The sequence below is a fragment of the Arvicanthis niloticus genome, chromosome 4 (assembly GCF_011762505.2).
Source record: "Arvicanthis niloticus isolate mArvNil1 chromosome 4, mArvNil1.pat.X, whole genome shotgun sequence".
Lineage (NCBI taxonomy): Eukaryota > Metazoa > Chordata > Mammalia > Rodentia > Muridae > Arvicanthis > Arvicanthis niloticus.
Window position 1 is genome coordinate 111,565,804 of NC_047661.1, and position 144,179 is coordinate 111,709,982.

The 144,179-nt window shown below is 39.0% G+C and overlaps 1 protein-coding gene across 1 annotated transcript in view; it reads left to right on the forward strand.

Moving 5' to 3' along the window:
• The first annotated feature begins 139,031 nt into the window (after nt 1–139,031).
• The window catches only part of Cenpe (centromere protein E), a 79,574-nt gene continuing 74,426 nt past the window's right edge, over nt 139,032–144,179 (forward strand). The window contains exons 1-3 of the mRNA XM_076933466.1: nt 139,032–139,111; nt 139,189–139,313; nt 141,159–141,247. Of these exons, the coding sequence (XP_076789581.1) occupies nt 139,032–139,111; nt 139,189–139,313; nt 141,159–141,247 (294 nt within the window). The remainder of the gene's footprint in view (nt 139,112–139,188; nt 139,314–141,158; nt 141,248–144,179) is intronic.

The following is a 144,179-nucleotide window of genomic DNA, read 5'->3' on the forward strand; positions in this document are numbered from 1 at the left end:
ATCTTCCTTTATCTGTTTGTAGATCCTTTCCCTGTCTGCCTGCCTGCCTGTCGGGGATCTGCGTAGCTTCCCACCCTCAACTCTACCCCTTGCTCACAGATACTCTGTGAGGTCTAATGTGGTTATAAACTCACAGTGCTTACAGTATCTTCTCCGCATTACATTAATCAACAGATACTTATCTGGCACCCACTATATGTGACTTATGATTTAGAATTTCATAGTATAGTGTATAAATACATATACTATATAGTCTCTAGCCTATTTGGACAGAACAAAAATAGACTGATGTAAGGCACTGTATATTCAAGAGAAGAACTGTGCCCAGCTTTAATGCTCACAGAGTATCTGTTTTCCTGTAACGCCAGCTATTGGTTTTGGAAATTTATGCATAAAATCAAATCATCGGCACGTTTGGTGAGACTAAGAGGTACAAATACTGTTTTCTGAGGAAAAAACTATAAATCCAGCATATTTTGGGGTTTTTGTTCAAAGTGTGTTACATATACCTTTTCCTTTTTTTCTCCATGGTCAAAAATAAATACTACATAGCGGTGTGAAAATCAGTTTCAAAAAAATCTTTTCTGGCATAAAATTCCACAAGCTGTGGCCTTGTCTATGTCTTATGCTGAGCTGAAATTAGTATGCTCTTGCTCTTGGTACCACAGAAAACATGCTAAAATGTTAATAAAATAAAAAACGATCAGTAGATTACGAATGAGTATGTGGCACTTCTGGTTCTTGCAAGCTGACCCATCCGTTCCATTTCCTTGCCCCACAGACTCAGTGAGGGCTACCATGGTCAGGAAAATAAACAGCATCACACTCAGTTCTCTCTGCAGAGCCCTTCTTTGTATTTTCCTGACCCTGAACAAGGACAAATATGGTTTTCAGAATATTCTTTGCTAACTACCTCTTATTTTTCTCCCATGTGACCTCTCCAAATATGGAAATGAGGTGACCAGGAGTATGACAGCTCTCTGGTACGACCTTTGATTCCAGGAGTCCCACTCTCAGACGTCCTCTGGGGCCCAATGTATCGGTCGCACTGAAGGGAAGAGAATCTTTATGAAATGATCCAAATTAAGCCAACTACATGTGGTTAATCTACTCATTAGTTCTAAAATGGCATAACATCTTACAGACTGGGAGACTTTAATCATACACCACTTTCCTGTTTGAACTCTAATCTGTGCATGACAGTAACAGAGAGAGAGAGAGAGAGAGAGAGAGAGAGAGAGAGAGAGAGAGAGAGAGAGAGAGAGAGAGAGACTGTGGCAGTCATGGAGATATGATACTCATCTCTGTCTCTAAGTAGTGCAGCTGCTGACAATGTCCAGCTTCTAGTGACTTCTGTCCACACTTTAGCTTTCCAGCAGAGGCCACAATTTTCCTCTATAGCACTTAGCCATGAGTGTGGTGCACATATATAGTCATTTATGCCTGGCACTAGCTGCCACTATCAGGAGTCTCACAGATCTCTCTGTGAATTTGTCCTAGACTGTCACATCTGCACTGTAGTCTGATGTTCTTCATACCCAATCTTGTCCCTCTCCCATATTTTCTTGTGTGATAGCCAATCAACTTCCTTTCCCTTTACTTTTTAGGCCTCATTGCACTAAGTTTCTTGAACTATTTATTTCCTCTCAGCACAGTCTGTACATGTTCATACTCTCAGAAACACACACTCACTTAGAAATTGTCATTTATCTCAGGCACATCATGAAGCAAAGAGACCTTTCAGTTTGGGAACTGTCTGGCTCATTGTATCCTTTATGTAACTTCTCCTTAATTTCACTTTCTTCTGGGACAGAATTGTCACTTTATCCGAAACTAGATCACAGTGCTCAGACATAGAGACGGAGTGTATAATGAAGAAATTCTGAACACTATACAGAGGAAAATCTACAGAGAGCTATCTTTTGTAATCAGTAGGTATTTGAAAGGCAGAGAGAGAGAGAGAGAGAGAGAGAGAGAGAGAGAGAGAGCGAGAGAGAGCACTGCAACAAATTTTCATTAGGCTCCTAATAAAAGAATCGAACCATTATCCACAGATCCTACCAGGAAAATTGTTTTTTTTTTCCTTCTGTTCTTGTGAGGTAACTAAAGTATAGATTGAGCCAGCTTTGTTCAGTATCAATGCAATTATTAAAAATAGCATGAGGAGATCTTTTACTCTTTTTGATCAAGAACAAACTCTTGATCAAAAGCACCTATTGCAAATGGACTTCACAGGACCTGGATTTTAAATGAGATGGTAAGCAGAGGTGATCAAGAGCAGCAGCACTGCATATCAACTTCTTTTTAAAGCAACCTGGAAAAATATAAATTATTCCAGTGAATTCCAATGAAGCTTTTTTTTATCAGATAGCTTTATACTTTACTTAAGGCATTATCTTAACATTCGGCTCATGAATAGTTATAGAAAACATCTCACATTGTTGTATATTTATGCATTTTGTTTTTTAAATGCTCTGATATCCACCTTGATCCAGACACTTCTTTTTAACTTCTAAGTAAGTAAAATGAAACACAACCTCAAGGAATAAAGAATTGCATTACCCAAAGATGGATTTAAACACATTTCCCAGATCAATCCTAGGAAGAGGAGCGTCAAACACTTCCAACAAGTGAAGATCACTTCAATGAGCTAATATCAAAGACAGGATCTGAAAAGAACAAGGTGTGCTTGTCGTCTGTTACTTGAAGTGGAACCATCTAGTTTCTTTGGAAAGTCGGCTATCTCAAATGATGGTTTGCTGGGGCACACAGGTTAAAGGAGGTTTTGCTAAAGCAGACACAGGTGAAAGGATGTTTTGCAAAGGCAGACATCTGAAAGGATGAGTGATGTCCAGAAGAAACATAAATATGACCCCACAGACAGTGGAAGCTGGATCACTGGTCTGCCTGTGAAACTCTGAATTCAATCTACAGACTTAAGTAATTAAGAATTAAGAGAAGGCTGTTGTAGCTGTTCAGAAAAGACAGTTCAGTTCATACGCACTACTGGCCAGGGGATGATTTAATCAAATACCATAGAGTCCTTCCTCTTCTCCACTGTTTCTTTATCCTTTTTAAAACTTCAATCTCAGGCTACCTTTTTACAAAGGCTTAGGAGACAGGTGTGTGCTGAGTTCTCCCAGCTTGCTTACCAGCACAAGTAGATAAAACTCTCCTAAAACAATAACCTTGCTGTCTTTGCACTGTTGTGTAATCTTGCTTTGCGTGTCAGAAGCTAAGCATTTGGCCTGGACAGAAGCTCTGTTATATTTCAAGAGCTAAGACCATAATACCCACATTGCTCACTGGAGAGTTTCTTTTATTAGTTTTTTCCTTAATGAATTTCTCAAGCTTATATCAATCCAACTGAGATCTCCCTCAACGAGATTAACTTCAATTACTTAAATATGAAAGGCAATAGGAATGTTCATTACATTCAAACGTGGATGTTTTAATTGGAAGATAAAACCAAACTGAACAGGAGCAAAACTGTAACAAAGGTCACAGCTGGTCTCAGATTATTTCTCCTTGATATCATCATTCCTATTGATGTATGATTACCCCCAAGTAGTCTTCCTCCCATCCCTAAGCCATATTAGATATCTTCCTAGCCCTTGGTTTTCACTCTTCTGAAAGTAGGGGTGGGGAAGTGTGTGTGTGTGTGTGTGTGTGTGTGTGTGTGTGTGTGTGTGTGTGTGTGCCTGGAAAAATGATTCAGAGATTAAGAGCATTTGCTACTCTTTCAGAGGACCAGAGGAGTTGGACTCCCAGTATCCATGTTAGGTTGCCTGTAACTCCAACTCCAGGGGCTCTAACACCTGTGTCCCCTGTGGACACTCACACTCATGTGCACATACCCACTCACAGACATAAACACAGACTTAAACAAAAACAAATACATGGGTTTTTTTTTTTTTTTTGAAATTTTGAATTTAATCCCCAGAACGCAAATAAATGTAGACAAAACTGACTTCACAAAGTTGTTGTCTGAGCTCTGCATATGCTCTACAGTGTATGTCATTGCCATCACCATCACATTAAAATATTTTACTTGAGCACCAAAATGAAAAAAAAAATCTAGAAAAGAGCTCTAAATGTGAGTCCTTCTATGTACCAAGTATTATTGTTTCATAAGGTAAAATTGGTAATTCAATAAATAATATCAATTAGCATTCTTGAAGCACTTAACCATGCTTAGTAGTGACTAAAGATACATCTTCAGGAATTGGGTCATTTTGTTTACAGCACCTGACAAACGTTGCCATGAAGACTTACAGGAGCAAGATACCTGGCTCACATACCTAATGGATGTGATGCAGCTGCAATGCAAACAGGCCTACGTGCTCCACAATGGAACCAAACTGCCTCCCAGAAATCAAGCAGCAGCAAGAAGCAGTGAATCCAGAAAACAGGCAAAGTAAACTGTAATAAACACAGAACAGGTTCTAAGAGAATCTCCACTGTGATGCCCAGCATCACAGCTGACTTATGTTTTTAGGGGTCCTTCAGGAGTGCAGGCCCCTGAGTAATAGTGAATGACAGCACAGTAACAGAGATTGTGACATTGTTCTTTGAAAGAAAGTCATTTCTAAGCTGAACCTTCCATCTCTGCCAGAGGTTAAGATTAACTTCCTTAGACTCTCAGCAAAGGGAAGTCAAAAAGAACTCCAAGAGGAAGTTTTGGGGAAAGGTTGGATTTGCTGACATTTTAAAAAGAGCAGTAGAGAGCTCCATCCACTTTTTCCTCCTTCTTCCTGCCTTGAACATGAGCTGAAAACCAGGAATTAAAGCAGGACCCTGAGGCATGAGATCATAAATCTGAAAAATTAAAAACTATTGAGAAAAGAAAAAATGTAGGGAGGATATTGATCCAGAGGACACCCGAGAGAAGGGAACACAACACAACCTTTGTCTACCTAGAGATAAGAGGGCATACAACCTGCTTGGTTGAGTCTGTCTTCAGCTCCACATATTCTTACAGGCAGGAAGGCTGAATGAGTTGCATCAATTTTCATTTCATTGCTTCCAAGAAAAATGATCAGTTTCAACTCAACAATTCTTAGGTAATTGATCGTAGCCACTGTCTGTTGTCTTATTCTTTCCACAGGATAAGCATTTGTGAGTTTATGGAAACATCTGTGAGCCCAGTAAGTAGAATACAGACTCCTGCTTTTTTCTACAAGTCAGTCTCGCACATGCTCTAGGATGTCTTTATATTTCTTCTTCCCTGGGCCTCCCAGTGTCTTATTTTTGCCATTTTAAGCTTATGAAAAACAAATAGACTTATTCTAATACTCAAAAATAAAGAGTAGAAATTGGCAGCATGTGCCTAAGGGAGCAGTTCCAATACCGAGACATAGAGTGTACCCTTAGTGTAAGAGGCCCTGAGCTAATGTTCAACTTCCATTCCCTGAAACTCCTTCCCTTTTTTTGATACCAAAATAGATGTTTCTCTAAAACTTCTGAGTGAGAAAGTCAAGTGTTTAGGTTGCCATGACAATTCAATATTCTCATAATAAACTAATTGACTATAAATTTTCAGCATCTGCCACAAGTTGATCTGTGGGCTGGGCTATTATTATAAGTTTTAGAAATAGTTACAGGCTATAAGGGGTTTTTATTCACTAGTGTATGGCTTACTCCAAGACATTGATTTGTAGTTCGATTTAGAGTGGAAATACCTAGGACATAGGTTCTTCAACGTTTATGTAAAGCACTTAAGAAAGACACAGGAAAGATGATCAGCCTCAAATTCAAAATTCTGACTCAGGTTATCTGTGGCAAAACTCACCTTTTGGTGGAGTGAGACCCAGAATTTGAATAATTGTTCTAAAGTACAGAAATATCTTCCAATTTCTCTCCATCCAAGTTCTCTGTCACTTAATTTATGAGCTGTAGAAAAAGAATGTAGACTTTACAAGTTTTTTAATCAATAAAATCATATATTATAGAAAAGATATTATGTTTGGCATAGAGATTTTTATAGTTTATATTATCATCCCAAAATGTTACCTAAAATACATATTCTAAGAGAATTTACGTTACATCATTACATATTTTTGTTTAATGGCCTGTATGATCTTTATTGATCATTACTGATTCATTACTGGTTTTATAAAATAGATATTAAATGCAAATTTTAATAATTCTAAACATTCAATTAAAGCTATTAATCTCTTCTAAAATCTCTTTCTCATAAAGATTCTGTCACCAGAGTAATAAAAAAAATAGATTATCATAACAGGGGTAGAGTGTGGTCTTCTTCAATATTCTTTTACTTCAAGAAATCAGATCTGTAAATATGCATCATCTTGCTTTGGATTTCTTTATTTGGTTCATCTTAGCCCATTTTATTTCTTGTGCATGATCTGCTATGCGATATTAGTGAGTTGAACATCAATTTATGATTAGAAGGTACTTATCATAAAAAGAAAGAATGAAGACATGCTTTCCACATGGTGCAGAGAGATAGACTATTACTTGATAGACTATTACTTGATATTAAGGATAGTATGAATAAAATAAGAGGTATTGACATTAGGGACTCTTCAATGAACTATAGCCAAGCAGGTGCACTATAAACATGATTTGTTGACTTATAAAACTAAACAGTCCTCTGCATTTTCTTTAAATAAACATGCCTTCCTAATTATGTCACCTCATCCTATGTCCCTTCACCCCACATAGTCCTGCCTGTTGAGACCTCTTACAAGTGTCATTGTCTCTAATTTCAGTGTCTTGTCATTTTTCCACTGTTTTCATATTCCAAACTGATAATGGGAACTTTGTCCAAAACAATCTTTGCAGCATGATTAACCTGCTTCACTGTTTCTAGCTCATTCAATATTGTGGGGGGCCGACAGAAAGTGGCTATCATCCTTGCAACCATCTTGAGCCATATACCCTGACAAGAGACTTGTTTACAACAGCCTACAACAGCTGAGCACACTCTGATAACATCTTGTTTTAGATACCCAGGATCTTCCCTTGAGTGTGTGAGACTTAAAGGTGTGATTTAGAGCCGAGACTTAAAGGTGTAACTTAAAAGTGTAATTTAGAGAAAAGACTTAAAGGTGTGACTTAAAGACATGGCTTAGAATTGAGACATATAAAAGGCGAGAGGCAGACAGAAGAAATTACTAGGCACTTGGAACTTGGAAGAAGACTAGGAACTGGAAAAGAGACTAGCAACCTAGAACTAGGATAAGGACTTGAGACTTATTACAGCTGGAACAGGAATTAGGACCTGAGACTTGGTATTAGGAACTAGGGACTTGGAGAGAAGAAAAGAGACTGAAGAATAAACGGAATTGAATCATGCTCTGTCTGGTCTCCATTCTTCAAGTCTGTCCTCACTCTCTCTCTCTTGCTGAACCCCAACCCGCGGACTGGAACAGCTTGGGGCAGTGCGGGTTCCAACGTCGATAGAGCGGTCCCAACATTTTGGCCCCCAAGCGTGGGGCAGAGTGGTCCGTGACATTTTTAGAGAGCAGTTCCCAACATTTTTGGCAGCTCACATGGGGCAGAGAGGTCTTTGACACTATATCACTTAACTTTGACAACTTTCTTTCCTTCCTGCATGGATCTGCCCACAATCACCCACGCTGTCTCCAGGGTGTATCAATCATATGTAGTAAAGGCAAAGAATGCGAGGTAAAGACTAGAACACTTGGAAAGAGGGACCTTGGCATGTTGCTATAAACCTGTTGCATTCAAATGTGTGTGCGAAGCTGAATGATGCATGTTTATTTGTTAAAATCCATACCTCAAATCGGCACAACTAACTTGACAGATAGTAAGGACTCTTCTGTTCATGCGAAATAGCCAGGGTGAATCTGAGACTTTAAAAGTGAAGACCAAAGTGATTAGGCACCTAGACTCTTCACTGCTGTGACAGATCCTAGAGAAGAAGAATTCCAAGAGCAAAGTATTTCTTTACACTGGCAGCTTCTGAGGGCTCAGGCTATCACAGTGGGAAGGGTGAGGTGGAGCAGAGAACACAGAGACGATCAGGTCATGGCAAACAGGAAGCAGAGAGAGAGGTGGCCTGTGCCAACAGGATTCTTCTTTTCACTCTTTTATCCCATATGATCACAAGCCTACAGGATGGCACTACCCTCCCTCAGCATGGGTGTGTCATCCTCAGCTAAACTCCAGAAAATATACCCAGAGGCATCATTTACTAATTAATCTCATATGTATTTCTCAATCCAATAATGTTTGACAAAAAGTAACGATCATGTGTCTAACAAGCACTCCTTAAGCTTCTACACTAAGTCTATTGAAAAATAATTAAAATGCCATTTAAAATAATTTTTCAGTTCATAAAATGGATAGAATTTTTAATATATAATGCACTGCAATAAAAAATTAGTTTTTGAAGCAGCTTCACTTTTTGAATGACTTCATGATAAAACACACAGCTTTTCCCAAATGTTTAGTAAGCTTTTCCTGAATAAATATATATTCACCCTACATAGATGCCAGTGAAAGATCATCCAATAATCCTACCTCACTACTTAGGAGATTTTGGGTGGCTTTCTTACAAGAATATGAGTTACCCCCAAAATGGCTGCAGCACTGAAAAGTCTCTTCCCAGCATGGATGATGATGTCCCATAGCTACATAGATTGAGTCCCCCTGCAGTTAATGTTTCACTCTGTGTACACTAGCACCTCTGGAGACCATGTGCAGCTGCAGCAGTTACATAAGGTGGGCTGCAGCTGCAGGAGGAAGTGTTCAGAACCTGAGTGGGGTTCTAATGACCCTCCTCTCCCACTTCTGCTATGGAAGAATGTCAACAGGCCCAATAATGTGGAGAGTCTCTCGTGGGTAAACCACAGCTGTTCTGGTTACAGCGCTAATGGCCACTAAGCTAGGAGGGCAGTGTTGCAGGCCATCATGGAACTAACAGGAAACCTTAATGAAGAAGTGGTCATTAAATACAGAACAGAAACAAAACATAGCTGTACAATAACCATTCCTAATCCAGTGTTTTAAAGAGAAGATCCTTATATCATATTTGTAAAAATAAAAGGTGTTAATGTCAAGAGATAAATATTAAAGCATATCACAGTATAAAAATAATGACCAGAAACTTGAAGCCATTAGAAGCTGATGGGAAAGTTACCTGAAACCCACAAAACAAAGCTGCTTAAGACTCCAAAATGGGGATGGAATAAAGGAAGAATTCTGTCCAGAGGACAAATGGCATTCTGCTGGGATATGGATGGAAAAGCAAAATCTGTCTGTGTTCCAAACTTATACTCTGTCAATGAGAAACACACAAAGCTGAGGATGCGGAGCTACTGGCACACAGAAACCAATGCCAAGAATTAATGCACAAAATTATTGAGCTCCCTGAAATAATTCTGACTTCTGTTTTTTTCAGGACTGAAACAACTGGAAGATGGTATCATGCAATCTTTCTCATTTTGCCATAATATATGTATAGCATATCTCTGTGCCACTGAGGAGACACAGGTGTGCACAGATGTCTATGGTTGCCAAGACAGAAGAGAACACAAGGTGAAATTTGGAAAATAGCAGAGCATCACTGCAGTGGTCAGATAAAATGGGTTTCTGTGAAGAGCTAAGGTAGACTCAGGTTACCCTTCCGAGGGTCACTCCTAGCTTGTACAGGAAGAAATGACACCATGCCCTGAGCTAAGTGCAAAATTCTCCAAACCTGCCCAATCTATGCTTATAGCTTCTAAATAAAATATCTGAATTGGAATGTCTCTTATATAGGCTAGCTATAATTATAGATTCATTTTACATGATTATTTTCACAAAATCAGCAGAAAATTTTTACCTGATATCAATGAGTAACAAAATCTACAACATGTTGAAAAGCAACACAGAGAAAGGCCAATCAAATATCACAAAGATACCAGGTTTTCCTTCACTACAGCTAATAAGAGAACTGTCATTAGAAAAGAAGCACTAAGAAATAAACAGAAGGCCTTTGGGCTGGGGCAGACACCTAGCTGGTCTGCTCCAGTGAAGACACCATATCCTGAGACATCCTAGAGAAGCCACTGCATTCAGAGCAGCAGGTAAGAACCCTCTCCCACAACCCTACACCTCAGAGCTGCAACTGGGAGCCTGGAGCACTCGGGACCCATCACCCACCCAAACCTGGCCCCTCCAGAATACCACTTCTCTTCTGCCCCTCACTTGGTCCCTTTGGCTAAGGCAGACACCTAGCTGGTCTGCTCCCATGAAGACACCATATCCTGAGCCATCCTAGAGGATCAACTGCACACAGAGAAGCAAGATTTCAGGATCCCACAGGCAGCCTGACTCCCAGGAGCTCTTCTAGCCAGGAGCTCAGGATCAGAAGATCACAAAGAAATCTGCACTCTGAGGAGTTCTGACACAAGCAAGATAACTAGAATGACAGGCTCCAGTCAGAGTACGTGGGTGTAAATAGCACTAGAGATAACCAGATGGCAAAAGGCAAGCACTAGAACATAAGCAACGGAAACTAAAGTTACCTAACATCATCAGAACCCAGTTTCCCACCATAGCAAGTCCTGGACACCCCATCACACTGGAAAAGCAGGATTCAAAACTAAAATCACTTTTCATGATAACGATAGAGAAATTTAAGAAGGACATAAATAACTCCCTTAAAGAAAATACAGAACACAGGCAAACAGGTAGAAGCCCCTTAAAGAGGAAACACAAAAATCCCTTAAAGAATTGCAAGAAAGCACAACCAAACAGGTGAGGGAATTAAACAAAACCACCCAGGATCTAAAAATGGAAGTAGAAACAATAGAGAAATCTCAAAGGGTAGAGACTACCCTAGAGATAGACAACCTAGGAAAGAGATCAGGAATCATAGACACAAGCATCACCAACAGAATACAAGAGATGGAAGAGAGAATCTCATGTGCAGAAGATACCATGGAAAACATTCACAGAACTGTCAAAGAAAATGCAAAATGCAAAAAAATTCCTAACCCAAAACATCCAGAAAATCCAGGACACAATGAGAAGACCAAAACTAGGGATAATAGGAATAGATGAGAGTGAAGATTCCTAAATTAAAGGGCCAGTAAATATCTTCAACAAAGTTATAGAGGAAAATTTTCCTAACCTAAAGAAAGAGATGCCCATGAACACACAAGAAGCCTACAGAACCCCAAATAGACTAGACCAGAAAAGAAATTCCTACAGTCACATAATAATCAAAACATCAAATGCACAAGACAAAGAAAAAATACTAAAAGCAGTAAGGTAAAAACGTCAAGTAACATATAAAGGCAGACCTATCAGAATTACACCAGACTTCTCACCAGAGACTATAAAAGCCAGAAGATCCTGGACAGAAATCATACAGACCCTGAGGGAACACAAATGCCAGCCTAGACTACAATACCCAGCAAAACTCTCAATCACTATAGATGGAGAAACCAAGATATTCCATGACAAAACCAAATTTACACAATATCTTTCCATAAATCCAGCACTACAAAGGATAATAGATGGAAAACCCCAACACAAGGAGGAAAACTACAACCTAGGAAAAGCAAGAAAGTAATCTTTGAACAAATCCAAAAGAAGATAGCTACACAAACATAATTCCTCCTTTAATAACAAAACTAACAGGAAGCAACAATCATTTTTCCTTAATATCTCTTAACATCAATGGACTCAATTGCCCAATTAAAAGATGTAGACTAACAGACTGGACACGTAAAAAGGACCCAGCATTTTGCCACATACAGGAAACACACCTCAGTGACAAAAACAGACACTAACTCAGAGTAAAAGGATGGGAAAATTTTTCCAAGCAAATGGTCCCAAGAAACAAGCTGGAGTAGCCATTCTTATATCAAATAACATCAACTTTCAACCAAAAATTACCAAAAAAGATAAGGAAGGACACTTCACACACGTCAAAGGAAAAATCTACCAAGATGAACTATCAATTCTGATCATCTATGTTCCAAATGCAAGGTCACCCACATTCATGAGATAAACTTTATTAAAGCTCAAAGCACATATTACGCCTCACACAATAATAGTGGGAGATTTCAACACCCCACTCTCAGCAATGATCATGGAACCAGAAACTAAACAGAGACACAGTAAAACTAACGTAAGTTATGAACCAAATAGATTTAACAAATATCTATAGAATATTTCATCCTAAAACAAAATAATATACATTTTTCTCAGCATCTCTTGGTACATTTTCCAAAATAGACCATATAATTGGTCACAAAACAGGCCTCAACAAATACAAAAAGATTGAAATAATCCCTTGCATTTTATCAGATCACTACAAACTAAGGTTGGTCTTCAATAATAACAAACAAAACAATGGAAAGTCCACATACATGTGAAAACTGAACAATGCTCTACTTAAGGATGACTTGGTCAAGGAAGAAATAAAGAAAGAAATTAAAGACTTTTTAGAATTTAATAAAAATGAAATGAAGTCTCATCATACCAAAACCTATGGGACACAATGAAAGCAGTGCTAAGAGGAAAACTCATAGCCCTAAGTGCTTTCAAAAAGAAACTGGAGAGAGTATACTCTAGCAACTTGACAGCACACCTGAAAGCACTAGAACAAAAAGAAGCAAATACACCCAAGAGGAGTAGCCAGCAGGAAATAATCAAACTCAGGGCTGAAATCAACAAGTAGAAAAAAAAAAACAAAAAACTATACAAACTATCAACAAAACCAGGAGGTGGTTCTTTGAGAAAATCAACAAGATACATAAACCCTTAGCCACACTAACCAGAGGGCACAGAGACAGTATCAAAATTAACAAAATCAGAACTGAAAAGGGAGACATAACAACAGAAACTGAGGAAATTTTAAAAAATCATCAGATCCTACTACAAAAGCCTATACTCAAGAAAAATGGAAAATCTGGATTAAAAGGACAATTTTCTAGAGAGATACCAGGTACCAAAGTTACCTGGTAGGAGCAGATACACCATCTAAACAGTCCCTTAATCCCTAAAGAAATAGCAGCAGTCATTAAAAGTCTCACCACCCAAAATAAATAAATAAATAAATAAAGTCCAGGACCAGATGGTTTCAGTGCAGAATTCTATCAGACCTTCAAAAAAGACCTAATACCAATTCTCTTCAAACTATTCCATAAAATAGAAACAGAAGAAACACTATCCAAGTCCTTCTATTAAGCCACAATTCCTACACCTCACGAAGACACAAGAAAGAAAGAAAACTTCAGACCAATCTCCATTATGAATGTCGATACAAAAATAATAAAAATTCTTCCAAACCAAATCCAAGAACACATCAAAACAATCATCCACCATGATCAAGTAGGCTTTATCCCAGGAATGCAGGGATGGTTCAATATATGAAAATCCATCAATGTAATCCACTATATAAACCAACTTAAAGAAAAAAACCACATGATCATCTCACTAGATGCTGAAAAAGCATTTGACAAATTTCAACACCCCTTCATGGTTAAAGTCTTTGAAAGGTCAGGAATTCACGGTTCATACCTAAACATAGTAAAAGCAATATACAAAACCAGTAGCCAACATTAAACTAAATGAAGAGAAACTTGAAGCAATCCCACTAAAATCAGGGACTACACAAGGCTGCCCATTCTCTCCATATTTATTCAATATAGTGCTTGAAGTCCTAGGCAGAGCAATTAGACAACAAAAGAAAATCAAAAGGATACAAATTGGAAAGGAAAAAGTCAAAATATCACTATTTGCAGATGATATGATAATATACTTAAGTGACCCCAAAACCTCCACCAGAGAACTCCTAAACCTGATAAACAACTTCAGCAAAATAGCTGAATATAAAAGCAACTCAAACAAAATAATAGCCTTCTCTACTCAAAAGATAAATTTTGAGAAAGAAATTAAGGAAATGACACCCTTCACAATAGTCACAAATTATATAAAATACCTTTGTGTGAATCTAACCAAGAAAGTGAAAGATCTGTATGACAAGAACTTCAAGTCTCTGAAGAAAGAAATCAAAGAAGATCTCAGAAGATGGAAAGATCTTCCATGTTCATGGATTGGCAGGATTAATATAGTAAAAATGGCCATCTTACCAAAAGCAATCTACAGATTCAATGCAATCGCCATCAAAATTCCAAATCAATTCTTCATAGAAATAGAAAGAGCAATTCTCAAATTCTGTTGGAATAACAAAAATCCCAGGATAGTGAGAACTATTCTCAACAATAAAAGAACTGGGGGAGTCACCATCCCTGACCTCATGTTGTACTACAGAGCAGTAGCGATAAAAACTGCATGGTATTGGTACAGAGAGAGGCAAGACGATCAATGAAATAGAATTGAAGACCCAGAAATGAACCCACACACCTATGGTCACTTGATCTTTGACAAAGGAGCTAAAACTGTCCAGTGAAAAAAGGACAGCATTTTCAACAAATGGTGCTGGTTCAGCTGGAGGTCAGCTTGTAGAAGAATGCAAATCGATCCATTCTTATCCCCTTGTACAAAGTTCAAGTCCAAGTGGATAAAGGACCTTCACACAAAACCAGATACACTGAAACTAATAGACAAGAAGGTGGGGAAGAACCTTGAATACCTAGGCACAGGGGAAAAGTTCCTGAACAGAACACCAATGGCTTATGTTCTAAGATCAAGAATTGGTAAATGGGACCTCAAAAAATTGAAATGTTTCTGTAAAGCAAGGACACTGTCAATAGGACAAAATGGCAACCAACAGATTGGGAAAAGATCTTTACCAATCCTACATCTGATAGAAGGCTAATATCCCATAGATAAAAGAAACTCAAGAAATTAAACTCCAGACAACCAAATAACCCTATTAAAAAATGAAATACAGAGCTAAACAAAGAATTCTCAACCTAGGAAACTCAAATGGCCAAGAAGTACCTAAATAATTATTCAACATCCTTAGTCATCAGGGAAATGCAAATCAAAACAACTCTGAGATTCTACCTCACACCAGTCAGAATGGCTAAGATCAAAAACTCAGGTGATAGCAGATGCTGATGAGGATGTGGAGAAAGAGAAACACTCCTCCATTGTTGGTGGGATTGCAAGCTGGTACAACCACTCTGGAAATCAGTTTGGTGGTTCCTCAGAAAATTGGACATAGCGTTACCTGAGGACCCAGCTATACCACTCCTGGGCAGATACCCAGAAGATGCTCCAACATATAACAAGAACATATGCTCCACTATGTTCATAGCAGCCTTATTTATAATAACCAGAAGCTGGAAAGAACCCAGATGTCCTTCAATAGAGGAATGGATACAGAAAATGTGGTACATTTACACAATGGAGTACCACTCAGCTATTAAAAACAATGAATTCGAGACATTCTTAGGTAAATGAATGGAACTAGAAAATATCATCCTGAGTGAGATAACCCAATCACAAAAGAAGACACATGGTATGCACTCACTGATAATTGGATATTAGCCCAAAAGCTCACAATAGCCAAGCTACAACTCACAGACCACATGAAGCTCATGAAGAAGAAAGACCAAAATCTGAGTGTTTCAGTCCTTAGAAGGAGTAACAAAATATTCATGGGAGCAAATATGGAGACAAAGTGTGGGACAGAAACTGAAGGTGGGTTCGTCTGGAGACTGTTCCACCAGGGTATCCATCCCATGTGCAGTCTCCAAAGGTAGAAGCTGATGTGGATGCCAGGAAGTGCATGCTGACAGGAGCCTGATATAGCTGTCTCCTTAGAGGTATGCCAAAGCCTGACATATACAGAGGCGAATGCTCACAGCTAACCATTGAACTGATCATGGGGTTCCCAATGGAGGAGTGAGAGAGAAGACTGAAGGAGCTGAAAGGGTTTACGGCTCCATGAGGAGAGCAATAATATCAACCAACCAGAGCTCCCAGGGTCTAAACCACCATCCTGGGAGCACATAGGGAGGGACCCATGGCCCTAGCTGTGTATGTAGGGGAGGATGGCCTTGTCCATCATAGGTGGGAGAAGAGGTCCTTGGTCCCATGAAGGCTGGATGCCCCAGTGTGGGGGAATTTGAGATGGGTAGGTGGGACTGGGTAGGTGGGGACTTATCTTCATAGAAGCAGGAGGATGGGGGATGGGATAGGGGGTCAGGGAGGAATGGGGAAAGTGGATTACATCTAAATTGTAAATAAAATATCCAATAAAAAAGGGAAAAAAGAAATAAACAGAAGAATACTGAAACACAGCAACCACCAATGAGAAGATTGCATATAACTCCAAGAACAGGAAAATGAAAGGAAAAAATAGAAAATCAATGAATCCCCCTGTCATTCTGCAAATATGAACAGGTTTTTATATCTTTACAAGAATCATTGAAACTGTCAAGATAGGGTTTGCCTGGCCCTGAAAGTGTCTGTGGTAACTTTTTCTGTTCTTTTTAGCATGGAAACATCAAAAGCTTATCAACACAGAGAAGCATAAATCAAGCACAACAGGTCATCACCTTTCTGGATTGAATTCTGTCTCTCATAAATCATTTTTTGAAGCTTTAAGGGCCTTACTTCATAATATGATTGTTTTTGGAGCTAGGGCCATTAAGGGGGGAATTAGAATGATATATTGAGAAACAACCCTGACTGATGTCCATGTAAAAAGAACACAAATCAGACAGACAGACAGAGAGAGAGAGAGAGAGAGAGAGAGAGAGAGAGAGAGAGAGAGAGAGAGAAGAAGAGAAGAGAAGAGAAGAGAAGAGAAGAGAAGAGAAGAGAAGAGAAGAGAAGAGAAGAGAAGAGAAGAGAAGAGAAGAGAAGACCACCCTTGACAAGCAAAGAACAGGCTGAAGAAGAAACCAAGTTGCTTGACACCTTGATCCTTGACTTTTACCCTCTGGAGTATAATAAGATAACACACATCTATGGTATCTTGTTATGGCAACCCTAGATAATAATATATCCATGTGGAGAATTTTGTCTCTATCGTGGTTGTGAGCTGACAGTCTCAGCCAAGAAGAGTGGATCACAGCTAATGTTACTTCATATCTATATAATTTATATTTTAATGGATTTTTTGGTCTAATGTATGAGAATGTTAAAGAAGAAATCTATACTGAATTGCACAGATTAAATAAGAAACCATTAGAGTATTCAAGAAGCTTGGTATACACCAACTTTTCTTCCTGTGAAATTAAACCAGAAAAAAGAGAAAACTTTTTCTTAGAAAAGCTGTTTCCCTTTTCTCAAGTTCAGCTTTGTGTTGGAACCAAAAAAGCCTGATTCCAAAGTATTTCATTAACTTTAAAATGCAAAATATTTCAGTAAAATGTACATCACTTTAGTGATGCATAAGTTGAATAAGAAGGTTATCAATGAAATTAATAGGCAAAAAAACAAACAAGCAAATTAAACCTGGATTCATCAGGGACCTCAGTTATTACCTAGATATCAGGGGTTTTTAGTTGTCTCCCTTGACTTCTTCCCTAGTGTCTACTCCACAATGAGTCTCTCAGCCAAGAAGACTTACTGTACAGAACATGTGACACATGTCTGTCCATAGGCAATATTTCTGTCCAAACAGCAAATTTCACTCAAAGAGCCCATTCATTACTGTGCTGGTCTTTTCAGTGATTTTTTTTTCAATTTTACATTGCTTAAAGGCAAAACAAACAAACAAATAAAATCCTAAACAATGCTTCTTCAGATATGTCCTCTTTGTCCCAGCAAAGGAAATACGATTCAGAAGCATCCGGGGTCATATCCATGACTTTCACACTCCTGAGCTCCTGGGTGACAGATTTTTGGCTGGTTTTGTTTTTGTGAAGATGTACAAGAAATACTCCAGGTTTCTTTTGAACCTTTTCTGTTTCAAGGATATAATGACTACATACCATCATAGGATAACATAATAATTAAGTGTGCATATACAATGTATAATAATCAAATCAGCACTTTTGTTGCCTTAAGCACTTACTGTTTCCTTGCTCCTAGGAACTTGGAATTCTTGTGTCATTCATTTAAAGAAATTATTCATTGGTGTAACTTATAATTATTGCTGTTCTGTTTTTGCCAAAGTGAATTTCAGTGCTCACTTACTCTTTAGCAACTTCTTGTAAGAAAGTTCAAGAATGAGTAATGATCATTTAAATGATTAATGTGTTTGGTTGGTAGTTATGATGATTTGAGGGTTATAAAAACAATTATTTGACTAATACCTATAAAATTTTTGTTTTCAAAACTGCATGCAGTGGTATATTATAGGAGACCCTGTGCAACTTTTTACTTATAGCACACTGATTTTATTATTTTTCTTGTTGTATGCAATACCATTAAGTTATCATACTTTGATTTATGGAGACCCAGAGTAGAAAGCCTCATGAGGAAAGATTAACTCTGGATCCAGAGAGTGAGAAGATGGATGTGCTTAGTCTAAAAAGCTTCACTGTGCACACAAACATGAGAGGCACCAAGGGACAGGTCTGTAAATGTAATTTTTATTTGCTAGATATAATTGTTATTTCAGAGGTTTGCTGCTAAATAAGATTACCCTTTTGTTGTGGATAGCCTGGTAGTTTGTATTCAAATGTTAATTCCTCTCTTGGGGGGGGGGGGGTTGCTGACAAGGAATGAGTCACAGACTCAGGACTTCTTGGGAACAATTCCCTAATAAATAAAGGAGCCAATCATTGGCCAAGTAGGAGGCGGAACTTCCTGGTTGGACGGAAGAAGAGAAAAAGCTAGAGGGAGAGGGTCCTTTTCAGATGGGACAGCATTGGGCAAGATGAGTCTTCCTGGTTTTTGGCGAATCCACTGGAGGATTTAGAATTAATATGGCTTACAAGATTAGCATTCTAGTTGTTGCGCCCAGAGATTGAGTTACCATTGTTTCTAAACTAAGTTTGTGTGGTGCTTTTAGTCTGGCAGCAACTCGAGGGAGTTCAAGAGAGAAAGGTATGGCAGCAAAGCGTGGGTTTGCCTGATGTGCGCCACAAAGGCCATGGGGGATTTGAAGCAAGGGGCTGTGTGGTAGTGACCCACCAGAGGGACCTTAGTGAGCTAGGTGGAGAGATTTTGGAGCCCTACTAAAAACAAAGACATGAATTTTGCAAGCAAATAGATGAAACTAAAAAAATATCATCCTGAGTGAGGTAACCCAGACCCAAAGGACATGAGTTGTCTGTTGTCACTGATAAATGGATATTAGCAAAAAAAAAGTACAGGATAACCATGTTACAATCCATAGACCTACTCCCCACCCCGAAAAAAAAACTAAATAAGAAAGGCCCAAGGGAGGAATCATGACTCTCACTCAGAAGCAGAAATAGAATAGAAATAGACATTGGAGGTAGATGGGGAGAGGAAACTGAGTGGGAAGGGGGGAGGAGGGGAATGGGAATGGAGACCAGGTATGGGGAGAGGGCTGGGAAAGAGAACAGAAATTGGTGGGAGGGGACATATTATCTGTGACTGGCTGAAGACCTGGGATGGGAAAGGCTCCTGGGAGTCCATGAAGGTGACCCTAGCTGAAACTCCTAGCAGCGGGGAGTGATATGAAGACTGAAGTGCCCATCTCCTGTAGTCAGGCAGAACTTCCAGTGGAGGGAGGGATGTGAATCCTCCCACAAAAAACTTTGATCCAAAATTTGCCCTGCCTATAAGATGTGCAAGGATAAAGATGGAGCAGAGTGTGAGGGAATGGCAGAGCTCAGGGAGTCATGTGGAAGAGTGATGGATAGGATTGAGCAAGGCAGAGGGGTCAAGGACACAAGAGGACCTACAGAGTCAACTAACCTGGCTCATGAGAGCTCACTGAGCATGCAGGGGCTGGGCCCAGGCTTCTTACATATTTGGAACAAATGTGCAGCTTGGTCTTCATCTGGGTCCTCTAACAATTGGAGCTCGAACTTTGTCTGATTCTGTTGCCTGCCATTGGATCCCCTTTCTCTAACAGAACTGCCTGATTTTGTCTCAATGGGAGAGGAAGTGCTTAGTCCTGCTGGGATTAGATGTCATAGGGCAGGGTGGTACCCAAGGGGAAGGGATAATGGGGTGTGTGATTTGTGAGGGGAAAAGAGGAATGATGTATAGTGAATTAAATAAATTAATTAAAATATTTTTTAAAACAAGTAAACTCTACACTGTGGAAGTGTAGAGTGAAAAATTATAAAGACCATTTTGTAAAATATATATATAGGCTTTTTTCTTTACCCCTAGACCTGAGCAAAAGAATGCAGGTTCCAGAAAGCGGAACTGAATGTAAGAACATTCCAGAAGAGTACATTATCCCTGAGTCAGAGGACACTTGCTAGATTAACATTCCTCAGGCCTCAGGGAAAAGAACACACCTGTGGGTGGGGAAGGCCCAAAGCAGGAATACACAATCCTGACCACAAAGAGAAATGCAAGCCATCTAGGTGAGACTGAGAAATAGTTGAGCTAGTGACAGGGCAAGACTACAGTTTGAGAATACAGAGTGTTTTTCACATGATCCTGATTCACTTTGGTTGTGTTCCTCTGGAATTCTCTATTTTTATTGTTATATTTCCTTAGCAACCTTTCACCCCCTCCTCACTCTCCAGGTTTGTGGTTTTCCCCTTTAAAAACCCTTCGCAGACTGACTGGCTTTGTCAATTAAACTCCTGCGTGAATGAATCAAATTGACCTTGGCCAGCCAACTCTCCCTAATAAACCTCTGCTGATTGCATCCAGGTACAGTGTCTTGTGATTTTTGGTTGGCCGTGATTTCCTGAGACTTGAGTAAGGGTCTCCCGAGTTTGGGGGTCTTCAGAAGTAAATGTGGAATTTAAGCAACAGTGAATGAGATATGGAACAATTCAAATTTCATCTAAGGTTACTATTTATGTGCAGGAAGTGAGGGGGAAATGGGGAGGAACGACAAAGACAGAGAGATGGGAGATAGAGAAGTAAAAAGGAGGGAAAGAGAGAAAGGAAGAAGAGAGCAAAGAGAAATAAAACAGATCTGATATTCTCACTATTTTAATATTTATGGAGCCATTCTCTCTGGATCCTCTTCCTTCATTGGATATGTTCACAGGTGGGTATGTATCAAACTCTATCATGATCTAAGGGTATCACAAGAAATATTTTTCAGTGAGTATGTCTTTAAATATGTGTTCCCAACTTCTCATTGGCAGGAGATATTCTTAACTGAATACATAATTAGAGATTGGAGCAGTGAGCTATTCTCTAAATTGTGCAGCATTCTAACACAATGCTGGAAAAATGTTTCCTTTCAAAGCTAAGAGGCTGCCTTGTAGTTTTGGAAAGTTAAGATCACTGGTGATACCTAACGATTATCTCAACCTCTGTATCAAATGACTTCCCCTTTGTGACTAGCTCAATTTCTGCCAGTCACAGGCTTTTTATACACTCAACTGCATCTCTTTTTCATCCTTGGATCTGATCCCATCTTCTTCAACAAGCATTTCTATTCTTGTAATAATCTCTATACTTGATTCTTATCAATAAGCCTCATTATTTTTTTGTATGGGAGATGCCTGTCAAGGTACAAAAGAAACATTAAATGCCTTACATAGAAAAACTCAAGACAAGTAAGAGCCAGAGGCAATAGATGACTACATAGAAACAATGTCTTCTGGGCACAGCTGGACAGCTGCACATTCAAAGGCACTCACACTGGCATGGTTGTGACAGCACACAAAAGACGTGTGCAAACCCAAGCCAGACCAACTCTCAGCATGGGGATGAGAACTGGGCACACAGTCACTTCTGTAGTCATGGAGCTATTGGCAGTTGTTGACTACTGGGAGAGGAAGCGACAGACTTTTCTGAGAGTGTACCCCCTGCTCCAGTTGACTGCTCCAGTAGAAGACTGACCACACATGCAAGAATATCAGAGTCAGCACAAATTGGTTTTGCAGTATTAAAAAAATAAAAGAGGATGCAAAGTTAGGTGGGTAGAGAAAAACAGGTAGATTTGTGAAAAGTTGGGGGACGTGATATGATCAAATATATGATATAGTGGCTATCCTAGTAGCCACTCCATTGTTCAATTGGTGTGTTTAATGACTGCTTGCTGACAGTCTTCAAACTTGGGAAGAACATCCTCCCCTAAGTCGGCCACTAATCAAATCTGTCTTCCTATTCCCAACAGTTTATACTGAGATATTTCCTAATGATAATTGCTTTGTAAGAAGGGAATCACCTTGATGCTAAAACATGTTTGCTAAAAGAAGACAGGCAAAAAAAAAAAAAAAAAAAAAAAAAAAAAAAACGCTTTTCAATGCCATGAACACCAAAGCTCTTTAACAAACAGTGTCCTGTACAGGTGAGATGCTTTGGCCATAATCAAAATCTCTTCCCAGATGATGGAGATTTTGGGATGAGCCAACTCAGGGCCCTGAATCTGGGCCTGGGTGGTAGCTGAGCTGGTCAGCCTGCACTCTCATTTATTCACACCACTAGGGTAAACTTTCTAGCACTGCTCCAGCTAGGTCACCCAATACTGCTATCAGCAGGAGGCAGGGTCAGATCTGCCCTCATGCCTTCCAGGCCAGCTCACCCATATCTATGCCTCCAGAATCAACTTCACTATACTGTGGCAGTGGGCCACAAGAAGGTGGGTCAGCTCCCCAGTTCTCACACCATTGGGACTGGTTCATCTGTGCCTTTGCTGGAGGGCAGGTCTCTCACTTAAACTTTTAACACCCAGTGCTCTGCTTCTCTTCTCTCATATCATTTTCTACATATTCCCTGATCCTTAATCTTCTCCTCCTACCTCTGATGGGCCCTTTCTGCCTTTATGACCTCTACAGACACACTCTGTTAAGTATATGAATCTAGAAATTCACAGCTAAGATTCATATAAAAGAGAATATTTATCATTTGTTTATCACAGGTACTCTCCAATAACCCTCCTTTACTCCCCCTGGGTTGTGGTCCCCCCCTAAGTTGTGGTTTTTGGCTTTAAATTCTCTCTGTCTCCAAAGCCCTGGGGTCAGACCCCATTGCCCTTGCATAGGCTACAGGTCTTGACCTCAACATGTTGATCGAAATACACCTCTTGCTGATTACATCAAGTTCGGTGTCTTGTGAGTTAATGGGTGGCCTCGAATTCCTGAGGCTTGGGTGAGGTCCTCCCTTCCTGGGGGCCTTACAGTACTATCATGCCCAGTTCATGTGATGCCTAGGAACAGACTCAGGACCTCATGTGTTCTAGGCAAGCACTCTGCCAACTGAGCAATATCCTGAATTGTTTTTTTTAATCCCTTTTCTTTTAACTTTTGAAATAAACTATCAGTTCTCTCTTTTGTTGATATAATCTAAAACGTAGTACAAAATTATTTTAAATTAGTGAAATAGTATAAAGTAGTAAATTCCAACTGCCTCCCCTCTCAAAAAGGGTGTATTCACACAGCAACTTCAGAATATAGCTTTTGGGTTTTTCAACATAAAGGTCTTCACAAAAACAAGATATGATAGATTAGAATGGTTCCAAGTCCAAGAATGAGTGTCCTTATAACAGGAGCACACAAAGAATAAGAGCTCATGAAGCCATAGACAGATACAAGGGTGATGTGCCTGTAAGACACAGATTGCTGACTACCTGCAGTTGCTGAGAAGCATAGGAGCAAGGAAGAGATGAGAAATTCTTCCTTTGAGCTTTCAGAGGGCCCTTAACCTTATGCACATTTTGGCTGCAGACTTGAAAACTCTAGAGCAGTGATTCTCAACCTTCCTAATGCTGTATGATTTCTCACATTGTGGTGACCCCCAGCCACAAAATTATTTCACTTATACTTCATAAATATAATTTTGCCACTATTATGAATCATAATGTAAATATCTAATATACAGAATATTTGATATGTGATTCCTGTGAAAGGGTTCTTCAACCCCCAATGGAGTCTCAACCCACAGCTTAAAAAAAAACCACTTGTCTAGAGCAATAGAACCCATTCCTGTCACTTTAAGACATCAACTGTATAGTGATTTGCTATGACAACCTTAGAGAAGTGCTACATATAAAAAAAAATGTACTTCCTGTAGTGAATCTGAATGTGCTTTTGTTGGTTTCCTTGTGACTATAAAGGTTAGGTTTTAATACTATTCTTAGGAAACCTAACATCACACATATTTGTGGGTGTGAAAGCTTCTGAGAGCTTTGACTTGTTTTTCCCTCAATGATTTTTTTTAACTAAATCCTTTCCCTGTGAGAGTGTGGTTTTTATGCTGTTAGGCTATACTTTTTCAACTGTTGGTTCTAACTGGTTCTCTCTTGCTTTATTTTGAACAAAATGTCCTCTAAATGTCAATGTACACTCTCTGGCAGAAAATGCTTATTACATCTTTTAGTCAATAATTTAGAAGCAATTTCTTTTTCTGCTTCATATCTGCTTTGGTCCTCACTCTGTGGGTTTGTCAGCTCTCTTTCCTGCACTAACATCCCATGGTTTCCTTACTGATAACAAGGAAAACTAGAACCAGTGTTGCAAGAACAGTACAGTGTAGCCAATGTAGTTTTACTGCTTCAGCTTTTGGAATATCTGGTTTTGAAAGAAACTAATGATCTGAGTAACATGGATTTGGTTCTTTTTATTTCCTCCAATGCTTAAAAATGTGTTTTCTACATGATAGTTACTTAATAAATGTTCATTGAAATTTTGCTATTAATAGAGGGGTAATTGCAGCTTCAAATTCAGTAGTTGGCCAGTTCCTTCCCACAGCACCCTGTCTGCTGTGGACTGCACTGACAGCAACATCATGCATAGAGCTGGACAACATTTAAGACTGTTTCTCCACACCATCTAAAACTCTACAAGGAAAACCATGGTGTCAAGTAGCATTTCCCAGCACTTGGCTTCTTTTGAATGTATAATAATCTCATGACAATGACTGATAATAGAGTTCCCTAAACTGATAAACATAAAAGGATTTCAGTGATAGAGTCTAAAAGAAATTGTGTATACCCTTGAGGAAAAACTACCAGGATTTCATCAGATTAGAATCTTGAAAGGATTTTTTGACTAAAAACAGGCTCAGTATTAATCTCTGAAATGCATAGGCATAATACATATATTGAAGACATTCTCATTACTGTAATAAAAGCAAGTACTGTATAACTTGATGAACTATTTCTTAGCATTCTATCAATACTCTAAATTTGCCTTGTTGATAGATGATATCCTGTTGTGAAACTGCTATCAGGATCAGAGTCGACAGGTGTTTCCAGTCTCATGATGATAAATGTAGGCTTTGTATAAATATAGAAGTTTGATTTGGTCATCATAGCTATGTTACAGCCTATAGAAGGTTGGCTGCTAGATTCAGAAGCTACATCTCTCCTTAGCCAAGTTGAGACCATTTCTGACATTCCATTCACATATCAAGACAGCTGGTCCTCAACCGGACAAGTTAGTATAAGAGCAAACAAGGATCCACAAGAAGAATTCGAAAGTGCTCCTTGCTTTTTATATTCTAGGGAATAATTTGAAAGTCTAATAGAATTGTAATGTGTCCATTTGGACCTGGCCATTTGATTTTGTTTTGTTTTATTGGATTTTTTTTTTAATTGTTGCTTCTTTGCCATTGGTTGTTATGGGTCTATTTAAATTATTTACTTAATCTTGATTTACTTATGGGAATTCATATGTATCTATAGATTCATCTGTTCCCTTTAGATTTCTCCAGTTTAGTAAAGTACAAGTTTTTAAAGTATGACTTTATGATCCTCTGAATTTCCTCAGTATCCATTGTAACGTTTTTCTTTTCATCTTTGCTTTTATTATTTTGTATCCTCCCTCCTTTTTAGTCAATTTGGATCAATCTTGTTAATACTTTCAAACAACCAAGTCTTAATTTTATAGACTTCTGAGACAGGGTTTCTCTGTGTAGCCCTGGCTGCCTGGGAACTCACTATGGAACTCAACCCAGGTTGGCCTTGAACTCAGAGATCTGCCTACCTCTGTCTTCCAAGTGCTGGGATTAAAGGTGTGCACTGACATCACTACCACCCCTATCTTATAGACTTCACTTATTTTTTGTTTTCTATTTGATTAATTTTAGCCTTCACTTTTGTTATATCTTCTTGTCTACTTCTTTTTAATGTTGTTTGTGTTCTTTTGTTTCCAAAGACTTTGGGTGCAGCATCAAGTTATTAATATGAGATTTCTCCAGATTTTTTTTTATCTAGGTACTTGGTATTGTAAAAGGTTCCTCTTAGGGCTATCTTGTTTCATCTTTTGAGAAAGATATAGCTGAGAAACAGTTTGTTTGTTTGGTTTGTGTGTGTGTGTGTGTGTGTGTGTGTGTGTGTGTGTGTGTGTGTATGTGTTCAACACCAGAGCCAAGTGTGGTGGTACATGCCCTTATTCCCAGCACTTGAGAAGCAAAAGCTAATAAATCTCTTTGAGTTCAAGGCCACTGTGATCTACATAGTGAGTTTCAGGCCAGTCAGGGCCACACACTAAGACCCTGTCTCAAAACTAAAATATTCAATATTTTCAGCCAGCAGACAAATGAAAATTAAAACTAATTTGAGATTTCATCTCACCCCAGTCAGAATGGCCAAGATTAAAGAATCAAATGACAACAGATGCTGGCATGTATGTGGGGAAAGGGGTAACACACATTCCATGTTAATGGACATGCAAATTGGTGTGCCCATTATGAAAATTAGTATAGAGGTTCCTCAAAAAGCTGGAAATAGATTTACCACTTGATCACTATACCATTCTTGGACATATAACTAATGTACTCTATATCTTACTACAGAGGTGACTGCTCATCCATGTTCATTGTTGCTCTAGTCATGAGAGCCAGGAAATGGAAGCAACCGAGATGCCCATCAATGTATGAATTGGTAGTGGAAATATGGTGCATTTACACCATGGGAATATTATTCAGCTATTAAGGAATTCCCAGCTAAATCTGTGAAGATAGAAACAATCATTCTGACTAGGATAACCCAGACCCAGAAAGACAAATGTCATGTGTTTTTACTCATTTTTGGATGTTAGCTTTTAATCTTCAGATATGTATGTTCTGTTTGGAATACCCATACAAGCTGAGGATTTAATGAAGGGTCAGTGGGGAGGGCCTTTCTAGGGAGAGAAGAGAGAACACTGTGGTGCAGAGGGTTAAAGGTTAATAATGGAACAGGGAGGGTCAAATTGTGGTGGAAGAAGAGAAGGCAAGTTAGAGGAATGTCTTTGTTCTAGTGCTGAGAGAAGACACCCTGACCAAGACAACTCCTAAAAGAAAGCATTTAACTGGAAGCTTACTTACAGTTTCAAGTTTAGTCCATTATCATGGCAAAGAGCATGGTGGCATGCATGGTGTTGGAGCAGCAACTGAGAGCTACATCCTGACCCTGCAGGCCAAGAAAGAGAGAGACTGGGCCTGGCATGGGATTTTAAAACATCAAAGTGCACACCCAGTGACACAATTCCTCCAACAAGACCACACTTACAAGGTTATGCCTCCTAATTATTCTAATCATTTTAAACAGTTCCATTCCCAGGTTACAAAGTATTCATATATGTGAGCTTATGGGGGTCATTCTTAATCAAACCCACACAAAGAGAAAATATGGGGGAAGCTGACTAACACTAAAAGCATTTTGAAAAAAAAAATGTAGAAGCATACTACTATAGAAGCTTCCTAAAATATCAACATAAATAAAAAGAAGTTTAATGGAATTACCTTACAATGAGGGGACAATTCCCCAGCTAGATACAACATGCAACAAGTAAAAACACCAATATCTTGATAAAGTTATCTCCTTTTAAATTTTTTGGCCAAAGGAGTCGCATAAATCCTAAGTATTAAAAGCCATTGCCTGTACTCTTAGCTACGTTCCTGATAGTGTAGCTCTTGCTGAACACACCACATACTTGAGACATAGAACATGGAGAAATTTGGCAGGTACTCACCTGCAAGTTTCATCTATACTGACTAGCTTTCATAATGCTTGAAGGTGCTACGAATGCTACCAGAGAAGAAAGATAACCATCACTCTCACCTAGCTGTGAACACTGCTAGTACGATATGCCTACTGATGACATTGTGGTGTGAATGTCATGGAAGTGACCAACCATTTTCTGATTGGATCTAACGTTCAATCCATGAGATGGAACCATATCTGGCACTTTTAAAGGGGCAAATAACATGTAGCCAGAGAACCTTAAGGGAGGACCCAATAGTATCACTTCATTAAATAAACACAGTAGTAAAATGACTCCTAATGACTTATCCCTAGTTACAGCATCTCATTGTAGTAGATAGCATAGCAGTCAATACAGAGACCCTCAACTGGCCAATGTGCAGAGAACAAGAAACTAAGTGGTCACAGCCTTTCTTCCAGCAGAAAGATCTTCTCAGAAGTGTGTGATGGTTGTCAGAAGAGGTAGATAACATCAGACACAATAGGGCAGCTGCACATATGAACACACAGTGATTGAGACAGCATTCACAGAGCTGGGAAAGATCAAGGCAGAAAAAAAAATTCCAGCATAAAGTACGGAGGGCAGGCACAAAATTCCATCCCTATCTGAGCAACTGTTGACATTTGATAGTTGCCAGAAGAAGAAAAGTCAAGTTTTCCTGGTAGGTCAATCCCATGCCAGAGCAGACTCCTCTCCGAAGGCTAAATGGGAAGCACAACTGGGTCCAAGAGGGAGAAAAGAAAAAACCCAAATTTGTGTAGGAAGAGAAGCTATGGGAGGAATTAGGGGTTAAATACAATCAAAATACATTGTATAAAATTCTCCAAGAATTTATTTTAAAATGTCTTTAAGCCTAACTCCCTCTGCATTCTTTTGTCTTCATGCACCTTTGTTTGAATTTGGGCAAAGGCACTTGTTCCTCTTAATACTCACATAGAACGTATTTGATCATACTCAACACCTTCTGCCCTCTCAGCCCTTCTGGTAGAACCTCTTCTCCCACTACTGGTCCCCTTCCTATTACTTAAGTGTCCCTACTTTTGGGTCTGCTTTGTTTTCTTTTTAGAGTCTACATATGAGAGATCCTTTTTTCCTGAGTTCGGTCCATTTCTCTTTACATGATCTTCAGTTCCGCCATTTTCCTGCAAACAAAATGGCTTGATTAACTCTTCCTGGTTGAATGCAAATCTGTTCTGTACATATACATTTTCACCTCTCAATGGGTACATAGGATGTTATACAATTTGTTCTAAGAATAATAGCACAGTAAAAATGGCTTTGCAGGTGTCCCTATTGTATGCTATTTTTTATTCTTTGGCAAAATATACATAGAAGGAGGACTTTTGGGTCACTTGTTAGCTCCATCTTTAGTTTCTAACAAACCTCTATTAGCAATGGTGCTTGACAAGCTTCCATCCTAACCACCAGTGTTTTGGGATTCTGTCCTGCTGAATTCTGACCAACTTTTGATGGTTCCCATTCAAACTAGTGTAAAATGAACTCACCATTAATTGGAACTTCCATTTCCCTGAGGTCTAAGGATGTTGAACATTTATCATACATTTGTTGGCTATCTGCCCATTCTTTTTTTTTTTTTATGAAGAGCACCCATTAACTCTCTCATTCACAGATTAGATTATTCATTCTCCTGTTTAAATTTTAGCTCTTTATATGTTCTAGATTTGAATGCTTTATTGGATAATTACTGGAGCCCGATGTTGGACGCCAAACTGTTGCAGCCTGTACTGCCCGTTCCGGTCCGAGGGTCAGGGTCTAGCGAGAGAGAGAGAGAGAGAGAGAGAGAGAGAGAGAGAGAGAGAGAGGGGATAAAGGGGAAGAGACGCGAAGAATGGAGACAAGACAGAGATTCTGATCAAGTCTCGTTTATTGAAGGGAATTCTGAGCTATTTATAGGCTTTTGCCACGTGCCTTGCAGGTGTTGATATGACGTAAGCCTTACAGGCGTCTATAGCGTGGACAGCACGTGCACCGCAATGCCTTGCAGGCGTGGATAGCACATGCGCCTTATGAGCATGTATGGTGTAGATAGCACGTGGACAGCACGTGAACTGCATGCCTTGCAGGCGTGGCCACCAAGTGCACCTTGCAGCTGGGGCCAGTAAACAGCAACACAAAATATGTGGGATATCAGAGTGTGCTTTAGCTGTTGTAGGCTATTGAAAACCAAATCTTTCGTCAGGGTATATGGTTCCAGATGGCTGCAAAGTTGATCTAGCCGCTTTCTGCTAAAGTCGGCTCCCAACAGATAATAACTAAAAAAATCCTCCCCTCCCCCCCATAAGCTTCCTCCTTACCATGGAAATTGTTGCCTTTGCTGTGTAAAAGCCTTTAATTTTTTGTAATGCTATTTGTCAATCCTTGTCATTATTTCTGGTGCTATTAAAGTCCTGCTCAGAAGTTGTTGCCTATAGGTGAGACTATTTTCCAGCATCTTCCAACAGTTTTGAAGTCTCGGATCTTATATTAAAGCACTTAACACATTTTGAATTCATTTTTGTACAGAGTCAGAAACACCTAAATTTAGTATTCTACATGTGGGTTAGTAGTTATACTTTATTTGAACTAAAATTATTTTTTAAGTAGTATAACCCTAACATCCTATAAATGGTTCTCATTTGTGAGATTCCTCTGACTTTTTATAAACTCTAAGATATATAAACTCTTATTATTAAGCAGTTAATATTTAGGGTTCAAAACTCCACGTGCATCCCACAGCTGACAAGGCCAGCACAGTTTCCATAGAAGTACAACAACAAAAACAACAAAATTGGAAGCGTAACAAACTCAAGGTCTCTTGAATCTCCTATAGTCCTACAAAAATATAATAAATGTGCCAGCTCCATTTCTGCGTCAACTACACTGCCTATAAAGAAGAATAATCTCCCACAGGTGATGATCAATACTAACAACAACATTTGTTCAGTACTTGCCAGAGTGTGAACTGACTCCTGGTGTCATCAAGTGAGGTTTGTACATTGGTGGTAAAACCATTTTTTGAAAGAAGAAAAAGAGTGAAGAAAAGAAATTAACAACATCTTTCTTAAAATCCTAAAACAAAAGAATTTGCCTGCACTTGTGACTTTTCATTTAAATGCTAATTTGTCCGCTATGAAATTTCATACTTGGTTTCCTTCCTTAACCACTCACAGATGATAGGATTTGTTTTGTGTGAGACCTTTTAAGATACATGCATTAAGCTCTTTCTTTAACCCCTCCTGTGACAAGCACACAGTGAACATTAAATAGTATTTATTCAAGTGAGTACTTCATTGAATGGAGTAGAAGATTTCTTTTTTGGAAACACAGACACAAAGGACTCAAGCATGCATCCAGCAAACTACAAACACCTGATCCACACGGTTCAAAGTCACAGTAATAGAAGGTGTTAATGTTCTTCCAGTTTTCTAATTTTCTCCTTCAAAACAATTCAGTGAAGCCTGAGATCAGTCTGAGGCCAGCATCTCTTATGCGTGTATATGTATTTATATATATTGTTTTCTTCAAATACCTGAGTAGTCAAAAGATTTTTTTTCCCACATATATCATTCTAGCCAATTCAGGTTTTAATGGTTAATTCATATGGTAAGCTTCGTCCTTCTCTTTCTAAAGCAAGTTACTCAAATCATAACTTTTTTAAAAGGCAAAAGTGATGGGGGTACTGAATCAGGGTGGGAGAGGGTGGGTGGGTGGGAGTGCACCCTCATAGAAGCAAAGGGAAGGGGAGAGAGGGCAGATGTGGGAGGGGGTTTGTGGAGGGGTAACTGGAAAGTGGGATATCATCTGAGATGTAAACAAATGGAATGATTAATTTAAAAAAAAAACTTCAGAGATAAAATGTTACATATAGTGGGAGTTACAGAAGGATGTTGATAGTAATTTCAAAGCAGTATTTCATTATAATATACTCATAAGTTCAAAGCAACAGTTTTTTAAAAAAAATACAAAAGTGATATGATGTTACCTCTATGAATATTAGTATAGGGAAGAAGTAAAAAGATACCAAAAACTGGGCTGGAGCAATAGCTTAGCAGTTAAGAGCACTCTGTGCTTTTAAAAGGAACCTAGATCCAGTTCCCAGCACCAATGTGGTGGCTCACAACCTTCTGTATGAAACTCCAGTTCCAAGGAACCTAATAGCAACTTCTGGTCTTCATGGGCAGTACACACATGTGATACATTTACACACATCTAGGCAAAATAATCACACACATAGGTTAAAAACAAATCTTTTAGACATGCATATATATGTACATGACAAATATAAATGTAATATAAAGAGGCTATTCACTTGACGGTAAGTGAATGAGAGGGATTCAAGGTAGGGTATCTGGGAGGTGCTAGAGGGAGAAAAGGGAAGGAGTAGGTAGGTGATATAATTATATTTCAATAAAAAACATCAAAATATTTGTAAATAGAATGCTAAAACTACTCACAAAGAGTAGTCAATTCCTTTTTAAATATTTTACAAAACATACCTATAGTTAATAATAATATATATTTCAAATTTTCCAAAAGAATCAATCACAAAGGTTCTCACCACAAATAATTATTGTGACATATTAATTAGGTCTAGTTAATCATTCAACTTTAATCATATGAATAACACTTGGTATCATATAAGTATTTACAATTATAACATGTTAGTTACAATAAAATAAGAACTTTCAATGCTCATTTAGCTATATTTGGGAAAGAAATAAAATATTGATCGTGTTAAGCATTGTATTGTATATACAAATGGTGAGAACAAAATATGCCTGAATGTATATTTTGTACTCTCAGGCTATCCATTCTACACACACCATAGTTTGAAGATGGCAGGACCACAAGAAACAGGACAGTAGACTGTTGAGTTTCAACAAGGTACGTCATTCAGCTAATAGCTAGCCAAACTGAAATTTGGGTGGGAAATTATACACCCAATGCCTGATTGAGATGAGGTGTTACCTTAATGAATCCTAAAATACACATACGCCTTTATTTGTCCAGCTAAACCACCATTGATAAACAGACACATGGCAGAGACTGTATACCAGGAGCCATATACATAATGGAGATTACAGAGAACAAAAGGATCAGTGTAATGGCTGCCATTCAACAAGAACCAACTATTTAGTACAAGGAACAAGAAACTTAGGAGAGAATTTTATAATTTGTCAAGAATTATGGGGCCTTTAAGAACTACAAAACCCAAGCACTTCCAGAAACCAGAGTAGAATAGAGTTGAGAGGCCAAAGCCCTTTCAGACATAACTTTGTTCAAAAGACAGAGTAAGGGCACTGGTTTTTTTTTTTTTTTAGGACATTGGATTGCCAATATTAGAAGAGGTTATTGTTGCTTTAAAATGTGTAATCAGTGTTAATGTGTAATTAGTGTTTGAAGATAAATTCTTGATGGAAATAGCACTTGTGTTCATCAAACAATTTTATTTTTCTTCTAACCACACAAATGTGTTTGAAATGTCCTTAAACTTGGCATTGGTGGCATACACCTGTCTGTTATCCAACATTCTGAAGGCCAAGACAGTAGTAGCAGTAATGTAAGGCCAGTTCAGGCTACCTAGCAAGACCATGTCTCAATGATGATGTCTCCTTGCATCAAACAAAATGGGGCTTTTAGCTATTTTTCTTTAGAACTGAGATTGGTTCAAAACTACAGCTTTCAAAACTACAGCTTTCTCCACACAGCCTTTCTCTCTGCTAGCTACATGATACAAAGATTGATTCTGAATTTGAGAGCTTCACTGCAACTAGAGTTCTGAAGGACAATGTAGAAGCTCCAACCCGACCTTTGTCTCAACATTACCCTGAGGTGGCAAACTCAACAAAGATGTGAACATGAAAAAGTAATCCTGAGTGGACTTGAGGGACAGAAAACTAAGTAGCATAATACTCTTGGAGTATAAACAGAAACAAGGAGGGAGCAGAAAATAATGAGACATCAGGTTTATACTTTGGAGAGATTATTGACAGTAGTGTAGGAAACAGAAGAAAAGGAAAACAAATAAAAACCAGAAGAAGCTGATTGCATTCTTGCTCATAGTTCATCTTATAACTAAAATGGACTATTTGTTTATCATGTTTATTATTCGCTTTATCTCCCTCCTCACGAGAAAATAGCTGTGCAAAGGCAGGGATTTGTGTTTCTCTTTTTTAAGCAATGTATCCCAAGTGCTCTAAACACTGCACAGTTAAGCCAATTAAAAATAGAATTATCTAACAATAACTTTTGTTCAAGAAATATTAGCTGAATGAATCTTAGCCTGAGCTTAGGAATCTGAGCATGAGGCAAAGCTTATCTATTAGCGCTTTACTGAGCCCTAAATTCAGGGACAATAGGAATGTGGGAAAGAGGGAGTAGAGGTCTGGACCAAGGAAAATGCAGGTTATGTTCCTAGCCACATGGCCTCCAGAGAGCCGCTGCACCTTGAAACAGTTCAGCAGGACAATAATGGTGGTCTGATGAATTTGGGGTATCAACTTGCCATGCCCAGATAGCTTAATATTTCTAGGTGCATCTGGAGGTGTGATCTGGAAGAGATCAACATTTGAACCACTGGATACCTAAAGAAGTTTTACCCTCACTAACTTGAATGGAGTGGGCATTGTACAACTAAACACCTAAGTAAGACAACGAAGGCAGCAGGTTAGTTGTGGTTACCTATAGTTTGTTTAGTTTACTATCAAACCTACAACCCCTGCCTCCTCCCTCATCCTCAAAAGATAGGCTGAAATGGATGTTAACAGGGATAAACCAAGGTGAAGAATAAGCCACAAAGAGGCTCTGAAAGGCTGTTAGCTAACCCTATTCCTCTAAAGCCAGATCTCAAGCCTAAAAATAGTCCCTGACTAGAAGGAAGAGAAGACACCCAAAGGGAAATGCGGGAACCTGGATGCTGGCAAAAGTGGGGGTAACCCTACAGAAAATAGAAATGCCACATTGGACCAGGCAGGAAGCTGAAGATTCTGGAGAAAAACAAGTGAAATGGATGAGTTTCTGCTAACTGTGTTCTTTAGGATACTATATGGCTTGAAATATTACTTTTTATCAATTTTTATAAAAATGAGGGATTTGTTGACATTTTTAAAACTCTGAGGTTAGTACATAGAACAAGCCACTGTTTTATGGGAGAAGGAACGTGAACACTAACAAAATACATCCCAAGCTGGACTGATGAGGAGAAACACCTTTCCCTGCTAGACCTCCCAGGAGGACTTCCTAGTGTTGATATATGTGGCTACCTCAGCACAAAATGCCTTGTGGTGTGAGAAAACTTGAAATCCATGTTTATGTTTACCTCCCACCACCCCATCTACATAGACTTGACTCCCTTTAAACTAGAGACCTGTTGGGACTTGACCTAAGGGTTTTTGGCAAAACTGGTTTTGCCAAAACCTCCTGCTAGGCCCTACTTCTTAAGGGTTATGCCAACTCATTATAGAGCCACATGCTAGAATTTGAGCTCTAATACATGAACCTGGGGAAAGAGATAAGTTCTATTCCAAAGCACAGAAACTATCATGGAAAGAGACTAGAGTATCACAGTCTGTCGTGACTTCTGTAAAGCACAAGGCCCTTCAACTCTTTATATCCTCATGTTCACTTACTTCAAGAGCTGTGGGCTGTGCCATCTGCAGCACACCTCTCATGTCCTCATGTAGGTAACTTTTTTCCATAGCTCAGCTCTAAGATAAACTAAGAAAGCCCTCTGGACACTCTCCTATCCTGACAGTTACCAAACAATTACATTAGACAGTGAATAGCTTGTACAAAACACTAAAATTTGGGCTCTTTGAAGGCAAGGACTGGCCACAGCTCTCCATACCCAGGTCCCACAGACAGTGAGTTGGTCTCGCTAGAGTGCTGACACACCTGAGAGCACAGGTGAGACCACCATTTCTGCTCAAATTCCTGGCCCAAAAGGGATCCACTCAGAGCCATCAGGACACAGGAACAAAGGAACAGCCAGGGATGGGATCCTTCTGGTTTCCATCTGTGCCCCAGAGATGACCCTGTGCCACAGCTCTCCATACCCAAATTCCTCCAGGAGAAAACTGGTTTCCCAGGAGTACTGACACACAGGCTTGCCAGAGGGACAAGCCACAGTCAGAGATAGCAAGACCAGCTAATACCAGAGATATCCAGATGGCGAGAGGCAAGGGCAAGAACATGAGCAACAAAAACCAAGGCTACTTGGCATCATCGGAACCCAGTTCTCCCACCACAGCAAGCCCTGAATACCCCAACACACTGGAAAAGCAAGGCTCTTATTTAAAATTAGTTCTCATGATGATGATAGAGGACTTTAAGAAAGACATAAATAACTCCCTTAAAGAAATACAGGAGGACACAGGTAAACAGGTAGAAGCCCTTAAAGAGAAAACATAAAAAATCCCTTAAAGAATTACAAGAAAATACAACCAAACATGTGAAGGAATTGAACAAAACCATCCAGAATCTAAAAATGGAAATAGAAACAATATGGAATCACAAAGGGAGTCACCCTGGAGATAGAAAACCTAGGAAAGAGATCAGGAGTCATAGATGAAAGCATCACGAACAGAATACAAGAGATAGAAGAGAGAATCTCGGTGCAGAAGATACCATAGAAAATATTGACAGAACAGTCAAAGAAAATGCAAAATGAAGGCAAGGACTGAGATGTTTATGGCAGACAAATTTTCATGTATTCTGGTGGCATACAAGTGGCCCATAAGAGTAATGAAATGATTTTTTTTTTAATTCCCAAGTGTCTTCTATAGAAAGAACACATCAAGAGATGCATTATACCAAGACATTATGCCCTTAAATGCATTAATTTCTTGAATAAATTATAAACGATGCACTCAACATAAGGAAAATTTGACAGAAATGGTGATTTTTCTAAATAGGTCCTGGAAATTTGGAGAGCAACATAAAATCTACAGTTATACTACTCTGAATGCACCTACTTTGTCTGAAAAATAAGCAACTGCCCCTTACCCAATGACCATTTTATAAATAAAGTTTTATTGGCATAAAGCCCAACAGTCTATATCTGTGACTGCTTTTGTGATACACTGACAGATATGAGTACTTACTTGTAGCAGAGAACAGATGACATGAAAATCTGAAAAATATTTTCTTGTCTTTTTTCTTACTGAAAAAAAAAAGATTGTACCTGAAATAATAATCCCATAAAACTTCCAGGTTTAATGTACTCATATATATTAAACTTTTACTTATTTTGACTGAGAAATTGTTTAAGCAATTAAGAAAGTTACTAAGAAATTTAAGTATAAATAAAATTAGTAAAGAGAATCATGAGAAAGCAATAAATTTTAGAATACAAATTACATGTAGTCTCAAGAATTCTGATGAGTAAATAATGCTCTTGCCAAAATCGAATTGTATTAAGTGCTAATAGATGACCTTAAAGTTGTAGATACACAGTTAGGATTTTAGAAAAATTTATGACATCCATAAATTGTTTTTTAATTCTTGTATTGAACAATAACAAACAAAAAACTTACCAAGGTAGTAGTCTTGAAACAAAGGTAGTATTTCACCTTTTTATGGCCTGTGTCAAATATTTTCTTTGACTTAGAGGCAAGAGCTACCTTTCCGATTCTGGAAATACGACTATAAGATTCTCTACTATGCAACACAGAGAAACCCTGTCTCGAAAAACCAAAAAAAAAAAAAAAAAGATTCTCTACTATGAGCAAGTTATGAGGAAATAGCTAAACATTGTCTGGAGTACAGTTCTACAGAACAGCGTACTATTCAATCATTCTATTTTCCCCTTAAAAATAGAGAAACTGGGGGCTGGAGAAATGGCTCAGAGGTTGAGAGCACTGACTGCTCTTCCAGAAGTCCTGAGTTCAATTTCTAGCAACCACATGGTGGCTCACAACCATCTGGAATGGGATCTGATGCCCTCTTCTGGTGTGTCTGAAGACAGCTATAGTGTATTCACATAATACATAGAATAAATAAATAAATAAATCTTTAAAAAATTAGAGAAACTGATACAATATAAACATACTTAGGGAGCTAAACACTCAATGAGAGACTAAAGCAGAAAGGCTAGGATGATGACTCAGTAGTGAGGAGTGTTTGCTGCAGTCATGAGGACCAGAATTTCAATACTAGTATCTAGGTAAGAAGCCAGGGTCCCCACAAATGTCATGATTATAGCTATAGAGACCCAATGTCCTCTTCTGGTTTTTCTGTGTGCATAGATGTACACACACACACATACACACACACACACACACACACACACAGAGAGAGAGAGAGAGAGAGAGAGAGAGAGAGAGAGAGAGAGAGAGAGAGAGAGAGGAGGGAGAGGAAGGGAAGGATAGAGAACAATAAATTCAAGACAAATGTTACTAAATAAGGAATTTGTGGCCAGCCTTGGCTACATGAGTCCCTCTCAGAAATGCAACAATTAACAGAGGTTGTTAATATGCAGCTACATAGCTAGATGTAGAATAACATTTACAGAAACTAAATAACTATGTAGCAACCAGTAACAAAGCATCACAATTTAAAATTTATGACAATAGTAATGACTTTGGGAAAGAATGTACTAATTTTATTGAACAACTACCATAATTGATAGTAATGGGTGATTATTGTAGGTATGTTTCATGGAAACTGAGCTAGTAGCCAAAAGAATGAGTTAAAAATTCTTGTATAATCCCTATTCATGACTCTCTCCAGTTGGCAAAGCCCTTGTACAGGACAGTCTTTCATACCCTGTATACACAATGGAAAGCATCTAGTGTGGTGATCATCTTCTTCAGATCCATAGCTGTGGGAAATGCAACTGAAAGACTACTGGGGCATTCGTTACACATGGGGCATTCTCTGCATATAGGCCTTTCTGAAAGGTGTTACTACAGCCTGAACAACTGAAAGTTCTAGTCTGTGTTAGACAGACATCTCACATTTAACTTTCAAAGCTGAGCTGTTAGTTCTCCATGACCCCCATCGACCCCAACAATTTCATTGTGCACGTTATTCAGGCTCAAACCTTGGTCATGCTTGACGTGAGTTCCTATCAGCGAGCCTCATTGTGGAAGCTTTCATTACAAATGCATGCAGGGCCTTCCCACCTGCTAGCACCTTCAGTGTCCCAAACCTCAGCAGAAGCCACCACCACTTGACAGAGATGTTTGTGATGTCTCCTCACCAGCTTCATGAACCCCATGTTCTCATGCATCCATTTTTCTCCACCCAGGAAGAATACTTTTGTATAAATTCCTTCATTTTCTGTCACTCTCACATAAGGTAAAAATCAAAGTCTACACTGAACTACCTCCTTTTCAGTGTTCATGTTTACTCCATTTTATCAACACTAGCTGTGATGGTTTGAATATGCTTCTCCGATGGGAAGTGGCACTATGAGGAGGTGTGTCCTTGTTGGAGTAGGTGTGGTCTTGTTGGAGGAAGTGTGTCACTGTAGGGGTGAGCTTGAAGTCCAATGCTCAAGCTCCATCCAGTGTGGAAGAGAGTCTCTCCTGGCTGCCTTCAGATCAAGATGTAGAACTCTCAGCCCTTGTCTGACTACATGTTGCCATGCTTCCCATCATGATGATACTAGACTGAACTTCTGAAACTGTAAGCCAGCCATAGTTAAATGGTTTCTTTTATAAAAGTTGTCTTGATCATAGTGTATCTTCACAGCGATAAAACCCAAACTGTAACACTAGCCTCTAGTCTCTGTGACTTCATTCTTTAACATACCATACATGTGCAGGCTGTATTTGGTAGCTAGGCAACCTACTCCAATACTTTCAAGTCTTTTCTCAAATTCAGTCCATTTTTATTTGCATCTATGATCTTCTATGTTATTTTTTTAATGCAGCTTATAATCATACCTGGATCAGAGACAGTACTCAGAACAGTTTTTAAATGTGTGGGTGATACTGATCAGGAGGGAGGAAGAGATGGCTTTTCGTCAATAGTTCAGAAACAGATAATTTCAAAAACAGGAAATTGCAAACCAGTACAAACTGAGCCAAAAATACCTGTGGAACTCTGTACACTCTCCCCTGGATATTTTTTTTAAAAGAGCTAAGGAAATAATTGGTGAGATTAAATTTATCTTACCAAAAAAAAAAAAATACAACCCACAATTTTTTTTTTTTTTATCATCACAGTTCTCAAGGGAGAAGTAACATCATAGCAGTCTTCCTGCTCAGATCCACACGCTAGAGCAGAGTCAGAGATGAAGACCCTAAACTCTCTGGTACTTGAGCTTTTCTGGTCACCTGACTCATACAGAGGAAAAGGACAAGCATGCATAAAAAAAAAGGGAATATTAGTTTTTAGTGCTAAAAACTATCCAAAGCAAAACACAAAGTAATGAATTCAATTTATAAAACTCAAGCCAAAAAAATTCAAAAAAAACCCTATCTTTCCAAATAGCTATGTATATGAATTTATAAGCTCTTTGAGCCATTGACAAGGTTCAGGCCCCAACTAAGAAGGCCTAGCATTCACATGCAAACAGAGCAGGAGATAAGCACCCCTTTCTAAGATGCACTGTTATTCTAAAACAGATGTATCACAGCATCTTAAAACACTGACATAGCTTTACATCATCTTTTTTTTCTCATGAAGACTAAATCATAGACTATCATAGAACTAATCTTGTCTTGGAGTAAATGAAGTATGCTCATATCAAACTTAAAAGGATCAGCCAGGTCAGAGCACACACATCATCAAGAGAACACTAGGATAACTGAGGTCTATACCAAACGATTGCTCACTGAGGGCCAGAGTAGAGTGCTCTAAAATAGAGTAGAAGCCATTTGCTCAGGTTAAAATTTTTCACATTTATGTGTTGAAGAGCCACCTCCTTCATCCTAGAAGTCAAATTCCTCAAGAGCTCTGTGTCCCAAGACCCTGAGACCAGAATCAAGATCCTGAGACTGCATCTTTAATGTGCTCCTGTCAACAATGATCACGTAGGTCTTCAGCACATTGATACCATCTTGTTTCATTTTCATCGTTTACATTCACCCTTAGGTGACTTCAACATTCCCTACCAAGGCTTTCCACAGACTACGGAAATACGTCAGGGACACCCAAAGGACACGTTGGAGGTAGCTTAGTGTGACTTTCCATTGCTCGCTCCCTTGAAAAACATCAGCGTGAACAGTATTCACACGCAAAATCACCTTCATAAGAACTAGGGAAACCACATGAAGAGATACAGCACTTGGCAGTAGTACTAAAAACAAGCAAACAGACAAAAATACAGCATGCAAGGTGAGAAAAAATATCATTCAAACCTAGAATCTTTCATATTTATCTTCTGTATTTAGAACATTCTGAGCTCTAAGCATTAGCTTTCATTTTTGGACTAATTAGTAAAGTACCAGCTATTAAAAGCAATGGACCTTTTAAAGAAAGTTTTGCTGTTAATAAGAGGCTAGGGTAATATTACACACACACTGGTATCTACTTTCAGAAAACAAAAATTTTATGCTTGAAAAAAAACTCATTTTATTCTTGTATCTCCCAAGATTTTCAGGACTACATTGAATAGATCCCTTGCAATGGCAATCAGCTGCAAAGGAAACAACCCTGACAACTCATGATTCTGGGCAAGCCGCAGGATGGTCCACAACAAACTGCCCTCTCCCTGTCTAACATGACTCTACTGTATTTTGGCAGAACACTCTGGCAGAGCAGCAATTAGATAATTCAAGAATCTGAATATAGCGCTTAAGTTCTGAACACCAAGAGTGGGCACAGCTGTCTTCTCTGCTATGAAGTGTTTCCAGTGGAAAAACAGGATCCTACAGAATATCCAGAGAGTGTTGATTTGCTCTTGGGAACAAAAATGACAGCTTCATCTCAACAAATATTCTCAATGGCAATGAAGCATGTCATTGCAAATGAACCTTGGAATTATAATTCCTTTACATTGTCTGGTGTTGTTCAACAGGCACCCCCATTAAGAAGGATTTTTAACCTCCGATTATGTAATGAATTTATACCAAAACAAATCAGTGAGGGAAATACTCGTGGATAAACAAAATCCTCCAAAGTTAAAATAGTTTTCATTCTGCTTATTGCTAACATCCAGCCTTGGTTTGGAGGGGAGTCTTGAGGAATAGGTGGCAAAAGAATTACTTAAAGTCAAGTCATGGGTTACAAGCTGACAGCCTTTGTTCTGATGGAGACCACTTTCCAGATAGCCCTCTGCTATCTGGACATCTCCAGATAGCTTCTCCTGACAGCTCAGCTCTCAGACCAGTCTTTTATTTACATATCAATTCAATCATTTTCTCCAGGTTCCCTTTTGATTATCCCTGGAATCAGCATTCCATGACTCCAGCCCCCTGATTCTTAGAAAAAGACAGCAAGCACATTTTTTAACACTTCAAATGAATTCAGAGATGTGCCTGCCTTTGTAAGCACAGATAATAAGCTAGCTGGGTGGTATCTCACTCTGAGATTGACATTCCTACCATGCCTGGGCCTAACCTAGCTCTGTCACAGACTGACCTAGAACTCACTCAGGAACCTGCCTGCCTTTGTGTCTGCCCACCTTTGTATCCTTCTGACAAGCTTGCTTATTCATGCAGCTGCTCTGTCCTTTTAGGTCTGGGAAACTCCTTATACAATTCATATTGCATCCTTATATTTTGTATAATTGAGAAGTTATATATTCTTGAACTCTTGTTTTCAGAAATTTTTTTCCACAACCTTAATGGCTGTCCTGAAGGTCTCAACATTTACTATTTTGCTGAGACATTAGCCATACCCTTGCCTCCCAGACTCATGCTATCTCTGATTATCATGGAGTCATTAAATCTTATCAGTGAAGGCATTCCTCAAAGGAGGAACATGAAAATATATGCATTATTATACAAACAAGCTTTATACCCACAGCAGCCATCAACACTCATAGAGGCTCACACCCTGTTGACTCTGTTCCAGGAGCAGGAACCATGTCATGCTTGTGTTGGTCCAAGTTCTGTCCTGCTACAGGGCACTGCCAGGCTCCGGAGGTAAAATGCAGGGAGTTTGACTGCGCTTATCCCACACTGCTGCTGGCTGGGTGCTGGGCTTCAGGGAAGTGCCAAGACACCACTCCGGAGGTGGAAAAGCACAGTCTGAGATGTTAGAAAGCCAAAGCGGGGGTTCCCTGACTTCCAGGCTCCCAGTTGCCACCGGAGAACTGCACAGAGAAGTCAGGAAGAAGTGCCAAGTGTCCCCAGGCCTGTGATGAGGCCAGAACCTTGGTGGTCCTCACACTCTTGGACATTCAGACACCGCTGAGAGTCACAGAAGAGCCAAGCAATGGAATCCAGAGCTGAGGACTGAAGACAGTCTAGCCCGGGGTGGAGGGTTAAATGGGGAACTCTGACTTAGCCCAGCAGTGATTGTCCTTAGCTTGTGGCGATTATGGCTAGAAATGCAGAGAGGCCTTCTACAGGAGATTAAGCTGCAGCTCTAGTTGAATGCCTTTTCTTTGACTCCTCATGGTGAATCTTGGTGATTCACAGTCCATTGTTCTAAACTGTTTACTGACTATTCATCGTGGAAAATGGATGTATACCTTACTGTTCTGTACCAATTTCTCAGGGTGGACCTAAGATTAAATACCTTTTGCAGAGAAGAATGTTTGGGAAGGGAAGCTTTATTGGCTAAACCCTCAGGGCCTCTAGGTACCTCATTAGCATGGAGAACTCTATTCCTGGCCTATGTGACCAGAGGTCATGTTTCCTTATGTGGGGAGTATGGCACGTGTTCCAGGCCAGGAATTTGGCAAGGAGTAGAGAGTTGTCTGAGTCTCAGGTATGTCCCCACAGAGTTTCCAGGTCTCAGACCTGCTCTACCTTACCAAGCTTCCTGGCATGATTTTACCATCCCATTCCCTCGTATGGCCAAGATAGACTCGGCAGCTTATCTTAACACCTTTAGCAATTCACTATATTAAAAATAAGTGGTAACACTTTTGTCTGGAATAGCTAAAAAAATATTGAACCATAAAATGAGAATCTCCTTAGCCTCCTTTTACAGCTTCTGTAAAAGGACTGATATCTTGGTGGATTTCCTTTTAGTTGGATATTTCACTCTTTCATTTGATGAACTACTGCTCTCCTACATTCTGTTCTTTCTAAAATTGTTATAGGAAAGCAATTTCTTATTAATAAATCAAGAAAATTAGTCTTGAATCAAAAAAAGTCCTAAGGTTTGACTAAGAAGTTCAGGTTTCCAATGGCAACCTTTCAAGATAAGGCCCATTACCATATGTGGTTGTTAATGCCATTTCCAGGAGCAATAGATTTTAAATGAGAATCTTCATCAGGAGAGGGATGCCACCCTATGAGTTGTCAGCCACCGAGTGAGCCCTCAGCGGCTCCCCCAGCAGTCCCAGGTATTGTCATTCCTCTTGGTTACCAACCAGAGCTAGACACTAAAACCCTATTGCTGCAGACACCAGCTACTCTCCCTCTCAAACAGAGGAATCAAGCTGGACTAAGCCAGAAGCTTCCTCCTTACTAGCTAGTGTTCATAGTTCTGGAATGAGCTATAGAGGCTGCTAGGGTTGGTGGGGAGCCATAAACAGTCTTTCTAATCTGTCAACACTGAATGCTACAATTCTGATGTACCTAGAAAGATGTGCTCACTGATGTGACAATAGCAAAACTGCTATTTGAGTAACCAGGCACATTCTTACTGCATTTAAGACCCACTCCATAGTAACAAATGTTGAGAACTGCACTCTCCTCGCTTGGCGGCTACTATGTTGCTGTCCACACTGCCCCACGCTTTGGGACTAAGTGTTGGGGGCCGACTTTTAGCAGAAAGCGGCTATCAGCTTTGCAGCCATCTTGAGCCATATACCCTGACATGAGACTTGGATTACAATAGCCTACAACAGCTGAGCACACTCTGATAATCTTGGTTTAGATACCTTGGGTGTGTGAGATTAAAGGTGTGTAACTTAAGAGTGTGACTTAGAAGTGTAGAGATCAGATTTAGAGACAAGACCTAAGGGCATGATTAAACGTGTGACCAAAAGGCATGACTTAGAAATGAGACATATAAAAGGCAGAGGCAGACCGTAAAGAATCAGACACTTAGAGGAAGAGAGACTGAAGAATAAACAGGATTGAATCTCACTCTGTCTGGTCTCCATTCTTCGAGTCCTCACTCTCTCTCTTGCTGAACCCCGACCTGCGGACCGGAGCGGCAGCTTGGGCAGGGATACAATGGCCGCCCCAGGCCTCAACATTTTGCTCAGGCCATGACAGCAAAGTGCTCTGGTCAAGAGAGAGAGTGGGGATGGAGGGGCAAAAGACATGGAGACTGGAGACAAGACCAGGAGTGTGGTCAAGTCTGGTTACTCCTTTATTTCCCCTATTTTCTCACTATTTTACCCTATTACAAGGAAATCCTGGGTATTTATAAGCACAAACAGGAGAACACAAGTGAAAACATTTTACCACATGCACCATGCAGCTGGGGTCACTAAACAGCAAAACAAGCTATGTGGGATAAACAAGATATTTATCAGAGTGTGCTTCAGCTGTTATAGGCTTTTGAAAAACAAGTCTCTCATCAGGGTATATGGTTCCAGATGGCTGCTAAGTTGATCTAGCTGATTTCTGCTAAAAGTCAGCTCCCAACAAACAAACATTCACCTGATACTGTTAAAAAAAAAAACAAAAAAACAAACAACAACAACAAAAAACAATGGCTGCGAAAATCACAGGCCCTAATGGAGACTGTTCCATTGATACAAAACTGCATCTTAAATATTTCCATTGATACCCATAGACCACTGCTGCTCTCAACCCAGATCAAAGAACCTTCTTTTTTCATAGAGCAGTGCAGAGACTCATAACTTGTCAGAGTGCTAAGAACCAGTGACTGTTGCTTGTTCAGCCCCAAATGAGATATCGCCATCATCCCTGACAAGGCCCAGGAAATATCACAGAAGAAAGGTTGGAAAAATTATAAAAGCAAGAGGATAGAGATGAGCACAATAAAACATTATCTTCTGAATATAACATGGACATCCAAATGACTAACACACAGACGTGCCTGCCCTCCTGCGCGCACACACACACACACACACACACACACACACACACACACACGCACGCGCGCGCGCGCGGTGGAAAGGGTAAGTTCATTGGAAAGAGGAGAGTCATAGAAAGTAGGAGATGGATAAGAAAGGGTGATGAGATAAGAATTTGGTCACATTGGCCAAGGAAAAGGAAGTAGGGCTTCAGGCAGGAATCTGACATTAGTCTAGAACAAAGAAGTAATTTCAGGCAGGAATCTAAATATTAGGCTACAACAAAGAAGCAATTTCAGCCAGGAATTTAAATTTTAGGCTAGAACAAGAAAGTAGGCTGCAGACATGAAAATGACTTTGGGCTAGGACAGGGAAGTTGGCTCAGATACTGACAAGCCTTTAGAAACAGTGATCACCGGAGTGTTCATGAAATCTTGTTTATTGCCTTGCTTGTTCTTTGACTATTTGTGTTTATTGTCTTGCTTGTTCCTTGACTATTTGCATCTATTGTATTGCTAGACTCTCAACCTAGACGTGACCTTAATAAATGCATGTAATTAAAATGGTATAAAAGCAAAAAGGAGGAGGGGAATGGGATAGGAGGTTGCTAGGGAGAGGAAATGGGGAAAGGGGATGGCATCTGAAATGTAAATAAATAAAATATCCAATTTTTTTTAAAAAAGAATTTGGTCACAAGACATTCTACTCACATAACACTGTCAATAATAATAATAATAATAATAATAATAATAATGCCCATGGACATCAACACACCTAATTAGCCAGCAGCTAGTTTCTCTATTACTGAGTTGTTTTCCATAAAAAGCTACATTTTCCAACTCAAAAGCTATATAATTTTTCCTTGAAGCATAAGGTATTTAGTATAACATTTCTACTAACAGAATCATAACTCATGCTATTTCCAAAACTTATTATTTTGGAAAATAAGACTGTACTCTGCTTCCTAACTTCTCTCTCAAAGCCTTGAGCATTCTAATCCAATTAAGAAGTAATAGAGCGGAATGATCCCACCAGCACTCACACCTAGCACTTTGGTTTTCTGTATTCTCCCCACCCACTCTCATTTTCAAACTTGTAAGTACAAGTAAGATTTCAATCAAGTTAGAGTTTGCAGCTGACATCATGCAGCAAAGGCTCTGGCTAATCATCATTCATAAACTTTATAAGTGAGCAAATGTATGTGCAAAATGTATTTGTATGATTGTGTTCTTTAACATATGAATTCTATCTGACTCACCATCACTTAATTGTATTCTTTAGAAAATAAGTTATTTGGCATTTGTGTGAAGAACAACATTTTATAATAAGATTTTCAGAGCACTACTAATCTATCCTTCAAACTAATTAAAGCTGACAATTTAATCAGATATCTTGGTAATTGTATGTCTTGTTCAACACTGATGGTTTTGTTTATCATCAGCTGGATTTCTGAATGCCAAGCAAACCTGTTTGCAGATTCATAGTAGGTCAGCCAGGAGGCCTGTGTAAGTAGATAGTTCACAGAATTCCCAGAGATACATGTACTTGTCTATCAACAAATATGACCTTTCAAATAATGATATTGAAGTTTTCCAGCTAGCATCCCGCACATCTAATTAATGCCATCCCACTGCTATAAGCATTCTCAACAATTTAAGTTTCTAAAAATCAAGCTGAGTTTTGAAAGGTGTTTGTATGTATCTGTGCCTTTGAGCTTCTAAGCACCTAATAGTTTTGAGTGCGGTCAACTGGAGAAAAACACTAAAAAATAATAATGTCTCTATTTTAAGTACAATGGATAACTCCAGTTTAAAGAAGTGGTATGGCCTGATTTTTTTTTTAATTAAAACAAAAGTAACTGAAAGAAATAAGGATACTGCAGAGATGCTTTTAACGGCTGTTTACTCAAAGACCTTTGAAAGACATGTGACCATCCTCTGTTTCACTTTGATTGAAAGGACATAGCTTATCCATACCTTAGAAAAATTACCAGAACTCAAAAGATTAGTAATGGGTTTCCTAGTCAGAAGTTTATGTGTCTTCTGTCATTCATAAACTTCTAAATTTTCATTATGCAGTATACATGCTGGACCTTCTGAAAACTATCACTCAGTGTAACATTTGTGTGTGTGTGTGTGTGTGTGTGTGTGTGTGTGTGTGTGTGTGTCCTTCAATGTAATTTGCATCCTGAGTAAGTTTAGTCATCCATTAATCACCACCCTTCAAGTATTTGCCTTTTATTGAAATTTTTCATCTTCCAAAATCAGTGTTCAATCTACCCAAGCCACAGAGTTCAGTAGATATTTCCTTGGTCTTACCTAAAGTTTTGCTAATAAAAGAACAGGGATAGGTTTAGGTACACTGACACTACATTTTTAAAGATAATTCACTTTTAAATATAAAACATAATATATATAAACTTTAAGTTATACCACTTATTTAATAAGCAAAGGTAAACACGGGAGAGACATTTGTTTCTCTATTTCCATGCCTCTCCAGTCAACACTCCCTAGGTCCCCAGCACATACCCCTTTCCAACTTCATAGCCTCTATTTTACACAAAAGTATTATCCTTTCTCACATGTATATACTGTCATTGTGAGAACTTCACAAAGCTTCCTTTACCTACACACTTTTAAACCCTTGCAACTTCATTAGAGAGTACTCACCTTTTTTTTTTTTTTTTAATGCCACTCTTCTGGCATGTGTTACTTTACTGATCCAGAGCATGTAAGTACCTTTATATGGGTTTCACACCATGTTCTTTTATTTGCCCCAGTAGCCTTGCCAAACCTGATGCAAGGACAGGGATTAATGTTTTCTTTCTTAAACTTTAAGACCCAAAGAGTCAAGATTGTTTCATTTATGCTCAGTTTCTTATCTTCAGTACCTAATACCATGGCTATCATCTACTGGTGGTTCATATTACTTGTTGAGTGACCTCAGCATCTATCTTTTCTATGATTTTTACTTTACTATCTTGTAAGATCTTGTTTTTATTTATTTTATGTTATTCTTGAGGCAGATCTCCTATAGACAATGATTAGCTTTGAATCCTATATATAGCAGAAACTGGCCTTGAACTTCTGAACCTCAGGCTTTCGCTTCCCTGTTCTGGGATTACATGTGTTCCACTATGCCTGGCTTTGAGCCGTTGCTTATTTCTATTGTATCATACAAATGTCCATTTCAAAATATTTATTTCAATTTTTGTTACTTGTTAATATAATTTTTAGTTTCATATAAATCTGTAGCTTTAGTTATAATGGAAATAAGACTCATGCTATTAAACATGTTGAGTAACACAATCACAGAAGAGCCTGGCAGTCGATTGCAAACACTTCTCCATTAAGAAAATACCTAAAATTTACCACAAAGTTGGTCTTTTGAGAACATCATCCCTACCACTTATGAGTGCCAATACTTTTTTTTAAAACCCTACCAACCCTACAAGGCTAGCTAGCTACTGGACTCTCCTATTATACCTTTTACCAATGTTGCCTGTGGACACTGACTTACTGTCATAAAATTTACTTCAAATGGTCTCTCCTATATGTGAGGTGTACATTTGCTTATCAGAGCTGAATCAAGGGCTTTGTGTGCAAAGAACTGGTAGGACACATCCTCCACTGAGAGACAGATACCACCTCATGAAAGGAGGGCCTTTGAGTGTCAGGGTGGAAGCTGAACAAAATGGGCCAACATCTATGGCAGCCCCACATAATTACATCAGCTGCAGGGATGAATGAACGCAGAAAACTCTATCTGATTGGTTGATTGTATATTTTAGAGTATCCATAATGTGCTGCATACAGTGGGACACAAGTAATTAATATTTCAACAAAATAGCAGACTCTCGGAAAAAATAACGAAGTCATATAGAATAATAGTACAAAAAGAGGCTCCAGAGTCCCATTGAAAGCATAGGACATCCTTATTTATGAATACCATCTGTGAGATAAAAAAAAAATCAGAGCCTTTTTTATCATTATCATTATCATTATTTTATTTATTTACAGTCCAGTCATTTCCCCACTTCAGTCCCCCCTCCCACAGTTTCTTATCCCATTCCCCCTCACCCTTGCCTCCAAGAGAGGAAATCAGAGACTATTTAAACGAGGTACCAAAGACATAAAACATTTTTTTTCATTGACTATCAGGGACTCAACTGCTTAGGGACATGGAACAATGAATCCATTAAAGAAATCACAAAAAAACCATAATCATCTTATACTGAATTAGGAAGAAGATGTTCTGTCTGGTAGAAGCCAACCTTCAATCACAGGTCCTCAGACCGATGGTCACCAATAACAGAGGAATGACCCAACTCACTTTTCTCCTCAGTACAAGCATTCCACCAAAGAACAGTGACAGGGAAATTGCAAATGAATTCTGCATAGACGCCTTATGTAATAAAATAGCTGACCCTACCAGAATGATTATTTGAATAGGAGACTACTTAGACTTTAAAACTTCAATTTATAAAGCCAGAATTAATACACAGTCGCTGGATAGTATTATGTATGTGAGCGAATAAGAAAGGTTTTATTTTTCTGCCAAAAATATTGAAGTATTCATATTTGTAAAAGTTCCTATACTGGACTATATAATCAGGCCAGGCCAAGAACAATTATATTCCTAGATTGTGTTTGTATCTCTAAGTGTGGATATAAAATTTTTACCTGTATAGAATCAATTTCATAAAGAGGCTTTTCACACACAAATCCATTCAATAAAAATCTTAATATCTAGTGTCTAGTAACCATTAAGAAAGAGAAAATAAAACTTTAAAAAGAACCTTATCTGTCCAACATTTTATACTATATTAATGTATTTCATATAATAATTTTGTACAATATTAGGTCTGAGTTGTATCATTAAGACCCTTCAGAAACTTATCATTCTTTCTTTCTTTTTTTTCCTTTCCTTTTCTTTCTTTTATTTTCTTTTCTTTTTTTTTTTCTTTTTTTGGTAGTAATTGAAGTCTCTATCCAAGTCCAAAAGGTATCTTTCAAATATAGCCTATGAAATATAAAGTAGCAAAATCCAGTGACATTCACCAATATTTTCTTTAGTTCTTACTAAAATACTAGGTGAGAAAAAATAGAAAAAAATTAAAAAAAAATAAAAAGTATCCCCATCCACAGTTTTCATGCACCATAACAAAATATCCTTTTCAATAACAAGAATACAAATAAACCTGTTCTGGGTGATGTCAATTTTAGAATAGTGATAATTCTGAATATATTTGTTTGAGCTCACTCATAGTGGACATAACTAGGAATATCATGATATCCATTCCTCTTTTGTTGTGGTTTCCATTCCAGTAGGCACTAATTTTTACCTAGGCATGTATCCAACCATTACAAAAGAGCATCTCTCTGCCTCCCTAACAGATGGGGTTGGCTGCATACCCAAGTATCAGACATCAGCACAGAAGAAAACCTCAAGGAAACTTTGTTACTTTTAAAATTGTTTTATCTTACATTCATTTTTATTTATTATTTATTTACATATTTCATATTAATTATGGGGGGGGTCATTATGTGCCCATGAGTGCAAGAGTCCATAGAGAACATCTGCTAAAGCTGGAGTTACAGGCAGCTGTGAGCTGCCTGATGTGAAGGGTGAGTCCTGTGCAGGTCCACCCTTTACGACTGAGCCATCTCTCCAGCCACAGATGTAATGAATGTTAAGTGACAGCCAGAGCGTGCCATTTGGACCTCCTTCTCTCCTCTCACCCTTTCCATCCTACTGCTTAAGGAACAGGTATGCTCACCACCATTTTGCACCATGAGGCTTGTTTTCTGAGTGACAGGGGAACTCTGGGAGGAATATGATTCCCTACACTACCTGATCTGAATGTTTATAGGAATTCAGTACATTTCACTTTGGATTAATTATTGTGGGTCTGTATTGCTCACAGGCAAACCTAATCTTTACTTTGCTTTCCTGTCTTCTGTGTCCTGACAAATGAGAATCCAAGTATCTGTGGAGTCCATGTAATTCCTTATACCAATGTAGCAATTAGACTATGTCAAGATCCTCATGCACAATCCAACAGGCTTTGGACAAGACTCACCATTTCATCAGGTGGTCAAGTCAACAAGTACTTTCTGCTTATACTTTGAACTTCTAAGTCCCAGAATTCTGTCATGTATGTATGTATGTGTGTGTGTATATATGTTGTATTATGTTGTATGTGTGAATGTACATATATTGTATGTATGTTATATGCATGTATATTGTATGTATATGTGTAAATATGTGTGTGTATGTATGTATGTTTTATGTGTGTGTTGTATGTATGTATATATGATGTATGTATGTATGTATATAGCAAGGTTTCCTCTGTGATCTATATTGGCCATTTTTCAGGTAGATTTTCTGGAATGGCTGGGCACTAACTGACATGGTTACTTTTAGCCATATGCTGGACTCCAACCTAAGCAAGGTTCTGGAACCTAAAGGCAGATGTGTGGCATGATCAAAAGTGAAGTCAATGACAACCTGGCTTCAAACAAGTGGCCCTAAGTAGCTCGAGCTATCTTTATTTATACACTCACACTCCTGCTCACTTGAGCAGTTATATCATTGGTTATTTTATTAAAAGAAATCATAACATCAGCATTATAAAAGGCCCATCATTACTAAAAGCTCCCAGTAGTTTTCCTTCCTCCCTCACACTGAGTCAATCACCCCATAACCTTATTTTGTACTACCAGAACAATTTCAACAAAAATAAGTATTTAGCCAAGATGTCCTGTAGAAATGAGCACATACCCAGCTGAGACCAAATGCAATTACACAATTATGCAAGGTGAGGGACAGATTAAACATTTGAGGGTATAAGTCCAGTAATCAAATAGCATCCCTCTGTCATAATACTTCTTAAATTTCAGACAGAAACGTGCTCATTGTACCAAGCAACCTTTCCTGATATATACCTATCAATTCCTCATAGCATATCTCCAATAATCATTAAGTCTCTATTGATCAGACATAGCTTCCTGTTTTCTAAGTGTCTGGTCAAATATAGCTTCTCCATTTTAAGTCTCTGTTGATCAAACCTAGCTTCTTTCATGCAAGCAGGACTGTTATTCACAACTGTCACAGGCTTATTCAGTATTACTATAGCTGTTTCTCTAGGGACATGATTACATGTCCCAAAATATCCATGATTAATGGTCACATCTGGAGGATCAAGAGTCAGAAAGAGAAAAGGAGGGTTTTACTCCTCGAAAGACTACTTAGAAAAACATAGAATCATCCACAGGGTTTCAGCCTGTGAGATCCCTGTCTTGCCCATGACCGACAAAGTGAAACTAAATTTTGCTGAGTACAGACAGAATAGCAGAAACCAAGAAGAGCTTGTAGCACTCACAATCTGGGAAATAAGCATACAGGCCACCAAATTCACCACAGGTCGTTGCCAAGTGGGAAGGGGACTCCATGGGCCTTGCCAACAGGAAAGTCCATGGCGTCTCCATGGGCCTTGCCAACAGGAAAGTCCATGACATCTCCATGGGCCTTGCCACAGCAGAGTCCCATCAGTGAAGCACCATATGGTGTTCCCTGCAGATGCTGCATGGCCACCACCAGCCACATACTTTCCAATCTCTTGATGCTCACCTAGCCACCTACAACTCTCCCGTTCTTACTCAGCGTTATCCTTCATGAATCTCAAATGCTTGTCAAAAACTTTGTCCTCCATCCATTCTCAAGTTTAGGACACAGAGCATATAATTTAATTCATCTGAATCACCAATCCTTGTTTTGTTGCTTAGGACTCAGCATAAAACTTAATTCATCTGAATCATCAATCCTTGTTTTGTTGTTTGTTTGTTTGTTTGTTTGTTTTTATGAAGGGAAGCATGCCACAGATAAAAAACTGTGGCAAGCCAGGCAGTGGTGGCGCACGCCTTTAATCCCAGCACTTGGGAGGCAGAGGCAGGCAGATATCTGACTTCGAGGCCAGCCTGGTCTACAGAGTGAGTTCCAAGACAGACATCCAGGGCTACACAGAGAAACCCTGTCTCGAAAAAAAAAAAAAAAAAAAACAAAAAAAAAAAAAAAAAAAAAAAAAACCTGTGAAAACTGTGGCAAACTGGAGTGGAGCAATACAAGTGAACCTTTCTGATTCTAGACATTGTGATACATTGTTATTGATTTTGCCTAAACTGTCATCCCTTTATATCCTACATCTGTTCATACTAGGTTTTAAGTCTTTGTGTCAAGGTTAAAGGTATCTTGCGGATTCTCACACATAAAACTTAGCCCTATTATTTGATGGTCATCTAAATATTAATCACAAGAGGTCAACACAATGATTAATTCCGTATTTTCAAAGTTTTTAAAAGAAAATCTAACTATGTCAACAAACAAAAATCATAAATGCTACTGTTACATTTGCACAAGTTTTCAAAATGTCCAAGAACAAAGCCATTTCTAGCTACCATGACAAGTGGCGCTTATGGGACATGTATTAGCAGGCAGGCACTGTTCCATGTGACTCACATGGATAGAAGCCTTTCATCTTCATTTCAGATGCTACAAAGAAGTCACTGATACTATCATCTCTGGCTTATGTACCAGAAATGGAAAAGCACAGAGGTCACAATGTCACTGACAAACATGGGAAATAGATCCAGAATAATTAATTTGGGTTCTATAATCTTAACTATCTCAGGAAGCATACTTCCTAATCACAGGCCTTTCTACCTAGTGGAAGAGCAAATTACGTACATATCATAAGCAATTACTAGTGATGATTGTGTCTGGTGTGCAGTCCACTATGCTAGATGAAACTATGCCAAGAAGTTTAGTTGAGCTATCTCTTTAAATTCTTACAACATAATGAAGTTCTTTTTAACTCAGTCTTACATTTGAGAACACTAAGGATGCTTACATGTAGTTAGACCCTTACAGATTAGTTTATTTCTATGTATGTTTCTAAGTAGTATTATAATTTTGCAGGTGAATAAAATTAACTCACTTCCTCTAAGGACATATTAACCAATGACAATGAATTCCAGACACCCATATGCAGGGTCTTTTTCTTGCAAATTAAACTTGGGGGTCTACCAATGCACCTCACTGCTTCCCTCCCATGGGCTTTCCTTAAAACCTAAAACAGGCTCAGTCTTGTTAATGAAATAAAAAATGGGAGAGATGGAGAGCTTTGGGGGCTGCTTGGCAAGAATCTGACATGGGCCAATAACAAGGAAATAGGTGTCAGGCAGGAATCTGACATTAGGCTAGAACAAAGAAGTAATTTCAGGCAGGAATCTAAATTTTAGGCCAAGTAACATATAAAGGCAGACCTATCAGAATTACACCAGACTTCTCACCAGAGACTATAAAAGCTAGAAGATGCTAGACAGATGTCATACAGACCCTAAGAGAACACAAATGCCAGCCCAGGCTACTATACCCAGCAAAACTCTCAATTACCATAGATGGAGAAACCAAGATATTCCATAACAAAACCAAATTTACACAATATCTTTCCACAAACCCAGCATTACAAAGGATAATAGCAGGAAAGCTCCAATACAAGGAGGGAAATTATACCCTAGAAAGAGCAAGAAAGTAATCCTCTTCCAACAAATCCAAAAGAAGATAGCCACACAAAGATAATTTCACCTCTAAAAACAAAAATAACAAGAAGCAACAATCACTGTTCTTTAATATCTCTTAACATCAATGGACTCAATTCCCCAATTAAAAAACATAGGCTAATGGACTGGATAGATAAACAGGACCTGGCATTTTGCTGCATACAGGAAACCCGCCTCAGTGACAAAGACAGACTCTACCTTAGAGTAAAAGACTGGAAAACAACTTTTCAAGCAAATGGTCCTAAGAAACAAGCTGGAGTAGCCATTCTATAATCTCCAGCCCGAGAACACAAAGGGAGGGACTCTTGGCTCCACCTGTTTAGGTAGTTGAGGGTGGCCTTGGCAGGCATCAGTGGAAGTGGAGGGCCTTGGTACCTGAAAGTTTGGATTCCCTAGTGTTAGGAAATTCCAAGAGCAGGGAGGTGGGAATGAGAGAATGGTGGGAGCACACCCTCATAAAAACTCCCAGAATTATTTGGATTAGACATGACAGAGGCAGGCCACCAGAAGACTAGATTCCAGAATTCAAACAAAAAATTATCTTGATACTAAAATTTGTTTTGAGAATTGTATATTGCAGAATACACAGACTTGGTGTATCTACTCATCAAGCAAGCTGAGCAGACCTGCTCGACCCTCTGATGTCCTGGAATTACAGCTGGATGTAGTGAAGACACAGTGTCAGAGGCTTATCAATTTACTCTCCCCCCCCCCCAATATCTCAATGCCCATAATCAGCTTGAAGAAGTTAATGAAGAGTCGGCGCCCCTATTCCCTGGGATTGGGGACTGAGGTGGTTAATATTGGGCTGTCTTTCTAGGGAAAAGTAGTGGTTTTGTTGGAACAGGAAGGATTCGCTAGGATTTATTGCACAGCCACAACCTATTTGTAGAAATATGTATAATTGTTATAGATGAAGTTGTTATTTCTTAAATGGTACAAAATTTACTTTAATTTCAAATTTAAGGTTTTCATTGGTGTGAGCTTCTTATTGATATAAAAGTGAGGCATTGTGCCTGTATAACACATTTAGGAATACAAGGCTTAGACCCAGTCCTTCTTTAACTTTTTTAACTGATTTGGGACAGTTAGCCTATGAGTTAAGGGACTATAGCAAATTCATGACTTTGAGTTTATTGTTAGGGTGTTTTTCCATATTTTATTTAAAAATAGCTGAGAGGAGTTAATAGACAACAGTCCAGATTACCTTACATGGATAGTTGGTTTTCAAAACATCAGAAGTCCACAGAATTGATGTTACAAACATTTCTGTATTAATGTTCATTTTGATTAGAGACCTGTCTGCTCCTGAAAGCTTCCTGTATTGAATTCTAAGAAGAAATTGAGCATCTTTGGAGTTACTCCAGTTGTGGTGAGACAGCCACTAGACAAGAATTGCCTCTTTCCATCTGCAGACAAATTACTGTCCAGAAAAGGACACACTTGCAGAATAGTTGACTGATTATATCTGCCAACACAGAGTAATCAGCCCTTAATAATTCTGCATCACTAGGTCTGTCAGATGATCCTGGGCCAGAAAGCTGAAGATTGAATGCTCCAACGTTTTATAGTACAGGGACTGTACAGGTGTTCAGCAGTATCTATAAATTGGCTATGTTTTAGAAGCTATGTTTTGTGCTTCCCCATAATTTCAGTTAACTCAGTCATTCTGGATTTCTGACGGGGTTGAAAACTTATAGGCTCATAGCCAATCCTTGCAATTTATTTTGAGAGAAAAGATTTGAGAGGATGGTTTTCAGCTGACATTCATTCTAAAGCCAAGAAAAAAATCCAGGTTTAGAACTAAGTCTTTTAGTTAGGAGAGATGACAGAGGTTCTGCTTAGTCAACAAAATGATGGACTGTGTATTAAGTCTATCTTGCACCTTACTGACACAAATTGGTATAGTTATGTTCTAATTGTATTTTGAGAGAAAAGTTTTATTTTAACAGGAAGGGTGATATGTAGGAGGAGCTAAGGTGGGAGGAGTACGGAGAAGAAGAGGAGGAGTAAGGAGAGAAGAAGAAGGAAAGGAGGAGCTAGGTGATGAGAGAAAGAAAGGGGGGGACATGAAGGTGGATGTTCACATGTCTCCACCAGTCAAAAATAGTTGATATATCTAGATTGAGTATTGGGTTATACTTCTGATTGATACTGAACATTACCAAACTTCTAAAGCCTTTGGTTAACATTTTAAAAATTGTATAAAAGCAAAAAGGAGAAGGGGGCATGGGATAGGGGTTTTCTAGGGAGGGGAAATGGGGAAAGGGGAGGCATCTGAAATGTAAATAAAATATCCAATAAAAAAATAAATTAAAAAAATCATCACATCCTACTACAAAAACCTAACTCAACAAACTGGAAAATCTGGATGAAATGGACAATTTTCTAGACAGATACCAAGTACCAGGTACCAAAGTTAAATCAGGAGCAGATAAACTATTTAAACAGTCCCATAACCCCTAAAGAAATAGCAGCAGTCATTTAAAAACCAGATGGTTTCAGTACAGAATTCTATCAGACCTTCAAGGAAGACCTAATAACAATTCTCTTCAAACTATTCCACAAAACAGAAAAAGAAGGAGCACTACCGAATTCGTTCTATAAAGCCACAATTATGCTAATATCTAAACCACACAAAGACCCAACAATAAAAGAGAACTTCAGACCAATCTCACTTATGAATATCAATGCAAAAATACTCAATAAAGTTCTCAAAAACTGAAAACAAGAACAAGTCAAAACAATCATCCATCATGATCAAGTAGGCTTTATCCCAGAAATGCAGGAATGGTTCAATATACAGAAATCAATCAAAGAAATCCACTATATAAACAAACTCAAAGAAAAAAACCACAGGATCATCTCACTAGATGCTGAGAAAGCATTTGACAAAATTCAACACCCCTTCATGGTAAAAGTCCTAGAAAGATCAGGAATTCAAGGCCCATACCTAAACATAGTAAAAGCAATATACAGCAAGCCAGTAGCCAGCATCAAACTAAATGGAGAGAAACTTGAAGCAATCCCACTAAAATCAGGGACTAGACAAAGCTGCCCACTCTCAAACTACCTATTCAATATAGTACTGGAAGTCCTAGCCAGAGCAATTAGACAACAAAAGGAGATCAAAGGTATACAAATTGGAAAGGAAAAATTAAAATATCACTATTTGCAGATGATATGATAGTATACTTAAGTGACCCCCAAAACTTCCACCAGAGAACTCCTAAAGCTGATAAACAACTTCAGCAAAGTGGCTGGATATAAAATTAACTCAAAAAAAAATCAGTAGTCTTCCTCTACTTAAAGGATAAGCAGGTGGAGGAAGAAATTAGGAAAATGACACCCTTCACAATAGTCACAAATAATATAAAATACCTTAGTGTGAATCTAACCAAGAAAGTGAACGATCTGTATGACAAGAACTTCAAGTCTCTGAAGAAAGACATCAAAGAAGATCTCAGAAGATGGAAAGATCTCCCATGCTCATAGATTGATAGGATTAATATAGTAAAATTGATCATCTTGCCAAAAGCAATCTACAGATTCAATGCCATACCCATCAAAATTCCAACTCAATTTTTCACAGAGTTAGAAAGAGCAATTCTCAAATTCTGTTGGAATAACAGAAAACCCAGGATAGCAAAAACTATTCTCAACAATAAAAGAACTTGTAGAGGAATCACCATCTCTGACCTCAAGCTGTACTACAGAGCAATAGTGATAAAACTTGCATGGTATTGGTATAGAGAGAGGCAAGAAGATCAATGGAATAGAATTGAAGACCCAGAAATGAACCCACACACCTATGGTCACTTGATCTTTGACAAAGGAGCTAAAACTGTGGGAAAAGGACAGCATTTTCAACAAATGGTGCTGGTTCAACTGAGCTCAGCATGTAGAAGAGGTCAGCATGCAAATCAATCCATTCTTTTCTCCTTGTACAAAGCTCAAGTCCAAGTGGATCAAGAACCTCCACATAAAACCAGATACACTGAAACTATTAAAAGAGAAAATGGGGAAGAGCCTGGAATACTTAGACAACAGGGGTGGGGGTGGGGGTCCTGAACAGAACACCAATGGCTTATGCTCTAAGATCAAGAATTGACAAATGGACCTCATAATATTGCAAAGCTTCAGTAAAGCAAAGGACACTGTCAACAGGATAAAACTGCAACCAACAGATTGGGAAAAGATCTCCACCAATCCTACATCCAATAGAGGGCTAATATCCAATAGATACAACAAACTCAAGAAATTAGACACCAGACAATCAAATAACTGTATTAAATAATGGGGTACAGAGCTAAACAAAGAATTCTCAACTGAGGAAACTCGAATGGCTGAGAAGCACCTAAAGAAATGTTCAACAACATCCTCAGTCATCAGGGAAATGCAAATCAAAACAACCCTGAGATTCCATTTCACACCATTTCACTCCATTTTTAGTCAGAATGGCTAAAATCAAAACTCATGTGATAGCAGATGCTGGTGAGGATGTGGAGAAAGAGGAACACTCCTCCATTGTTGGCAGGATTGCAAGATGGTGCAACCACTCTTGAAATCAGTCTAGCAGTTCCTCAGAAAATTGAACACAGCATTATCTAAGGACCCAGCTATACCACTCCTGAGCATATACCCAAAAGATGCTCCAACATATAATAAGGACACATGCTCTACCATGTTTATAGCAGCATTATTTATAATAGCCAGACACTGGAAAGAACCCAGATGTCCAACAAAGGAATGGCTACAGAAAATGTGCTACATTATGCAATGGAGTATTACTCAGCTATTAAAAACAATGACTTCATGAAATTCTTAGACAAATGGATGGAACTAGAAAATATCATCCAGAGTGAGGTAACCCAATCACAAAAGAACACATATGGTATTCACTCACTGATAAGTGAATATTAACCCAAAAGCTCACAATACCCAAGATAAAACTCACAGACCACATGAAACTCATGAGAAGGAAAACCAAAATGTGGTTGCTTTGATCCTTCCTAGAAGAAGTAACAAAATATTCATGGGAGCAAATATTGAGACAAACTGTGGAGCAGAGACTGAAAGAGAGGTTGTCTGGAGACTGTCCTACCTGGGTATTCATCCCATGCCAGGAAGTGCTTGCTAACAGGAGCCTGATATAGCTGTCTCCTGAGTGGCTCTGCCAGAGCCTGACATATACAGAGGTGGATGCTCACAGCTAACCATTGAACTGATCATGGGGTTCCCAATGGAGGAGTTAAAGAGAAGACTGAAGGAGCTGAAGGGGTTTGCGGCCCCATGGGGAGAGCAACAATACCAACCAACCACAGCTCCCGGGGTCTAAACCGCCAGCCTGGGAGCACATAGGGAGGGACCCATGGCCCCAGCTATATACGTAGGGGAGGGTGACATTGTGGGGCATTGGTGGGAGAGGAGGTCCTTGGTCCTATGAACCTGAATGTCCCAGTGTGGGGGGAATTTGAGGGTGGGGAAGTGGGAGTGGGTGGGTGGGTGGAGGGACACCCTCATAGAAGCAGAAGGTGAGGGGATGGAATAGAGGGTTTCTTGGGTGGTGAAATGAAGAAAGGGGATAACATCTGAAATGTAAATAAATAAAATATCCAATTTAAACAAAATGTGAATACAGATATCCCACATGGTAAATGAAGCAGTTCCCAGACACCATGGCCATGAAATGAAACACTCTGTACCAAGTACTGGTCATCTACTAGTCAGGAAGTTTCCAGAAGCACTCCAAAGAAAAGAGGTGTTCTTCCTTGATTAGCATAAGTACACAGTATTGCTGAAGACACCTAACATTTTGGTTGCAAGATAGAAAGAGAAATCTTGAACTTAGGACAAAATTCTTCCTGCTTGCTTTGTTCGCTTTGGAACACTGTAAGTTCTTATGAGGCCTGCTGGCAGAGAAAAGTTGTCAGTGGTTTGGACCCCACATCCTATAGTACCAACCTGCAAGCCAGCATGTGTGTGCTTAATAGTGCCATCAGGCATTATGGGCATAACTAACCTCTTTCTTGCTGGATTTGAGGCCTGACCCATAGCAGAAAACTCTAAATATGGTCTGAAAACATAGGTTAGGATGCCTAAGTCTAAGGGCAGAACCTATTGATGTTTTGTTAATGATCATGTTGTTCATCTGCCATCTAAATATTTGAGTTTGAAATTATTAATTTGTCCTACTCTTGTCTTTGGTAAAGGAAGCTTCCTCTTGCAGTTGGTAGTAAATAATGTAGAGACCCATAACTGTGCAGAAAGTACTATGAGCAAGCAATTGTGTAAGACTGGGGCAATTACCATCATGGCTGAGGGAGGCTCTCACAAGTCTCCTTTCCCTCTATGATGGTCTACTGGCAGTGTACAGCAGCTATGTTATTTTAGAGTTTGGAGTATATACTTTCATATTTTCCCCAGTATTTCAAAGTGAATTCCCACAAAACTTTGGGGTTTTCTTTCTTTCCTTTCTGTTTGTCTTTTTTGTTTTTGTTTCTTGCCTGCTTGTTTCTTGTGTTCTTTGTCTTAAAGATCGAGATTCTCTATGTAGCTGTGATGCTTTGTGGCACTATTAGAAAGTATGGCCCCTGCCCACAGTGACATAGCTACTCCAGCAAGGCCACACCTACTCCAACAGGGCCAGATCCACCCAGTTAAATTTAGATCCAGGCATGGTGGTATACACCTTTAATCCTAGAAGATAAAGTCAAGCAGATCTCTGCATTCAAGGCCAGCCCGAGACAGAGCAAGTTCTAGGTGAAGAAAAGCTTAAATTCAGGCATGGTACATACTTTTAATCCCAGGAGACAGGCATGCTGATCTCTGAGTTCAAGGTCAGTCTACAGAGCAAGATACAAGACAGCCAACCTTAGGCAATGAAGGAGTTGGAAAAGAGGAAGCTAGTGATAATGTAATAGAACAAGGGGCCATGTTCCAGCTACTGCAAGCAGCAGAACTTGGCAACTTCAGCCTGTGTCTCTGGCTTTATAGTCAAAAGGAGAAGGAGACTACTGGGACAATTGATGCTGGTTAGCTGGAGCTAAGAAATTCGTGGTTATTAAGAAGAGACCAGCATTACTAAGGAGGAATCTTCTGGGAAGTGTTTTCTGAAAGCACAAAGAAACTGTTCTAGAGATAGCCAAGGTTGTACCTCGTGCTACAACTGTACATTGGAATAAGAAGCTGTACCACTGAAGTTGCCTTAGAAACCCCAAGATGTTTGAGATGCCAGAGCCATGGGCTATCTGCTGAGGAAAGCTACTATCTGAGAGTAGAACTAGCCCAGCAGAAAGAAATTTGCTGCAGTCAATAAAGATGAAGACTGCTTTGACATCAGACATGAATATGCAGAGTTTGGAGTTTGCCCAGCTGGTTTCTTGTCTTGATTTGGAGATTACAGTTAAATGATTGAATGAATCTCAGGAGAGACCTTGAACTTTGGACTTTTTACATTGTTGAGACTGCTATAGGCTATGGGAACTCTGGAAGTTGGACTAAATATATTTTGTATTATGTTATGTCTAGCTATGGCCCCCTATGGGCCATAAGCTCATACTTTTGAACAAGCCTCTGGGGGGGGGGGGTGGGGAGCGGAATGTGATGGTTTGTCTGTGCTTGGCCCAGGGAGTGGCACTATTAGAAGGTATGGCCTTGTTGGAGTAGGTGTGTCACTGTGGGTGTGGGCTTTACACCCTCATCCCAGCTTTCAGGAAGCCAGTCTTCTGCTAGCAGCCATCAGATGAGGATGTAGAACTCAGCTCTATCTGCACCATGCCTGCCTGGACACTGCCATGCTCCTGCCTTGATGATAATGGACTGAATCTCTGAACCTGTAAACCAGCTCCAATTAAATGTTGTCCTTATAAGAAACAAAGCAAACAAACAAACACACACATACACAAAAAAATAAACAAACAAAAATGAGAAAAAAAAAAACTTTCTTTCCCTACATTGCTGTTGGTTGTAATTTGTCACAACAGAAATTAAGCTGGAAAAACATGAAATGTGATTAATACACAGAATCTATTTTTTAAAAAACTCCAAAAAATTAAACACTAAAACCCAGCCAATCAGAAACTAATGAATCAGATATTTCTCAAAGTAAAAAAATACAAATGTCCAAGAAATAAAGAAAAATGTGATTGGCAGCATTAGCCATCAGCAAAATGCAAACTAAAACCACTTAAGATCCCATTTTGCCCTGCTCAGAATGGCTATCATCATCAATAATAATAATAATAACAACAACAACAACAACAAATGTTATTGGCAAGGATATCCAGAAAGAGGAATCCCTATGCCCTGCCTGCCAGAAGATAAACTACTTCAGCCACCTTGGAAATCAATATGGATGTTTTATAAAAATCTAAAACTATCTCCCCTTAGGGGATCTCCAGTAGATAGGCACACTCATCCCACGCCCACCCCAGTCGAGGGATGGGGCCATGCACCCATCTCAGTTTTTAACCCAGAAATGTTCCTGCCCAAAGTAAAGACAGACAAAAAAAAAAAAAAAAAAAAAAAAAAAAAAACCTGAAGTAAGGGCTATCCAGGGAATGTCCCACCTGGGGATCCATCCTGTCTGCAGACACCAAACCCTGACACTGTTGCCGTTGCCAAGAAGCACCTGCTTACAGGAACTTAGTGTGGCTGTTCCTTGGGAGGTTCTGCCAACAACTGACCAATGCAGATGTGGATGCTTGGTTCCAACCATCAGACATAGCACAGGGACTGGGTTGGGGAGCTGGCAGAAGGACTGGAGGAGCAGAGGGGGGATACAACCCCACCACCCGATGCTTCCGGGGTCTAGACCACCAGCCAAGACGTGTACAAGGAGAGATCCTTGGCTCCAGATACTTATGTAGCAGAGGATGGCCTTGCCTGATATCAACGGGAGGGAAGGCTCTTAATCCTGTGGAGGTTCGATGCCTCTGCGTAGGGGGGTGCTGGAGCAGTGGGACAGGAGTGGGTGGATGGGGGACCACCCTCATAGAGGCAAAGAGGAGAGAGGAGAGTACCGATGGGATGTAGGGGGTTGTGGAGGGGTAACTGGGAAGGGGTATATCATTTGAAATATAAATGAATGGAATGATTAATTTAAAAAAAGTCTAAAACTAGAACTACCACTTGACCTAGCTGTGCCATCCCTAGGGATAACCAGAAGGACTCTCATTATCATACTGTACTGATACTTGTGAATTTGTGTTTATTTCTGCAGTATTAGCAATAGCAAAAGCCTAGAAATAGTCTAAATGTCCATCAACAGATGGGTTGGGAGTTTTTAAATGTGAGATATATATATATGGAATTTTACTCAGTTGTAAAGAAAAAAGTGAACTATGATATTTATAAGAAAAGGAATACTCAATAGAACTATCAATAAGTTGAGACAGACTCAAAAAGACAAATAATACATATTACTTAGCTAGACTCCAGAAATCACTTATATGTATCAAATGTTACCTTATACATTGAAATATTATGTAATTTTGTTTTTAAAACATTAAAATTAGAAATAAACACACCTTAGACATTCCTTGGGGATCCCAAAATATTGAACAATTTTAAATAAAAGCTACACACTATATTAATCTGAACTATTTTAAATGCAGGCTGCTTCAATTTTCTAACTCACTGCGTACAGAAATAGGCTCAGAATAATGCTTCTCTTTTTAGTGGCTTTCCTGGCAGCGTGACAAGACAAAGCTGATCTTTTATTTCAATTCCAAGCATAGTTTCAGAATTACAATAGAAAGAAGAAAAAATCAAGAAAAAATAAACTTACTATCCTCAAGCCCTACAAAAAATCGGACATATTGCAAAATATATGTCTAAACTACGTGTAAGGAAAACCATTTAAGTGATTCCTAATCTGAAAGAGAACTATCAATGAAGGGCAGTGTAGGCCGCCACCCCGACTCAGCCCGGTATGATCTACTGGTAAACAAGTGCACTGCGCAGGCGATCACCCTTGAGCCAACTCAGTTTGGCACCAACCCCTCCCGAGTGGGATATGCTAATGAAACACTGCAATTCTGACCAATCGTGCTCCTCCACGCGCACCCTCCCACCAGGGCTGAGCATATAAGCAGCTCGCTCCGGGTGTTCAAGGTCCCCGGGTAAATGATGAATGAAGCGCTTCAATAAAGGTGTTGGGAAGGATCTGGTTGCTCAAGTCTTTCCTTGCTGGTCGAGGAGGGGCACAACTGGGCAGTGTTGTAGTTTAAACATGAAATGTCATCCACAGGCCTGTGTGTTTGAACACTTGATCCCTGGCTGGCAGCACAGTTGGGAAAGGTTCTGGAACCTGTAGGAGATAGATCCTTGCTGAAGGAAGTATGTCACTGGGGTGAGCCTTGAGATTTATAACCTGCCCCCTCTTGCTGTTATGTCTTTGCTTCCTGTATGAAGATACAATATGAAGCAAGCTCTCTGCTCCTGCCCCATCTTCCCCACAGTGATGAACAGTTATCCCTCTGGAACGAGAAGACAAAATAAGCCCTTTTTCCTTGAAATTGTTTAGTGAGGATATTTTACCACAGCAATGGAAAAGAAGCTGATACAAGGAAAAGTTCCTTACTTCTAACCAATGGATGTTTTTACTTTTTAATAATAACTTCAAAATTCCAATTCTGACCCCACTGAAATAAAAGAATATCTCTGCCTTCAACATGTATGCTGTGGAATGTGTGTTCCTTTACACACACTCATACATAAACAAAAGGAGAGAAAGCACGGGAGACAGAGATAGACAAGAGAGAGACAGAGAGAGAGAGAGAGAGACAGAGAGAGAGAGAGAGAGAGAGAGAGAGAGAGAGAGAGAGAGAGAGAGAGAGAGAGAGAGAGAAAGAATAGAGATGAAAAGAAATGTATTGGCTGCCTGGTCCTTCCGCTGGTGCTGCTGTTGTGGAGGTTCTGGAAAGTTTAGAAGTGAGGCCTTGCTCCAGGATAGCAGGTCCAGTGAGGTGAATCCTTAGTGACATGTTATCCCTACCTCTAATCTGAACAGCAGCTGCCACCACCTGCCATGATGTTCTGCCCATGCACATAGGGCTATTGGCTGAACCCTTCAAACACATGAGGAAAATAAACCCTCCCCTTTTTAAATTGCATCTGTCAGGTATTTTTCACTGTGATAAGGAAAGTCAGTAATAAAGAACATGATTACACTGCTGTCTTTACTATAATGTCTATCACACTGTATCACAGAAGATCTATCTACATTTTTTTTTCTCTAGGACACTCTTCAGAGAAAGCAATTACGACACTCACATTTCTATGTCCAGTGTGTAATAGACAACTAGTGTCCAATCAACACTGATCACCCAAAAGTTCTAAGACCAAAGGCTAAATTATGATGCTGAATAACTGAGTGTCTAATGGTAAAATTTAGATAGCCTTAACAGAGCAGAACTGCCTACGGGTGCGTCGGTACCTGAGTGTCAGTAGTGGGCAGACTCCAGTCCTCTGGCTCAGCTCCTTTTCTCTGTTAGATCTGTAACTCGATTATCTGCAAGGATTATGAACCATCTCCTTCAGCTCCCGGAGCAGCTGCAGTACATTTTCTAGATTACAAGTCTCACGACTGAGCCAGCAACTATTGAAAATAATTGCTGTTGCCCTGACCTGCACATCTCAGTTCCCCGGTGCTCCTCTTATGAGAGTTCACAAGGAAGTCAAGCCACCAATTTGTACAAGCTAGGCATAACTTGAATAAATCAACCCGGTGGTGTAAGACAAAGCCATTCATTCTCAGGAACACACTTCCCAATGCGCAGAAGCCTGCTGATGGGCCTGTGGTAGCTGGAGGCTTTTGCTAAATGTCCAAGCATAGCCCATTTCAGCTTCTTACTGGGACTGAGCGCCACTGTCCTCATCTGTGCCACCCCTCATTCGCCTTGCACATTTTCAGAAGACAAACATGTAAGTGGTACAAAGCAATGCAGTCCTAGAGAAAAAGCACACGTCCTCTGGGGAGTTGGGGAATATATTTCTAAAGAAACCGGATTTGCAAATTTTAAATTATTAAAATAATTATTTTAATCATAAATTAAATTAAAATCAAGTAAGGCCGGTGAGATGGCTCATCAGATAAAGGCACTTGTCACTCAAGGTTAGAAAACTGAATTTTGTCCCTGGAAACCACATACAGAGGGAAGGAGAAAGCCAATACCACAAAGTTACCTTTTAACCTCCACACACATGCTGTTAGTATGCATGCATGAGCACATAGATCATGAACAAACACATATCATGAACACATATGATGAACACACATGTACATCTGAACACACACTTATTATGAAAACATAACATGAACACATCATGAAAACATATAAACACACATATCATGAACACATATGTATCATGAATACACATATACATCATGAACACACATGTATCATGAGCATTCAGAGGATAATAAAATTTTAAGAATTTTAATCATGTAAAAAGATATTTAATAAATGTATTTATAAACCACTCACTGGTCAAGGATGAAACCACAAGAAAGATAAAAACATTTAGAACTTTATGAATTTTTTAAGTTTTCAAGATTTTTACAGTAAATGGAGTAAAATTAATGCCATAATATGTTTGTGTTAGATTCCAACATTCAGGAAGCTTAAGCAGGAAGACTATCATGAGTTTGAAGTAATGGACTGCAATACATAAAGAGATCTTATCTCATTTTCCATTATGTTTGAGTCTAGGATGTCAATTTAAATTGCCAAGTTATATCTCAGAAGTCTCACAAATTCAAGACCTGGTGTCCCTATAATTTCTGCTCTTTAATCAGACATATGTCATATGACTCTATTCCATTGTAACTATATAAAAGGTCTTACTTCAGTAATATTTGTGTTTTTATTAAATAGTGCCATATACCACAACTCTGAATTCTTTTGTGACAAATATACCAAAAAGGTATAGATTTTACAATTCACTGAACTGTTTGGATTTGATATGATTTGCTTTAAAATATTAAATAAAATATAAGATTTTTCAAGAAAAAAAGAGATCTTATCTCAAATTTTTTTATGTATTAAAAATAAGGTTTAAAGTTGGTTATCTAAATGTTCTTTATAGGAATCAAAAATAGAAAAGTAAACTGTTAGTAGAAGTAAGAAATTAAAGATAAGTATAAAAATTAATTTGACATTTTTAAAAAGTAGAAAAAAGTCATCAAAAGCCAGTTTAGTTCTCTAGAGGAAAAAGCCCAGATATATCTATATACCCAACACAATTTTGTTATATCTTGTTTTTTCAAGACAGGGTCTCACAATGTAACACTGGCTAACCTGTAACTCACAGAGATCCACCTGCCTCTACCTCCAAGTGTTGGGATTAAAGGTGTGTACTACTACACACAGCTTAACAGGTAATTTTTAAAGAAGAAAAAACACAGTATCACACTTATTAAAATTTTTTGATTTGTAGTTGAGTTTAGTTTTAATTATATGAATGTTAATGCTCAAATACTGTGCAAATTTGTCCAATATATAGTATATGAATCATTTTTAGGGATTTGTTCATATATTTTTATCTTAGAAAGTCCCCGTCATGAGATAAATAGCCAGCCAAACTTTCCTGGCATTTTTTTAGACTTATATTTCTTCTTACACTTAATTTTTCAATATGTTTATAGTTTATTACGGTAGCTAATGCAAAGTGAAGGTGTTGCTTTTATTTATTTATTTTATGATATAACTTTTGGTTGGATATTTTATTTATTTACATTTCAGATGTCATCCCTTTTTTCCATTCCCCCTCCATAGATACCACATCCCATCCCCCTTCCTTCTTTTTGCTTTTATACTATTTTAATTACATGTAAGTATTAAGGTCAGTTCTAGGTGGAAGGACTAGCAATACAATAGATTCAAATAGTCAAGGAACAAGCAAGACAATAAACACACATAGTCAAAGAACCAAGCAAGGCAATAAACAAAGTTCCATGAACACTCCCGTGATCACTGTTTCTAAGGGCTTACCAGGATGACCAAAATATCTGAGCCTACTTCCCTGTCCTAGCCCAAAGTTGTTTTCATGTCTGCAGCCTACTTCCTTGTTCTAGCCTAAAATTTAGATTCCTGCCTGGAAGCTACTTTTGTTAATTATTTAGCAAAAAAAAAAAAAAAAAATGTTACTAATGTGTTGAATATACAAGAGGATTTAGATGGGCATTTGGAACAATGGATTGATGCTCTTTATCCTATTCAAATTATTAGAAGGAAGTTCAGAATTTAAGGGTAAGGAGCCATCTCGAGTGTCATGCCAAATACCATCGGATTCGTGTTAGTTCTAAAATTTACAGTGGTAGTCATTATAATTAGGAAAAAGTTTAAAAACATTTGCAGTGTATTTCGCATAATTCTAACACCTCTCTGGATGTTTTAACTTTGCATAGTGAGCTTATGAATTTCAAGAATGCTGCTCTGCTGAGTGTTGATATAATAGATACTGCTGATAAAATTACCCATGGCCTGAGGTCAGTATTTCTATTTTGGTCAAGCTTCAAGAATGGTATATAAAGCTTGATCATGGTAGCCCTTTTTGTCCTGGGAATACTTTTATTCCTGCCCATCATGTTCAAGTTTGTCTTTAACAACATCAACATGTTGGCAGCAAAAGTACATGGCTTGAAACTGAAAATGAACCCCTAGACAGAGTTATTAAATTAACAGGCTGGCAAGCCAAGGATGAGTAAGATTCTACATAAAGCCTTACCAACCTAAAATAGAAGTACATTGCATTTGATAATGCATATTCCACCATGGGTAAGGAAGGCATTCTTGTTAGAACGACCTAAGACAGGCTCATTCTTGTCTATGAAATATAAAAGGAGGAAAGGCAAACAGCTTTTGAGGCTGCTTGGCAGGAATCTGACATTAGCCAAGGACAAGGAAGTGGGCTGCAGGAAAGAATCTGACATTAGACTAGAACAAAGAAGTAATTTCAGGCAGGAATCTAAATCTTAGGCTAGAACAAAGAAGTAATTTCCATTGTCCTTTTGATAGTTTTTAACCTGGATTATCTGACATATGTGAGAGAATGCCATACTAAAACTAGTAGATCTGCATAAATTAGATTCAGGAAAGAGGATATAAACCATGGCAAAAGATAGAGGCTGGAATTCTTCCAGAAAGAGAGCCTCATCCAATAGGCTAATAGCAGCTAGAGGCAGTGCTTTAGGGAATACAGAAGTCTCCATTCTCCCCAAAAATCACCCAAAATGCACTTCACCATCAGCTGGAAAATGCTGAGTTAATAAAACCAGGGAAACTTCACTTCTAGTTTTTTGGCTGAGGCAAGTAACTATGGGGTTTATAAAGTATCAAAACATAATTTAGAGTCTCATCTTAACTTTGTAGTTTTCTAATTCACTCAAGCTTTAAAAGAGAAAAATGGACTCAAACAGTGCCAAGGTTTTCAGTTGTTTATCTTGTGACAATGTAGACTGATTTTTTACTGAAATTCTTATCATGTACAATGTTATCAGAAGCAAATGATTTATAAATCACAAATAAATAGAATTTTTCCATCGCCTGTAATGCGAAAGCCATGCTTGAATAACCAAATACACATTTTCTTACACTCAGGAAAAAAATTGACATTAACCATTTAATCACACATTTGAGAAATGTCTTCCTATGGCAATATCCTGTGCAATTTGTATAAATTTATATGAAGCTAATGTCCTCTGCACTTCCCTGGTAATAAAAAATAATGGAAAATTTGTCTGTTAGCATAATAGAATACTTGAAAATACTTTTCTATCCAGAAAACAAGTTTTTAACTTGCACATCATGATAAAAATTTTCCATATCAAATCCTGATTCCCAGCATTTTTTATCTTTTTTTTTTCAATAGATCCTTTTTTTTTTCTCCTGTGAACAAAGAACTGAGGTAAGAATAGGAGGCTCGTGATAGTTACTATTGGTTTTTAGCTTGGCAAGATCTATAACCTCTGAGGAGACAAACCTCTAGCCATGTCTAGATAGGGTTAAGTGGGGTGGGAAGATCTACCCTCAAAGTGGGAAGTACAGTTCATGGGCTGAAGTTTCAGACTGATTAGAAATGAGAAAGTGAGTAGAACAGCAAGCTCATCCCTCTGCTTCCAGGCTGTGGGCAGGATGTGACCATCCACTCCATGCCCCTGTGCTGTGAGTGAGATGTGACCATCCACTTCATGCCCCTGTGCTGTGGGCAGGATGTGACCATCCACTCCATGCCCCTGTGTTATGGGTGGGATGTGACCATTCATCACATGCCCCTGTACTGTATTAGTTTTCTTTCTATTGTTGAGATAAAACACAGACCAAAACTAACTCAGAGATAAATGGGTTTACTTTGTCTTACAACTCCAGGGTCAAAGTCCATCACTGGATCGTCATGGCAGAAACCTGTTAGCCAGAACTGAAGCAGAGACCACAGAAGAATGATGCTTACTGTCTTATTCCCAAGTTCATATTCAGCTACCTTTCTTAAACAGGCCAGGCCTACCTGCCCAGAGGTGGTACTGCTCACAATGGGTACCACCTGCTCACATCAATCAGCACTCAAGAAAAGGCCCTACAGACATTCCCACTGGCCATTCTGATGAAGGCAGTTATTCAATTAACGTTTTGTCTTCTCAGGTGACTCTAAGTTTGTATCAAGTTGACAACTGAAGCTGTGGCATTCACCATGCTCCTGAAACAATGAACTGGATCCTCACACTCTGAGCAAAAACAAACACTTCATCTTTAAATTGCATTTGTTAGGTATTTTATCATGAAAAAAAAAAAACAATAAAAATAACTAATATGTAAAAGTGTTACCAAGAAGTAAAGCCATTGCCTTGATAAACTTGACTGTGTGTTTAGTTTCTAAGCCTTTAGAAGTAGTTCATGGAAAGAATGTGGAAGAATTTGAAGCTTTTATCTAAAATTCACACTAGAACATAGTAAGCAGAATTTAGTGGGACATTCTGATAGGAGGTTCCGAAAAACAGAATGCTAAAATAAACGGGAAGACAGGACATCTGGTTCATAAGGTTTCAGAGAGCAACAAAGACTATCAGGATCTAGTCAAGCGGCCATTCTTGTGTATTCTGGTAAAGAATCTGGTTATGTTCTGCACATATCCATTGAACTTGAGTATGCTGAATTCAAAAGTAATGAACTAATTTGTTTGGCAGAGGTGATTTGAATATAAGATGGTATTCAGATTGTATCACAGTTACTGCTCACTACTCTTAGAAGAAAGCAACAAATAGAAGAGAAAAATGAAGTCATAAACTTAAAGCTACACTCAAAACAAGTGGGAAAGCAGCTGTAATTGTTAAAGGAGTTGGCACCATTAAACTGAAAACTCAAGATTGGTGGCTCATATCAGTAATCCCAGCATTTTAGAGGATGACAAAAAGGTCAGAACTTCAAGACTAGCCTCTGCTACATAGCAGAGCTAAAGCAAAGTGAATGATGTAAAACTGTTAAAAAAAAAAAAAAAAAAAAAAAAAAAAGGTTAATGGAACACTAGTGCTCTGTGTTGGGACAATAGTAAAAGCACCCTGGGGTCAAAATTATACTTATTAACGGCTCCATTTGTCTTGTGGAAATGCAACTGAAGTTAAACAACCCAAGCTCAGAATGTCACCAAATAATTCCCACTTAAAAACAATTGCTCAGAGAAGTGTATTCTTAGGATATATATATATAATATAATATACATATATATGTATATATTATGCTGGCAGCATTGTCCACATGATACTAGTTTTAGTAGCATGAAGGGTATGGGAGTCATGGGTCCTGGAGACTTGCACCACAGTTCCTGAAGACCTCTGAGGCTAGGAGATGTGTCCCTGCAAGGAAGTCCTGAGAGACTACTTCATGAAGCTGTAGAGGTGAAAGTTTACAATAGAAACTTCAGGATGCCAGAGATGCCAGGACCGTGATGGGATCTGGCAAGGAAAGTTACAAGCATGGAGTACAGCCAGAAAGAGGCTATGTGTCCTTCAGGCAACAGAGTTAAAGGAACAGGACTACTCAAGTTCTCTGGAGCTCAAAAAACATTGTTTCACACACACACACACACACACACACACACACACATACACAGCAGGTCTTAGCATATAAATACCTCAACCTCAGAGAAACCAAATCATTTGGTTATAAGAACAGCTGTGGCACCAAACATGTCCATGGGTAAGCCCAGAATCTGTCAAAATGTTACTTTTGTGGCAAAGGGGACTTTGCCATCTTGTGTGTAACTGCAATAAGATCTTAAGCTGTCTGACTATTCTGGACTGTGTTAAATGGTCCAGTATAATCAAAGCGTGGATATCAGAAGCCCACTAGTCAGAAATGTGAGAGGGAAAGACAGTCCATTAGATAGCATATATGAACAGAATACTACCATGAGTGAGTCCGTCCTTACTGTGTTAATTTTTAGAATAAAATCAATAATTTAAATGGGTTTTAAAATTAGAAGGAAATTCCTTACAGTGACCTTAGAATTGCAGGCTGACAATTTTGGCTAAAGCAAGATGCAATCATGCTTCCAAAGACAAATACTTTCTGATCAGGTGGCATCCTAATCGCTGTCTCTGCTTTCCATTAAGTTCCACAATGTGAAGACCAGCAGTTAGAGTATACATTCCAAAAAATGAGTCTGTTGGAACTGCTATATGTAATTTATAAACAAAAGAATCAGTTGCTCATAATTCTAGAGGGGAAAGTTCGAGACCAATGGTGACGATCTTGAAATTAGGAACACTCCATTCCTCAGGGACAGTATCCTCTTACTCATTAACAAAGCAGAAGAGGCAAAGGACTAACTAACACTGAGGCCTCCCAATTAAGGTCTCTAATCTCATTCAGGGACAATCTGAAGCAACAAATGGCAGCAGAGGAATCTCAAACACAGCAGACAAAATCAACAATTAAAGAAAGGTGTGTATTGGGGATGAGGAAGCACACACATGCAGCAGGCACACAGAGAAAAGACTCTCTGCAAATGGGAAAACCGAAAGATCCAGTCTCTTCTCAAGGGCTGGGCTTTTAAGGCCTCTAAAGAGTTTTCTTCCCATAAAGTAGGGTTCTGTAAAGAAGGTTCATTTGAAAAAAGTTACAGTGGTTGACTGGCCCAGGAATGTGTGATTACATGTCTTATGCAGGCCTTGAACTTGCTGGGTCCATCCATCATCAGAATCATATAAACATAACCTATCTCAGGCTTACAGGCTGAGGGAAGAATGCCTGTGGTCTTCATCTGAATAATTTACGGACTGAGGCAAATGCACAAAAATGCTAGTTGATCTTCCTTAAGATTCATGATAAGATGACAATCAACACTGAACATAGTTGTCAACACCAACACACACACACACCCTACAGCACTCATCATGAGGGGAATAAGAGATCATTTATTTTGGATCAAATTTAAATAAATCCAAATCCAAGAAGAAAGACATAGGCTACCTCAGGTTCTGGGTTCCAATATGGAAGGAGTTTCAAGAAGTTTTACAGTAGCAGAACAAAATCACAAATCAAGGAAACTTGAAAATAGCTGGATGGATTCAGCAGAGAAACAGGTAGCAGCAAGACAGGCAGGCCTCAGGTGTCATCTGATAACGTGTTTAGTCCTTTAATTGATGGAGAATAGATTTTTTTTGTTAAGTTAATATTTTTCAAAGCTTTCTATGTATTTATCAGAATATTGAGTGTGGCACAGAATGGGCAAGGAATGCCTCTTTTAAAGGTGTTAAAAGTAGCCTGAGACAAATTTATAATTAGGCTCCGAGACCTGTACAATTCTCCACATTCCTTTACGTTTAAATGAGTCCATCAGTCTCAGTATACAGCTCCTTTGCAGAAATTTTTTTTTACAATATATGGAATGAGTTGAATTTTAGCATATAACACAATACAATACTATATTCAGTAAATGTCACTGCCAGGGATGAGTATATTTAAGTGATGAGCTAAAAATTACATTCACACACAAAATTATGACAACTTTGCAATTTGAACTTTGTTCCATTATTTTTAAATAATCAACATTGCTATTTTGTTCAAGTGGTCACAGAGAATGTCAGAATTGAAATAACTTGAATTCTGTTGCTATGACAATTACTGGTCTACCATGCTCTGTGTCTAATCTACCATCTAAACACATGAATTTTACACAGCTGTGAATGTGCCTGGAAGCAGTTCAAATGATTTTTGACCCCTTTTAAATTCCTAATGAACCTAGTGAAGCTGTTGGGACCCAGAGGCCAATTTTTCAAATAGCAGTTCTCCAAAATAATTTCACATAAAGAATCACATCTATTAATAAGTACATTTAGGAATTCAGTACATTTTCATGTGCTAAACTGAACACAAATATGTACAGCTCTAGTAAATGTCAAGAGTAATTACAGTAAGTATTTAACTAAAAACTTTCAGTAAAAGATATTTTTCCAAGCAGAATAGTTTATCCTAGGCATTGCTTAGTATGCTTATACATTATGTTCATAAAAGTGAGCCAATATTTAATTTATTTGGTTAGTAGTTTTACATTTTCTACAGATTCAACATGTCTTTTTTTTTTCTGCTTCCTAAGTGAATGGGTCTTATCCTGACCTGTTCCTCAGATGACCACTAAATTGGCATTACATCATTTCTATCTCAAAAATGAGCATCTTATAATTTTCCAGGAGAGCACTGAGCAGATCTTGGGTGGCAGCTCTGCCCCCAACCTCCAAGAACCCAGAGGAAGTGGGGAACCCAGGCGCTCTAACTCAGGCAGTATCTTAGGTAAGCAGACAGCAGGGCCCACCCTAAACAGAGAGTAACTGGGAACCAAAAGGACCCAGGAAGTCACTCCCGTCCCGGAACACTGGTTCCTTCCAGTCTGGGCCAGAGCGCTGAGCAGATCTTGGGTGGCAGCTCTGCCCCCAACCTCCAAGAACCCAGAGGAAGCGGGGATCCCAGGCGCTCTAACTTGGACAATGTCTTAGAAACTAGTTCTCGGATCTGAGGCCTGGACCAGACCTCTGCCAGGTCTGCTGTTGTGTGGACCCTGGATTCCACCTGAGACATACTGGAAGGTCCACTCAACCCAGAGCCACAGAGGAACAACTGAACTCAGAGCATCAGACAACATATCCGGAGATATTCTAGAGGAGACACTGCACCCAGAACAGCAGATACCTAGCTGGACTGCTACCTTGGAGGCACCATATCCTGAGGCATCCTAGAGGTACCACTGTAATCAGTGCAGCTAGAAAAGATCACAGAGACATCTGGACCCCTAGGAGATCAGACACAAGCTAGATAACTAAAAAGACAGGCTTCAGTCAGTGACAGCAAGTACAGGCAGCACTAGAGTTAACCAGATGGCAAAAGGCAAGAGCAAGAACGTAAGCAACAGAAACCAAAGTTACATGGCATCATCAGAACCCAGCTCCCCCATCAGAGCAAGCCCTGAACACCCTATCACACCAGAAAAGCAGGAATCAGAATTAAAATCACTTCTCATGATGATGATAGAGGGCTTTAAGAAAGACATAAATAACACTCTCAAAGAACTTAAGGAGAGCACTGGTAGACAGATAGAAACCCTTAAAGAAGAAACACAAAAATCCCTTAAGGAATTGCAAGAAAATGCAACCAAACAGGAAAAGGAATTAAACAGAACCATGCAGGATCTAAAAATGGAAGTAGAAACAATAAAGAAATCACAAAGGGACAATACCCTGGAGATAGAAAACCTAAAAAAAAAAAAAAAAAGATCAGGAGTCATAGACACAAGTATCACCAACAGAATACAAGAGATGGAAGAGAGAATCTCATGTGCAGAAGATACCATGGAAAACATTGACACAACTGTCAAAGAAAATGCAAAATACAAAAAGCTACTAACCCAAAAATATACAAGAAATCCAAGACACAATGAGAAGGCCAAACCTAAGGATAATGGGTATAGATGAGGGGGAAGACACCCAATTTAAAGGACCAGTAAATATCCTCAACAAAATTATAGAGGAAAACTTCCCTAACCTAAAGAAAGAGATGTTTATAAATATACAAGAAGCCTACAGAACTCCAAATAGTTTAGACCAGAAAAGAAATACTTCCCGCCATATAATAGTCAAAACATCAAATGTACAAAACAAAGAAAAAATACTAAAAGCAGTAAGGGAAAAAGGCAAAGTAACGTATAAAGGCAGACCTATAAGAATTACAACAGACTTCTCACCAGAGACCATAAAAGCCAGAAGATCCTGGACCGATATCATACAGACCCTAAAAGAACACAAATGCCAGCCCAGACTACTATACCCAGCAAAACTCTCAATCATTATTGATGGAGAAACCAAAATATTCCATGACAAATCCAAATTTACACAGTATCTCAACACAAATCCAGCACTTCAAAGAAAAATTGGTGGAAAACTCCAACACAAGGAGGGAAACTACAACCAAGGAAAAGCAAGAAAGTAATCTTCCAAAAACCTCAAAAGAAGATAGTTACACAAACATATCTCCACGGATGTTAGCCCAAAAGCTTGGATTATGGAAGACTCAACCCACAGACCACATGAAGCTCATGAAGAAGGAAGACCAAGAGGGAATGCCTCAGTTCTACTTAGAACGAGAAACAAAAATGCTCAAGGGAGCAAATAGGGAAACAAAACATGGAACAGAAACTGAAGGAGGGGCCATCAGGAGACCATTCCACCTGGGTATTCACCTCATGTACAGCCACCTAAGCTAAACACTGTTGTGGATGGCTGGAAGTGCATAATGTGAGGAACATGATATAGCTGTCTCCTTAGAGGTCTGCCAAAAAGACTAACACACTCAGAGGACAATGCTCACAGTTAACCACTGATATGATCAGGGGTTTCCCAATGGAGAACTTAGTGAGAGGACTGAAGGAGCAGAAAGGGTTAGTGACCCCAGGTGGAAAGCAACAATACCAAACAACCAGAGCCCCCCAGGGTCTAAACCACCAGCCTGGGAACACATAGGGAGGGACCCAAGACTCCAGAGGTATATGTAGGGGAGGATGGCCTTGTCAGACATAGGTGGGAGAGGAGTTTCTTGGTCCCATAAAAAAAATGAATACACAGTGGGGGGGGGGGATGTGAGGGCGGGGAGAGGATAGTGAGGGGGGGTAGAAGCATGAGGAGGGGGATGGGATAGGAGGTTTCTGGGTGGTGGGAGGAAGTAGGGTAAGGGGATAAAATCTGAAACGTAAATACTACAACCAATTTTAACAAGCGGGGGAAAAAAAGTCGTCAGAACCAACTTTTAATAATGGTCTATCTTTCTAGGGAAAAGTAGTGCTTTTGTTGGAACAGGGGGGATTAGCTAGGACTTATTGCATAGCCATAACCTATTGGTAGAAATCTGTATAATTATCAAGATGAAGTTATAATTTCTTAAATGGTACAAAATTTACTTTGATTTCAAATTTAAAAATAATAATAATAATAATAATAATAATTTTCCAGACTTTGCAAACTTCCACAGCTTCTTCTTCTTAACTTTTAGCAGGTGGTGTTAAAATGATCAAGATGTGTTTCTCTGCAACAAAAATCAACCAACTCTCCATGCTCCCAACTTCTTTCTTTTTTCTTTTTTTTCTTTTTTTGTTTTTTTTAAAGATTTATTTATTTTATGTATGTGAGTACACTGTTGCTGTCTTCTGACACACCAGAAGAGGGCATTAGATCCCATTACAAATGGTTGTGAGCCACCATGTGGTTGCTGGGAATTGAACTCAGGACCTCTGGAAGAGCAGTCAGCTCTCTTAACCACTGAGCCATCTCTCCAGCCCTCCCAACTTCTTTGTATGCTGTGTCCTTTGCTTCTCTTAAGGTTTTCCCTCTTAAAATTATTCTTTTCTCTCTCTTGAACTTGGTGTTTTTCCTCTTACTATAATATCATGAATTTAAACACTTCTGCACAACAAAGGAAATAATCAGGTAAAAAGCCCATTGGGGGGAGGGTCTTTCCTCCCCCCAGTATGTGTGTGTGTGTGTGTGTGTGTGTGTGTGTGTGTGTGTGTGTGTGTGTGTCTTTAATTCACCTGATGTAATTGTTGTCTAGAGGCTTACTGCCTCTGCTAACCTGAGCCTAGTCCTGGAAGTTTCTAGCCTCGGTAGACGTAGAATGTTTTCAGCCCCTGAGAGTTACAGCTGAGTAAGTTCACCCTCTCTATCTTTTTCACAACTGTGGCTGATGAGTTAACTCAGCTCTTCTGGCTCAAAACTCTTCTCTGTGGTGACTGGTTCAGATTTGCTTCTTTCAGCTTCTGACATTGATCTGTTTGGCTTCATACTAACTTTGGCAATTTGTTCTAATCTTCTAGCTCCTTCTGATTCTCTGACTCAGTCTGTCTTCATCTGTGTCTAGCTTGTTCTCTCTCTCTGCAACCTGTCTGTTAAAATATCCTCTCTTTTCTCTCTGTTCTTGTGAGAGTTGGGCATATCCTATTCTGTCAAATCTTTCTCTGATTCATCATGTTGACTCCTCTCAATTAGACATACTTTCAAACATGGGTGGTGCCTTCTACAGACTAACTTTACCTCCATTGTTTGTGATTAAACGTGTGTGTTAAGGCTGTGTCTGTATCCTCTCTACCTCTGTGTGTGTGTGTGTGTGTGTGTGTGTGTGTGTGTGTGTGTAGTGTTTCTAAGATTCCAAATAACTCTTCTACTTTCCCCCAATCTCATAGATTAATAATCATCAATCATCAGAGAGCTAGACCTTATCCTCCATCAGCCTCTTCACGTTGTGACCCTTAACTCTTTCTGCATTTCCTTAACTAGCCCCATTAGAAGCATCTGCAGCTGCCAGGCTGTACTCCTCCATCACTGGTTTGAGTATCACCTCTGGAGATTTTTTTTCTCACCTAAACTCCTTCCCTCTCCCCTTTTAGTCTCCAGCTCCTAGGAGTCAGCATCTCATTCATCAAGTCCAGGACACCCGAATGTTTCCATTTTGCTATATCAGCCTCCAACACCTATGTAACTAGTTGCCTGAAGTTCATCTTCTCTGTTGAAATACCATTTCCATTTTCCTCAACTTTATCATCATGGTATCATTTCATCATATCAGAGTATCTGTATACCATAATCTCCAAATAGGAACATACAGATTCTTTTCCAATCTGGGCTCACATACCCAACTGCCCACACTGACATATGTAATACAACGAAATCATAATGGGTCCTGAGGCATAACTGTCATGGTTGGTCTTTGTTGTCAACTATGTTAAGTGATGCTTATGAGCAGTAAAATATGCATCTGTTTGTCTGTGGGATTATTTTCAGAAATATTTGACATGAAATAGTAGGAGAGCACACCCTCAATGTAAGCAGTACCAAGTCCAATCAGTACTAAATAAGTTAACTGAGTCCATCTCAGAGGGTAAGAGGAGGAAGGCAACATACATTCTTGAGTGTGTTGATGGTTTCTGCCATTGTTCTCTGACATCAGGTGCCAATTTATTTGGCTTTTAACAAAGACTCAACACCAGTAAAATCTAGGTTTTCAGAACTGGTCTGGGAGTGCTGAAGTGTCCAATTTTTTTTTTAACTCAGCAGCTACCAGGTTCTCTATCTGTCTTGCTGCAGCCATTGCTAGACTGCCCTGCCCCTAACTGTAAGCAAATCCAATAATTCCCCTTTATTTTTGTGTGAATAGTTGGGTATGTTCTATTGGTTCTATTCTAAAACACCATAACATTACTCTACTTAGTCTTTTCTATCTCTATAAATGACATTTATCCAATACCCCAAAACAAAAACAAAATTACTTTTGATTTTCTTTTTATTTCACAACACAGTTCCAATCTATGGTAAAAGTGTGTGACTCTACCATGCCAGTACATACCAACCAGGGTTGGAAAATTGGCTCAGTAGTTCAGAACATTTGTTGTTCTTGCAGAGGAACTGGATTCAGTTCCTAGCACCTATGTGGTGGCCAACAACAATCTGTAAGTCTAATTACAGGTGATCTGACACCCTGTCATGACCTCTGCAAGCAGTATGCACATGTGGTTAACACACATACATGCAACACACTTGCACACATTAAATAAGTAAATAAATAGTTAAACATATCAACTGTGGGGAGCCGACAGAAGGAGGCTATCATCCTTACAGCCATCTTGAGCCATATACCCTTGTAAACAAGAGACTTGTTTACAACAGCCTACAACAACTGAGCACACTCTGATAACATCTTGTTTTAGATATCCAGGATTTTCCCTTGGGTGTGTGAGACTTAAAGTTGTGAGATTTACAGGTGTGACTTAAAGGTGTAATTTAGAGACAAGACTTAAAGGCATGACTTAGAAGTGAGACATATAAAAGGTGAGAGGCACACAGAAGAAGGTACTTGAGACTTGTAACTTGGAAGAGAACTTGGAACTGGAAAAGAGACTAGGAACTTGGATCTGGGAAACAGACTAGCAACTTAGAACAGGAATTAGGACTTAAACTGGGAACTAGGGACTTGGAGAGAAGAAGAGAGACTGAAGAATAAACCAGATTAAATCACATTCTGTCTGGTCTCCATTCTTCGAGTTCATCCTCATTCTCTCTCTTGCTGAACCCCGACCCATGGACTGGAGCAGCTTGGGGCAGTGTGGGCTCTAACAGTTAGCCCCCAAGGCTTTTGGCAGAGCAGTCTGGACATTTTGGCCCCCAAGCATGGGACAGAGTGGTCCATGACAATCAACCAAAATTATTACCATTTACTATAATCTACCATTGTATTTTACTAAAATTTGTTAGTCACACCCTAACTAGTCTTTTTTTAATTTCATTTTTTCCTGCCATTGTTTTTTTCAGTATAAAACATGAAAGATATTTACAAAATATAAGTTGCACATCATTCCCTTAAGTAGGATACTTCAATGGTTTCCCATTATAATCGAAACCATATCTTTAGTATTTCTGTAACTACTGAGTTATCTCTCCAGCTTCCTTAATATTTCCTATACTCTCAATTATCTTACCCTTTATGTCTCCAAATTTCTCTCCAAAGATTTTTCTGTCTCTCTCTCCACTTTAGCTTCATTGTCATTCTGCTGTTGCTCAAATGAACCAACAACATTCCCTCCAGGCTATTGCCTTTAGTAGTCTCTGGATGTTGGGCCCCATTTTGGCCCTGGTTTGGGTCTTGTGGGCAAACCTGAGCCTGGCTCAAGTTTCTGTGGCCTTGCGGGAGAGTCTAAGCCTGGCTCGAGTTTTGAGACCTGTTTCAGTCACTTCCATACTGGGGTGACTCAGCAAGACCCATCTGGCCCTGCTTCTGCCCTCACTGATGTAGAGCTTTGCCATTGGCCCTGTTAATCACCCCATACCTCTGTCACCCTTCCCGCCCCTATGTCATCTCATCCCACTAGAACTCCTCCTCCCTATGTTCCGGGTTTATATAAGCAAGAGGCTGATCCAATAAAGTTGAGTTCCTGCTTGACAAGACTCACGGCCTGGTGTGCTTCTTTTGAACTGTGGACACTCACCATCCCACTCAGCCCTGGAGAGACCTGGAGGGACCAGATCTCTCTCCTCTCACCTGGACCTGCCAGCTTTAAGGAGCCAACATCTGGAATACCCTTTGATCTCACCTTTCTCCACCTTTATGAGAACTCTACTCAAACAGACATTTACTGATTACTCCAATCTGACACAGCAACTGCTCTATCAAACTCTATCCCTTTACTCTGCTTTCATTTATTTTCAGTTCTAGTATTTAAATTTCCCTTCTGGGAAATTCTATAATACACTTATGTTTTTTCACTCTGTTTGCACCCCCTAACTATAAGCTGAAATCAAGGTCTGCAGTTTATTCTTCCAGGTTCAATTAGTGATTAAGGAAGAAAGGATAGATGAATATATTAAAGTAGAAAAATCATTTTAGTCAAGAGAATAGGATCTCTGGCCTGGGTGGAGATGTAAATTCCACTTGGGTCAGATTAAATATTCAGCCAAAAGACATTCCCTAGGAAGACAGGCTCACCCTAACAAGAGAAGGAATAATTAGTCCTTTAATGAGGTACTGAAGTAGATGTTTCTGGTTGTATCATGTGATGCAGACTCACATGGTGCCTTGCTGAGGCAAGACCCGTGAGAGGACATGGGATGTTTGGAAAGAGTAGAAATAGAATTCAACAGACAGTGGCAGGCACTTGAACAGCTAGCTATGCAGTGCTTTGTTGGTCTCTTCTTGTCAGTGATCTTTACTTCATTGAGAGAGGCATGGCAGAGAACTTCTTCTGGGTTACAGTTGGTTCTGGTCGCTCCCACTGACTCTGGCTGATTCGGAGGAAGCTTGGCTATTTATGCTGGACTGTGCCACTGCTGCTGATTTGTGTTTGATATCCCAATACTACTGGACTGGACTGCTGGTATCCTGACAAACAAGATTGAAATCACCCCCAAAGAACTTCATTCAAACAGGTCTACATCCCTTTGTCCTATTTACCATCTTTTCTCACCTGCCTTTCAATGGTGGACTGGAAAGGGTTGTCAAAGCATTTGAGAACCCTTATTAAAACTAGGTTTTAAAAAATCAAAGCCTACAAGATACTGTACTTTTCCTGCCCAGAATCCCCACTCCCACCACAGTAGCTTACCAGTCTTCATTCATTCAGCTTCATAAGACTGCCTGTTTTTTCATACTTATTCAGAAAAGTCTGATGTCTATTTTTCTTCTTTCTACCACATTTTTCAAGTATGCTTTCCTTTAAAAGTTTGGGTTTTCCTTATTTGGGTCTTGCTTATTCTTTCTCTAAAGCCCTTGTTCCCACAATGGGGCTGCTCCTTGCCCATGCATCTGACCTCCACACCGCTTAAATAGCAAATGCATTTTTATTTTTATAATCTCCTCCATTCTCCTTCTCCATGCAGATGCTGAGATTGGCAGCATGCCAATCCTGCTGTTCTTTCTTCTAAATTCTGATAAAATTACCCCTGAGCGTCCACTTGTGGCCAGTCTTCCAGTCTTCAATTCTTTGATTAATGAGACTAAGAATTCCAAGAGGGAAGCCTCTGTATCCAATGAGAGGGAAAGAAGGAAGGGAGGGGAAGAAGAAAGGCACAAAGGAAGAAAAATCCTATAAAATATTTATTTTAAAGTTTTACTGTGCTTTTGGAGTGGGAGGCAAATACCTAGGAATAGAATGGCTTGTTTGTAAGGTGAGCAAAGTCTGACCTTAACAAAAAATTGATTAACTGTATACTCACATTATGGCATCATTTCACAGTCCCTGGTTGACCTTCTAAAACAACAGGAGTAGCCTAACTCAATTGTATACTTGTAAAAATAGTGGAAGAGGATGGGCAACATCCTCCCAAGCTCTTAGAATTCACAATCACATCTGAAAACAAAATGATGGTCAAGCTGCAGAGGAAGAACATAAAAGCAAGTTTAGGAAGAGCCCCCCCTGATGTGCTGCATGTCCAAGGGACACCCAAGGGGGAAACAATGCAACTGTCTGACCCCACTGCTGGAGGAGATGTCAGGCAAGGAGCCCCAGCTTCAACAGCTACTCTCCTGGCAGCTCCTTCCAAAGCTTGAAACACCTGGAGAGAAGCCAGGAAATCGGGGCTGTGCAGAGTTTGGCCTGAACCTAGTGAATTGCTCAAGTCTATAGATGAGTAAGTTTCTCATGAAAGAAAGCACTAGGATTGAAATTGTCTTGGATGTCTAGAAAGATATGGGAATCCCAGCAACAAGAAACTGTAGGTGGACTTAGATTTCTTACATGTTTATATGCTGAGGGTATTAGGTACTCTTCTATTGCTGTGATGGATATGGTGACTGAGGCAACTTATAGAAGAAAGAGTTTATTTAAGCTTAGACTTCTAGAGGGATAAGAATTCATCATGTCTGGAAGTCATGGCAGCAGAGGACAGGCATGGCAGATGGAAGAAGATGAGAGTTCACACCCTCAACTATAAGCATGAGGCAGACAGAGCAAGCATACTGTGGAGGCTTTGAATCTCAAAACAGCACCCCCTCTTACATATTTCTTTCAACAAGTGCATACCTCCCAAACTTCTCCAGACAACACCACCAAGTGAAAATCAAGTGATTAAATAATAGAGACTATGGGCTGGAGAGATGGCTCAGTGGTCAAGAGCACTCCAGAGGTCCTGAGTTCAATTCCCAGCAACCACATAGTGGCTTACAACCATCCACCACAGTGGTGTCTGATGCCCTCTTCTGGTGTGTCTGAAGAGAGCAGTGGTGTACTCGTATACATAAAATAAATAAATAAATCATTTTTAAAAGCAATTTTTTAAAAAAATAATAATACTAGAGACGATGAGGAACAGGCTCATTCAAACCACTACACTGAGGTATGGCAGTTAAGAAACCCAGTAATGAAGGTCTGAAGAGGCTACATAGAAGAATTCATGAGAAGCCACCTGTCAATCATGAGGAATCAAAATTAACCTATGGCACTTCTAAGTAGTTCAAGCAAGCTCCATATACCCTCTCACTCCAACCCACCTGTACCAACTACAGAAAGACCATACGGAAGTTAGGGCTAGCAATCTGCAGAGAAAGAGAAGGGGATTACGAAACCATCTGTACCCTGAAAACTACCCAAGCTGAAAGAAGAAAGATTTAATTTTAAATCAGGTTTGGAATTTTCACTATTAAAATTCATGCCCCACCCTTTAATCAACATTGTGCTTTTTAACTTAGTTCATTTTCAAGCTTATTTTGAGGGGAGGAGAATTTCACCACTCTATTAATTTTAAAAGGGGAAAACTCGTCTCGTTATAGTTTTGTTGCTACAAATTATGCTTCTATCAACTCACTGTACATGTAGGTGCATTATAGATATGATCATATATGATACAACATATTCATTATATATTGTGACAATTTTATAATTGGAATTGTTTTCTATAGAAGTGTATTTTTTCCCTTTTCAACAGATACTATGTAACGGTCTTGCTCCCATTGTACCCAGAGCTGCAGCAGCCACAACATGACCTGAGTGATTCTCAAACATAAACCTCCTCAGGCTTCACCCCAGACCCAGTGAATTAGAATGCATTTAAAGAGACCCCCAGTGATTTGCAGTGTTCCAGCATTGGCTGACATCATAAAAAGAAAGTCAATTGTGAGCATTTCTTCCCAGCTTTGCCTCCAATCGTATTACTTTGGGAAACAAAATCACTCATAGTAAAACGTTGTCACAGAAGTAATCAAACACTGCACTTCAAACTTGTTTCCAAGAACCTATCATTAAATATTTACCAAGATGCCACTGAGTCACACGCACATTAATATTTAAGAAGCATTGGCACAGAAAGTTATTTTTCACGACTGCATAGTAGAGTTCTTTTGGAGGAGAAATTCATATTTAACATGCTCCAAGCTCTCAGTTGCTGGATCCGGGGTCCTTCCATATTCCAGCAGTAAGGAACACTGGAACTGTTAGTAAAACAGAAGTTCTCATATATAGCTTTTCACCAGCCCGGTTTTACAACTCCAAGATAAATGTTCTAAATGTGATTGCTCTCGTTTTATATTCTTTGTCTTGGTACGTATGATTAATTCCCCCCTTGCTTTTATCCTTACAGTAAATCTTGAGTAAGTTCTTTCTTAGAACTATAAGAGAGATCGTCCTAACTAAAATCAGACATGTCCCAGTCAAAAATCTAAACCCCGAACACATTAACCCTTATTATTTTTCCTTCCCTGATTTGGGCTTATCTCACCTGTATTACCACTTTTCTTTCTCTTGAATCTCTTTTGTGTATTTTTTTCAGCCTAGCCTCAGCTGTTCTTACTTTTAGGTTCCTATGAATTTTCTAAAAGCATAAAGCATATTGTAAAAGTTATACGTGTTTATGTGCTCACATTTTTTGAAGAGGTCCTGTGATTTCACCATATGCTACTAATGGTCCATCTTAAATAGGAATTTTAGGTAATGAATCCACATGAAACCCAATATAGTAGAAGAAAAGTAGTACAGCCCTACAAGATGTCTCCATGAATGCAATAATGGAATCTCCAGATAGAGGACACTCACAACTCTTCCCTTTACAAGTGAATCTACTGCATGATGTACGCCCGTGTTCTCCTGGGCAATTGGCACCCACCTTGCCAGCTATTAACTCCTCCTTGCAATTGCTTATTTTTCTATTATCAAGTATTTATCTAGTAAAAATCCAATTATAATAGAAGCTATGCCTTCTAAAAGAAAAAAGTCAATCTGATTTGGCAGAGAGAGAATATGTTGAATCAAATAATCCAAAGTCTCTAAACAGACTGTGCCTGAAGTCGTGTGTGTGTGTGTGTGTGTGTGTGTTTATGCACTCCATCTGAAACAGTAACATGGACATTGGTGAAATGCACTGTGGTTCACATTTAATTTCCTTTTATAACTGTAAAATATAAAATAGCAGAGCTAAAATAAAAGTCTGTGGAACTTTCTAAAAAGTCTGTGGAAATGAAATAATGGTGAATTTCACAGTCACCTCAGCAGGTGAAAAGGGATTGCAATGAAAGGAAAGACACACACAAAAATATCAATGCTTTGAACTTCAGTAAAAAAGCAATGCAGTTTAATCCATAAATCACACAGGGGAACTGAAACACTATGCAAGGCTGCCTAAAATACCTTATAAAGAACAGCACACACACTAGACTAGACTCACTAATCACTGATGGCATCCAGTTGTTCCCAAAGCATCCAAACAAGACAATTTAATGCTTCATAATCAAGCAAAGGCTTGGACTGTGCACCAGGGAGACGTGAATGCAGCTCTTTGTGCCTTATTGATTATTCACATTTTAAGTAAATAGATTAAAGTAAGCTTCCCTGAGCTTTCCTCCTGCATTAACATGACACATAAAGTATCTGGCAAATCACACCTAGTCCTGGGCCTTTGATTTGTTAACAAATGATGGAATTTTCATTTTAACAAGACTCCTACTGATCTGCATACACATTGATGTTGGACATTACTGGTCTAAACAGTGCTAAAGCAACAAAGTAGGGTCCTTACATCCCTGGTACACCCATAGAGCAAAGTCCACCACTCAAATGGGGCACAGAACCCAAACCCAGGACTGCCTATACTTAACCAAGACACTTATTGCACACATTATTCTTCAATTTCCCCCCTAAGGCAAACATCAGGCCTAGGATCTGAAGAGAATTTTTATTCATAAAAATGGCAACACTCTTGTTCATTTATTATTTATACCTTATAAATATTTATTTACTATTCTTCAATTTAATAGACGTTTATTGAATACCTGCTTTGAGTCAGACATGAGTATTATATGTGATAAAACTGAAGTTGTTGTTTAGATAAATTGCTAAGGAGGGAAATTTTATTTAAATCAACCACCACTTATATCCAAAATATATAAAGAACTCAAGAAGTTAGACACCAACAGTTGAAGTAGAAATTTCCAGTTTCTTTGGAGACTCAGTTGTGTCATGTGATGTTTTTCTGGAAACTGTCTTATGAGAGGATATTTTTGCTGAGAACAAACACATGGTGTTTTTCTGGAAGAAGACCTGGGAAAAGAGCGTGTGATATTTTAGTAGAGTGGACACTTGAGAGGACACGAGATGTTTGGAAAGGATATAAATATAACACAACAGACAGTGGACAACACTGTGGCATTGCATCACTTTGCCTTCCTCACTAACTTCACAGAGAGAAAGGCACGAAAGAACTTCTTGTGGTATTCCAGTGGCTTCTTGCCACTTCTGTGCAGAGCCATTGGTAGAGCCTCACAGTTTCTTCTGGATCAAACTGCCATTGCTGATTCTTGAACGGCGAGCTACAGATGCTGATTCATGTGAACTGAACTGCTAATATCCTGACAATAAAGATTGGAATTGCCCACAAGAACTATTTGTAAAAGGTCCACATCCTCCTTTGCCCTATTATCCTTTCCTTTCCACTACCTCTGGTGGGTGGTGGGCTAGAAGGGAGGTTAAAGTGGTTAAGAACCCTTATTAAAGTAGGTTTTGAAAATTCTAAGCCTACAAACAACTCAAATAACCCAATGAAAAACTGGGGTACAGAGCTAAACAAAGAATTCTCAACAGAGGAATCGCTAATGGCCAAGAAGCACTTAAAGAAATGTTCAAAGTCCTTAGTTATCAGGGAAATGCAAATCAAAGCAAGTCTGAGGTTCCATCTTGTACCTGCCAGAATGACTAAGATAAAAAAAAAAAAAAAAAAAAAAAAAAAAAAAAAAAAAAAAAAAGTCAAATGCTAGCACATTCCGGTGAGGATCTGGAGCACCTGCATTGCTGGTGGGAGTGCAAACTGATATAACCACTCTGGAAATCAATTTGACAGTTTCTCAGAAAATTGAGAATAGTTCTACTTCAAGATTCAGCTATACCACTCCTGGACATATAACCAAACGATGCTCCACCATACCACAAGGACACTTGTTCAACCATGTTTGCAGCAGCTTTATTTGGAATAGCCAAAAACTGGAAACAACCCAGATGTCCCTCAACTAAAGAATGGATACAGAAAATGTGCTTTATTTACACTATGGAATACTACTCAGCTATTAAAACAAACTACTAAAAATCATGACTTTTGCAGGCAAATGGATAGAACTGAGAGAAGTAACCTAGACCCAAAAGGTCGTGCATGGTATGTACTCACTTATACATGGATACTAGCCATAAAGTACAGGATAGCCAGGCTGCAATCCAAGAAGCCAAATAACAGGAAGGGCTCAAGGGAGGGTGTTGAATCTTTCTCAAAAGGGGAAATAAAGTAGATATCAGAAGTTCATGGAGGGAGAGAACTGGATGGGAGAGGGAAAGTGGGAGGGGATGAGGATGGGGTGGGAGATTAGGAGTAGGGCGAGCAAGGGAGAGAAAATGGAAATTGGTGACTGGTAGAGTAAGGGACAAGTAACAGCAACCTCCCCCATAGAACAAGGCATGGTTCTAGGTAGGAATCACACTTAGGTTACCAGGCTTAGTGGCAAGGGACTTTACTATTATTGGCTGAAGGCTGCTGGTTTTGATTCATTAAATAGAGCCATTATTGGGAATTTTGGAATGTGTCAGAGACCTAGGATGGATGGGAGAAGCTCCATGGTGTCTAGCTGAGACTCCTAGCAGTGGGGGATATGGATCCTGAAGTGGCCACCTCCTGTAGCCAGGCAAGACTCCCAGTGGAGGGATAAGGGCAGCAACCCACCCACAAAATTTTGATCAAAATGTGTCCTGCCTATGAGATGTTTAGGGACAGCGATAGATCAGGGACTGAGGGAATGGGCAAACAATGACTGGCCTAATTGAGACCCATCCCATGGGTAAGAATCAATCCCTGACATTATTTATGATACTCTTCTTTGTTTACAGGCAGGGGCCTAGCATGACTGTCCTCTGAGAGGCTCCAACCAAAAACCAACGGAAACTGGTGCAGAGGCCTACAGCCAAACACTAGATGGAGCACTGGGGAGTCTTGTGGAAGAGTTGGGGAAGGATTGAGAGACCTGAAGAAAACAGTGACTTCTCAGGAAGACCAACAGACTCAACTAACCTGGACCTTTGGGGGTTCCCAGAGATTAAACCACCAACCAAAGAACATACAAGGGCTGGACCTAGGTCACCCACATAGCATATGTGCAACTTGGTCTTCCTCTGGGTCCTCCAACAACTGGAGCAGGGGGGTTGTCCCTGAATCTGTTGCCTGCCTGTGGTCCCCTAACAGGGCTGCTTGTCTGGCCTAAGTGAGAGAGCATGTGCCCAGTCTTGCAGTGACTTGATGAGCCTAGAGTGTATCCATGGGGGAGGAGGCTTCTCAGAAGAGAAGGGGAGAGGGAAGGAAGTGAGTGAAGAAAGCAGAGAAGTGAGGGAGGATCTGTGTGAGGGGGTACTGGGAGGACAAGGGGTGTTGATATTGGGATGTGAAGCAAATTAATTAATTATTTTTTAAAAAAACAACTACCACTTTCAGAAATCAAATTTGAAAACAAAATCTATTACTCAGATGACTGCACAATTGACTCTTGTGGGAAAAAAATACTTAAAAAAAAAAGAAAGAGAAATAGGGAAGATAAGTAGAAACAAAAAATAGCCTGTTTTTCCTAATTACTATTATAATTTACAGAATACTAAGAGCATAATTTAGTTCTAAATATAAATTAATTTTTGAGTTTTTGCACTAAAAAATGTTCATTGCAAGTATCATGAGACAAGCTGAAGTTTTTATAAATTATAAACAACATAATTATGTTCCTGATGACCTGAGTTTCGTTTCTATAACCCACAGTAGAAAGAGAAAACAACTGAATGTTGTTCTCTGACCTCTACAGGTACACTGTGGAACTTTTGTAACACACAAAACATTAAAAAGAAATATAACATAATACTATATGTCAGGTACATGTTTGTATTTCCAAAATTCCTAATAATGGCGGTGTTTAATGAATCAAAAACAACAGCCTTCAGCCATAATGTGGATCAGCAAGTAAAAGCATTTCCCACTAAGCCTGGTTGACCTAAGTTCGATCCCTACCTAGAACCCCACTTCATTCTATGGGGGAAGTTGCTGTTATTTGTCCCAGCCTGGGGCACCCCCTCTGGTTTTTCTGCTTGCTGTGGCTTGAATAAAATACATCTTTTTTCTAGGTAAGGAAATGAATTATGCTAACATCCAGTGTGGCAGCAACAGAGAACATCACTTGAGATGAATTTTGTTGATGTTCTCCAGGTGGTGTCACCTTTAAGCATCTAGGCTGTGGCTCCACTATTGCCAGCAGTTCCCATCTGCCAGAGCATAGAATGGGGGTACCCAAGCCTGGCCCTTTCTGCAAAAAGAGATCCACCTATGAGAACTCCTTATGGGGTTGGTCAAGACTTTCTCAGATCTTTTTCTGCCCATTCCTTTCTCTCCATCCCAGAAGAGCAGCATCTTCTGCATCTTTTCCCTCTATCTGGTCCTGTCCACCCACCTGTTTTTCCTTCCTGAAAACTATGCTACCAGTTGTATGTAGTTTTTGAATATGAAATGTTACTCATACACTCATATGTTTGCCACACCTAGTCCCAGCGCATTGGTCTATATGGGAAGGTTGGGAACCTTTGGAGGTGTAACCTTGCTGAAGGAAGCCGGTCACTAGAGAAGCCTTAAAGTTTGGTATCCCAGTTCCAATTCTCTGTTCACTTTCTGCTTTCTGGACTGACAAGCTGTCTCACATTTCTCCTGCCATGTTTTCCCTCCCATGATGGGCTATTCATCCTGTAAACTGTGAGCCAAATAAATCCTCCATTCTCAAGTAGGTTTTTGTCACGTATTTGATCACAGCTACTAAAAAAGTAATTAATACACCAATAAGTTTTCTCACACATCTATCTTTGTCTTAGTGTTCTACTTATTTGAGAATATAACTGATACAATTATTGCCCAAAAGTATTGACATGATTCACTCAGAGTAGTCTGACTCCAGAGACCTGCATATATAATTAATCAATGCTTCCTTTCCTAGGTGCAAACCCTGAATTTCTTCCTGTCCTTGTAAGGGCAAACTCTTAACATCTCCCCTCAAACTTGAAATAGACTAAGTTGGAATCAGTTATTAATCATATGATAGATATGATAGTATGTCACAGAACAAGCTTATATTTACTTCTAGTTAAAAAAATCATGAAAGAAATTTACAATGACCAGATCCACTCCTAACATGTACAGAACTTGAGATTAAAAACTGAATAAAAATATGCAAAGTCTATATAATAAGAAATTACAAGTTTTAAATCAAGCTTACAAACCTCTAAAGCAGTTCTCAACCTGTGGGTCACAGCCCTTTTGGGGATCACATATCAGATAGCCTGCATATCAGATATTTACATTGCAATTCATAACAGTAGCAAAACTAAAGTTATGAAGTAGTGATGAAATAGTAGTATAGTTTGGAGGTCACTACAACATGATGAACTGTATTAAAGGGACACGGCAGTAGGAAAGTTGGAAACCATTGCTCTAAAGCAAAATCTATTCTACCATCTTGAAATATGCCTTCACCAAGACCTGGGAGGATGAGTGAACTTCAGAGTTCTCTGTTCCATCAGAACACAGAGACCCAGAGACAGCTGTATCCTTTTTACTATTCCTGTCTGCCATTGTCCAATCACTTTCCTTTTCATCCCTGGTTCGTCCTTGCCTTGTATCATCTGTGGGTGAGCACTGATAAAGCGGTAGATGTAGAGTAGCGACCATTGGTGAGCAGATCTGCCCATCAATAGAACTGATTAAAAGAAGAGGCCAGATCAAACCCTGTGAACTCCATGTTCATTTATTCAGAGTCCAAAAAGAAATACAATTGGCAGCCTGATCTGAGAACAAATAGATACTCCTGAATTAGACAAGTCCCCTCATCTTTCAAACCCCTCCTCTCTGTCAAAGGACCAATTAGGAAGGCCAGTTGACACACATGCTAGTTTTCTAGGACTACCATAACAAATTACCACAGACTAAGTGGCTTAAACCACAGACATTTACTTTCTCACAGCTCTAGTGACTGGAAGCCCAGAACAGTGTTGTCGTGGTGGTTTCCTTCTGAATTCTCTTTTCTCGACATGCTGATGGTTGTTTTCTCGCTTGTTCATACACGGTCATGTGTCAACTTTCTGCAGATCTTGTCTACAAGACCTGGAATTTGAGGGCCTTAAAGAATGGAGCAGATGGCAGTCTACTACAGTAGACCATTTTACTCCTGCTTCAGTGTACTTTTATACACAAATCAAACAAAGAAAATTATCCAAGGAAGGTTTCTTGAGTTCAGAAAAACATGTAAATAAACACCAGTAAGCACATACTATTAATAGAGCTGCTCTTTCCCAGAACTTTCGCAGGACAGATCAATTTAAACACAATACCTTCACATAGTATAGATTATATGTAGAAAAGCATGATAGCAAGGCAGAAGGCCATATCCAGACTTAGGGTTACGCCAAGAACAGCACAGATTAGGCTCTATAGCTATGTTCTGACATCCAACAAGAATAGACATATCTTATAAATTGGATGTAAATGTTTAGCACAAGAGGCATAAATCACGTCCAAGAACAATCCAGAAAAAAATGCACCTGAGATAAAAGACCCTCTGCCTTTTCTCCTGCAACCTCTCTCACAATTCTCCAAGTTCATTGTTTGTCATGTGTCATTCTTTTGATCATAGGCCAACAGCCATGTATTTTCTGTACCTACATCTCTTATAAGGGCACAGGTTGTCCTGGGCTAAAGCCTACCCTGATGACCCCATTTTAACCATAGCTGCCTCTTTCAATGGCTCTGTCTACAGATGAGCCGCATTTGAGGAACCAAATTAAACTCAATTCCAAAAGAATGGGTTCCTCTTGCCTGTATCTAAAGGTAATATCAGAAATTATTCTTTCAGAGAGCACATAAACATGTGTTGTGACACCGTATGAAGTTTCTATAGACATGGCATATGTCTATAACTATGTCTAAGAATAGCCTCAAGTAACTAATACCCTTTGTAAACTTGCCCCATCCCCCTCCCAAAATAAAAACAGCAACCCAACAAAAAGGAGGAAGAACCTGTAGAGACCATATCCAGAGGTTAGGCAAGGTCCCTGGTTGGGGGATGGGGCCACCCACTCATCTCCAAATTTTTAATCCAGAATTGCTCCTGTCTAAAGAAAATATGGGGACAAAGAGTGGAGCAGAGACTGAAAGGAAGGCCATCCAGAGACTGCCTCACCTGGAGATCCCATATGCAGAAACCAAAACCAAACACTATTACTGATGCCAAGAAGTACTTGCTGACAGAAGCCTGATACAGCTGTCTTCGGAGAGGCTCTGCCAGAGCATGACAAATACAGATGTGGATGCTGGCAGTCAACCATTGGACTGAGCATAGAGACCCCAATGGAGGAGTTAGGGAAAGGACTGAAGGAGATGAAGGGGTTTGCAACCCCATAGAAAGAACAACAATATCAACCAACCAGACCCTTCCAGAGCTTCCAGGGACTAAACCACCAACCAAAGAGTACACATGGAGTGACTCATGGCTCCGGCTGCATGTGTAGCAGAAGATGGCCTTGTAGGGCATCAATGGGAGGAGAGGCCCTTGGTCCTATGAAGACTCGATGCCCCAGTGTAGGGGAATGCTAGGGCATGGAGGCAGGCAGGAGTGGGTGGGTAGGTGGGAGGAGCAGGTTTATAGAAGGAGGAGGAGGAGAAGAGGTTTGCAGAGGAGAAATCAGGAAAGTGGGTAACATTTGAAATGTAAATAAAGTATCCAATAAAAAAATAAATCAATAAACACAACAAGTAAATAAATTTTAAAAACAGCCACAACTATGTTAAAGATTCTACAAGGCTGATTGATAAGAATTTTATGATTGTGGAAAGTTAGAATGTTACAGATCAAGAGACAAATTATCTGAGCTTTCTTCTTTATGTTTTTTTTTTTTTTTTTAGTTGCTTTCATTCCTCACCTTTGTGTCTGACCAGACATTCTTGTGAGCATCACCTGAAACCTGCTGGGATGTATTGGAATTAGCAAACCATCAGCTTCTACCAAAAGCTACAGTGTCAGATAGAACCTGAAACCTCAGCAGAGAGTCATGTGCCTACCTGATGTTTCCACCGACGCATTCTTAAAGTGCCCTATCTATGACTTTCTTTTTTAACTACAAAAATGTCATAAAACTGATACTGTGTTGAAACGAAGTATTTAGATTAGCTGGATTCTGTATTCCAGGACAGTGGTCTGATCACTGGCTCCAAAGTAAAATATATCTTACACTGTTTGGGGTGAGATCTGTGTTTTCCTGCTGACACCTTCTATAAGGAGAGAGACAGAGAGATCAGGTAACCCACCCAAGTCTGTATTGAGGAACCTGTGGTGGTCTGAAGATACTTGGTCCATAGGGAGTGGTACTGTTTGGAGGTGTGGTCTGGTTAGAAGATGTGTCACTGAGGGGATAGGCTATGGAGGTCTCCTCCTATGCTTGAGCTCCCCCCATTGTGGAAGGCAGCTCCTAGCTGCCTCAAGATGCCAGTCTTCTGGTTCTCTCTGGAACAAAATGTCAAACTTTCAGCTCCTCAAGCACCATGTCTGCCTGGATGCTGCCATGCTGCCCACTATGATGATAATGGACTGAACCTCTGAACATGTAAGTCAGTCCCAATTAAATGTTGTCTTTTATAAGAGTTGCCTTAGTCATAGTGCCTCTTCACAGCAATGAAACTGTAACTAAGACAGACCCTAACATGAAATCAGTGTTAAGCAATTAAAAAATGTAGAATTAGTAGCTTTTAGATCAAGGCTATTGGTCATTCTACTTGTCCTGTAGATGATGTCCCTAGAATTTTAAAAATATCAGTCAGGGTCCCTTTGTTGGAAGTTGTACTTTAGAATGCTAATGGCCACCAGTTAGTTATAAAGTCTTACAAACTCATGACAAACAAGAACAAATGCTTAAAGATTAACGTTAAGTAATTGTTTTATACCTATACTCCTAAATGACCAATTACCAATAAAAGAATGAATGAGCCATATCTAAGCACAGAAGCACTCAGAACATTATATAGACATGATCAGAGAAAGGTCTCTCCATGGGATAGCACAGTCACAATGTCAAAAACATAAAGAAAATAAATGATATAAGAATGGCAAGGGGAAAATGTCAAACTACTTACAAAGACAAACATATTAGAACTGAACTGCTGCTTTTTTACATCTGTAAATATACAGGGATTTTTACCTTGATCAAAGGTTTGATGTAAACCTAAAGGGACCCTCTAATGAGATATAGAAAACTTCAGCTCTTGGTTTGTTTCTGTTTATTTTTTTTAAAACCAATTACTGGAATGAAGTCATAGTAAGCATTTTCACACTTTCAGCACAGTGCTTGGAAAATAGCCAATAAATCAAAAGAGAAAATAAAAATCCAAAAATATCTGAATAGGCTGGATCACTGGTAAGCAGAAGTCAAAAGTGAAATTTAATAGCAAGTTTGACATTTTATTTCCTGTTTTTTTTTAATCAATTGTACTAGAGGCTTACGAACATTCAACTTGGCATCAGTTCTCATAAAAAAAGACACCTGGGGATTTCAGTTGATTCCAGATTCAATATGAAACAAAGAGTACAATAGGCATTGTAAGAAAGTGAGTGCATTTCAAGTGACATGCATGTCCCATTGTCTCGGGACAGCAATAGAGACCATCATACTCTTTATGGTTCAGACTCTTCATGAAGCATTGCATTTAATCTGAGGAGCAGACATGACACTCTAACTATGAAAGAACATACAAAACCATGAAAAAGTTAAATCTCAGAGAGCTAAGTCTTCACAGTTTTCATTTTAAATACCCCAAGTAGTTATTTATTTGATTTTTTGTCTAACCAAATTAAACTACTATTTTACTTAAATGTATTCACGTGTAAATGCTATGTCTCTGACTAATGTGATTTAAGTATATCTGCCAGGGGTTCATGTCCTTGAAGCTTTGTCCTCATGTTGCAATGTTGGGAAGTGATGGAAACTGCAAGAAGTACAGCCTAGTAAAGGCTAGTGAGCTCACTGGGGACACTATCCTGATGGAGGTTATCATTGATCTCCAGGGACCTTAAGTTCTGCAAGAGAAAACTGTTAGGAAAGAAGAATGCTAGTATCTCCTCACTCTCTCACTCCTCTAACCATGATCCCTATCACTCACTATCTGTCCATTTGTCTATCTTCAAACAATTTTTTCTCATTCCATAAAATTTATTACATATGATAGTCTACCATTATGTCATTCATTATAAGACTGTTACCTGAGGTCAAGTGATCAGGACCACCACTCAGACTGACTCTTCAACATTTAAAACTATGAATGATATAACCCTCTTCCTTCATACTTGTCCCAGGTAGTTTAGCATGGCAGTAATACAGTTAGCAATATAGTGTGGTGACTAGTAATACAGCATTAGTTTTACCATCTAAACAAAGGAATGAAAAGATGGGTTTGTGTCAACAAGATGGTAAAACAAATTTTCCCACATTGGACTCCCTTGCAGCTAGCTGTACAGGAACTTTAATCCACCAATATGGCTGCTCTAGCAAGGGATCACTTCCAAAGACCTAGGTCTATATGATCCAGCTGGAGAACAGACATGCCACACACTCTTAATTCCTCTGTCTGAAATACAGACATACACTTGGTACATATATTTAATCAAAAACAATAAAGGTAAAGTTAGTTTGTAGAAGGAAGCAACCATGTTTGAAAGTGATGTCTAATTGAGGGACAAAGTGATGAATCAGAGAAAGATTTGACAGAATGAATCAGAGATAGGATATGTCAAATTCTCATGAGAACAGCAGGAAAGAAAAGCTATTTATGAGCAGTACAGGGAGAGAAAGTCAGTCAGTCCATGACTTGGGAGTCAGTAGAGTGAGTGCAGGGCAGTGGAGTTGAGTTCCTTTGTTGGTTCACACAGTTCAGTGCAGGTCAACAAAGGCTGTTGAAGCCAGAGAATATAAAGGAGCCAGAAGATTAGAACAAATTGCCAGAGTTAGTTTGAGGCCAAGAAGAGCAATTCAGTGAGAAGCTGAGAGAATCCAGATTGAATCAGTCAGCTTGGAGAAAAGTTTGGGCCAGAACAGCTAAGTTTACCCAGCCAACCAGAGTTCAGAGAGAACTAGAAAGGGTGAGCTTATTTAGCAATAAGCCTCTGAGACAACAATTACATTAGGCAAATAAAAGTTACATTTACAGCTACCAATTACCCACAAAATAACAATGCTTTTGTGCAAATATTGGAGCCTAAAAGAGACTAACACAGTGACCCACTGAAACTAAGAAAGATAGTGTTAAGAATAAGAGAAGCCACTGACTTTGGCTGGACTCTTCCCACAGCTGGCACAAAGCTACACAAAGAGAATCCCCCAGGATATATAGTTTCTCCTATGGAGAAAGGAGAACTAGATGCATATGTCAGGACACTACAGTGTTCCTAAAAATGTTCTAGGAGACCATTTTATGTCTGACCCAACAGGGAACACTAGAAAAGTCAGAAAACATATATTCCCTGAAACCAGGCTGAAACAAAATGAGGCTCAGGACTCAAAGAAACCAGTACAATTATTTCATTCCTGTGTCGAAACATCTGAAACCAACAACTAAAAAGATACAATTTTTGGCTCCTGGTGTCAAAGGTTTGATTCCAGAGTCATGTGAACCCACTGCTCTAGGCCTGAGGAGAGGCTCCTGGAGAGTGTCAGAGCAAATCTCACTTTGTGCTGGCCAGGAAGCAAATGACAGGAAAAAAAGTAGCTAACACCAACTCTTACACAAAACCATCATTAGGTCTGCCTTATAAAAAGTGCTGAGTGTCTGCCTATGGTAATGCATACCTTTAATACCAACACTCAGGAGTCTGCAGCAAGAAGATTGATATATGCCTGAGGCCAGCCTGGTGTATATGGTGTGTTCCAGGACAACCAGGTGAGACTACAGGCTACATAGTGAGATTCTGCCTCCAAAGGGAAGGAAGGAAGGAAGGAAGGAAGGAAGGAAGGAAGGAAGGAAGGAAGGAAGGAAGGAAAAGAGAGAGAGAAAGAATAAAAGGCATTCATTTTACTTTACGTTTACTTTTCATTTACATTTACTTTGAAGTAAAATGAACAGATAACCATTAACATATTAAAATCTCAATATAGTCAAATTCAAAATTCTCTAATAATATAGTATTTAATTTAAAAACAATTTTAACTCTAGTGAAATTTTTTTTAAAAGTATATTTTAAATATCCATAATTCTAATACTTGGTTAATGTATACATATAAAAATGTATAAATTACAAAATCAAAAATCTGACATGTAAGGAGGAAAGAAAAGATTGTCAGTTTTTGTACTTGAAGTTAAGCTGTTTTCAGGATAAACAGGAATGTACGACTCTAACATGTTTTGTATAAATCACATAATAACCCAAAATGAAAACCCATAGTAGACATTATAAAACATGAACTCAGACACTATTCAGTGTGGTGGTTAATCTTGATTGTCAACTGGACTAGATTTAAAATCCCCCCAAAAAGACAGAGGCACACCTCAGAACACACCTATAAGGCTGTGAGTGCACAGTGTGAAGCTGACAGTCACCAAGCAGAAGGAACTTTAGTTTGAGCCCTACCCTGCAGAAATTCTGACCTTAGACAGCCTGCCTCTAGAACCATGAAAGAGGGATTTTATTGCTTTTAAGGCTTGGTGGGTGGTAATGTATAGCAGCCTCAACTGACTCAGACAGCTAGAAAAATCCTTCAGAAAAATAACTCCCAAGAATGTGTTGAAGATCATAGGGGTGTGTTGATTTGGTAATGGTCTTGTGCCTTATCCTAGTTTGTTTTCTGATACTATGATAAACATCAGGATCATAATCAACTTAGAGAATGAAAGACTTTATTTGGCTTATAAGTTACAGTCCATCTTGGAGGAAAACCAGGGCAGGAACTCAAGACAGGAAGAAGAAGGCAGAAACTAAAACAGATCATGAAGACATGCTGCTTACTAGCTTGCTCCCAGTGGTTTTCTCATCTGCTTTTCTTCCAGCCCAGGCCAGCAGTCCAGGGATGATACTACCCACAGTAGGTTAGACCTACTACATCAATCATCAATCAAGGCAGTGCCCCACAGATATGCCCACAGGCAAGCCTAGCAGAGGCAAATCCCCAACTCAGGCTCCCTTGTCCAGATAGGTCTAGATTTGTATCAAGTTGGAAAAACTGTGACATTATTTATACTTATTTCTTTGTTCATAGCAAACATCTGTCATTGAGAAACACCTAGAGAAATGGGAGAACTGAGTTGGAGTGAGGAGTGGATCGGTTTCCTTTAATCGGGAGTAGGGAAGTTGAAAAAGAAATTCCTTTTGTCTATCTGTTTGGGTAATTGATCCTCTGCCCTTGTACCTGTCAATCACTCTCTTTAATGCTGATTCAGTCCTCAAAAGAGTCTGATATATCTCTGGCATTCACTGCCCTCAAATATCTCAAAACAGGTAAGTTTCTAACCCAAGACAATATATTAGACCTATCATAGTTCAAGTAAATGGGGTATAAAATTTCTCCAGGATAAAATGTCCTAAATTCATGAATCTATAAATGGATCAGTTAATCTCATGAACCTCCTCAGCTCAAGTTAGTTAAAGTTTGTTAGTTTACTGCATGTTTAAAGGGTGAGTTTTAAATATTCTTACTATCTAGTTGTTCATGGCAAAATCAGAGCCAAAGACATGTAAAAGCAATCCATAGTGGGTCAAAGGAATGGCTTCTTTTTGGCATCAAAGACTAACACAGCATCACACACTGTGATGTGTTCAAAGGGAATTATCAATTAACTTTTCAATATCATCCAGAGAGCAATAGCTGGGTAAGTTACAGGAAACAAGAAAATAGAATTCATTCAATATCTATGTTCTATGCAAGGACTTTTCCAAAATTCTCTCAACTCCATTAAAGAGTTTTATAAATCAGAACTCAATTTACAGAGCTTTAGTGATTTGCCCAGGGTCACAGAGCTGGTAAGTGCCAAACTAAAAATTAAATCCAATTATTTCTGACTCCAAAACTCATTTCCTTTCTACTCATTTTCAGAATAGAAAGACGCAATTTTGAAATTAAATTTTAGCTACAAAATACTTCATCTATACAAAATTATGAAGAATAACTAAATGTTCAACCATATGTCACAAGTTCCATTTGACAGACATTATAATTGTATCCCTGTTCTTGCAAACAGACTTGAAGCTACTGAACAATCTCAGGTTCCCAGAAGTAACCAAGAGGCTGAATGTGTAAATTTTCATCGGGCTTTATGCATCGAAACATTTGTAAGTACATAAATTCTTAAAGACCTGAATTTACCTTAGCTTTTCAAAAGGCAAAACATCACTCTGTAGCTGAAAAAAAAAAAATAGAGTAGAATTTATGGCTGCCCTAACTAAGAGAAAACTAGACTGCTAAGACACATTTTTCTAAGCAGATTGGAGAATTGATCTCCTATGGGATTCTTTGGTGATATGGATTCAGAAATGGGTGGCATTCCAAAATCTATAGACAGAATTAGGTTGATGCTCTAGAAGGCCGATTACTCAGACACAAGCAATGGATATTGGCTAACATCCATCGGAATGCTGCCAAATGAGTTAAGGTGAATTCAATCTGCTGCCAATTGGCTGATCCTTGGTGGAAGAATCTTCACAAGAAACTTTCACTAAAGCTAGTTTCATCCATTGACTAAAAGACTTTAAAACCAGTTCTGCTGCTTCCGTTCCTGGGTATGGAATGAGCAGATTTTTAAACAGTTTCAAATGGTCACTGTTAGGCCTCAGGCAATTCTGATATCCAGAAATGTTCTGGTGGTTAGATAAAAGCCAGCATGCCTTAGGTAACCAGTTCTGCCACAAGGAGTCCTTTCCCTTACCTCTGGCAGAGGGACTTATGGCTATCTGTGGTTGCATACAAAAATGTGCTGGCCTCCAGGCTCCCTCAGAATTGCAAGTACTTGTCACACATTTCTAAGCCCATGCTAGCATCCTGATGCTTCTCACCTCAAATCCCCACTCTCTTTCTACTCCTTACACACACACAAGCGTGCACACACACACATACACACATACACACCTCCACCTCCACCTCCACCTCCACCTCCACCTCCACCTCCACCTCCACCTCCACCTCCACCTCCACCTCCACCTCCACCTCCGCAGTGGTATTCAAGGCATGTGCCACCACCACCCAACTAAAGAAATAGTTTTTAAAGATCTAAGCCCCTTCCAGAGGCAATATCTCTGAATGTCATTACTCTGGTGGCTAGGATTTCAACCTATGTTTTGAGAGGGCGAAAGCGCATGGTGTTGGAATCAGAATATGAGGGTGAGATAAGGGAGCACTCACTGACAGTTTCCTTCAGATTTGGGATTCAATTTGAGAAGAGATGTGAGTGAAGTGCACGGGTGAACCAGATGCCCATCTGCAAGAACACTATTTGAGGAGAGAGAGTGGCTGGCGTGGCATCCCGAGGCAAGGCAGCCTTTGTGGAGTTTGAGAAATAGGAAAGTCATTACAAGTAAAGTGAAAGTAACGAGGGATTTATATACTACAAGAACAAATGATGTAGTTGCTGTCTGCAGAGAAACAGAACTAATGCCATGCATCTGTGTGTGCACAGACACTTGTAGAAACAGGGAGAGACTGAAGGAGTTGCTACTGGGAATGGGAGCAAGTCCAATGTTTGCAGGACGGCAAAGCCAATCCTCAGGCAGAATTGCTTCTTCCCCAGAGAGGTCAGTCATTGTTCTTTCATGGCCTTTAACTTTTTATCATGAGGGCCCACTCATATTATGAAGAGCAATATGTTTTTAGTTAACATGCTAAGTTAAATAGTAACCTCTTTTAACAAACGCCTTCCAGAAAACATCTAGTGAAGTGTTGGCCAAGTATGTCCATACACACATGCATATGCACACATACATACATACATACATATATGCATACATACATACATACATACATACATACAGCTATACCCATAGAGAGACAGAAAACCAGAGAGGGACACAGATTGTGAAATAATAATCCATCTTTCTGCTCATGTTTCAGATATTTCACAGTCTTTGATTATAAGTAATGATATAACAAGCATCCTTGTCCACACTTCTGAGTATAGAAGTTTCTCTGACACACACACCTAGCAATCAAACTGGTGATTCATGAAAAATTTATATTTCGATTTTGTAGTTGCTACCATATTACTCTCTGAATTTGTTATACCAGTTTATACCCCACTAAATTGCTTCACACTATTCTATATTAACCTATCTGAAGTCATGAAAGATAAGTTTTTATTTCTACTTCTATAATTACTTATGAGTGTAATTGTATATGTTTCTTGACCATTTAAACTCCTTTATGTTCAATTTGTCTATTTATAAACAAATCTCATATAAAGATTTCCAGCAGTTTATAGGCCTGAAATAGCAACAGGTTTGTTAACAGTAATCTAGTCTTAGGCCAAAAAAATGTCATTTCATTATTGCCATTTAAAAAAAAAAAACATTTGTTTTCTCTATCACTACATGTAGATTTCATAGAATCCACATATTAATTTTATATATAAATGGGTTATTAAACCCTGGACTGTGTGTCTGAAGAAATAGCTTAATTCATTAAGTGCTTCCTATACAAACTTGATGATCTGAGTTTAGATTCCGAGAATCCGCACAAACGTCTGGATACAGTGGTATCTATCTGTAGCCCTAGCACTGGAACAAGAATGGAGACAAGCAGATCCCCAGAACTTGGCTAGCAGCAAGTCTAGATAAATCGATGAGCTCTGGGTTCAGTTAGAATCCTGTCTCAAAAAAATAAAGTGGCGATTACATTGTGGAACAAACACAGTGTTGACCTCTAGCCTTCAGATGTGCACAAGTGTACATGTAGACACATACAAAGACATACATGAACACTGAATAAGTAAACTGGGGTACTAATCATAATTAGCTTTTATGCTAACACTCGTAGTAAACTACCTCTTTTTAATGTGTCTTCAGACACGAGGACTTAACTCACAATTGATTATGACCTAAACTTTGAATATCTGGAAGTTAGGAAATTTGTATTACTCCAACTTTTGGGTTTTATTGCACAGATAGTCTTCAAAGTATAATGATTCAACTTATTACAGTGGGGAAAAGTAGTAAGCATTCAATAGAAAATATCACTCAAATTTGAGGTTTTCAACTTGTCCAGAGCTTACAATCAGCAGCGTAACACAGTCATCATGTTGGAGAGTAACAGACAGTAAGTCAAGGCTCTCGATGAGCCACTACATCATGGCAGTAAACAGCCAGAGCTCCAAATGGGACTCAACTCCGTTATTAACAGAGGGCTACCTATGTAGCCCTTACATGTACCTCAACAGCCTACAAACCATAGTAGTCATATAGACGAGCACCATTTTTGAAATTCCAAATTCAGAAAGAATGTTAGAAGTAGAAATAGAGGGAGAACGCTTAATATACAACATATAACTGTATGAAAATGTTTTTACATAACCTACTAATATACAATGAATATGCACAATGAAAATTTTAAAAATAATAAAAAAATTTAAAAGACAGCTTGGAGGTGTTCAATAATTGTGGGTAGATAAAGAAATAATTCTTGTATTTTATTGCATACTAGATGACTATACAAAATAAAACTCAATTACTTTATTTATTTATTTATTTATTTATCTATCTATCTATTTAGAGACAGGGTCTCATGTATCTCTGACTCACCTGGAACTCCCTATATAGACCAAGCTGGCCTTGAACTCAAAAGGGTCTGCCTGCCTCTGCCTCCCAGGTGCTAGGACTAAAGGCACCACCATATGTAGCCTCAATTATGTATTTTTAAAGTCACAAGAAAGGATATTGAAGGCTTTCAAAACAAAGAAATGATAACTGTTTGAGGTGGTAGATATTACTTCCCTGATTTGAACATCCCACAATGAACACGTGGAGCAGAACATCATAGGGAGGCACCAAATTATGCACAAGTTTATGTTAAAAACAAAATAACTGATTTTTTTCCAAGATGGCAAGAATCTAAGACTCCACTGTATTTTGTAAAAATCATCTCCCAAAGCCATCCTCTTGCCCGCAGCTTTTTTAATGAAGTTATAGCTATCATCATGTTATTATAAATTAATCATAAGTCCTGTTTTAACATCTGCACCTACAGTAGATATCTAATAGATTGTCTCAGCATCTTTTTTCTAAGAACTTTCTCCGTAGTCACACAGACATCTTTTGAACCTTTACTTAAGTACTATGCAAACACATTAAGTACTCATAAATAAATAATTTGCAGAGACCTCATCCCTAGAATCCACAAAGGATTAGTATATAAACATATGACTAAATAATGTTTAATGAGTCCTTCACCTATAATTTTTGATAGTTTAAGTTCAATTCATTCAAAAGATGACATAAATTTTAAATTAAATGATTGTTTTAGTTAGAGTTTTATTGCTGTGAAAAGGCACCATGACCAAGGCAACTCTTATAAAGGTAGACTTTTAATTGGGGCTGGCTTGTAGTTTCAGAGGTTCTGTCCATTATGATCATGTCAGGAAGCAGGGCAGCCTGCATGCAGACTGGTCCTGGAAAAGGAGCTGAGAGTTCTGCATCTTTATCTGAAGGCAGCCAGGAGGTGGCTTTCATTCCACACTGGGCAGAGCCTGAGCATAGGAGATCTTAAAACCCACCCCCACAGTGACACACATTCATACATTCTCCAACAAGGCCACACCTCCTAATACTGCCATTCCCAGTAGCCCACACATTCAAACACATAAGTGTATGGGAACAAAACCTTGAAACCACCAAAATGTTATATTATCCTATTTAAAGTAGCTGGACTTTAGAAAAAAAATTATGAGGAGGAACAGAAACAGTGACAGAGAAGCTGAATTAAATCCATCTTCAATCCTCACTGCTCTGAGGCTGGTTTCTCTCTAGAACTTGTTAAATATAACAGCTGTGTTGGGGACCGCACTAGCCCCAAGTTGGGACGGCCAAAATAAATGTTGCAGCCCAGGCAAAATGTTGAGGCCCGGGCCAACCCACGTTTGGGCGGCCACTGTATCCCGGCCCAAGCTGCCGCTCCGGTCTTCAGGTCGGGTTTCAGCAAGAGCGAGGGTGACGGCAGATTCTACCTAATGTCAGAGATTCGTCTCTGATGATCCCCTGTATTCTCTGATCTCCGTCTATATTCTCTGATCTCTGGTTCTGTCTTCTATAGTCTGACTAATGTCTTCTATCCTCTCAATTCTGATCTGTTCTGTCTCTGCCTTTTATATATCTCACTTCTAAGCCACGCCTCTAAGTTACACCTTTAATCATGCCCTTAGGTCTTGTCTCTAACTCTGATCTCTATACTTCTAAGTATACTATTAAGTCACACACCTTTAATCTCACACACCTTTAATCTCAAGGTATCTAAACCAAGATTATCCGAGTGTTCTCAGCTGTTGTAGGCTATTGTAATCCAAATCTCTTGTCAGGGTATATGGCTCAAGATGGCTGCAAAGCTGATAGCCGCTTTCTGCTAAAAGTCGGCCCCCAACACTGCTGTGTAGAAATTGCCCCCAAATTGAAACATTCTATCCTAGTGGGAAGACTCATTAAGACTTAGGAAATAAACAATTTACAAGGCTCAGGAAGTAAATAACTCACAAATCTCAGGAAGCTCCTGAAACGTAATTCACAAGGGTCCTACCCAAGGCTATGTAAGTAGTAACAAATGCAAAAAAAAAAAAAAAAAAAAAAAAAAAACAATTCACACTCACTGATCAAGAAAGTTGCCTAAAATCATGCGAAGAGTCCTAGGTCTACAGGTTTCCTGCGTTGTCAGGCATGGTGGTGTGAGTCTTACAGTAAGGTAGCTGCCTTTGATTCACCTACTCTTCTATAGTACCTCATTTTTATTCCTGTAAGTAATTCTAATAAAGTTACTGGTTTACTAACCTAGAGTTTGGTTGAATTATTTCTTTATTTTATCACCACTGCAGCGCATTCTGCACAGAACAGATATATGTTCCTGTTTCCGCAGGATAAGTCATTTGGCACCCAAACAAGGACCAATGAAGCCAAGGACTAGCTGGTTAGAAGTGATGGCATGCCCCCTTCAAAGAGCATGAAAGCATCTCAGACTCCATAAGGGGAAAGCATCTGTGGGGGAAAATCCCAATATGGCTACTTTTCCTATGTGGTATGGAATGATGGACCTACTTACTGAAGTTGTGATTACAAACTCCCTGAAATGGATGATAGGACATGTAACCAAGGCTGACCTGTTTGGTAAAGAAACATCCTTAGATAGAGAGTATCCCAAAGTGGGCATCTACCTCTATGTAGTATAGAGTGGTATAATAGTTGGTATTAATTTGACAAACTCTAAAATCACATGGGAGATGGGTCTCTAGCTCCTTTGCCGTGTTATCTTGATTATACCAAGTGAGGTAGAAAAACCTACCCTTTGTGGGTAATACAAACCCCTAAATGTGATCTTGAATTATATAAGATGAAGGAGCAAGCTGAATTCTAACATGCATGTGTGCACCACTTGCGTCTTCTGAGTGTAGGTGTAATGTGACCAGTTCCTTTAAGTTCCTGATACCTTTGACTTTCTCACCAAAATGGTCCATACCTCGAATGGTGAGATAAAATAAAAGTTCTTCCTTACATTGCTTTGTCTAAGTATCATATCACAGCAACAGAAAAAGACATTAAGAGGTGACACACTTCCTTGATGAGTGTTGGGGTAGGGGGTCCATGTATGAATATTGGGATACCCTAGAAATGGTTAGAAAACTAGAGAATTCATTGCAGTCCTGGGAGTAGTAACTACGGGATAAGATTATCAGCAATCAGGGACGTTAGTTGTGTGGTCACTGTGATGTGTTATAAGATGTGCAACTGTGGCTAAAATAAATAGCTGCTCGGAGAGAGATTGTGTGTTTAATGAGGAAATTGCAATGGGAAAGGGACATGTAACAGGCAGCCTCCATATCAGCTTGTGATTTGACAAGTAATTTGGATTTAAAAAAAAAAAAAAAAAAAAAAAGGATGAAGCCACTCAGTGGTGGAGCATACCCTTAATCCCAGCACTAGGGAGACAGATGCAGGCAAATCTTTGAGGTTAGGGCCAGTCTGATCTATAGAATGAGTTCCAGCATGGCCAGAGCAACACAGAAAAACCCTGTCATGAAAATGAAGAGAAAGTGGTGGGGGGTGGAAAATGAGATAGAGGTATTGGCTGGCTATTTCCTATAAGGATGGAGGGGATGAAAGCAAAAGGGAGTGTATTATAGTTGTAATGAGAAATGTTCCCCATGTGTTTGAACATTTGGCCCCCTGTTAAAGGTGCTGCTTGGGAAGGTTATAATCCTGAGGGGGTACAGCCTTTCTAAAGAAAGTACATCACTGGGTGCAGAAGTTGATGGCTTACAGCACCACCCCCATTTTCTGTTCAATCTCCCAGTTTCCTGTGTAAAAATAAAATTTGATCAGTCAGGCTGGGCTACATAGAGAAGACTAGCTATAGCCATGTCTTCAAAATACAATCAAACGAGAAATGGATTAAACCATGCCATTATGCACCAGGCAGCTGTTAATATACACAGTGAGGACAAGGTTTGTGGGAAACCATGTGTCCTTTACAGAAAGACAGAGAAAGAGAGAGAGAGAGAGAGAGAGAGAGAGAGAGAGAGAGAGGACATTTGTGTGCACACACAAGCAAACACATATTCTCCACATTACCTCTTTTTTATTTATACTTAAGTGTGTGCTTAATCCTCTTATACACACTCTCATTTGCTGACAGCTAAGCAAAGTATACACAGAAGAAGTACACATTTTAAAATGTTTTCTTACCAAAACAAGTGGAAACACAGAAGAGGAGGAAGGATGACGTAAGATTCCTTGAGGGTAATTTTCTAAATAAATACCCATTTGCAGTCTATTTCAAACAGCTCGGTATATAAATCTACTTTAGCTCAATATGTAAACCTGTGTGTTTTTTAGTTCAAGTGGATAGTCTATTCGGTGGAGGAATTAAGGACATATTTTATATGCAGTTAATAGATATGCACTTATACTTTCTTTTTAGTAAATTTGGCATGTCTTAAAGTCTCTACTAATATTTGGGAAGATTTCAACCTTTTTTCTGAGCCCAAACCTTGAAGGCAGTTCATTCATTCTTTCTTTCTCTTTCATGCTTGTGTTTTAATGATACAAAGGTTATGAACCTGACAGTAGGCATTTAAGAAACATTTAGAGAACTACTCGGCTCCTCTAATGGCACTTCAGGCTGAGACTCAGTTGTTCTCTTTATTTTCAGAGTACCTGAAGAAATAACATCTCCTGTATCTAGATTTGGTATTATCATTATCCTTTTATGTTACCTTGAGTCTGCAAACTCTGCCCACAGGAATCTTCAAAACAGACTGTAATCACCTCACTGCATCCTCAATGAACCACCTCACATAACATAATGAAGATCCAAGTCAGTCCAATGGTTTTACAGCCATATGAGAAACCATTATGCCCACTTGTCTATGAGGCTTCCTCAGCCTCAGAACAACTCTTACTGTCCAGGCCATTCCATCTCAAATTCAACCATCCTTCCTTCTATACATCAGAAGCCTTAGGTGTGTTGTAGAACAAGTCATTTGGGTATCTGCCCCAAGAATGCCCAGGACTTGATTTCCATTCCAACTCTGAGATGGCATTTCTAAGAACTATGCAATTTCCACTTTTAAGAATCTGCTTACAGGAATAGCACACTTTTATTCTCTCTCAGAATAAATGGAAACTAGAATTGGATGTTTGTACCCAAGAATGCAAATTTTCACCCAGCATTTCTTCTAGATGGTCAAGGTGCTGAAGAAGGATGAGCTAATATGCTCAGAAATAGAAGTTGCTATTATCCAGCTCAAATGACTTAGAGATTCTGAATTAAAGGACTCAGTAGAGTTCCTAGAGGGTGGTCCTGTAGGAGGCAAGCATAACTGAATTTTGACCATGCTGCAAACATCTGGGAGCTGGTAGAGCCAATGAAATTGTATGCTAAGAATCTTCAGTTGACTTGACTGCTGGCCAGTATATGGAACAGTTCCAGGCTTTCTTCCTTGTTTTAGAAGACAACATAGATCAGGCAGTTATCAGAAGCTAGGCCTAGGATGCCATAAACAATGTTCTGCTCCTGGAAGTCTGCATCTACCATTTGTTGAACCTGCTGGAGCTCTTTCTGAAGAGTTCCCATCAGACTGAGACTGGATAGATTCTTCCCTCATCACAGCACCGCAAGGCCGCTTGGTGCACACACTGAAAGAGGTACAAATCTCTTGTCAAGTACAAGTCTGCTTTCTACTCCTGCCTGCCTGTGGAGGCTGCCATATACACATAGCAGGCATTGAAGAAGGAACAGCCCAGAGCTGTGAAGTTCCTGCTGGAGATGGATAAGTCCCTCCAGATCCAGGAAGATTACCTTGACCTCAGTGAACTAAAGGGGGAGACTCCATCATAATGAAAGCAGAAGTCAAAACTCCTGGGTGTACACAAGCTAGGCTCTGTGGTAAGTAGGTGCAGATATTACTGCTGTCATCTTCAGACGGTAGACCCTGATTCTCCGGCCCTTGAACATGGTCTCATGCCACCAGTTACTCTCCAGGGGACTCCTGGGTTTTCAGCCTCATAATGGAGTTGTATCACTTTTCCTTCTGATTCTCTGGCTCCCAGTTTAGACTGGGTAACTGTTGTTTTCCCCTTTCACCGAACTGAAGGTGACTGTTATAAGACCATCCAACCTATGAATATGTAACTCAACCTAATAAGTTCCTCTTAAAATTGAGCATACTCTCTATTGATTTTGTGCACTTGCAGGAGATATAAAACCTGGCTTTTAAGCAGGTTAGCTGGTTGCTCCTACTAGTGCTGGACATATTGGTAAAATGAGCTCATAGATTCAAATCTCACCTTAAGTGCATTATAAATTACCTAAAATCTCTGTGGTTTCCTGACTCCTGCAGCTAAGAACCGACCCTGCTAAAGAGAGATGGAGGACTTTTATAATGAGCTGAGCTACAGCTCAAGTTGAACTCCCTGCCCATGAGGGGACCGATACTGGAAACAATGAGATCCTCTAAATTGAGTTGGGAACCTATGTGAAAATCTGAAGATGGCAATGACAACAGGGCCCTAAATTCTGATGAATTCTGTCTGACAGCAGAAGGCAGCACTCCATGCCCAGTGGGAGCAGACCTTCCCGCCCTTTGGGAACTGTCCTGAGACTAAACAGCACCATCTTGGTTGACAGCTGCCTCCATGGTAGTCATTACTGTCTCTTCAGACAATGTAGAGCTAATTTGCTCCGACAGGAAAGATGGGGGGTTTTGGTACTTGCTAGCCAGCACCACCAGCACCAATCTGCCTGCACACCTCCCTCTGGGTATATCAGCTCTCTAGCCTGGTATTCAGGTGACAGGAATCTTGGTCACCCTTGTTTTATACAAGGCATCACACTGGCCCTTTGCACTAATTAGGTGATTAGACCTAGTGAGCAAGAAATAGCATACTCTAGACATAAATATAAGCTATCTGTACTGAAAAGGATAGAAGTAGATCTAGCTAAATAAATCTTATATTAATATAGTGGATAATAGTTTCTTTTTGCTAGTACTAGTCACCACAATTCAATACTACAAGTATTGCAGATATTTATCAAAAGCTCATTGTGGGCAAGGTATCATTCCAGATATGAAGGTATTTAGTTGAACTATTGCATGGTTTTAATTAAATCTAATTTGAATCATACAGGAATAGTCATACTTTTCAAACTTGCTTAATTTTACATTTCTTTCCTTCTGTCTACATTCTCTGAATCTATATTTAACTTATCAAACATCAATCATTTTGAGCTAATTAGCTATTTAAATAACTATAGTCTCAATATTTCTATTGTTTTTGTAAATTAGTGTAAACATAAATTTAGGTTACATAGAACAAAGTGCATGTTAAAAATTAATTGTAACCACCATGGCTCACATAGTCAAATAATTTTTCTACACTCATAGAGTCAGTCCTCAGAAGAGTCCAGGCCCCAGGCCTGGTTCTTCTTGCCTGTATTTCTGTAAAACGCAGGGTGAAATTTAAACCTTGTGATATTTATATTTATGTTTGGGTACCTTGCTTATTCCACTGAAGTTGTGGTAGGAAATTATATCAAATGTGACATGAAGTAAGCATCTCAAAAAATAAATTGTGTCTGTGCATGTTGTACACTGGATGTACACACACATGCAGATGCACCCACCCCTGTGGGCATTGCTTCATCCCTGGACATCTGCTCATGTCACTCTCCACTTTATTTCTTGAGTCAAGGTCTCTTGCTTAACCTGGAGTTCATCACTTTGTTTAAATGGCTGACCAGGAAGCCCCCGAGAGAGCCCCATGTCTTTGCCCTTCTGGAGTTGAATTCACAGTCTCACACCTGCACTACTTTTACGTGGGTGCTGGAGACCAAACTCAGTCCTTCATGCTTCTATGACAAGTGCTCACCCACCAAGCCCTTTCTTCAGCTCTATAATTTTTATTAGATTATTAGATGCTCTTCTTGTGAGCTATTATGTATCTCTATATACCTCTAGAAACATCACATCGAGACTAGTGTACTGTATTTTTCATTCTTAGAATCACTTCTAAGAAATACTGGCATACTTGCTATATGCCGTGTGAAGCATTATATTACTTTGTAGGGGTACTCCCTATATCATACCAAAAAATGAAAATGTCCATGAAGGAGCCAACACCACAATCAGTCATTAATCACATTATCTTGAATTATTCATATCAATATTAAAATTTTTATACATTTATCTACATATCTATCTCTCCCTCTCTTATATCAAAACTTTCTTATTAATGTAGTTATCACTACAAATTACATATGTTTCACCTGTTACATTTTTTTATCTCTAATACTACTGGTAGAAAATCTCAACCCCATAAAATTTTCTCTGATATGTCTGAGTGAAAATTGTAGGGATAGATTAAGTATTAAAAAAAAAAAGTCCTTGCCTAATAAAATATTTAAAAAATCGATGGTCTTTGTACATATAAAATATTATCCTAATATTATCCAAAGATAAGAAAAAATACTTAAGTAATGATTAATTAAATTATTTCTTCTATGTGTATTAATTAATGAATTAACCAAGGGGTACCAAAATGTATCAATGTCACAGTAAGGAATAAAGACAGAAGCTTCCTCTTAGAACAGTTTGACCAAGAACCTATATTTGAAGTCTCTACTTCTTCCCCTATGTCTTCAGCTTTCTGTAGTCTGTGGTCTCTGGCCCATCTAATCTGTCCCTGTTACTTACCTGCTGGGCCTGATATGTGTGTTATGCCTGTCTGAGGTCTTGTGTCTCTCCCTAACAGTAGGCTTTGCTCTATATTTATTGCACAGCACAGAAAATCTAGTAGGAAAAAAATAAAGAATAGTTTTTTATAGAAACCTCTAACAGAGTTTTAGAAAGTAAGAAGATACTTTGCTGACCCCAACTGGCCCAGAATAGCACTCAAAAAAACAAATAAACAAAACAAAACAAAAACAGATGTTAACAACCTATCTCCACACATCATTGTCTCCAACATTTATGAAGCATTTGTTTCATTTAAGTTGATTACTTTCAGTACATGAGTACCATAACATTTGTGAATTCTTCTGGGTCAGAGGGATGGAAGATCTATAGCTTAATATTAAGCTATACATCAGTTAGGTTGTAAAGGCAGATAACGGGCAATCGAAGGCATGGTTGGTTGGTTACATTGCCTTCATAAAGGCAAGTTAAACTTTTAACAGTCTGAGTACACAGTAGGATAGTAGGTAGTAGGTTAAGTATATAATCTTAAATTACCTAGATATATAGTATTAGCTTCCTTCAAAATTTGGCTGGGGCAGACACCTAGCTGATCTGCTCCCATGAAAACACCATATCCTGAGCCATCCTAGAGGAACCACTGCACTCAGAGCAGCAGGTAAGAACCCTCTCCCACTACCCTAGGCCCCAGAGCTACAACTGGGAGCCCGGGGAGCTCAGGACCCATCAGCTACCAAAACCCTGCCCCCCTATACCGCTCCCCTTCTGCCCCTCACTTGGTCCTTTTGGCTGGGGCAGACACCTAGCTGGTCTGCTTCTGTGACCATACCATATCCTGAGCCATCCTAGAGGAACCAGTGCACTCAGAGCAGAGAAAGAACCACTACACTCAGAGCAGCAGGATTTCACTATTCCAGAGGCAGCCTGAGTCCCAGCAGTTCTTTCCCCCAGGAGCTCAGGATCACAGACTCTGAGAAGTTCTGACACAAACAAGATAACTGGAAAGACAGGCTCCAGTCAGAGACAGTGAGTGCAGGTAGCACTAGAGTTAACCAGATGGCGAAAGGCAAGACCAAGAACATAAGCAACAGAAACCAAAGTTACTTAGCATCATCAGAACCCAGTTCTCCCACCATAGTAAGCCCTGGACTCACACTGGAAAAGCAGGATTCAGAATTAAAATCACTTCTCATGATGATGATAAAGGACTTTAAGAAGGACATAAATAACTCCCTTAAAGAAGTACAGGAGCACACAAGTAAACTGGTAGAACCCCTTAAAGAGAAACCACAAAAATCCCTTAAAGAATTGCAAGAAAACACAACCAAACAGATGAAGGAATTTTAAAAACCATCCAGGATCTAAAAATGGAAGTAGAAACAATAAAGAAATCACAAAGGGAGACTACCCTGGAGATAGAAAACCTAGGAAAGAAATCAGGAATCATAGACACAAGCATCAACAACAGAATACAAGAAATAGAAGAGAGAATCTCATGTGCAGAAGATACCATGGAAAACATTGACACAACTGTCAAAGAAAATGCAAAATGCAACTAACCCAAAACATCCAGGAAATCCAGGACACAATGAGAAGACCAAACCTAAGTATAATAGGAAAAGAAGAGAGTGAAGATTCCCAACTTAAAGGGCCAGTAAACATCTCCAACAAAGTTATAGAGGAAAATTTCCCTAACCTAACAAAAGAGATGCCCATGAATATACAAGAAGTCTACAGAACCCCAAATAGACTAGACCAGAAAAGAAATTCCTCCTTCACATAATAATCAAAACATCAAATGCACAAAACAAAGAAAAAATACTAAAAGCAGTAAGAGAGAAAGGTAAATTAACATATAAAGGCAGACCTATAAGAATTATACCAGACTTCTCACCAGAGACTATAAAAGCCAGAAGATCCAGGACAGATATCATACAGACCCTAAGAGAACACAGAGGCCAGCCCAGACTACTATACCCAGCAAAACTCTCAATTACCATAGATGGAGAAACCAAGATATTCCAAAACAAAACCAAATTTACACTATATCTTCCCACAAATCCAGCACTTCAAAGGATAATAGATGGAAAACTCCAACACAAGGAGGGAAACTACAACCTTAAAAAAAGCAAGAAAGTAACCTTCCAACAACCCAAAAAGAAGATAGCTACACAAACATAATTCTACCTCTAATAACAAAAATAACAGGAAGCAACAATCATTTTTCCTTAATATCTCTTAACATCAATGGATTCAGTTCCCCCAATAAAAAGATGTAGGCTATCAGACTAGATACATAAACAAGACCCAGAATTTTGCTGCATACAGGAAATGCACCTCAGTGACAAAGACAAACACTACCTCAGAGTAAAAGGATGGAAAACAATTTTCCAAGCAAATGGTCCCAAGAAACAAGCTGGAGTAGCCATTCTAATATTGAATAAAATCAACTTTCAACCAAAAGTAATCAAAAAAGATACAGACACTTCATACTTATCAAAGGAAGCTGGAGTAGCCATTCTAATATTGAATAAAATCAACTTTCAACCAAAAGTAATCAAAAAAGATACAGACACTTCATACTTATCAAAGGAAAAAGCTACCAAGATGAACTCTCAATTCTGAACATACATGCTCCAAATGCAAGGGCACCCACATACATAAAAGAAACTTTACTAAAGCTCAAAGCACACATTGCACCTCACACAATAATAGTGGAGGATTGCAACACCCCACTCTCAGCAATGGACAGATCATAGAAACAGAAACTAAACAGAGACACAGTGAAACTAACAGACGTTATGAACCAAATGGATTTAACAGATATCTATAGAACATTTCATCCTAAAACAAAAGAATATACCTTTTTCTCATCACCTCATGGTACCTTCTCCAAAATAGACCATATAATTGGTCACAAAACAGGCCTCCACAGATACAAAAATATTGAAGAATAAAAAAAAAAAAAAAAAAAAAAAACCCTTGCATCCTATCAGATCACCACAAACTAAGGCTGGTTTTCAATAATGACAAAAACAAAAACAATGGAAAGCCCACATACATATGGAAACTGAACAACGCTCTATTCACTGATGACTTGGTCAAGGAAAAAATAAAGAAAGAAATTAAAGACTTTTAGAATTTAAGGAAAATAAGGACACATCATATCAAAACTCATGGGACTCCATGAAAGCAGTGCTAAGAGGAAAATTCATAGCTCTAAATGCCTACAAAAAGAAACTAGAGACAGCATACACTAACAACTTGACAGCACACCTGAAAGCTCTAGAACAAAAAGAGGCAAATACATCCAAGAGGAGTAGACAGCAAGAAATAATCAAACTCAGGTCTGAAATGAACCAAGTAGAAACAAAAAGAACTATACAAAATATCAACAAAACCAGGAGCTGTTTCTTTGAGAAAATGAGCAACATAGATAAACCCTTAGCCAGACTAACCAGAGGGCAGAGAGACAGTATCCAAATTAATTAAATCAAAATTAATTTGAAAAGGGAGACATAACAACAGAAACTGAAGAAACTAAAAAAATCATCAGATCCTACTACCAAAGCCTATACTCAATGAAATGAAAAAATCTGGATAAAATTGACTACTTTCTAGACAGATACCAGGTACAAAAGTTAAATCAGGAGCAGATAAAACAATCATCCATCATGATCAAGTAGGTTTTATTCCAGGAATGCAGGGATAGTTCAATATACGGAAATCCATCAATGTAATCCACTATATACACAAACTCAAAGAAAAAAACCACATGATCATCTCACTAGATGCTAAAAAAGCATTTGACAAAATTCAACATCTCTTCATGTTAAAAGTCTTGGAAAGATTGGGATTAAAGGTCCATACGTAAACATACTAAAAGCAATATACAGTAGCCAACATCAAACTAAATGAAGAGAAACTTGAAGCAATCTCACTAAAATCAGGGACTAGACAAGGCTGCCCACTCTCTCCCTACCTACTCATATAGTACTGGAAGTCTTAGCCAGAGCAATTAGACAACAAAAGGAAGTCAAAGAGATACAAATAGGAAAAGAAGAAGTCAAAATTTCACTATTTGCAAATGATATCATAGTATACTTAAGTGACCCCAAAACTTCCACCAGAGAACTCCTAAATCTGATAAAAAAAAAAAAAAAAAAAAAAAAAAAAAAAAAAAACTTCAGCAAAGTGGCTGGATATAAAATCAACTCCAACAAATCAGTAGTCTTCCTCTATTCAAAGGATAAACAGGCTGAGAAAGAAATTAGAAAAATGGCACCCTCCACAATGGTCACAAATAATATAAAATACCTTGGTGTGAATCTAACCAAGCAAGTGAAAGATTTGTATGACAAGAACTTCAAGTCTCTGAAGAAAGAAATCAAAGAAGATCTCAGAAGATGGAAAGATCTCCTATGCTTATGGATTGGCAGGATTAATATAGTAAAAATGGCCATCTTGCCAAAAGCAATTTACAGATTCAATGCAATCCCCATCAAAATTTCAAATCAATTCTTCATAGAAATAGAAAGAGCGGTTCTCAAATTCATATGAAATAACAAAATTCCCAGAATAGTGAGAACTATTCTCAACAATAAAAGAACTTCTAGGGGAATCACCATCCCAGACCTCAAGCTGTACTACAGAGCAATAGTGATAAAAATTGCATGGTATTGGTACAGAGACAGGCAGGAAGATCAATGGAATAGAATTGAAGATCCAGAAATGAACCCACATGCCCATGGTCATTTGATCTTTGACAAAGGAGCTAAAACATCCAGTGAAAAAAGGACAGCATTTTCAACAAATGGTACTTGTTCAACTGAAGGTCAGCTTGTTTAATAGAAGAATGCAAATCAATCTATTCTTATCTCCTTGTACAAAGCTCAAGTCCAAGTGGATAAAGAACCTTCACATAAAACCAGATACACTGAAACTAATAGAAGAGGAGGTGGGGAAGACCCTTGAATACCTAGGCACAGGGGAAAAGTTCCTGAACAGAACACCATTGGCTTATGATCTAAGATCTAGAATTGACAAATGGGACCTCATCAAATTGCAAAGCTTCTTAAGGCAAAGGACACTGTCAATAGGACAAAACAGCAATAGGAAAAGATCTTTACCAATTCTACATCTGAGAGAGGGCTATTATCCCATAGATACAAAGAATTCAAAAAAAATTAAACTCCAGATGACCAAATAACCCTATTAAAAAATTGGGTACAGAGCTAAACAAAGAATTTTCAACTAACAAAACTCGAATGGCCGAGAAGCACCTAAAGAAATGTTCAATATCTTTAGTCATCAGGAAAATACAAATCAAAACAACCCTGATATTCCACCTCATACCAGTCAGAATGGCCAAGATCAAAAACTCAGGTGATAGCAGATGCTGGCAAGGATGTGGAGAAAGAACACTCTATTGTTGGTGGGATTGCAAGCTGATACAACCACTCTGGAAATGGGTCTGGCAGTTCCTCAGAAAATTGGACATAGCATTACCTGAGGACCCAGTTATACCACTTCTGGGCATATACCCAGAGGATGCTCCAACATATAACAAGGACACATGCTCCACTATGCTCATAGCAGCCTTATTTATAATAGCCAGAAGCTGGAATGAACCCAGATGTCCTTCAACAGAGGAATGGATACAAAAAAAAAAAAAAAAAAAAAAAAAAAAAAAAAAAAAAAAGTTGTACATTTACACAATGGAGCACCACTCAACTATTAAAAATTATGAATTCGAGAAATTCTTAGGTAAATGAATGGAACTAGAAAATATCATCCTGAGTGAGGTAACCCAATCACAAAAGAAGACACATGGTATGCACTCACTGATAATTGGATATTAGCCCAAAAGCTCACAATAGCCAAGATACAACTCACAGACCACATGAAGCTCATGAACAAGGAAGACCAAAGTATGGGTACTCTGGCCCTTCTTAGAAGGGGTAACAAAATACTCATGGGAGCAAATATGGAGACAAAGTGTGGGACAGAAACTGAAGGAGGTGCCATCCAGAGACTGCTCCACCTGGGTATCCGTCCTATGTGCAGTCACCAAAGGTAGACACTAATGTGGATGGCTGGAAGTGCATGCTGACAAGAACATGATATAGCTCTCTCCTTAGAGGTCTGCCAGAAACTGACACATTCAGAGGACGATGCTCACAGCTAACCATTGAGCTGATCATGGGGTTCCCAATGGAGGAGTGAGAGAGAAGACTGAAGGACCTGAAAGGGTTTGCAGCCCCATGGGGAGAGCAACAATACCAACCAACCAGAGCTCCCAGGGTCTAGCCCACCAACCTGGGAGCACATAGGGAAGGACCCATAGCCCCAGCTGTATATGTAGGGGAGGATGGCCTTGTCAGGCACAGGTAGGTGAAGAAGTCCTTGGTCCAGTGATCACTGGATGCCCCAGTGGGGGGAAATCGTGGGTGGAGAGGTGGGAGTGGGAGGGTGGATGGGGGCATATCCTCATAGAAGTAGGAGGAGGAGGGATAGGATAGGGGGTTCCTGGGTAAGGGGGAAATGGGAAAAGGGGATTACATCTGAAATGTGAATAAAATATCCAATATAAAAAAAATTTTTTACAAAAATCCTGCAGAAGTTAGTCTCTTTAAAAATGTTAAAAAAAAAAAAAAAAAAAAAAAAAAGTTTCACCAGATGTCACAAGTGTTATAGTATGTCCTTGTGTTGTGGATAGCCCTAGTGCTGTTTGTATTTTGATGCTAACTCAGCTACTCCAAGAGGGGCTGCCTGGGACAAGAGTGAAACACATACTCAGGACTTCATGTGACCCCTCTAATGAATAAAGAAATCAATCACTGAGCAAGTAGGCGGGACTTCCGGGTCAGACAGAGTGATGGTGGAAGAGGAGAGTGGGCTGGAGGATAGGAGCAAGGAGGCAAAAATGTAGATAGTGGAGACCCCGTTTCAGGTGGTGGATCCATTTGGATCCACTACCAGAGGATTTAACTTGGAATGGCTTATAAATTAGGATGTTTATTGTTGCACTCAGCGATTGAGTTACCATCAATTCTGAACTAAGTTTCAGCAGCTCAATTGGGTTCCAAAAAGGAAGGTATGGCAGCCAAGCATATGTTCTCAAGAAGTGCACTCCAAAAGGCCGTGGGAATTTAGAAGCATGGGGCTGGTGTGGTAGTGACCCGCCAGTGGGAACTTAGCCAGTCAGGTGGCAAGATTTCAGAGCTCCTGCCCAAAGAGTTCACCAAAGATGAGAACAAGACCCACCAGTACCTTGCAGGTGATAGTGTGGATTGCATTTTTTAATATTTCCCACTACACCCATGTACTTAGAATCACTGAACGTGTGGTCTTTAATTATCAATTCAAACTGATGAAGTAAACAACGGAAAAATAGTGGAACCAATATATAAATAAAATGTTGGCACTTGGGCAAAAATGTTGTTAAATGTTAAACAAGAATAAAGAATAGAATAAACACAAAATAAGAAATGAAAATGGTCAAATAACCATACCGATAATTTTATCACTTGTATGTGCGCATGTTTTTGTATGAGAGCAGAGGCACACATGTCAACGTGCATGTGTGGTCATAGGTCATATCTTGAGTGTTAGTCATTGCTTTCGGCCTTGTTTGAGACAAGGTCTCTGTTGTTTACTACTGTATATGCCAGACTACCAGGCCAACAGTCTCCTGTGGATTCTTCTATCACTGTCTCTCACAGCATCACAAGAGCACTGGGGGTTCCAGACACCAACTCCTGTGCCAGCTTTGTTGAGCAGAGCATTGGTTGCAGTGACCCAAACTGAAGGTCTTCACATTTGCACAGCAGGTGCTTTACTCACTGAGCCACCTCCCAACCTTAATTTAAAATGGCAGTCTTAAGATTACTTTACATAAGTATAAACAATACATTTTAAAACTTGTGAAATGAAGTTTATTCTAGCGATTCTACTATACTAGAACACAACTGCCAGAAGAAGAAATGAAAATTGTAAAAGGACTAATATTCACCCCAGAAATAGAATACAGTGGTAAGATAACTACTCCATAAAAAACACAAAATCCAAAGTTTTGAGTGCATGAGGGATAGATTTCAATTAAACTGTTTTAATCACACAATCCCAACGTCACTTAAATTTTTTTCAAGACATGTATAAAGGAGAATAAACTAATTTGATTTCAAGGTGCAAGAAAAAATATCAAAACCTAAATTCAGAAAGTTTACATGGGCAAGAAAAAAAAAAAACACAAACTAATCTCACATGTGATTACCAGCGTGAACACTCTAAATACATATGGACAAACAGCATCTAAGTAGTACATATAAAAAAATAAAAACATGAAGACCAGGGTAGTTTAATTAGAGGGATGCAAAAATTGTTCAACATTACAAGGTTGTTAATACTCAATGGATGGGGCGGGAGCTGTGCAATTATCTCCACAGGTACAGAAAAGGCACTTAGCAAAATGTAGCAGACTTACTGGCTTCTAAAAAAAGGAGAAAATGGTTTACAAAAACAAGCCTCCCTGGATGCTTTCTTAATTTGTTCTTATTCATAATGAGGGAACATAAAGTGAACTTCTGCACACCAGAAGTCAGGTCATTTGCTTGCTAATACCATTCCCACTCAACATCTCCCAGAAGTTTGATGACTAGAACTGCATCTCAAGAAGTAGTTACCAGCACTAATGAGGAGACACATTTGGAAGGAAGTCAGAGAATCTTGTAGACCAAACAAAGACCTGGAGGCTATTGGAATAATTCAGGTATGGAAAGGCAAGAGCCTGAACTAACGTGGGGGTGGAATCAAACTGGAGAGACTCACACTTTCAGATTTTATAAAGCCAGCTGCATTCATTTCTATGTGAAATAAAGCAGTGTGACCAAAATTTCTGACTTGGGAAAATTGGCACAGCCTAGGGTCACCTATAAAGAATGCCAGCCAGTGTGGTGCCACCCACCTGTAATTCCAGCACTCAAAAGTCCGAGGCAGGGGTGTTATTGGCACCATCCTAGCAGAGACAGACGAGAAAGACTCTGCCAAAAGACAAAGAACACAAAAGAAAATTCATGTGTAAAGAATATGATAAAAAGAAATAGTAAAAATCAGAAGCGGGTATCTATGACGTGGCCAGATAGACATAATCAGGACATATTCTTAACACAAGAAATCTAGACTGCTTAATCACCTCCTCTCTTTAGTCACTGTGACAACTTTGTAAGCTCAGCACTACTACCCTAAACATACAAATGGGAAATCAGTAGGGAAATTACACAACAAAGTTAAAAACAAAGTTTGTAAAAGATTTTTCTCGATACTCTGTCTTCCAGAGTATTGATGGGAAGAATGGCCAAGAACATAGACTCTTTCACAGCAGCAGTGCCTGATTCTAACAGTTAATTCAAGAGCTGACATGTCCATTTCAATTATCAATAGCTGCATACAATGCTACTAACATAGCTACAAAACTCATAAAAACTTTTGCCAAGCATACATACTTTGATATATATCATTTTATTTAATATTAATGAATATACCAGGTTTTATCATTTCTACCTTGTAGCACTAGAGAAGTTTAGTGACAAGTTCTTTCTTAAATTATTGCTATTCTTAGTGTGTGTGTGTGTGTGTGTGTGTGTGTGTGTGTGTGTGTGTGTAACAGAAGTGAGCATTCATGTGCCTGTGCATATTAGTGATGTGTATAAAGGACAACTTTTTAGAGCTGCTTCTTTCTTCTATCTTAATATGGGTCAACTAACTCAGACATGGTAAGTGCCCTTACCTGCAGAGCAATTTCTCTGGCTGTTAATGACAAGCTTTTAAATCAGACTGTTGATGAATTCTAGAGCCAAATGCCCCTGATTTCAATGTTCATTCTACAAAAATACACTACCTTCTTGTAGCAGTACGTAGAGCAGACAGCACTAAATCTTTTAAATTCAACTCAATTTGGGACAGTGACCTAAAGGATTTCTGTTAGAGACCAATGTGATGATGGGAAGAGCGCATTTTCAACACTCAAAGAAGAAATAGCTCTGAAGTGAGCCAGGCAATCGTCCAGCTCATGCTGGATATTGGCTCTCCGCTCCTGAATTAACATGAGAAAAATGACAACACACAGTGGATTTTAAACTTGAGCAACCTTGAAACCAGCGTAGGGAATCGAGAAGACTCGGGCCACAGGTGGTGTTCCTCCTGCTTCTATCAAGGCTCATGATTCTACAAATGAAAACTCAACAGCAGATGTACAGACCCTGCAAGAATAGGGCTTTTACCAAGTCATAAACCCCATTGCGATAGTCTTCCAAAGAGCACTGAGAAGGCAGAGAGAAAGGGAGAGAGTGATGTCATCCTAGATGATGTCATTCCAGAGTCCCTTTCTAAAAACAGGTATCTTAAGAAGAGTGACAATTCAGAATAAAGGCAAACAGGATTTCCATTATCTGAATAACTACTAAAAGCCAGTTTTGTTTTGTTTTTTTAAAGAAACAATCATGCTACAACCAAATTTATTGTTGGTGTCCATTTTTATGTTTCCTTGGGGAGAGGGGTCATATCTTTCCTTTTTTGATAATATCTTCATACATAAAATTAAAGATATTTAACTACATTCCCTATGAGCGCTTCAAGGTTGCTCAAGTTAAATTAACAGTTTTAGCACAAGATAAATAATAGCACAAGAAATACTGGCTCTTATAGTCAAATGCTGTCAAACTGTACACTTATTAATGTGCTGAGAAAAGAGGTAATATAATAGAATGGTTTGAAATTTTTATATATAAACATCTCAGACCTTATATAAGGCCTTAAAACAGATCTCTAGAGAAGCCTAAGCACAGAATGGCCTGAAACTGTGGGAAAACTTAAAAATACATAGGAAATATTTGTATCCTTTGTGAGGGAAACAATAAACAAGAACTAATGGTTTCATTGCCGGAGGTGAGTGATGAATGCTATTGGATGATAAAGGGAGGCAGAATGATTCATCAAGCAATTTTATTTTCATCTCCTCCGAGTACAATCCTTGTGAATATGCTACCCCCTGAAGCTTACCTGCGCTGCTCAAATTCCAAACAATTCTGGAAGGCAGTAAAGAGGGCTTCTCAATGGGAGCAGTACCCTAGGTCATTCTGTTTCCCCCACACATACTTCAACAGGATATCTGTGAAAGAACAGCAGTCCCATTAGAAAAAAAAAGTGTCTAAAATAGAATAAAAATCAATATTATCAAACATTTAGTCACTACCCAATCCAACTATTTTTGGCTTTTGTACACTATAGAATTAATTTGCCTCTACAAGGAGTCAAGTTGGTCCAACACTTCTTGGGCAGGTCTTGGGAGGGGGGGGGTCTCTTTTAATGTTTCCATGCCACCTCCTCTTTTTTCTTGAAAACTTTGGTATTGCTGTTGGTATTTGGGTGTTGGTGTTGTTCTTTCGAGACAGGGTTTCTCTGTGTAGCCCTAGCTGTTGTGGCACTCACTTTAGTAGACCAGACCAGCCTCAAACTCAGAGATCTGTCTGCCTCTGCCTCTAAGTGCTGAGATCAAAGGCAAGTGCTACCACTGCCCGAATGGAAAACATTCTTAACTGAAGAAAAAAAGTTGTATTCATATGCAGTTTTCCTTACTTTCTGGATTCCGTGTTGTTTCTCCTGTAAAGAGGTAAAGGGTGCGGAGGTATGGCCAGCTTCCGGTCACCATTTTGGAAGAATATGTCCCTGTTAGGTTTGTGTACTTCCACCAGGAAGTATAAAATGCCTACTGTGAATTTGGGTGTTGTTGGCTTGGTTTGGTTTTTCCAGACAGGGTGTCACAGTGTACCTCTGGCTTTTCTGGAATTCACTATTCTCAAACTCACAGAGATCTCCCTGCTTCTGCCTTTCAAGTGCTGAGATTAAAGATGTGCTCCACCAACACCTGCCAATCTTTTTCTTGCTTTGTGGATATATGTCAAATTTTGTTATCTTTTTTTTTCCCCATAGAAAATAGTTCTACAGTGAAAAATCTTTGCATACATAGCTTTTTGTATTTTTGCAAAATCTATATACTTATGATGAATTTCTGTAAATGTGGTTAACAGGTCAAACCAAATGCAACTACATGATAGGTTTAAGAGATATGCAACTATAACTTTGCTAAATGACTCTCATCACCCTCCATAGGGCAACAACAAACTTGTGCATTCTGACCTAATTGAATGTATTTTTAAATATTTAGGTTACTTCCATCCCGCTAGCTGGGAAAATTATGTGTGTGTGTGTGTGTGTGTGTGTGTGTGTGTGTGTGTGTGTATTTATATGTATATGTATAATTTGAATTTGAATTTCTCTTATTTGGAAGTTTGGACTTTTTTTTTACCTTATTAGAGAAAGTAGAAGTTCTTTAATCTGACTATTTTTATATAAAATTACTAGTATTTTTCTTCTGTGTTTTCAGAAGTTCTTTTTATAGAAAAGATATTAAGCTTTTAAGATAGAATTTGCAATGTCTTTCCTGGGCATTTAGCTGTAATTTTCTTGTCCTTTGTGCCATTAAATTTCCTTTTATTTTGTGAAACAGTATTGCTTTTTCCTTATTTTTAACTGCTTTGGCTTACTTTTTTAAAAATTGCTCATTTGTTTTACACAGGATCTAACTTTGCAGTCCTGATTGGCCTGGAAGTGGAGCATGGGTGACCTTAAATTCATGGCAATCCTACACCTTTACTTCACAAATGTTACAATTGCAGGCATGAGATACCATGCCTGCTGTTGGTTTGTTGCTGCTGCTGTTGTTGTTTGGTTGTTTGGTTGGTTTTGTTTTCTAAATTTTTAAATCCTTCTCAGGAAAGTCCTCTTGAAAATTATAAAGAAATTATGCCAGATTTTTCCAGATAATAACATGACTTCAATTTTTAAGTTTCTGATCCATTCATAATACTATCGACAAAGACTAACATCCCAATCATTTCTTTTCATGGGGTTTTTCTGTCTCTTCTTTTTTATTATTGATAATAAAATATTTTTTATTTCATACAGAAGAACCTGAAGTCTGCATTTTTACTTAATGGCTTTCCAGTAGATTACAGTGTATCCATCTGAACAATGTGATGTTGGACTTTGGGTTCCACACAAACATAGGCAAAAGTATTGGGAGACAGAGGATCACAATAGAAGTGTAACTCAATCATTTCTCAAAGAAAAGGAGCAGAGCATCCTGAGTCACTGAAAATCTGTGCAAATGGTACTGGTAAAATAAATGCCAGACCACAAGCTCTTAATTAAGTAATAATGAAATGTATAGAGATGGTTTTACCTGAAATTATAGTTAATATGAATCATATAAACAAAAATAATTTGACTGTAGATGCCATTATTTAGTACTTGAAGTGCTGGCTTTTGATAGAGGGTGGATATGGGTAAATATCACCCAAGAAGAAAGAGTGGGTTCAGCATACTGTAAAAGCTGTGCTTATTAGAAACAGTCACACATAATATTTTTATGTGCCACCTTACCTGTTTTTTAAAAGAGGAAGGAGTTATATAGTAATGCACTACAGCTTTAAGGACAACACATCTATTCTTTAGCATGCATCTTTTGCTGCAGTCCTCTGAAGGATAAACCAATATTTACATATTTATTTGTTATTTTAAGATGTCATTATTGTATACCCTAACAAGGCCATCCATCACCAAACAGTCTGGTAAAAGTTAAAATTCATGATATTTTTTAAAAAATGGACAGCCAGCTGAAGTGAATTATGAGCTCCATCATCAGCTCCAGGGTTTGGTCTGGCTCCCCAAGGAGTCTTGCCAGCATCAGGACCATCCAGCCAACACCAGGGGCAAACAAATGGCTAAAGCCAACATGAGAATATAGTCAACAAAAGCTAGGGTAATATGAGCCTACCAGAGCCCGGTTATTCTACTATATCAGGCCCTGCATACCCTAACACAGCCAACACATAAGTGGATGACCTTAAATCAAATCTTATAAAGATGATAAAGGTCTTTGAAAAAGAAATGAATAGATCCCTTAAAGAAATACAGGAAAATACAATTAGACAGGTAAAGGAAATGAATAAAACTGTGCAAGACATGAAAACAAAAATAAGACACAAACTGAAGAAATCCTGGATACTGGAAACTTCAGAAAGAAAACAGGAACTACAGACACACCAACAGAATACAAGAAATGGAATAGAAAATCTCAGGTAAGCAACAATACCAACCAACCAGAGCTCCCCAGGGTCTAAACCACCAGCCTGGGAACACATAGAAAGGGACCCGTGTCTCCAGCTGTATATGTAGGGGAGGATGGCCTTGTCAGGCAAAGGTGGGAGAGGAGATTCTTGGTCCCATGAAGGCTGGACACCGAGTGGGGGAGAATTCGAGGGTGGGGAGGTGGGAGTTGGGGGGTAGGTAGGGGCACATCCTCATAGAAGCAGGAGGAGGGGGATAGGATAGGGGGTTCCTGAGGGCGGGGGGTAATGGGGTAAGGGGATAAAATCTGAAATGTAAATATAATATCCAATAAAAAATTTTAAAAAGTAAAAAGTAAAAAAAGAAAAAAAAAGAAAATCTCAGGCATAGAAAATACATTGAAGAAATTGATACATCACTCCAAGAAAGTGCTAAGTCTAAAAAGTTCCTAACAAAAATCATCCAAGAATTCAGGGACACTATGAAAAGACCAAACCTAAAAATAATGGAAATAGAAGTCTCCCAACTCCAAGGCCCAAAAAACATCTTCAACAAAATTATAAAAAAAAAAAAAAAAAAAAAAAAAAAAAAAAAAAAAGTCCCCAACCTAAAAAAGAGGTGCCTATAAACATATAAGAAGTTTACAGAACACCAAATTCATTGGACCTTAAAAGAAAATCCTCCCACCATATAATAATCAAAACACTAAATATGAAGAAAGAATATTAAAAGCTGCAAAGGAAAAAGCCCAAGTAATACATAAAGTCAGACCTATCAGAATTACACCTATCTTCTCAACAGAGACTCTAAAAGCCAGAAGGGCCTACAATACCCAGAAAAACTTTCAATCACCATAGACAGAGAAAACAAGGTATTTCATGACAAACCAAATTTAAACAATTTCTACCCATAAATCCAGCACTACAGAAGATAATAGAAGGAAAACTCCAACCCAAGAACACTAAATACATCACCCCCCAAAAAACTCACATGAAATAAATAGCCCCACACTGGCAAAAGAAAGTAAACACACACACACAGACACAGACAGACAGACAGACAGACACACACACACACACACACACACACACACACTACCACCACCAACATCAACATCAAAGTAACAGGAGTTAAAAATCAGAGGTCATTGATACCTCTCAACATCAGTGTCCTCAATTTTCCAATAAAAATACATGGACTTGCAGAATGGATGCAAAATTAGGCTCCATCATTCTGCTGCTTTACAGGAAATACATTAACTCAGAGTAAAGGCTAGAAAAAGGTCTTCCAAGCAAACAGACCCAAGAGAAGCAAGCTGGAGTAGTCATTCTAATATCTAGCAAAATAGACATTCAATCAAAATTAATCAAAAGAGGGATGGAATGACACTTCATACTCATCAAATGAAACAATCCACCAAAATGTCTCAATTCTGAAAATCTATGTCGAAAATGCAAAGGCACCTACATTCATAAAGAAAAAAAAAAAAAAAAAAAAGCTTAAATCATACATTAAACCCCTACACAGTAATAGTGGGAGACTTCAACACCCCACTCTCATGAGTAAACAGGTCATTGAGACAAACTAAACAGAGAAATAATTAAACTAACAGATATTATGAATCAAATGAACCTGGTAGATATCTAATGTAACATTTCACTCAAACACAAAAGAATATACCTTCTTTTCAGCATCTCACAGAATCTTCTCCAGAATTGAACATACACTCAGTCACAAAGCAAGCCTCATCAGATACAAGAAGACTGAAATACACCTTTGTATCTTATAAGCTCACCACTGATTAAAGCTGGAGTTCAACAACAACAAAAACAACAGAAAGCCTATAAATTCATGGAAGCTGAACAACTCTCTACTGAATGACCACTGAGTCTGGGAAGAAATTAAAGACTTTCTAGAATTCAATGAAAATGAGGCACAACATATCCAAACTTATAAGACACAATGAAAACAGTGTTAAGAGGAAAGTTCATAACACTAAGTGCCTTCATAAACACAATTGGAGAGATCTCATAGGAGCACACAACACACCTGAAAGCTCTAAAACAAAAAGAAACAAACACACCCAAGAGAAATAGAAGGCAGGAAATAATCAAAGTCAGTGCTGAAATCAATAAATTAGAAACAAAGAGAATAATTCAAAGATCAACAAAAACAAGAGTTGATTCTTTGAGAAAAATCAACAAGATAAACAAACCCTTAGCCAAACTAGCTAAAAGGGAGCAAGACCATATCTGAGTTAAAAAAAATCAGTACCAACAGACACTGAGGAAATCCAAAGAATTATTAAGTGTTACTTCAAAAGCCTGTAATCCACAAAATTAAAAAATCTGAATGAAATGGATGATTTTCTTGATAGATACCACTTACCAGAGTTAAATCAAGATCAGGAAAACTATCTAAATAGTCCTATAATCCTTAAGGAAATAAAAGCAGTCATTGAGAGGCCCACAAACAAAAACAAACAAAACAAACAAACCAGGTCCAGATGGTTTTAGTGCAGAATTCTACCAGGTGGTCAAAGAAGAACTACTGCTAATACTCCTTAAACCATTCCGCAAAATAGAAACAGAAGGAACATAGCCAAACTCATTGTATGAAGCCACAGTCATCCTAACACCTAAACTGCACAAAGACTCAACAAAGAAAGAGAACTTCAGACCAATTTCTCTTATGAACATTGATGCAAAAAATATTCAATAATATTCTTGAAAACCAAATCCTAGAATACATTAAAAAACATCATCCACCATGATCTAGTAGAATTCATCCCAGAAATGCAGGTATGATTCCATATATGAAAATCCATCAATGTAATTCACCATATAAACAAACTGAAAGGGTCACATGATCATCTCATTAGACAGTGCAAATGTCTTTGACAAAATCCAACACCCCTTGACATTAAAATGTTTTGGAGAGCTCAGGGATACAAGGTACATATTTAGACATAATAAAGGCAATATACAGCAAGCCGATAGCCAACATAAAATTAAATGGAGAGAAACTTAGAGCAATTCCACCTAAATCAGGGACAAGGCTGCCTGCCCACTCTCTATGTATTTATTCAATATAGTATTTTAAGTTCTAGCTAGAGCAATAACATAACTAAAGTAGATCAAGATATAAAAATTGAAAAGGAAGAAGCCAAAGTATCATTATTTGCGGATGATATGATAGCATACATAAGTGACCCCCAAAATTCTACCAGAGAACTCCTATAGCTGATAAACACCTTCAACAAAGTAGACGGATGCAAACTTAAGTCAAAAAATCAGTAGCCTTCCTTTATGAAAATGATAAACAAGCTGAGAAAAGATTAGAGAAACAACATCCTTCACAATAGCCACAAGAATATATAAAATATTTTGATGTAACTAAGCAAGTGAAAGATATGTATGACAATAACTTCAAGTCTCCGAAGAAAAAAACTGAAGAAGGTATCAGAAGATGGAAAGATCTCCCATGCTCTCCCAGGGTCTCTGAGGACCCTGCATCTCAGAGCTCACCCATCACAGCCATGCAAAATGATGGGCCAGTTCCAGAAAACTCACCTGCTTGCCACACCATTTTCTAGATATCTTCTGACAGATCCATATTTATCAGCCTACACAAAACTCAAGACCAAGTGGATCAAAGACCTCAACATAAAACCAGATACACTAAATCTAATAGAAGAGAAAGTAGAGAATAGCCTTGAATGCATTGGTACAGGAAACAACTTCCAGAACAGAACACTAACAGCACAGGCACTAAGATCAATAATTAATAAATGGGGCCTTATGAGACTGAAAAGCTCCTATAGTGCAAAGGACACCATCAATAGTACAAAACAGCAGCCTACAGAATAGAAAAATATCTTCCCCAACCCTATATCTGACAGAGGGCTGATATGCAAAATATATAAAGAACTTAAGAAAACTAATACCAACAACCCAAACAACCCAATTTTTAAAAGGGGTACAAAGCTAAACAGAATTCTCAACAGAGGAATCTCTGGAACCTGCACTCTTTCTGCTCAGGTATAAGGGCAAAGAAAAAGCCTGCATATATTTCACAAAATGGTCTTTATAATTTTTCACTCTACAGAACATTTCAGAGGAACCCACCCCAAATGATTTAGAGTCATGGGAAAATCACTCTGCACACTCATTCTTCTCAAAAATGTAGTTTTACCATGTCACTGTGCCCTACCCTGTCATTACCAACTATTTCAGGTTAACTATTTCTCACTTGCTCCGGCTATAGCCCCACCTAGATGACTTGTATCTTTTTCTGTGGTCAGGAATGTGTCTTCTTGCTTTGGGCCTTCCCCACCCTAAGGCCCGAAGAATGTTAATACAGCAAGTGTCCTCTGATTCAGGGATAATGCCCTCTACCCGGAATGTGTCCCCAGAGCAGTGAAGGCCTGAAATCTTACATTCAGTTCCGCCTTCTGGGACCTGCATTCTCTTGCTCAGGTTTAGGGTAAAGAAAAAGCCTATATATATTTTATAAAATGGTCTTTATAATTTTTCACTCTACAGCACCTATGACAAAATATTATCCTGCCCAACACTTCAGTAGAAAAATGTGTTGAAAGCACTCATTCAGACCACAGGTGTGCTCATGGCACATTCAAATACTGAAACAGTTTCACATTCAAAATAAATGTAATTGTAGCTACCTATTACTACGTCATCCCTTACATGGTTCTCTGCATTATGTTGCTGTTTAAGTGGCTTTACTATCTTGACTCTCATCCCTCTTTCGTGCTCCACTAAACATAAGCATGTCTTTAACTCCAGTTTACTGACACACACCACCTCTCACTGCAGCTTGTAGAGTCCCACTCTTGACCACGTCTCTGCCTCACCCCACCTCCATCTTTCTTCAGACATGTTTGACTTCACCACAGACTCTGTGTGCCAATTATCTCCCCAAAATGTTTCATTTCCCAGTTGTGCCCAAGACTCAATGACCTCAAATCTCTTTATTTACCATGTTAGTAAAGGATCTGCAGAATGCATAGCCAAGGAGACCAACTGAAAATAAATGGCACTCACATTGTTGTGTTTCAGTTCTCTAGGCTTACAGACGTCCTCTCCGTCTATTCATTTTCACAAGCTATGACTTCCTGTAATAATTTTACCAAATGAACATAAGCCTTTGTCAGTAGGGTAATAACCCACGAGTTTTAAACTATGACTTCTGTTGCTGTTATTGTTGTTGTTGTTGTTGTTGTTGTTGTCATTGATTCCTGCATCCTTTCCTAAAAGAGTGTTGTCTCATCAACAGTACCACCTCCCAATCAGCTCTGCCTTCTATTTCTTCTTCCACTTTGCACATCCACAGCTAAAAAGGCTTGATTATCTTGTGGTGCTAATTAAACTCTTTTTCAATAGCAGGTGGTTCAACAGCTGTGAACATTTAATGAATCATTTGTTCTTATTCCAGACCATTTTGTATATTCTTATCAAATGCAACAAAGAAGGATAAGGGGAAATCCAGAAGAAAAACACTGCGTCAAATTGTTCTTCAAAGGACTTTTTAGCCTATGGACATTGAAACTAGCAGTGTATTCAGAAGTCTAAAATACTACTATTTAAAGAGCTTAACAAGATGGGACTGGAGTAGAGATACACAAGTTATTGAACTAAACTTTAAACGGACTTTCTAAATTGCTAGAAATTTATGGGCCAAATTCAGTTTGCCACCTGCTTTTATATAGCCAGAAACTAATAATTGTTGGTTACATTGTTGAATGCTGCAAAAGAAACCAAAAGGACAATAATATTGTGTGATATATAAAAATAATAGACAATTCAAGTCTTGGTTTACTCAAGTTTTGGGGGGGGGGGGCAGTGTCAAGACTATTCATTTGTCTTAGCTCTTTCTGGACATTAAGACCAGCCTGGTGTAGCTGCAAAAGAGATTACCTGCCTCCCCCAACCCCACCCAAGCCTAGATCATGGTCCCATGCTACAAGTCCACAGGCCTGTAATTCCAGCTCTTGGAAGGATGAGGTAGCAAAACCAAGAGTCAAAAAACAAAGTAGGCTATTTTACAAAGCAAGACTCAGCCTCAGAAAATAAACCAAGTAAATAATCAATTAGAAAAGGAAATCTAAACCAGTTATTATATGATCTTTTAAAGTAATGGAAAGAGTGAAAAACAGTTTAGTCATCAAGCAGATGCTAAATATTTCCATCTGAAAGCAGCAGCAACAGTAGGACAGAAGCCCTGAATTCACACTTCATTGCTGACTTGAGAGAAAACATCTTCTAAGCTCCTTTCGCTTTACCATAAAGCATTCGACCACAACTCATCTTTTTTAAAACCAGTGTCACTGAGGCACACTATGGATAATGTACAGAGCACAAGGATGCAGTCAGTGAGCATTCACAAAGTGGCATCCTGTTTACCTCCAAGACTATCAAGAACTTTTCCCAAAAGAAGCAACTGTCCTGTTTTCTGGCTCTGTAGATGTGCTTTTTCCACTTGACATCATTTAAGATGACCTCAGCCATCTGAAGGTCTGTGCCTGGCTGCTGTTCAGCACTGCTCTGGCCCCTCTGATTGTCTCGCTGTCTGCAGCATCAGTTCTACTGTGTTCAGTGAAGACACCATATTGTCTGATTACTGTTGATACGAATTTGATTGATTCTAATATTATATTTGACCTTTCAAACTATTTTAATGTAAAATGTTTTCTAAGCCACATATATGTGTGTACATATATATGTGTATAAATGTATAAGTGTGTGTGTATGTGTGTGTGTGTGTGTGTTCCATGCTGTTTGTGCAGGAAATGCTGAATTAATACAAGCTACTAGTGCACAATAATCTCTAAGACAAGGGGCAGCAGCCCAGTGCTTCCCATCCTCTCTCCTACAGAAGCCATGTTGGGTAAAGCTCAATTCATAATCTTACAAATATGTAAAATGTGCCCCAAAAATAAAAATCTCTAGTGAACCAAGCTTGATCATTATAGTGTTTAACCTTTTATAGTATTGATAAAATTTTGCACAGAATTGATCTTTCTCGTTTAAAATTCTATTGGTTTTGTTTTCTGTATTTCTAGTCTATTAATTCTAGTCAAATTATAATTCTAGTCAAGTTTTTTTTTTTTTTTTTTTTGGTTTTTTTTTTTTTTTTTTTTTTTTTTTTTTTTTTTTTTTTTTTTTGGTTTTTCGAGACAGGGTCTCTCTGTGTAGCCCTGGCTGTCCTGGAACTCACTCTGTAGACCAGGCTGGCCTCAAACTCAGAAATCCGCCTGCCTCTGCCTCCCAAGTGCTGGGATTAAAGGCATGCGCCACCACTGCCCGGCTTCTAGTCAAATTAAAAATTGTTAATAATTTTACTATTTCCTTCAGAACCATAGGATGCACCTTCATATGCCTATTAATACTTTTGACATAAATTGTAGTTTGTTGGATATTGATACTGTTCTATGACTGACTATTGCCAACTAATATGCCTTACAGCATAACTATGTTCATCACTGTATGACAAAATTTAACTTTATCGTTCTATGATATAAAAGTAAAATGATGTAAATAGTGATTCAAAAATAAAGTGGATGTGAGACTTAAAATCGAAAACTTATAAAAGACCACTTAACTTTTGCTACCTAGTAGTTAATAAGATCTCCTAGAACATAATAACTTAGGAGAAATGACAAGCAAGCCCAAGTATTTTTAAAACAATTTAAACTTGGCCTTTACAAAAAAAAGCAAAGACAAAGAAAAGCATAAAGCAATCAAATTAAAAGCACATTTTGATTTCAACGTTACATAGCCCAAATTTTAAATGTGGTGCATGTATGTACTGGTGAACATGCGCACAGACATGCACATGCATGTGTATTTGAGGAAAGAACACACCCCTACAGGCAATAAAATTACAACCCAAACCTCTTAGTCCAGACTGTTACGAAATGTAAAAAAAGAAAAAAAGAATTCTTTTCTTTTATGCAGCAGTGAGATAGTGGAGATTGAACTTAGGGAAGATAGTTTGGGCAAGAGCTCTGTATGCCCAGCCTCTCTTAACTTTTTACTTTTACTGTTTTTGTCCTATTACTGTTAACTTTTATATTTTAGGGAATTTTTTGGTTTTGTTTGTTTATTTGTTTGTTTGTCTTTGTTTTTCTTTTTCGAGACAGAATTTCTCTGTATAGCCTGGGCTGTCCTGCAACTCACTCTCTAGACCAGGCTGGCCTCCAACTCAGAAATCCACCTGACTCTGCCTCCCAAGTGCTGGGATTAAAGACGTGTGCCACCACTGCTGGGCTAACTTTTATATTTTTATTATTTTTTTTTGATAATTTCATAAAATTTGTTTTGATAATATTCACATTCCCTCCCCCACCGTCCCTCCGTCCAACTTTGTTTCTTAAGAAAGAGGTATCACTAAGTAGCCCAGGCTGCATTTGTTACATAGTAATATGTGATCTAACTGCCTCAGAAACATCTGAAAACACAGGCCTGCACTCTGTAAACAGCTGAGTAAAATCTCTGTCTGGGCTATATTCTCTTGCTACTCATCCTTGACTTCAGTCAGACTTTGTTGTGTACATTAGGTTGATGCTTGGGCACGAGGCTGGCCACAAAGACAACATGGTTTACAGAGAGAAAAGTTAATGGTTTACCTTTCTGTTCAAATATATACGGAGCAGGCCCTGAACAGGACCAACTCCATATTTGTAATAGGAAAGAAAACAAGTTTGAAGTGAAGTTGTTTTGAAGTGCTGTGATAACCAGAAGTTGTTTTGAAACCTTATGAATCAAAATATTTGTGCACAAAAACACGTTGTTTTGAATAAGTGTGATAACCAGATATAATGAAGTCATAGCCCCACAGATAACCAGGCACATCTGGTTATCTGCCGTGTACGTCAGAAGGAACCCTAATTCAAGCATAAAAGAAGTCCTTGGCTGGAGCACTTCATCACACTGGTAGCAATGACTGGCCAGCGTGATCCTCCGTCCAGGCCTCCTCTGTAGCCAAGAGCAGCCAAGACGCCGGTCGGTGGTGGCACACGCCTTTAATCCCAGCACTTGGGAGGCAGAGGCAGGCGGATTTCTAAGTTCGAGGCCAGCCTGGTCTACAGAGTGAGTTCCAGGGACAGCCAGGACTACACAGAGAAACCCTGTCTCGAAAAACAAAACAAAACAAACAAACAAAAAGAGTAGCCAAGAAACCGAGCATTCTGCTGCACCGATCATCAAAGCAGCAGCCGTCAAGCACTCTCTGGACCTGAGCTGCCTGGAAACTACAGTCATAAGGACTCAGGTCATGTAACTCATGAATAATAATTTACTTACTGCTATGTTTACTTCTTTGTTGATTACCAACTTATTATTTGTGTACTGACATTGATAGAGTCAATGCATAGGAAATGTGGCAATACCTTGTTTGTTACAATAGCTTTAGCATTGGTGATAATATATTGTTTGCTGTGCATTATTAAAGAGCAATTAAATATCAACCTCTGTCTCTGGCGTACTCTCTCCCCTCTTGGGGAATCGACCATCTCACAGTCAATCCTGTATACGATTCCTGAGTGGAGAGGACCTGTCGATCCTCTCCCCACGGGGACCCTAAAACCTTATTACAACCTGCTCAGGACAGATAACATACTGGACTCGTGACAAAATACATAGTTCTTGTTGCTCAGGTGGGCTGTAAGCGGTTGGTGAAGTGTATCTTGACTTCTTCAACACATTTAACAAGGAGAGCAGCTAAAGAGTTAGGTCTAAGCCGGGTGGTGGTGGCGCACGCCTTTAATCCCAGCACTTGGGAGGCAGAGGCAGGTGGATTTCTGAGTTCAAGGCCAGCCTGGTCTTCAGAGTGAGTAACCCTGTCTCAAAACAAACAAAGAAACAAACAAAAAACAAAACAAAACAAAACAAAAAGAGTTAGATCTGACAAAAGTATAATTAGATATTTCATGATCTGTATTAGTGTATTGATGTGACCTTGAAGGAAAACAAAAATATAATGACCATTTCAACCTTGGTTCCGGGAAAGACTGGACTAACGGAAATTGCTTTAATCCGGCTAGAGCTGACTTCTCCAGCAACACCAGCCCCATGAATGATACCAGTCTTGGCAGCCTGCTCCACACACAAAGCAGGGAGCAGCACTCTGTTTCCCTTCTCATTTTCTCTTGGCTGAAGACCTGTTCTGTGTTGTCTGCCAAGAGAGATAGTTGCTCACAGCTCAGCCTCCACAAGGCAGAGATTCATAGAAAGTCATGCCAAGTGATGGACAGGAGGGAGTTATTCTTGGCCTCCTGTTCTGCTGTCTCTTGCCGGTAAACCATGATGAAACTGTGGGCAGCTTTTGTTTTCAGCATCAGCCTAGTGTGGACACAACAGAGTCTGACCAAAGTCAAAGACAGGTAGGAAGAAAAGGTAGCCCAGACAGAAATCATTCTGGCTTGTTTTTTAGTGAATCCTATTCCTGCTGTTCTCGCAGAGGCAAAACAAGGTTCACAGACAATTCCACACTAAAAGAACCTGAGAATTCCTCGCTTTCTGCTTTCATTCTCTTTAGACAGAAAGCTGTCCAGTCTACCACACTGGTTTTTAGAAGCAAAATGGGTAGGTCTGCATGTGGAAGCAGCTGTATTAACTTCTTTATTTTCTTATTTTATCAGCTTTGGTGCTATCTGAGGTCTTCCCTCGCCCCCATTTTCTTCATACAAGTCATGCCTACCCCAGTGTTAGCTTACGGCCGACTGTACCCCGGTTGCTAAGCCCATGTGTTTCCCTAAGCTCTGGGATCCCTTTGCTCCAGGATGCTTTTAGGGGAAGCCCTGCTCAGATGGTTTTCTTGTAGTGGCTCTCCGTCTACTCAATAGACAGTCATGCAGAGATCATGCACAGCTTGGTGGTTTAGGATTTCATTTTATAAGTGAGTTTCTATGTTGATGAGATGTTACGCATTCATGTTCTAAGTACAGATCAAGGAGTGTTTAACATCTTAAAACAGAAACTAGCCACCTCTACTTCAAGCTTCTTCCACATCTTCTACTCACTCCCATCCCTCAGGGGAACACACTTTCAAGTCTCCTAATGTTGTAGTGTGATTATTTAACTTTATATTAACAGACTCATACACATCTAAAAAGCACTGAGTTACTAATAGATCTTTATTTCTTATATAATGAACAAAAAGATCAGTGGAAACATAACAACAGTTATGTTTTTGGAAGTTCTTTGGATTGCCTTTCCTGTTTCAGACAGCACTCCAATAGTTTCTCACAGAGGTCAGGTAGCTCAGAAACAATGAGAAAACCCAAATTACAAACCTGCTGAGAAGAAGCTGAAAAATGTAAACACAACAAACAGCAACAACAAAGAACCAGACGATGAACTCCAAGACTTCAATTTTTGCTGTAGCAAGGTGTAATATGGGTTCCCAAGTAAATCTGCCACCATTATTATTCTGAATACCAAGCAAATTTCTGCTGTTTTCACAAATATGTTTGGAAGTGTTCAGAAAGTGACTTTCAAACTCCTAACAAAACATAAACTTAGAGAAATATAAGTAATGGAGAAATGAAACACAGATCCTTCACTGATGAGTAGGCCTCCTAATTCAACAAATGTAATTGTTTTATTATAAAGGTTTAATATATAGTCATATAGTAGAGTATGTACATTTTATACCTGTAAAATTAAATTAAATTGAGTCTCTCTCTGTCTCTGTCTCTGTCTCTCTCTCTCTCTTCACACACATACATGGGGGAAACATTATAATCATTCTTGCCCACCATGGACAATGTAAAGTGTGTGTCCTGATTGTCAATATGCTCCACCAATTACACACAGAAGACCTTTCATGGATCCTAAAAGTAAAACTATATGGCTGTCAAAATTACCATACTTGCATCTCAGAGATGTCATATTCCCACTTAGGCTAATTACTTTTACATAGCTGTTACCAAAATACCTGACAGAAACTTAAATTTAAGGTGAGAGGTTTATTTTAGCTTACAGTTTTTGGAAATTTCAGTACATATCCCTGTGTCCATGAATTCTGGCCCATAGCAAGTAGACCATCATAGCAATGGGAACCTGTAGTATAGTTTCTTCACCTCCTGTCAAACAGGAATCATGGGAAGTACTAGCAAAAGGGGCTAAGAAAGACACATACTCCAAAGACACATCCCAAGTGACCTTCTTCCTCCATTCGTACCCCACCTTCCAATAATGTACTCAGATTCTGATTCCATGAATGGATTCAACAATTTGTTATGTCCCAGCTCTCAAGATCTAACCATCTCTGAAAATAGCATCATAGATACATGGAGATGTACTTCACTAGTCTCTTAAGCATTTTTCCAATACAGTCAAGCATACAATGAAGATTGCCTATCACACATATCATAATGCTTTTAGAGCTTTAGGTATTAGAGCCACTTCAACTATTACTGTTTTCAGGAAGTGACTTCGTGGATATTTTGGCTACTTTCATCTGTATAGAAACAACTTCCGTGGAGAACAGCATTAAGAAAAGATCTGATTTACAGGTATTTCATTTGTTCTGTTTCTTGTTACAGCATCAAGATCTTAGGGGCAAAATCCTTACTGCCAGCTGATGCATCAAAAGATAAACATTAAACATTTTAAGACTTTAAGGAAACTATGATTTAAGGAAAATGAGAACCCTACATTCCAGGAGCTCACTGCACAAAAGAGAAGCAATCCGTTGCTTGAAGTTATAAAAATAACAAAATATGAAGCTATGAGTACTCAAAGGATAAACAATTGAAAGCCTTGGGAACTGATATTTGAAGTGATTCTTTAAAAAAAAAAATAGATTTCTCAGTTGGTAAACATTTGCAATGCAAGCAAGCAGACACAAGTTCAATCCCCAGGACATTCTTTTTAAAGCCAGGAGAGATGAAGAGAGGTGCATTCATGGCTTTTGCTGACCAACTAACCCTGCATGACTTAATGAGCTCCAGGACAGTGAAAGAGCCTGTCCCAAAGCACAAAGTGGATAGTTCTTGAGAAGGGATACCTATGGCTGACCTTTGACCTTGTATACATGCATAAAACACATAAAACACAGAAATTACAAAAGAAGAAATGGACATGTATATATTATCCACATCATGCACAGGAAAGCAAAGGTTCAAAAATATTTAGGAAATAGACTTTAACCAAGCAGTTTGTTGGTTAGTTGTAGGCACTGGGTTTGGTGTTAAAAATAATTTCAAACCAGGAGTAATGGCATATACCTTTAATCCTGAAGGTAGAGGCAGGCAGATCTTTGTGAGTTCAAGGCCATCCTGGTCTACATAATGATTTCCAGGACAATCAAAGTCCCTGTCTTAAAAATACTATATATATTGCTATTGAACTACAACCCAAAATTGACACCTTGGTGCCGGCACCCTGCCTGCTGGCAGGTCTAGCCAGGAGGAGAGATGTCCCTGTCCTGCTCTGGTCTCTCTCTGGCCTGAGATGGATGACCCAAAAGAAACACACTGAGCTGGGAATCTTGTCTAAGAAGGAACTCAACTTTATTGCATCAGCCTCTGGCTTATATAAACTTGGAGCATGAAGAGGGGAATTTGGATGGGGTGAGATGCCATAGGAAACAGAGAAGGGTGATGGAGGGTATAGGGTAACTGACAGGGCCAATGGCAAAGCTTTACATCAGCAATGGTGGGGCAGAGGCAGGGCCAAGCAGATCTTGCTGAGTCACCACCATACGCAAGTGATTGAGACAGGTCTCAAAACTCAAGCCAGGCTTAGGCTCTCCCACAAGGCTGCAGAAACTCCAGCCAGGCTCCAGTTTGTCCTCAAGGCCTGAACCAGAGCCAAAATGAGGCCCAACACCTTGGGAATTCAAGTTTCCTTTTGTAATGAAGACTATGTCAGCTAACTGAAGCTGAAAGGTGGAGCGAAATATTCTCCCACTATATTTGCAATAAAGCTCTGTGATTGGGCAGTATGAGAGGTAGGCAGAGTGAGGAGTTGGATGGGGAAAAGGAAGAAAGAGGAGAGGCTAGCAACCATGGAGGGATGGGTCGAGAGCAGTCTTGTATAGCATCTTATATCAAAGGTTAGATAATGGGTAACTATTCTAATTATGTGAGCATCTTGTTAGTTGAACATTTCTAAATATATAAATCTATTGGTTAATATTTAAGCATTCAGAGTCTTCATTCTACCAGGTACCGAGAGTATGACACATATTATAAGGTGCTGAGCTGAGCTTTTCGGGGGCAGCATGGTGGGTTGGCAGAGCCAGCAGCCGTGCTGTCGTCTCATGGGTCTAGTTGTGGCATACTTGACCTCTGGCCAATTTTAGCTGTGGCGCACATGGCTTTTGGCCGCTTCTAGTGCGGCAGAGCCACCCTGCCAATTAGATAGCTGGCCCACGATGCAGCTTTTCTAAATATTACTCGAAACAGAAAGGGGTCTTGGAATCGTGATCTGTCTTAGTTTGTTACCATTGCTATGATGAAACACCATGACTAAAAACAACCTGAGGAGGAAAGGCTTTATTTCACTCATGGTTCCATACAATAGTTCATCATTAGAAATAGTCAGGACCAGAATCTGGAGGCAGGAACTGATGCAGAGACCATGAAAGAATGCTGCTTACTGGTTTGCTCTTTATGACATGCCCAGCCTGCTTTCGTATAGAACCCAGGACTACTAGCCCAGGGATGGTATTACTCACAATGGGTTGGGTCCTCCTCCATCAATCACTAATTAACAACAACCAAAAAAAAGCCCTGCAGGTTTGCTCACAGCCCAACCTTATGAAGACCTTTTGTCAATTGAGTCTCCCTCCTCACTGATGACTCTAGCTTGAGTTACGTTGACATAAAACTTGTCAATACAACTGACAAGTTTTATTGTCAATTTGACACACACACGCTTCACCATTGGAGCCACAACCTTTCCTTTATTGTTCATTCTCAATATCTCACATTAATATAAACATCATAATTTCAAACACTTTAAATTTTTCTGTCTCTTTAAAAACGTCAAAAATCTGTTTTAAAATATAAAAGTCTCTTAAAATTGAAAGACTCTCAACCATGGGCTCCTAGAAAGTCAGAAATAAGTAAAACACGTCCTTGTTTCAAGAGAGAAGATCCAGGGCACAGTCTCAATCACAGAAAAGCAAAAATTAAATTCCAACTGTGTAAATAACTGGGTGTCCAGTATTTGGGATCCTCTAAAGAGCTTTGGTCAGTTTCTCCAGCTCCACATCTTCAGCACACACAGCTTGTCTCTTGGACTCCAGCTGGCTCCACTCAATTGCTGCTGCTGTTCTTAGTAGTCATCCCATGGTACTGGCATCTTCAGAATACTGGGGTCTCTTGCTGCACCTGGACTGCACTTTCACCAGTACCCTCGCTTGGCTATATTCAGAAACTCCAACTCTGCCACACAATGCCAAGCCTCAGCTATTCCCCATGACCCCTTCATGCCTTC